Here is a 144,179-nt window from a genome sequence, read left to right on the forward strand (position 1 = left end):
AGTAAAAAGTTGTGCGGTGCCTGTGGCTCAGTGAGTAGGGCACTGGCACCATATACAGAGGGTGGTGAGTTTGAACCCGGCCTAGCCAAACTGTAACAACAACAACAAAGAAAGCAAAAAATTGGCCAGACAAGGTGGCTTACGCCTGCAATCCTAGAACTCTAGGAGGCCAAGGAGGCAGGTGGATTGCCTGAGCTCAAGAGTTTGAGACTAGCCTGAGCCACAGGGAGACCTTATCTCTAAAAATAGCCAGTGTTGTGGCAGACACTTGTAGTCCCAGCTATTTGGGAGGCTGAGGCAAGAGAATTGCTTAAGCCCAAGAGTTTGAGGTTGCTGTGACACCATAGCCCTCTACCGAGGGCAACAAAGTAAGACTATCTCAAAAAAATAAATAAAAAATAAAAATAAATAAGCAAAGGATCTGAACAGATACTTCTTCAAAAAAGATACACAAATGTTCAACAAGCACATAAAAAGATGGGAGGTGCCTGTGGCTCAAAGAGGTAAGGCACTGGCCCCATATGCTGGAGGTGGCAGGTTCAAACCCAGCCCCAGCCAAAAACAGCAAAAAACAAAAAAAAAAAAGATGCTCAGCATCATTAATCATTAGGGAAAAGCAAATCAAAACCACAATTAGATAACACCTCACAAATATCAGGATGGCTAAAATTAAAAAAAGAAGAGGGTAGATTGCTTTAGCTCACAAGTTTGAGACTAGCCTGATCAAAATCAAAACCCTCGTCTGTACTAAAAAATAGAAAAACTGAGGCAAGAGGATTACTTGAGTCCAAGAGGTTGCTGTGAACTATGACTCCATGGCACTCTACCCAGGGTGACAGCTTGAGAGTCTGTCTCAAAAAAAAAAAACAAACCAGTGCTGGGGAGAATGTGGAAAAATTAGAACACTTATACTTCACCAGTACAATTGTAAAATAGTGCAAATGACTTCAAAAAATGATTTGATTTGATAGTTCTTTAAATTTTAAGTGACCTAGGCTTATGTACAAGAGAATTAAAAATACTTGTTCACACAAAAACGTGTACACAATTTTCACAGAAGCATCAATTCATATCAGCCAAGTGGAAACCACCTAAATGTCTATCAACTTATAAATGTCATGCATGTGTACAATGGAATATTATTCAGCTGTAAAACGGAATGAAGTACTAGTATATGCTACAACATGATAAATCTTGAAAATAAAAAGAAGCTGAACCCAAAGGCCACATGTTGTATGAATCCATTTATATGAAATGTCTAGAACAGTCAATCCATAGAGACAAAAAGTAGATAAATCTGTCAAGGGCTGGAGGTGGGGTGGACGACCACTGAGGGGTATGGGCTTTCTTTGGAAAAAGTTAAAAATGTTCGAAACTTAGATCAAGGTGGTGGATGCACAACTGTATTTTTTTAAAAACACCAAAACACCAAATTGAGAGGCGGCACCTGTGGCTCAGAGAAGTAGGCGCCAGCCCCATATGCCGGAGGTGGCGGGTTCAAACCCAGCCCCGGCCAAAAACTACAAAAAAAAAAAAAAAAAAATACCAAATTGTACACATTTTAAAAAGGTAAAACTGGGCGGCGCCTGTGGCTCAGTGGGCAGGGCACCGGCCCCATATACCGAGGGTGGCGGGTTCAAACCTGGCCCCGGGCAAACCACAACAAAAAAATAGCCGGGCGTTGTGGCGGGTGCCTGTAGTCCTCGCTACTCGGGAGGCTGAGGCAAGGGAATCGCCTAAGCCCAGGAGTTGGAGGTTGCTGTGAGCCGTGTGATGCCACGGCACTCTACCATGGGCAATAAAGTGAATCTCTGTCTCTACAAAAAAAAAAAAAAGGTAAAACTTATATGAATTATATACCTCAATAAAGCTGTTAGGGGAAAAAACTAAAAACCCTTGACAGCTCTCCTTTGCCAAAAAAAAAAAAAAAAAAAAACAAAAAAACAGCATCAACTGTTGATACAACAGTATCAACTTCAGCCCCAGGACCTACAGCTTGTAAGCAATTAGTAAATGTTTATTGAATAAATGAATGACAAAACACTCCCTTCACTACTGACCAGAAATAGTGCTATTTTTTCTTCAACTAGTTTAATTGGTAAAACCCATAAAAATATAACTTGAGTTCTGGCCTACAGAGACCAATAAAATGAAATAAAAACACAAATTGGGGTCCAACATTGAGACTAGGGGAAATTACCATAAAGTAACATTTCATGGGGTTCATAGTTTAGATACTTATCATTGTTGACCAAACACACTAACTGAAGTCAATATTCTTTTATTCAACATATTAAATGTGTTGTTCAACTCTGGTAACCACAGCTGTGACTTAGTTAACGATATCAATAAATCCTACTTAAATCAGATAGGAAAAAATTATGCAAATGAATTCTTATCTGTTTTTCTGCCCAAGGCATATTTGATAACATATAAAACATACTCCAAATAGTTTCTACTTAATAGTCAGGAAGCCATTTGAGGCTTTATTTGGATCCAAATCAAATACAAAGAAGAGAAGCTTGCTACATTCACAAATGGTTTTATTTCAGAAAGAAATTATACATTAAAAAGAGACAGAGTTAAGAGCTTACATTCACGTATGGAAGTGAATCTAGGAAAGTCAACAATTATTAATATACAAAGCCACATGATTTAAAAAGAGTAACAGATAAAAACAAATGCGCTTGCGTTAGATTCATCCACAAAATAATATCTTTTGTTTAAAAACAAAAAGATATTGGTTTTAAGATCGCCCTTTTGAAATAAGTTTGTAGCTCCAACAGACTTTAAAATCAAACCGATCATACGAACCACCCTTATAGGCTACGTCACACCTACATGCATCCAGCAGGATGGAAACCACCTATCCATTATACCTTGCAGCTAGCCAGGATGTCTTCCACCAACCTCTTGTATACCCAGGCATCGCCCTTAAGCCGCTGCCTCCTGATACCCACCACATCAGGTTTTTGAAGCTGGCACACTTCTAGTTCAAACTGCATTGTCACTTTGCCAAAATCTGACTGTGTTTGACACTTCAGTGTATAACTGTGAAAAACCAAAGAAACCAGTTAGTAGGAGAATCATATTCTATATGATACAAGAGTTTTCTAAGCCTCTAGGAGGCCAGTAGAGAAAAGGAACCATTATTTCACATTAAGCAATATATTACTGTTTACAATGACTAGCTATGTTTTACTAATGAAGTATAACTGGTATTTTCCCAGAAATTGAACTAGGATCCCAAAAAATAAGCATGAAAATGCTTTATCAGGATTCTCTCTTGCTCCAAAGAAAAGCCCTTCTTTCATTGTTATACATGCCATTCATGCTCAAGAAACCTGGCATCCTTTGTTTTGTTTTGTTTTGTTTTATTGAGACAGAGGCTCACTTTGTCACCCTCAGTAGAGTGCTGTGAAGTCATAGCTCACAGCAACCTCAAACTCTTGGGCTCAAGCGAGTCTCCTGCCTCAGCCTCCCTAGTAGCTGGGACGACAGGTGCCCACCACAATGCCCGGCTATTTTTTTTTGTTTAGCAGGCCTGGCTCAGATTCAAACCCACCAGCCCAAGAGCATGTGTGTGGCTCCCCAACCACTATGCTATGGGCGCCCAGCCAAAGCTGGCATTCTTTATGCAACACTTACAGTGTAATCTGTGAACATTAGGCAATTTCTACATGTTTACAACAAAGGAAGGGATAGGGAATATGAGGAATATTTTGTATGTGTGCACCTCATCAAAAAATGCCTTTTATACACATAATGCTAAAGCAACTCACCTGTCAAAAAGGTACCCGTGTTTCTGAGGTTTTTCTAATAGTAATAAGACATTATGATCATCACAAACACTTTATAAAAGAAAGAAAAGCCCAAGGAGATGGTACATTCCCATAGCTAAAATTATAAAATTAATTGCCACATTAGCTACTTTGATAATGGAAAGCCCAGTCTAAGTGAAGCCTTAAACTCACCTTAACAGGTATGACCCTGAAAAGTGGCATAAGTTTAATATTTGTCTTACTGATCTTTAAACAATAAATATAAACAATAGGAATGATTTTTAAACTTCAGTTCCCTAAATATTTAAGGGCACATGATTAGACATTATTCCACAGATGTTATGGAGAAATTACAATGTCTATTATATATTATGAAATTTCACGAATTATTCTTTTTCTTACTAATTTAGTCATTTATTTGAGAGAAGGGGCTTGATCTCTTAAAAATAAGCAGTTGAGGGCGGCGCCTGTGGCTCAGTTGGTAAGGCGCCGGCCCCATATACCAAGGGTGGTGGGTTCAAACCCGGCCCCGGCTGAACTGCAACCAAAAAATAGCCGGGCGTTGTGGTGGGCGCCTGTAGTCCCAGCTACTTGGGAGGCTGAGGCAAGAGAATCGCTTAAGCCCAGGAGTTGGAGGTTGCTGTGAGCTGTGTGATGCCACGGCACTCTACCAAGGGCCATAAAGTGAGACTCTGTCTCTACAAAAAAATAAAATAAAATAAGCAGTTGATATCAGAAATTCCAAAAAGAGCTCTCTATAGTTAAGGTTCTTGACAGGATGATGAAACATAGAACAATTTAGTTACATGGAAGATAACAAGCAATTCGTCCTGACTGGGAAAAGATGATAATGGAACATAACCAAAATTAGTAACACCACACACCATTTGAAAAGTTTGCTTTCATCTTTCTTTCTGCCTTGTCTGAAAAAAGATAAAAACAAATAGAGAAGGTAAAAAGAAAAAAGGGGGGCGGCGCCTGTGGCTCAGTGAGCAGGGCGCCAGCCCCATATGCCGAGGGTGGCGGGTTCAAACCCAGCCCCGGCCTAACTGCAACAAAAAAATAGCCGGGCGTTGTGGCGGGCACCTATAGTTCCAGCTACTCGGGAGGCTGAGGCAAGAGAATCGCCTAGGCCCAGGAGTTGGAGGTTGCTGTGAGCTGTGTGACGCCACGGCACTCTACCGAGGGTGATAAAGTGAAACTCTGTCTCTACAAAAAAAAAAAAGAAAAAATGGGGTCAAGGCAGAGAGCTCCTAGTTTATTAGGAACTTAGAAGAATAAAATATCAATTAAAGGCTTATGACAGAGATTTGGCTAGAACTTCTGGAGCCACAGATAAGCCCCAAACATGAAGAAGAAATCATAGTGAGTTGGATGTGTTCTAATGAAGCCTAAAGAGGAAAACCAGGGTTAACGTAAGGAATGTGCTAACATTTACAGATAAGTAAAAAATAAAATTATATTTGCAAAAGATTGTTTCCTAGAAATCTTACTCCATACTGACTATAATATTTACATAATTAAATCTATCTATGGCTGGGCAGCGCCTGTGGCTCAGTGAGTAGGGTGCTGGCCCCATATGCCGAGGGTGGCGGGTTCAAACCCAGCCCCGGCCAAACTGCAACAAAAAAATAGCCAGGTGTTGTGGTGGTGGGCGCCTGTAGTCCCAGCTGCTTGGGAGGCTGAGGCAAGAGTATCGTGTAAGCCCAAGAGTTAGAGGTTGCTGTGAGCCATGTGATGCCACGGCACTCTACTGGAGGGCGGTACAATGAGACTCTGTCTCTACAAAAAAAAAAAAATAATAATAAATAATTTGCTCGATTAAGTAATTTTAAAGAGACATAACCGAATGAAAACACTTAGAAATATGAATATCTTGGGTAATCAGAAAAGGTCTATTTATTCAGACCATGAGATCATAACCAAACAGTCTTTGATGATAGTTCTTGACAGGATGATGAAGCACAGAACAATTCAGTTACATGGAAGATAATAAGCAATTCATCCTGACTGGGAAAAGATGATAATGGAATATACATCCAACAGTGTAGGGAAAACTGTGTCCTGATCTTGAACACAGGCTCACTTTCTACTAGAGAGACCTGAAGAGTCATGAGAATGGCATGTGGGTTGAGTACCTCTAAGAGAGACCTCCAAGACAGAATGTATATGTGAGGTGTGGCAATAAAGATTCTCGGGAGTGCAAAAGGCTCTTGATGCTGGAGGCAAAGGTTGTGCTCAAGATCCATGGTTTTGCAAAAACGAACGTGGAGACAAAGGAACAAAGGAAGTTCTGTCTGACTTTGTCCAGATCCTCCCTAATCAGTGCTGATGTTGGATAAGCAGCTTTTGTCTACTTCTTCCCATTTTATGATAATAAATACAGACCCAAGGTTTGCTCAGGAGGACTCCTCCCAGAGTTCCTCAGTCCCCCAGCACAGACTCTGTGTCAAGCCTTTTTATTCCTCGCACCAAAACCCCTTCACAACAGTGGCAAAGAGCTAAGGTGAAATAACTTCCTAAAGCACTGAAACCCCTGTAAAACAGCCAGTCATAAAGAGGAGTCTATTTAAATTCCTGATTTGTTTGAAATGTCTCACAAATTTAGATCACAATTTATAAATATTATCGTAAAGCAGCAAATCAAAGGAAAATAGAGGATCTAAAAGAAAAATGGAAGAAGTTCAAATTTTCCTATTTTGAAATGAAAAGTTTAGCTTTAAAAGTGGGACAATATGAGTGCTTTAAAAACTCTTGCAGCTCATACAGAATAAAAGAGAATAAATTATAAACAATAACACTACCTTAAAAACTTTTTGGAATGAAATGGGAGAAATACATTTTTTAAAAAGGACAGGAAGTTAGAGGTGGAGATCAGTCCATATTTTTTTCTTTTTTGTTTGTTTATTTTTGTGGTTTTTGGCCAGGGGTGGGTTTGAACCCACCACCTCCGGCATATGGGACCGACGCCCTACTCCTTGAGCCACAGGTGCCGCCCCAAGTCCATATTTTTTCAAAGTCCAAAAGAAATGACATAACAAATCCAACAGCCTGTAAGTGTGCTTCTTACCCCTTCTGTACAAAGTCAACATGCTTCTCTGGAAGAATAGACATTATTTCATTCAAGAGTTGATCTGGATTCACTAATTTGGTTGTAGTCACATTATAGTGAAGCTTTAAAAAAAGAAAAAGAAGGGGTGAAAAGTAAATCTTTACATCAACACAAAGACCATCCTACCAGACCCAGAGTCCCAAAAGCCCTCAATATAGTACCTTTTCAAATGGATCTATTTCAAGAAAAATACCGAAACAATTTACAGCCAACTCTTGATATGTTAATGGCACCAGGAAAGCTTCACAAAATAACATTTACTATCTTCCTTTTTTATTTTCATCATCTTCTCCTACCAATCTTTTTTTTTCTTTTTTGAGACAGTCTCACTATGTCGCCCTTGGTAGAGTGCTGTAGCGTCACAGCTCACAGCAACCTCAAACTCTTGGGCTTAAGTGATTCTCTTGCCTCAGCCTCACAAGTAGCTGGGACTATAGGTGCCGACCACAACACCCGGCTATATTTGTTGTTGTTGCAGTTGTCATTGTTGTTTATCAGGCCCAGGCTGGGTTCAAACCCACCAGCCTCGGGGTATGTGGCTGGCGCCATAACCACTGTGCTACGGGCACCGAGCCACCTACCGATCTTTTCAAATAAATACATTACATAGCATCAATCTATCTGTTTGAGCTTTACCTGTTTTCTCCCTCACCTTACTATGGTAGAGACATTAACAGTCCTGAAATGTAAACTGTGGAAAGATGAAATAAAGACCCTATAAAGTCTGGTTAGTATAAAGTTAGATATGTTTCCTTCATTCTTTCTGGATTATCTAAAGAATATCACAGAATTCCAGGAGCTGATTCTTTGAAAATTCTATGAGGAAATGAATATAACAGGTATTCTTTCTAAAAAGTAATTATTTTTTTCTCATTGACCAAGAACTTAATTCTCAGGAATAATTTATTTTTCTTGTCTTGAGACAGGATCTCACTCTGTTGCCTAGGCTAAAGTACAGTTGTGGCATCATAGCTCACTGCACCTCAAACTCCTGGTCTCAAGCAATCCTCCTGCCTCAGCCTCCTGAGTAACTAGAACTATAGGCAGGCACCACTATCCTCAGCTAATTTTTTTTTGTTGTTGTTTTTTTTTTTTTTTTTTTTTTTTTGAGAGAGAGAGAGAGTCTTACTATGTCACCTTTGGTAGAGTGCCGTGGCATTACAGCTCACAGCAACCTCTAACTCTTTGGCTTAAGCAATTCTCTTGCCTCAGCCTCCCAAGTAGCTGGAACTACAGGCGCTCACCACAGTGCCCAGCTATTTTTTTTTTTTTTCATTGTAGTTGTCATTGTTGCTTAGCTGGCCCGGGCCGCGCTCAAACCCACCAGCCTCGGTACATGTGGCTAGCACTGTAAGCTCTGTGCTACAGGCACTGAGCCTAATTTTTAAATATTTTTGTAGAGACAGCTCTTACTATGCTGCTCCAGCTGGACTGGAGATGATTTCATTTCTAATTGATATTTACCTATTCATTTATCCAATAACTACTGAATGTTTTTAGTAGGTCATACAAACATAAAAATCTCCACCTTTCTAGTAGCACCTTCACTGTCAAACAAACCACAGTGTGTTTGAGTTCTTTTCATAAATAACAAAATGCTGAGATAAGAAAGGGTCCAACTACTTTACTTTTCAAAATAAGAACTTGTGGCCCAAAGTAGAGATTTAAATTTCTTTTATTTTTATTTATTTATTTTTTTTGAGACAGAGCCTCACTTTCTTGCCCCTAATAGAGTGCAATGGCATCATAGTTCACAGCAACCTCAAACTCAAGTGATTAATTTGCCCCAGCCTCCCAAGTAGCTGGGACTACAGGCACTCACCACAATACCTGGCTATTTTTAGAGATGAGATCTCACTCTTGCTTAGGCTGGTCTTGAACCTGTGAACACAAGCAATCCTCCTTGCCTTGGCCTCCCAGAGTGCCAGGATTATAGGCATGAGCCACTTCGCCCAGCCTAGATTTAAATTTTTTTTTTTTTTTTTTTGTAGAGACAGAGTTTCTCTTTATCGCCCTCGGTAGAGTGCTGTGGCGTCACACAGCTCACAGCAACCTCCAACTCCTGGGCCTAGGCGATACTCCTGCCTCAGCCTCCCGAGTAGCTGGGACTATAGGCGCCCGCCACAATGCCCAGCTATTTTTTTTGTTGCAGTTTGGCCGGGGCCAGGTTTGAACCCACCACCCTCGGTATATGGGGCCGGCGCCCTGCTCACTGAGCCACAGGCGCAGATTTAAATTTCTTATGTTTTTTTTTTTTTTGTAGAGACAGAGTCTCACTTTATGGCCCTCGGTATAGTGCCGTGGCCTCACCCAGCTCACAGCAACCTCCAACTCCTGGGCCTAAGCGATTCTCTTGCCTCAGCCTCCCGAGTAGCTGGGACTACAGGCGCCCGCCACAACGCCCGGCTATTTTTTGGTTGCAGTTTGGCAGAGGCTGGATTTGAACTCGCCACCCTCAGCATATGGGGCCAGCGCCCTACTCACTGAGCCACAGGCGCTGCCCAGTTTGTTTGTTTGTTTAGAGACAGAGTCTCACATTATTGTCCTTGGTGGAGTACTATGGCGTCACAGCTTACAGTAACTTCCAACTCCTGGGCTTAAGTGATTCTTCTGCCTCAGCCTTCCGAGTAGGTGGGACTACAGGCACCCACCAGAACACCCAGTTATTTTTTTTGTTGCAGTTTGGCTAGGGCCAGGTTGGAACCCACCCCCCTATCCACTGAGCCACAGGCGCCGCCCCAGTTTATATATAGTTTAACAGGGCATAAAAAGTTGGTAGAAAATATGAAACTCATTTCCTAAAGCAAGTCCTACAAAACTTAATTCAGCAAAGCTTAAAGCATCAAAGTTAGATGCAAAGCTAGATTAAGTTTAAGATCTAAACTGTGCTAATTAGGACTATAGTTCTGCTACATGGAGGTTGAGATGTTCAACAATGATAGTAATGACCCCTGACATTGGAATACCACCTTTTATTAATAAAGCATTTCATAACCAATGTAGCATCCCATGTGCAGATTCTTGTGAGGTTGCCAACGGAGGCATTATCTCTAGATTTCACAAAGAAATTGAGGAAGTTAAGGATAGAATGACTTATCAAAGCTATACAGTATGAAGCTAGAGCTAGAACCCAAGACCTATCTTCTGGTTTTTCTCCTGCATCCTAGAAAGCCAACTAACACCACAGCAATTTCCATTCAAAAGTGCATTTGGGGGCGGCGCCTGTGGCTCAGTGGGTAGGGCGCCAGCCCCATATACCGAGGGAGGCAGATCTGAACCCAGCCCTGGCCAAACTGCAACAAAAAAAATAGATGGACGTTGTAGGGGGAACCTGTAGTCTCAGCTAATGGGGAGGCTGAGGCAAGAGAATCACCTAAGCCCAGGAGTTGGAGGTTGCTGTGAGCTGTGACACCATAGCACTCTACCAAGGGCGATAAAGTGAAACTCTGTCTCTACAAAAAATAAAAAAATAAAATAAAATCCCAACACCCAGCTAGGTGGGTATTGGAATTAAAAAGAAAAAAAAATGCATTTGGGTTCCAAAAAAACTTACATAGGTAAACCGCTGTAAGAACATTTTTAGAACTTATCCATTAGTATTCAGTAACTGCTTAGCTTCTCAATAATGTATATGTTTGCATAAGTTTCCTTAATTTTATTTATTTAATGTTTTTTAGTGGAATGATAGTATGGTTTTCTTTTTTTTTTTTTGGCCGGGGCTGGGTTTGAACCCGCCACCTCCGGCATATGGGACCGGCGCCCTACCCGCTGAGCCACAGGCGCCGCCCGATAGTATGGTTTTCTTAATACCATAATCGAAAGTAGTTCATAACTGTCTCTAACCAGAGAAATCCCAGAATAAAAGGCTAAAACATGCCTAATAAACAGTCATATGTAATGTAAACTTAGTGCACTTACGTAAGTTCAACAAGGCAGTGACTACTAATGGATAAGTCCTATCTTCTTCCACTTTGAGACGTAACATAAATGGGATCTCAGAACATTATCATTCTCTGCTGAAGAACCCTTCTGCCCAACAGCTCAGCATTCTCCTTTCCTCAAACCATCCAGATTTGCTCAATATGAAAGTCTTGCAAAAACCACACAGTCTCCAAATCATGGGAACAATACCAGCTTCTTCCTCTTCTGGAGCCACACCACTTGGAACACATTTTCACTACAGCACTGAGCCCAGTGTGTCAGAGCACACCGCGGCTGTGTCTTACTTACACCTTTACCTCTAATTTCATACACTTACACAAAACCAAAGTGTCATTCATTAGATGCCTGAATGAATGATCAGACAGAATCCAAGAGAGTAAGAAGTATTTTGTATCTCCAAATAGCTTACTTTTCTTTTCCTTCTCCTACCAAATACATTGTCCATACCACTGATACATTAGTCCTTTTAAAGTATAACAAGTCTAGCAACAAAATAACATCCAGATCTTTCAGCCAGGCCTTGAGGACCACCCAGTCTACCTTGCTAGCCTGCCACTCACTATTTTCCTCAGATACTGTTCTCAAAGTTCAATTATCTTCCCATATATTTACATATTTCATGAGGGCCTAAAAGGAAGCTATGTGCCAGGGGCTCTTCTATGTGTCAAGAGACAGAACTGAGCTCAAGTCCCCGTCCTAAAGCTATCTCTCAGTTCCCCCAATAAGCTCAGTTTCCTCTGTGATTAATCCCTGTCCCTGCTCCTGAATATGTGAATTATATGATAGCTATTGAAGGGAGTGACTATATCTTATTAAGTCCTTGAAGGGAGTGACTATATCTTATTAACCTCTGCATTACCAAACTCCTATGCATAGTAACATGCACATCTTAATTACTCTTCCATTCTTTTTTTTTTTTTTTTTTGCAGTTTTTGGCCGGGGCTGGGTTTGAACCCACCACCTCTATATGGGGCCGGCGTCCTACTCCTTTTGAGCTACAGGTTCCACCCTACTCTTCCATTCTAAGATGTTAACTAAATACATATTACTTAAATGAATAGTAAGCAAATAAAAATACTAACCAATTGGCCCAGTACTTTTCTTTCTTTTTTTTTCTTTTTTCTTTTTTTTTTTTTGCAGTTTTTGGCTGGGGCTGGGTTTGAACCCGCCATCTCCGGCATGTGGAGCCGGTGCCCTACCCCTTCCAGCCACAGGCACCGCCCTCTTTCTTATTTGTTTTTTAAAGCAATTCAGCTAGCATTCAGCTTCTGAAATTCACAGTGAAAATTTTCAGCGTACTTACCTTTAGTCTTCGTGGCTCATCTTTAGCAGAGCCCTTCTTTTTGCTCCTGGTAAGCACAGTGATCACCTTATCCAGTCCCCTTTCAAGGCTCCCAAACACTTTGGCTCCTTTTCTCTTTGGAGTATCCTCCATATGTGCTTGGTTGAGATCTAGTTCTACTGAGCGGCACCTCAAAAAAAAAAAAAAAAAAGCACAAGTAGAGTTGGGCCTCCCACCTGTTGAGGCCCTCAAGGGTGGGCCTCTGCCCCTTTACACACATTAGAGTGTCTCATTTAAGCATGCCAGGGCCAGATCACCTCACTCCTCCTCAGGAAGTGCCAAAGCCATCTCTTTCTGGAAAAGAGCCATCACCCAACTCCCACTCTGCAAAACGATTTTCCCCTTCCTTTTTATAAAGTGTCAAATAGCCAGAAAAGTTGAAAGAATAGTACAATGAACACCCATATATTCTCCCATATTAAACAACTGCTAGTATTTTGACACATTTGCTTTCCCTATGCATACAGATAACAAATACATTAAATACATTACTTATTTACTAAGCTACGTGAAAGGAACCCATCTAAAGATATCGTGACACGTTATTCTGAAACACTTCAGTATACATCTCCAACAAACAAGGACATTTTCTTACATAATCACAATGCCATATCACATCAAGAAAAAAATAATTCCATTAGCATTCTGTTTAATACCCAGTTTACCTTTTAATTCTCCCAACTGTCACCAAAATGGATCACATTGTTAAAAAATAGCTATAAGGAACAACGAAGGGTAATCTATACTGCTACTTTGCAAAGAGGAGTGGATTTTCTTTAAAACACCAGTTAGTATCTTTACTGTTTGGGGAACTATTATGTTAGCAGATATCTACAGTCTACTGAGAGAAGCATAGGGAAAGATGGACCTCAGTGAAGGAAGTACGTGGCCAGGGTGAAGACCACTGTCTTTGGAGCCTGCTGTACTTTAAGTGAAGGTGCCAGTCTTAACTTCTGATTAGTTTTCACCATTCTACCCCATATGGAAGGCAGTGGCAACAAGTCTAGTAATGGCCACAGACCATCCTCCTACAGACAGATACTCCTTCAGTCTCAACAGAATCTATGTGATGATTCACCTTAATCAGGTTTATCATACATGAAAAGGGAAATCTGGTTACATACACCAATGATCGAAAAGTCTAAAAAACTGAACACTTACCGCCTTTCAGGGCTAATGACACCTGCCATTAACTTGTCTGTTCCTGTTGAATATACTGGTGTTTTAATTGGGGTTTCCTTCAGGTACTTGTTTCTAGCTATAAGAAACACAACAACACAAACTATATGTAGCTGATGTACTATGGTTCCAAACTTTCTATCAATAATGCATACATCATCTTATTCGTGGACTCAGAAATATTATAATTGGCCAATGATGTCAAAGGCTCTAATTCTTTAAAGAAATGTGATTTATAACAAAAACAAGATCATTTTGTCTTTCATGTGTGGCTCTCTTCTTTTTCTTCACTGTAAACTGATGCAGGCCATGCTTATGATTCTATAATCAATATCTTACGATAAATCTAAATAGATCACATACATACAGATCTCATAACTACCAATTCTCCTTTCTATAAATAAAAGTCAATCTGTATGGCTTGGCACTTGTAGCTCAGCAGCTAGGGTGCCGGCCACATGCACCACGGCTGGCAGGGTGGAACCCAGTCTGGGCCTGCCAAACAACAATGACAACTACAACAACAACAACAACAAAAAATAGGCAGGCATTCTGGTTGGCACCTGTAGTCCCAGCTACTTGGGAGGCTGAGGCAAGAGAATTGCTTAAGCCAAAGAGTTTGAGGTCAATTTATGCTTTTAATTGATATGGTACTGAAAGGTGTTAATCCAATTCATAGCCCTGTTTAACTCCTGTTAGGCAAAAAGAACAGTTCCAGGTGAAAGCTTTACATAAGTTATTAAAGAAGTGTGAGCTTTGATTATTTTTTTTATATTCCCTGTTCCAGAATTTTGTGTTTTATTCTAAGTACAGTATTTGTATCCCAGATAGTTTGTGACAAATCTGAATTAACAAATCTGCTTACCACTGATTAGTTAACTTTTAATTCATGATCTAAAACGTTTTACAGCCTTTGGAGGTATTAATATTCACATTGTAATAACAAAGATAAGACATCATCAGCTCCACACCCATAACTCAGTGTTTAGGGCGCTGGCCACATACACCAGGGACTGGCAGGTTCGAACCCAGCCCAGGCCTGCTAAACAACGACAATTACAACAAAAAAATAGCTGGACACTGTGGCAGGCGCCAGTAGTCCCAGCTACTTGGGAGGCTGAGGCAAGAGAATCGCTTAAGTCCAAGAGTTTAAGGCTGCTGTGAGTTGTGTCACCACAGCACTCTACTAAGGTTGACATAGTGAGACTGTCTCAAAAAAAAAAAAAAAAAAAGACATCAAGTTTCAAAAAAGAGATAAAGGGATTTGGTTCTAATTCTATAAGAACAAGAAAATTAAAGCAATCAGAAATATCTATGAAAACGGTTTTGTTTTGTTTTTTTTTTTTGAGACAGAGTCTCAGTATGTAGCCCTGGGTAGAGTGCTGTGGCCCCACAGCTCACTGCAACTTCAAACTCCTGGGCTTAATCGATTCTCTTGCCTCAGCCTCCCGAGTAGGTGGGACTACAGGCACCCATCACAACGCCCAGCTATTTTTTTGGTTATACTTGTCATTGTTGTTTGGCAGGCCCAGGCTGGATTTGAACCCACCAGCTCCAGTGTATGTGGCTGGCACCCTAGCTGCTGAGCTACAGGCACCAAGCCATCTGAAAACAGTTTTTATCTTTGTATACCAACAGTACTTACTACCATACACAGTTGCCCTTCAACAAATTGCCACTGCCTGTATTGTATAGGAATCACAAAAATGAAATTAGTATTAATGCCAAAAATAACTCATAGCAAAAGTAAAATGCAAAGTGCTAAAAGAAGCTATCAATTGTGGCTTCAGCCACTTGCTTCCTTAGGTGGCTCTTAGGTTTAACAAAATATGTCGATTTATTAGGACCTTGACACAATACAAGATACAGTCACAATTGCTGGAAAAAAGACTAATAAAGTTTAGATACTTTAAAATCTAAAATCTAGCACAGACTAGATCATGGTAAACAAACTTCCTTCAGATTCTCTCTTACTCTTTCCTTGAACAAATATGACCCCTACTGTGAACCTGGCCATGCTGTAGTCAACATGGCAGACAAAGTCTCTACTATCATGACACCATCTTATCCTAATGAGACCCAGTCCTAGAAAGCTGGGTTCAAGTCTTGGCACTGTGCCTTAAGAGGTATACTGACAAAATAGACTTTTTTTTTTTTTTTTTGAGACAGAGTCTGAGTATGTTGCCCTGGATAAAGTGCCATGGCGTCATAGCTCACAGCAACCTCCAACTCTTGGGCTCAAGCCTCTTGCTCAGATTTTGTATTTTTAGTAGAGATGGGGTCTCACTCTTTCACTCTTGCTCAAGCTGGTCTTGAACCTGTGAGCTCAAGCAACGCAACCACCTCGGCTTCCCAGCCCGCTAGGATTACATGAGCCACCACGCCTGGACAAAAATAGACTATGTTAAATAAGACCAACAACCAAAACATTAAGGTGTCATAAAGAAAATGGTCTAGGGCAGGGCCTGTGGCTCAGTGCAGCCCCATATACCAAGGGTGGCAGTTGAAACCCAGCCCCGGCCCAACTGAAAAAAACAAAAACAAACAAAAAAAAAAAAGGGGTTGTGGTGGGCGCCTGTAGTTCCAGCAACTCGGAAGGCTGAGGCAAAAAAATTGCCTAAGCCCAAGAACTGGAGGTTGCTGTGAGCTGTGATACTACAGCACTCTACTGAGGGGGACAAAGAAAATGGTCTAAATAAGCAGTGATAATTAAACTGAAGATAATTAAATCAAGAGAAATGAGGGTACTGTAATAATGGACATACATAAACATCCATAACGGCATCACAGCTAAGCATGTGTGGTAAATGTAACAGGGCAGAATAGGATCAGACCAGAACTGGAGAACCAGATAACTAAGAAGGGGTCCGCAGAGACTTTAGCTTGAGTCATTATCAATGGGAATAAATGGTAAGCAAAGTCTAAACCTGGATATGTGACCATGGACAAAACACTTCCCTCCTCTGAGCTCACGTTCCTTAGCTGCAAAAAAAGGAGTTGGATTAGATGAACTTTTTTTTTGAGACAGTCTCACTATGTCACCCTTAGTAGAGTGCAGTGACATCACAGCTCACAGCAACCTCAAACTCTTGAGCTTAAGCAATTTTCTTGCCTCAGCCTCCCAAGTATCTGGGACTACAGGCACCTGCCACAATGCCCAGCTATTTTTTGAGATTGTCATCATTGTTGTTTATGTGGCCCGGGCTGGGTTCGATCCTACCAGCCTCGGTGTATATGGCTGGTGCCATACCTACTATGCTATAGGCGCCGAGCCAGATTACATGAACTCTTAACTTGCCTTTAGGCTTTGATGCTATGACTCAACTTTTTTTTTTTTTGTAGAGACAGAGTCTCACTTTATGGCCCTCGGTAGAGTGCCGTGGCCTCACACAGCTCACAGCAACCTCCAACTCCTGGGCTTAAGTGATTCTCTTGCCTCAGCCTCCCGAGTAGCTGGGGCTACAGGCGCCCGCCACAATACCCGGCTATTTTTTGGTTACAGTTTGGCTAGGGCCGGGTTTGAACCCGCCACCCTCGGTATATGGGGCCGGCACCTTACCAACTGAGCCGCAGGCGCCGCCCCGCTATGACTCAACTTTATAAATGTGAAAAACAGAAAAACTTAATACCATTTGAGAAAAAGTAGAGGCTGACTAATATACTTTCATTTCAACTAATGCAAATAACAGCTTGACTTCTGGAAATTAGAGAGAGCAATGTTAATAATTTCTAGCCTGTGATGTGTTTATTTAATATGGTTAGAAGAATGACATTTGAAGTTTTTTTACCGCTGTTTAATATGCTTAGCAAATACCTTTTGAGGGTGTGGTATAACAATTTGGTGTGGTAAGTATTTCTCTTTTACTCTGGTTCTTATTGGCTGGAGTCTTTGGCTCAGGAAATACAAAGTACTCTTCATTCTTTACAGCAGACTTAGGAGTATATACATTCTCTTTGTTCTTTAATTTATTTGCAGATGCTCTACATAATACTGGAGTTAATGATTTAGATTCCACCCCATTTGATCCTGTCCAGTGCCTGATAAACTAGGGGGAAAAAAAGTTATTGGACAAAGCACACAGACAAAGAAGAAGAAGAATTAATTTCTTTTACAAATAATTCGCAAATTATCTTACATTCTTTATTAAATTAGAACACTACCAAAAAGATATTATTGGCAATACCAGGAAATCTGAAACTGTATATTCAGTCCTCTTTAGTACATGTACATCACTGTAGTCTGTTCTATTGAAAGGTAAATTTCAACATGTTTCTTCAGGAAAGTGTGTAAACATATCCAGGTCACAGGCAATATTGAGAATGGCCACAAATAAATCCCTAAGAAATATTTCCCACACCTAGATTGCCATGGTTTGCCTATAATATGTACCAAATAATAAAAGTTTAATCAGTGTTGGGGGCGGTGCCTGTGGCTCAGTGGGTAGGGCACCGGCTCCACATACCAAGGGTGGTGGGTTCAAACCCAGCCCCGGCCAAACTGAAACAAAAAAATAGCCAGGCGTTGTGGTGGGCGCCTGTAGTCCCAGCTACTTGGGAGGCTGAGGCAAGAGAATCACCTAAACCTAAGAGTTGGAGGTTGCTGTGAGCCATGAGGCTACTGTACTCTACCAAGGGTGATACAGTGAGACTCTGTCTCTTAAAAAAAAGTTTAGTCAGTCATTAGGGCTGAAAAAATACTCTAACAGAAATATTGAATCAAAGGAAATTTTAATCCTTTCAAATTTATGGTTGAACTTATAAAACAGTATGGAAAACCCGCAGAGGCCAAACTAAAAACATGAGCATGAATCAGAAGATATAACCAAGGTTGAAGCTTTCTGCTGCCCTAAGGGCATCTACCTACTATCTCTGATAACCTGAAGCAAGAGTTTTAACAGCCACAAAAGCCTTAGGCCTATGAAAGGGAGTAAGTTACCCTGTTTCCCTGAAAATAAGACATCCTCCGAAAATAAGACCTACTTACAGGAAAGATAAGACGTCCCCTGAAAATAAGACCTAGCGCGTCTTTGGGAGCACACCTTAAAATAAGACACTGTCTTATTTTCGGGGAAACAGGGTAGATCCAAAGCTCCCAAGTGAAGCCAGGTGGGGTTGTAATTAAAATGAAAGGATGAATTAAAGGTAAATCTGCCCTTCAAAAGGAATCAGCAAGAAAATGTATCTATCTTGGCCTTGGCTCTTGGGAGCGAAATAAGTCTCTTTTAATAGTTTTTAAGTAACCAAGGGAGAGTCTTCACATAACTATAAAGTCCAAATTAGTACTATCTGCATGGTCCTGGAGACCTCAAGCCTAAATTTAATTTAAAGTCATTGATTGGGATGGGCGTGGTGGCTCACACCTATAATCCTAGCACTCTGGAAGGCGGAGGCAGGTGGACTGCTTAAGCTCATGAGTTCAAGACCAGCCTGAGCAAAAGCAAGACCCTGTCTCTACTAAAAATAGAAAAACTGAGGCAAGAGGATCACTAGAGCCTGGGTTGAAGGTTGCTGTGAGCTATAACGCCACAGCACTCTACTCAGGGTGACAGTTTGACACTCTATCTCAAAAAAATAAAATAAAATAAAGTCATGGCTCGGCGCCTGTGGCTTAAGTGGCTAAGATGCCAGCGACAAACACCTAAGCTGACAGGTTCGAATCCAGCCTAGGCCCGCCAAACAACGAGGACGTCTACAACCAAAAAACAGCAGGGCTTTGTGGCAGGTGCCTGTAGTCCCAGCTACTTGGGAGGCAGAGGCAAGAGAATCACTTAAGCCTGAGAGTTTGAGGTTGCTGTGAGCTGTAATCCCACAGCACTCTACCCAGGGTGACAGCTTGAGGCTCTGTCTCAAAAAATAAAATAAAATAAAGTCATTAATTGGTTGTGCCCCAGGAACCTGGTAGAAGCAAGCAGCACAGTTCCTGAGAAAGAAGCCCCCAACCCTTGACCCTTAATCTAAGCTTCGGAGAATTCCTACAGACTTCAAAGAAAAATGAACCTATAAAAAAAATTCCAAAAGATACAAGCACTATGAGCAAAACTCAGCACAAAAGAAGCCCCAGAACAATCAGACCATAAAGATGTCAGATATTAAAACTATCAAATACAGAACAAAAAAATGTTCACATGTTTAAAATAATAAAAGAAATTAAAAACATGAGAAAAGAACAAGAAACTACCAAAATGTTCAGATAGATTTGAAAAAGAATAAAAACCTCTAAAAATAAAAAATGTAATGATAAAAGTGAAAAACTCAGTGGACATATCACTGAGATTAGATAGAAATAAAAAGTGAATTTCTGAATAGGAAAATAAATTTGAAAAAATTATCCAGAATGCAGCCCAAAAAGAAAAGGATATGAGATATATGAAAGACGATTTAAGGTAAGTGGAAAATGAAGTGAGATAGTCTAACACATGTCTATTCTAAGTTCCAGAGATAAATAACACGGATAATAAAAAAGAAGCAATTTGCAAGGAACTTTCCAAAGTTGAGGGGCGGCGCCTGTGGCTCAAGGAGTAGGGCGCCGGTCCCATATGCCGGAGCTGGCAGGTTCAAACCTAGCCCCTGCCAAAAACCAAAAAAAAAGACAAAGTTGATTAAAGATACAAATCCTCATATATAGGAATCACAGTGAATCATAAATAGGATAAATAAAACAAAATCCACTCCTCAAATTACCAGGTTACACAACTCCAGGGGACACTATGTACACAGAACACATGGATGGTGTGTGTTCCCTAGAGTGTACAGTGCAGCAGCCCTAAAAGAGAAACTGCAAAATGCCAAAAATAAGGAGCCGATCCTAAGCAGTGCCAGACAAAAAAGACAGCCCAACTAGAAAGGAACTAGTTTGACACTGATTTCTCAACAGCAAAAGGAGGAGTAAGAAAAGAGTGGAATAACATCTTGAACAACTGCCTGTGAATCCATAAATATTTCAAAATAAAAGCCAGGTGGTGGCTCACACATGTTACCCCAACACTCTGGGAGGCTGAGTGGGAGGACTATTTGAGCTCAGAAGCTTGAGACCAGCCTGAACAAGAGCAAGACCCCATTTCTACTAAAAATAGAAAAAAATTAGCCAAGTGTTGTGTTGCACATCATTAGTCCCACCTACTTGCAAGGCTGAAGCCAGGAGGATCACTTGTGCCCATGAGTTTGAGGTTGAAGTGAGCTACAATAACACCCACTGCACTCTAGCACTCTAGGGGGGGCAACACAGCAAGACTGAGTTTCAAAAAAAAAAACCAAGCTAAAAAAATTAGAGAGCTAAAATACTGGACACATCACTAGCATGTAATCTAGGAGGTATAATCAGAAATTAAGTGTTCTTAAGCTGTCCTACTGTCTACAAGGAAAGTAAAGACACAGATTAACCTCATATCATGTTCAAAATTTAGAGTAAATGAAATAAAAACCAGTGTAAGGAGAAAAAAATTAATGTAAGAAATAAGAAATACAGAAAAGACAAACAAGAAACACAAAATAAGATGATATATATATACAATAAATACATTAGTGTTCAAAATAAATAACTAGGTTAAGCTCTCAATTCAAAATACAAAGATTTTCGGGTGGCGCCTATGGCTCAGTGAGTAGGGTGCAGGCCCCATATACCAAGGGTGGCAGGTTTGAACCCAGCCCCAGCCAAACTGCAACAAAAAATAGCTGGGCGTTGTGGCGGGCACCTGTAGTCCTAGTTACTTGGGAGACTGAGGCAAGAGAATCACCTAAGCCCAGGAGTTGGAGCTTGCTGTGATGCCACGGCACTCCACTGAGGGCAATAGAGAGACTCTGTCTCTAAAAAACAAACAAACAAACAAAAAAATACAAAGACTTTCAGTTGGCATACCAAATCTAGTACTCTAGCCTGGGCAACAGAGACTCTCTCTAAATTTTTTTTTTTTTTTCTTAAAAAAGGAAAAGGAAAAAAAGTAGTAATCCAAAATGGAATCAGCTTTCTTCAGTTTGGAAGTAACTGACTTCCCTTTCATTCATATTCTAATAATATCTCATGAATGTTTTCAATGGTTTAGGGATTCATTAAATTTGTAAGCACACTCTTATTTTCTTATTAGTCTAGTTGTTGTTATAATTGAGGCAATATATTCTGCTTTAAATAGTAATGAAATTACCAACCTGTGGTGTTTGGGGAGTAGACACACCTGTTGATAAATTATCTTCATGCCATTCATAGTCTAATAATACAGCTACATTCCTTTCATCACTTGTGGTCACATCTTCCAGACTCAGATTCTTTGACTATTCGATGAAAAGACAATATGATTCAATTTTTAAAATACAGTCATGTGTCACTTAACCACAAGGACACATTCTGAGAAATACATTGTTAGGCAATTTTGTCATTCCGCAAACATCAAAGAGTATACTTACACAAACCTAGATAGTTTAGCCTACTACACATTTGGGCTATGTAGCATAACTCACTACTACTGTGCTAGAAACAACACAGCATGTTACTGTACTGAGTACTATAAGCAACTGTAACACAATGGTAAGTATTTGTGTACCTAAACAAAGAAAAGGTACACTAAAAATATGGTATTATAATCTCACAGGATCACCATTATATGCATGTGGTCCAAAGTCAATTAAAATGTCATTGTATCATAAGCCGGGCATTGGGTGGGCGCCTGTAGTCCCAGCTACTCGGGAGGCTGAGGCAAGAGAATCGCCTAAGCCCAGGACTTGGAGGTTGCTGTGAGCTGGGTGATAAAGTGAGACTCTGTCTCATCAACAACAAAAAAATGTCATTGTATCATTATGTGGCACACTACTTTAGTATATTTCAGGCACAGGGAAAACACTGAAAGCAGAAACAAATGAGAAACAATTAAAGCAGCTCACCATACAATACAGGAAATAGAAAGTCAGAGAATGTTAGGTCAAATTATGATAGGAAAATCCCTGACTCTCAAATAATGTGTCTTGGAACATTCTTATATGGTATACTATCTAGATTATCACTATCACATGATACTATAATACCAGACAACTCCTTTGCAAATTCATAAATAAAAAGATCTGACAGACCAGAAGATGAAAGGGAAACAACTTTAAGTTTTTGTTGTTTTTTTTTTTTTGTAGAGACAGAGTCTCACTTTATGGCCCTCAGTAGAGTGCCGTGGCCTCACGCAGCTCACAGCAACCTCCAACTCCTGGGCTTAAGCGATTCTCTTGCCTCAGCCTCCCGAGTAGCTGGGACTACAGGCGCCCACCACAACGCCCGGCTATTTTTTGGTTACAGTTCAGCCGGGGCCGGGTTTGAACCCGCCATCTTCGGTATATGGGGCCGGTGCCTCACCAACTGAGCCACAGGCGCCGCCCGGGAAACAACTCTAAAATACAGATTTCTTAGTTGTAAATAACACAGAGTAGTTTCCACCAAAGATAATTAGCCTTATCAAAGATAAGGTAGAAACCACCATGGGTAGGACATTTGGGACAAGTGTATATTAACAATTCCACCAGAATAATTTATTTTCTCTCATTCTTTCTCCATTATTATAATTATTATTATTTTTTTAAACAGAGTCAAAGAGTGCAGTGGCGTCTGGCATCAAATTCACAGCAACCTCAAACTCTTGGGCCCAAGTGATCCTCTTGCCTCAACCTCCCCAGTAGCTGGGACTACAGATGCCTACCACAATGCCTGACTCTACATAGTCTCACTATGTCGCCCTCAGTAGAGTGCTGAGGCATCACAGCTCACAGCAACCTCAAACTCTTGGGCTTAAGCAATTCTCCTGCCTCAGCCCCTCAAGTAGCTGGGACTACAGGTGCCCACAATACCCAGCTATTTTATTTTTTTGTTGCTGTCCTTGTTGTTTAGCAGCCTAGGCCAGGTTTGAACCCACCAGACCTGGGCATGTGGCCGGCACCCTAACTACTGAGATACAGGCGCTGAGCCACACCTGGCTATTTTTTTTTTTTTCACACCTGGCTATTTTTAGAGACAAGGGTCTCCCTCTTGCTCAGGGTGATCTCAAACTCCTGAGCTCAGGCAATCCACCACCTCGGCCTCCTGAAGTGCTGTGACCGCCATGCCCGGCTCTTCCTCCTTTATATTTATAAATGGTATCGCCATGCCCGGCTCTTCCTCCTTTATATTTATAAATGGTATACTAGATATACTCTGAATTCAAGACTGTGAGTATATACCTGGATTTTTTATTTCTTTTTCTTTCCTTTTCTCTGAACATCTTGTTAACCAGGCCAAGTAATTTTACTTGAATTTCTTGTACCTTACCCTTCTCTAGTCCCCCCGCTGCTATCCTAGTTCAAGGACAAATCTTATACCTGAACTATTCAAACAGACAATATGGTCTCTGCCACGAATCTTTCCACCCTCTCAACCAGGGATGACAGAATTCTCTAGGATTGCCAATTACCATGGATTAGAACTGGCAGCATGGAGCACCATGCTCAGAAAAATCCTAACACTGAGTCTATGCTCTGTGGGAAAAGTGCAATGTTGCATGAGCGAGGGCTGTCACTAGTACTGCAGTAGGGAGTGCCAGCATACATATTATCCCTGACTGACAATTCTATACACCATTAGATAAATTTTTCAAAATCATAGTCATGCCTCTCTCTTGTTCAAAAATCGTTCCCATTACCTACAACACAGTGTCTAAAACTCTGGCATGGCATTTCTAGGTTTGCCACAATCTAGCTCTTGCGTACCCTTCCAGCTCACTTGCTCTCTCTCCCTCTATTACCCTTCCTCTGCTTGAACTCTCTTTAACCAAGTTTAGCCGTCTCTCTGAATTTGCTAATTCCATTTATCCTGCCCTAAAGAATATGTGTGTGTGTGTCATATCTCAACTTGACTGTTAGAGAGCAAGTACCTCACTTTACACTGACCTGTTTCTCAAAGACTAGCACGGGGCCTGAAAATGCTAATGATGCTGAAGATGATGTGGTCTTTTGTGATTCTTGGATCTGACTGAATTACTGTTTCAATGAAAGTGGCATCTACTGATTGGTAGTTCAGGATTACTTCTTTTTTATATACTTTTATAAACAACACCTCAGAGGAAAAGGGTGATTCTGTCAAGGGGGAGAACAGTACAAAGAGACTATGTGGCATCCTTTAAGTCTCAATAACTTGCATAATGATCAGAAAATAACCCAAACTTTTATTTCTACTTCATTTCCTGCCGTTAAAATGTCTCTTGGGCCAGGCAGTTCTCACCTGTAATCCCAGCACTCTGGGAGGCCAGGCAGATGGACTGATTGAACTCATAGGTTCAAGATCAGCTTGAGCCAGAGCAAGACCTCGTCTCTAAAACTAGCTGGGCATTGTGTCGCACGCCTATAGTTCCAGCTACTTGGAAGGCTGAGGCAAGAGAATAGCTTGAGCCCAAGAGTTTGAGGTTGCTGTAAGCTGTGATGCCACAGCACTCTACCAGGGGCAACAAAGTGAGAGACTCTGTCTCAAAAAAATAAAAAATAAAGGGCGAGGCTTGGCGCCTGTGGCTCAAACGGCTAAAGCGCCAGCCACATACACCTGAGCTGGCGGTTCAAATCCAGCCCGGGCCACCAAACAACAATGATGGCTGCAACCAAAAAATAGCTAGATATTGTGGCGGGCACCTATAGTCCCAGATACTTGGGAGGCAGAGGCAGAAGAATCACTTGAGCCCAGGAGGTGGAAGTTGCTGTGAGCTGTGATGTCACAGCACTCTACCCAGGGTGACAGCTTGAGGCTGTCTCAAAAAAAATAAAAATAAAAATAAAGGGCGGCATCTATGGCCCAGTGGGTAGGGCACCGGCCCCATATACCAAGGGTGGCGGGTTCAAACCCGGCCTCGGCCAACCTGCAACAACAACAAAAAAATAGCCGGGCATTGTGGCAGGCACCTACATAGTCCCAGCTGCTCAGGAGGCTGAGGCAAGAGAATCACCTGAGCCCAGGAGTTGGGGGTTGCTGTGAGCTGTGATGCCACGACATTCTACCAAGGGCAATAAAGCGAGACTCTGTCTCTAAAAAATAAATAAATAAATAAAAATAAAATGTCTCTTGATCTGCAATAAAAACTGATTCATTAATATGACCGCCCAAATAATTAAGTTATTAGGTAAATACTTATTATGTAGTAGATGGAAGATAAAGAGTAAATATCTTCTTAGATACTTTCCACTTGGATACTTTACAAATCATATATGCAGATCCACTGAGACAAGGCCAATTCAGATATAAGAAAATCCAATGAATGGCTCAGGAGAATATCTTCAATCTCCTAACTGAAGTGTTATAAATTCTAAATTTTTAGCTAAAGTGATTATCCTAAGTATAGAGGTATCTAATACCTTTCTGAAAATATCTCAATCAGAAGCAGAGTTCATGGTAAGGTTTGGCAATGTAAGCAAAATGGATGATGAGCTGCTTCATAGAGCTCATGTGTAAGATCTGCCTGGGTGTGTGGTATTCACCAGCCTAATAAAACTTTCCAGGAACAGACTAGAAAACCATCCCAGGAACAAGAGATTTTCCTTCAGAGACATCTCAACACAACAGCCATTTCCACTAATTTTTAATTATTTGTTCAGTCAAAAGACCAACTAAGGAAGGAAGGAAGAAGGCAGGTTAGGACTGGCAGGGACATAAGATTCCACTATACCTGATCAGTGCTTGTAGTTTAGTGGTTAGGGCACCAGCCACATACACCAACTGAAGCTGGTGGGTTTGAACCCAGCCCAGGCCTGCTAAACAGCAAAGACAACTAAAACAAAAAAATAGGTGGGCATTCTGATAGGCGCCTGTAATCCCAGCTACTTGGGAGGCTGAGGCAAGAGCACTGCGTAAGCTCAACAGTTTGAGGTTGCTGTGAGCTGTGATGCCCCAACACTCTACCAAGGGGCAACATAGTGTAACTCTGCCTCAAAAAAAAAAAATGATTCCACTATACCTATGGCATATGACTGACAAATGCCAAAAAGAGATTTAAATGAGATGTTAAAGGAATTTGGGTGTGGGAGGAAGATTCAACAAAAGATTGTGAAAAAATGGTATTTTAACTTTTTTTGGTACAGTTGTGAGACATCTAGGAAAAAAAAAATCACCTCATCCACACAGCCATTTGGGTTCTTGGATTCCATAAAGAGGACCAACTTCAGGGCAGTACCTGTGGCTCAGTGGGTAGGGCACCAGCCCCATATGCCGAGGGTGGTGGGTTCGGGGCCAGCCCTGGCCAAACTGCAACAAAAATATAGCCCGGTGTTGTGGTGAGTGCCTGTACTTCCAGCTATGGGAGGCTGAGGCAAGAGAATCACCTACGCCCAGGAGTTGGAGGTTGCTGTGAGCTGTGACGTTACAGCACTCTACTGAGGGTGATAAAATGAGACTCTGTCTCTAAAAAAACAAAAACAAACAAAAAAAAACAGTGTAACCTGGTTTCTTGTACCCTCAATGAATCCTCAACAATAAAAAAAAAAAAAAGGATCAACTTCTATCTGAAGAAAACAAAAGTACATTTCCCTAGTGCTAAAATCACTTCAATTATAAACCAAATTAATCTGAGGGAAGATTATATTATGAAGTTCCATAGCCATCTGGCAAAGTATTTGAATAGGTGATCTTTTTTTTTTTTTTTTTTTGAGACAGAGTCTCACTATGTAGTTCTTCATATACAGTATGCATCACAGCTCACAGCAACCTCAAACTCTTGGGCTTAAGCGATTCTCTTGCATCATCCTCCCCAGTAGCTGGGACCACAGGCAACCGCCACAGTGCCCGACTATTTTCTTGTTGCAGTTGTCGTTGTTTAGCTGGCCCAGGCTGGGCTCAAACCCGCCAGCCTCAATGCATGTGGCTGGCGCCGTAACCACTGTGCTACAGGTGCCAAGCCTTGAATAGCTAAATTTTAAGCCACGGGAGATACAAAGAATCACACAGAAAACAGAAACTAATGAAAGCATTTAGGAATGACAGTGCTTCCAATATGTAATGCTTTTCCACTATTCTAAAAGCCCATGTCTAAACTGAGACAACAAAATAGAGAAAAATAATTTGGTTATAACTATCTTTCTTACAAAGAATTTTAGTTGAATGAGTTATGGCTACTGCTCAAAACAAAAACACAGGAAGAAAAACAAAAATAAACACAAAACTGCCCAATCTCAAGAAAGCAAGGCAAATTTTAAAAAATCTATATTCTTAATATAAATATCAAAACATTTCATGTCATATAAAGTATAACACTCTATATTTACAGATCTTATTCCCAACAATTTTTTCAATTTTTCTCCACAATAACACCATATGTACTTGAATGTACATAAATTATATAAACAAGTACACTAAAAAACACCCCAAAATACTAGAAAGACACCATAAATATAAACTATATCATGTAAAGGTAGTATAGGCTTATTTAAAGATACTAAATTCCATTTTCCTTTCAGTTTACCTGTGGCTTGAAATTTTTCTATAACAGGGGCGGCGCCTGTGGCTCAAGGAGTAGGGCGCCGGTCCCATATGCCAGAGGTGGCGGGTTCAAACCCAGCCCCGGCCAAAAAAAAAAAAAAAAGAAATTTTTCTATAAAATAGCTTTTATAAAAATAAAATGGGGGGATATTTGTAAACTGTCATCTTTCTTTTTTTTTTTTTTTTTTGCAGTTTTTGGCCAAGGCTGGGTTTGAACCCGCCACCTCCAGCATATGGGGCCGACGCCCTACTCCTTTGAGCCACAGATGCCGCCCTATAAACTGTCATCTGAACATTCCAAAATTTAAGAGCTCAAATTCAGAACTTCCTATTTTTCTCATCAAAAATGTCTAAGCCATAAAATGTCTTGCCTCTGGTTCCTTGACACCAGAAAGTGGTGTATCCAGGCAGGCACATGGCAATACCAATAGGTTTTCACAGAAAAGACCCTAACATTTACCTTGACATCTATGAATGGGAAAGCACTGACTTGTCCACAGGAAAAAGAAGGAAGCCTTAAACGAACTGGTTTTCCTCGAGCCTTCTTGGTTAGAAGCAGAAGATAGGTAGCTGTGAGGTGATCATATTGCCACTAGAGAAAAAGGAGATCAAGTTGTTTAGAAGACTATAAAGTTGTTTGTTGAAATGTTTTATTTAAAATTAACTTTTTTCCTGGGCAGTGCTTGTGGCTCAAATGAGTAGGGCACTGGCTCCATATACCAGAGGTGGTGGGTTCAAACCCAGCTGCAGCCAAAAGAAAAAAAAAAAAATTAACTTTTTTCCTAAGTATAACGTTCAGAATTCTAAAAGTGGATAGCTTTACAAGGCATGTAATGAAAAATAACAATCTCTCCTGCACCACACTTCCACACATAAGACAATTTCAACTTCCCAGAAGGAATCACTTTTAAACACGTTCAGTTTTTTCTTCCGCTATTAATTCTGTATTTCTAAATTAAGTACTTACACAGCTTTAAATTTTTTTAGCTTCAGATATTACCTATAGATTTCTAGTATGAAAAATAAGAACTTATGTCTTTTTTCTTTTAAGACAGAATCTCACTATATCAGCCTCAGAGAGTGCCGTGGCATCACAAGTCACAGCAACCTCAAACTCTTGGGTTTACGCGATTCTCTTGCCTCTGCCTCCAAGTAGCTGGGACTACAGGTACCCACCACAACACCTGGCTAGAATTTAGGTCTTTAAGTCTATAATTCCCTCCCTTCCCCATACATTCCCCTCCCCATATCCTCCTTCCTGTTATAATTTTATAATTTTTTGTTAAATCAATATTTATATTATTATTACATAGATATTATTCATAACTAAATAGAACTAATGTTCAAAATAGTTAATTGGTACCCTGACACCAACCAATCAGAATAGAGGCCAAAAGGTCAGTAGGGTCCTGGGAGACTCCTGCTTTGCCAATTATTAATCTTTTAATAGCAAGATAAAGGGAGAAGGTGGTGCCCAGGGGTGTCCAAGGGAGATAACATAGAGTAATAAGGAAGTACTGGTTATTTATCAATCATTATATAAATACTCTTTAATATTTTAACCACCAATATGGGTAGCCTGGCTGAATATAAATAAGCCCTGCAGCTATTCTTGATTTCCTTTTTTTAATAACTTTATTTTCCTAAAGTTAGTAATAGTTATTCTCCTTACAAATTCAACCCACACTCTCCAACACTCTTTAGCTCCTCTCAGCATACTCACAAGTCTCAGCTAACCTGCTTTCCCTCTTCTCTTGGACACATCACGCCTGATGTTCACATTCCATGCTCTACTATAGTCTGGCTTCTTTCTGAGCCTGCTACTCAAGTAGTCAGTTTTAGAATTCCTGTCACCTCCATCCTACAACGTATCTCCAGTTTCCTAGAGCCTAAGCATTTTTCTTTCTTGGTTTATTCTCTTGTTTTGGTGGAACACGTTGTCTATTAACTTCCTAAGGATACATGCATGGAAGGTAAATGTTTTGAGATCCTGCATGGCTGATAAATGACTACTTTATTCCCACCTTTCATTCTGGTTTGGCTAAGTATAGAAGTCTAGGTGATAATGTTCCAGTTTGAGGGAATTATGGTCTTCATGATTCTATTAATAATATTGCTACTGAAAAATCTAGTCTTTCTTATTCCCAAGCCTTTGTGTATGACCTTTTGTCTTTACCTCTGAAAACTTTCTGAATCTTCTCTTCTTCCCTAGTTTTCTGAAATTCTACTAGAATAGGCCCTGTTGTGAATCTATTTTTATCCATGTCCCAAGCCCTGATAAAGCCTCTTCTTTCTTGGAAATTCATAGCCTTCGGTTTTGGAATAGTTCTTCTTATGTTGTTTCTTTCAAAGTTTCTTCCCTCCTTTCCTCTCTGTTTTGTTTTCCTGTCACTTCTGTTATTTGTACATTAGACCATTCTTGCCCTTTTTTTTCTATTTTTGCATTTCTTTGTAGGTTCTTTTAAAAGAGTCATTTTCAAACATTTCTACTGAGCCTTTAATTTATATAGTCAAATTTTAGATTTTTATGAGTTATCTCTTAGAATGCTCCTTTATAGTCATCTCATTCTTATTTAAAAAATGAAATAGTTTCTCTTATCTCTGAGAATATTAATTAGTGGATTTTAGCCACTTTCTTCCATTCCTCACATTATCCTTTTTTTTTCTTCTGAATATTTTTATTTTTTCTTCCTTCCTCCCTTCGCCCTACTCCATTTGTTTTGGTCTCTTTCATGTTACAAGTTATCTTCAAATCTCTGGTGATATTTGGTTGTCTATTTCTATTTAAAAGTGAAGAATTCTACTATACAGTTGATTAGAGGCTGTGGTAGGATAGGGTTGCTCATTACCTCAAGGAATTTTCTCTAAGGTAAACAGACAAGAACCTGTATTCCCTTGGGGGGGGGGGGGGAACAGAACCTGTACTCCCAACTATTGGTATAGCAGGTTATTTCAACTGGTCTTTCCCCAGAGATAAATCTTCTAATATTTTCCCTGTCCTCATTACAAATAGAATAAAATTCTGGTTCTGACATTCTCAAGAATGAAAAGAGAAGGGAGCTAGAGTTGTTGATTCATGGTTCAATATAAAGATTTCATGTGTCCATGTATCCAATGCAGAATGGTTCATCACCCACACCTAAACTGTATCTGTTACAAGAGTATCTCTTTCTCAACATCTACAATCTTCTGCTGGGGTAGAGGTGGCTATTACATAGCACAAGGTAGAGAAAGTGGACCAAAGGCTCTAACTGCTTCTAATACAGACTTTCAATCCATCTTCCTGTTTTCAGCCCTCCTCACTTCCTGTCTTCCTAAGTTCCTGATACCTCTGATTTCTCAGCCTTTCTGGAGCTCTAGGGCTTTAATCAATTTGTCTGTTGCCTTTCCCTGCTACAAGCATTTCTGTTTTCTCAGAAATGGTCTGTCAGCTGCAACTTATCTATTTTATAACTTCCACATTTTTATTGACATCCCTTTTTGTTGTTGTTTTGACATCCCTTTTGTCAATTTTATTCTTTGCCTTTGTGAATTTTTTGCATTCTTATCCCTTTTTGTTATTTTAGTGAGGCTTTAAAAAGTGTTAGATATAGGCTCGGTGCCCGTAGCACAGTGGTTATGGAGCCAGCCACATACACCAAGGCTTGTGTACTCCAACTGAAAGTTTCTAAATAATGTACTCATAAGACTATGAGACTCTCTACCCTACCAAAGTGTTAAATTTTAATAATACTGCATAATCTTTAATGTTCTGTATCCTCCTCTCAAAGTACATGAATGAAAAAAAGTTAATTACCAACATTTTATCAGTTAATATTTTAAATGACCACAATCATATGATTTGAAATTTGCATTAACAGCCTTACCAATCTAGTGCATGAAGTATAAAATACTGTGATTAATTATTACAAAACGTTGCCTTTAGTCCAGACAAAATAGGAGAAAGAAAAGGCAGAAAAGGGGTGGCGCCTGTGGCTCAAGGAGTAGGGCGCCAGTCCCACATGCCGGAGGTGGCGGGTTCAAACCTAGCCCCGCCCAAAAAAAACCACACACACAAAAAAAAGAAAAGGCTTCACAAAGAAGGTATCCGGGAACTGGAAGGAAATACGTTACCACTCTCCACTTATCAAAAAATACATTGAAGATTTGTTTTTCCCCACCCCACATCTATAGTTTCATATATAATAGCCATCTTTTTGAAAGAGATTTCATAAACTGATTAGAACAGTAGATAAGAAATAAGTTGCCACTTTCTTGTCAATAATGGCACTATAAATAAATCCTGGATAATGCTTAGTCTTCTAAACATGCCTAGGAACTGGACAACACTCCTTTTCCCCAGGCAAAAAGCATCCTTTTCCCGTGGCCACAGTACACTACTCATTGTGGGAAGATGCACAGGGAAGTTCTGTCAATAACAGATAAATCAACATACTAGTTAGCTTTCAGGTGATGCCAACCCACAAATCTAACAGAAACGTCTCCCTGATCATATAGGCAGTTCCCTCTTTGGAAAGTCAATGTCTTTTGATTCTTTTTTTGTGTGTGTGTGTGCAGTTTTTGGCCAGGGCTGGGTTTGAACCTGCCACCTCCAGCATATGGGGCTGGCGCCCTACACCTTTGAGCCACAGGCGCCGCCCAGAAAGTCAATGTCTTAAAGTAAAGTGATAGATTTACCTACTAGGAAGAAGGTTCCATTTCTAGAAAACTAAAATTGTTTTAAAATTTCCAGTTTCAGCATGACACCAGTATCTCAAGTCAGTAGGATGCGGGCCACATATATCCAGGCTGGCGGTTTCGAATCCAATCTGAACCAGCTAAAACAACGACAACTGCAACAAAAAATAGCCAGGCGTTGTGGCGGGTGCCTGTAGTCCCAGACATTTGAGAGGCTGAGGCAAGAGAATTGCTTAAGCCTAAGAGTTTGAGGCTGCTGTGAGCTGTGACACCACAGCTTTCTACCGAGAGTGACACAATAAGAGACTGTCTCAAAAAAAAAACCCTCCAGTTTCAAGACGTTCCCAGGCATCTGGGCTGAGAAAAAGCAGCTACTAGTCCAGAGGGGCAGAGAAATCGAAGGGTGGCCCTCTCCTCTTCCCTGACTCTCCTCCTCACTCTCTCAATCTTTACACACGTGGCTATTTGCATCCCCAGGGTGGGGGAAAGGGATCTGTCTTAGTCAGAATAGGTTCTCATATGCACGTATGACCCTTAGTGAAGTTCAGATGAATGACTGCTCCCACATTCCAGAGGCCACTCGTGGATAGCAGAATGGGGAAAGTAAGGACCGCAATAAACTCTAGCACTACTCTTAGGAATCTCAAAAAGGCTACAATAAGCTCACTCAAAATCATGAGATATATGAGACTTTGACTATTGAATATAAAAATCAGCAGGGGTGCTTCTGCTTACAACATAGAAGTGAGAGTTCCATATATGGTCAAATGTTTGAAAATAATAGTTTCTCCCTCTCTTTATACACACAAAAGTCAGCAACACCACACTAGCAGGGATCACACTGAACTAATCTCTGTCCTGCCTAATCAATCTTTTTTTTTTTTTTTTTTTTTTTTTGTAGAGACAGAGTCTCACTTTATAGCCCTCGGTAGAGTGCCGTGGCATCACACAGCTCACAGCAATCTCTCTTGGGCTTACGCGATTCTCTTGCCTCAGCCTCCCGAGCAGCTGGGACTACAGGCGCCCTCCACAACGCCCGGCTATTTTTTGTTGCAGTTTGGCCGGGGCTGGGTTTGAACCCACCACCCTCAGCATATGGGGCCGGTGCCCAACTCACTGAGCCACAGGCGCCGCCCCCCTGCCTAATCAATCTTAAAAGTAAAGGCAGAGCTTCCAAGATGCCTTAATGAAAAGGGAACAGACCCAGCTAATCTCAGACTTGGTTTTCCTGAGGCTCTTCAAATTGGAAACTACAAAGAAGCTCTGAGACTACCTCTCATATACTAATTTTGGCACTACCTTTGTTTCTGAGACAAGAGTCTCACTCTGTCACCCTTGGTAGAGTACTGTAGGATCACAGCTCACAGCAACCTCAAACTCCTGGGCTCAAGTAATCCTTTTATCTCAGCCTCCCAAGTAGCTGGGACTACAGGCGCCCACCACAACGCTCGGCTATTTTTAGAGATGAGGTCTTGCTCTGGCTCAGGCTGGTCTCAAACCCCTGAGCTTGAGCAATCCACCCGCCTCAGCCTCCCAGAGTATTGGGATTATAGGAGTGAGCCACTGCACCCGGCAATTTTGGCACTATTGATGTCTGACCTGGACAATTCTTTCTGTGAGAGGCCATTCTGTGCACTGTAGGATGTTTAGTGGCATTGCTGACCTCTACTACCCACTAGATATCAGTAGTACACACACACCCCTCAATTGCGACAATCAAAAATGTCTCCAGACATTCCCAAATGTCTCCATGGGGGGGAAATCACTCCAGGTTAAGAAAAATGAACCTGGACCAATACTTCTCCAGCTTTAATGTGCATATGAATCACTCGGACATAAAGATACAGATTCAGTACGTCTGAGGTAAAGCCTTAGAAATTCTGTGTTTCTCACAAGCACCTAAATCCTAAGGGACACTGATGCTGTCCTAGACCATGCTTTAAATCGCAGGACTCTAGAGCAGTGCTTCTCAACTCCTGGCTGCATACCACAATCATTTAGGAAGCTTTAAGTAATTCTGATGCCTCTGCCATACCCCTCTGGGAATGGCACTTACAAATCCAGATTATTTTAAAAGTAGACCAGGTGCAGTGGCTCACATCTATATTCTTAGCATTCTGGGAGGCCAAGGCAGGTAGACTGCTTGAGCTCAGGGGTTCAAGAGCACTACTAAAAATAGAAAAACTAGCCAGGCATGATGGCAGAGATGCCTGTAGTCCCAGCTACTTAGAGGCTGAGGCAAGAGGACTGCTCAAGTCTACGAGTTTGAGGTTGCTGTGAGCTATGACACCACCGCACTCTACCCAGAGTGATACAGTGAGACACTGTCTCAAAATAAATACATAAATGAATAAATAAAGTTCCCAAGTGATTCCACAGTACAGCCAAGATAAGAATCTCTGATATAGGGCGGCGCCTGTGGCTCAGTAGGTAGGGCGCCGGCCCCATATACCGAGGGTGACGGGTTCAAACCCGGCCCCGGCCGAACTGCAACCAAAAAATAGCCAGGCGTTGTGGCGGGCGCCTGTAGTCCCAGCTGCTCGGGAGGCTGAGGCAAGAGAATCGCTTAAGCCCAGGAGTTGGATGTTGCTGTGAGCTGTGTGAGGCCACGGCACTCTACCGAAGGCCATAAAGTGAGACTCTGTCTCTACAAAAAAAAAAAAAGAATCTCTGATATAGGCTCAGGGCCCATAGCACAGTACAGCCAAGATAAGAATCTCTGATATAGGCTCAGTGCCACATACACCAAAGATGTCGGGTTCGAAACTGGCCCGGACCAGCTAAACAACAATGACAAATGCAACAAAAAATAGCCAGGCGTTGTGGCGGGCACCTGTAGTCCCAGCTACTTGGGAGGCTGAGGCAAGAGGATTGCTTAAGCACAAGAGTTTGAGGTTGCTGTTAGCTGTGACACCACAGCACTCTACCAAGGGTGACATAGTGAGACTCTGTTTCAACAACAAAAAGAATCTCTAATATCGAGTGAATAGCCTATATTCTTTTCATCCCTGGGACTGAACATAAGTATAAACAGGCATTTAAGAATAAAAGAAGATGGGGAGGCTGAGGCAGGAGGAGCACTTGAGGCCATGAGTTCAAGACTAGCCTTGTCAACATGATGCGACCCCATCTCTAAAAAAAAAAAAAAAAAAAAAATTTTTTTTTTTTTTTTTTTTTTTAAATAAACCAGGCATGGCGGTACACACCTATAGTTCCAGCTATGTAGGAAGCTGAGTCGGAGGGTTGCTTGAGCTAAGGAGTTGGGGGCTGCAGTGAGCTATGATCATGCCACAGCACTCCAGCCTGGGTAAATGAGTGAAACTCTGTCTCAAAAGAAAAAAAAAAGAATGAGAGAAGTACAACAAAAGGAAAACTATTTCTTTCCTCACTACGTTCCCACTGTTGGTGGTGCTTAGCTTTCAGAGTAACTGAGAAGATCTTTAGAGATGTAATAGAGATGTAGTATACTAAATACTTCGTTATCTATGTGGTTTCTGCATCAGAAGGAAAGCAATTAATTCATATTTCCATTTGACTTTTGAGTTTGAAAATTGTAGGTAAAGACCTCATGAAAGGTACTATTTGAAAGACTTATTTTTTTCAATGATTCTTGAAACTCTGAGTATATTACTTTAAGATTCAAGTTTAAGTTTATAGATCCCATAGCTATTTCTTCTGGATAAAATGACATGGTATCTGTGATTTGCTTTGAAATACCCTATCTGGAAAGGGTAAATAGGGTTCTGGGATATGGATAATATTAGAAAAATGTTATTAATTGTTGAAAGTGAATGATGAGAATATGGAAACTCAGTGTGATTACACTATCCTCTCTACATTTGTGGGTATTCAAAAAAATTTTTTTTTTTTTTGTAGAGACAGAGTCTCACTTTATGGCCCGCAGTAGAGTGTCGTGGCCTCACACAGCTCACAGCAACCTCCAACTCCTGGGCTTAAGCGATTCTCTTGCCTCAGCCACCCAAGTAGCTGGGACTACAGGCGCCCGCCACAACGCCCGGCTATTTTTTGGTTGCAGTTCAGTCGGGGCCAGGTTTGAACCCGCCACCCTCGGTATATGGGGCCGGCGCCTTACCAACTGAGCCACAGGCGCCACCCGGTATTCAAAATTTTTTATAAGAAACAATTTTGGCATCTAAAATGTAAGTCTTCTGTTAAAGATCATCCCAAGAAAGAGGTTCTGCAATTTTTTTTTAGATTGCTTAAATGGAAACTTGAATTGATAAAAGACTAAGAATCTGACATATCTTGCAGCAATTTCCAATGCCTGCCATTCTCTTAAAGGTATTATGCATGAAAAGTAAATTATACTTCCATTTTCCAGACATATTCCAAAACCTTTGCTTATTATGTCATTCAAAAGAATTTTTTTATATTTCCTCTTCACTGAAAGGCTCTTTGTTTCACTAAATAAATAGCTTAAGGATTCTACTTTGCAAGCTAAAGAACAGGGAAAAAAAAAATATATATATATATATACACAAATCATGAATGATGAAAGACTGGGTTGGAAGCAAAGCTAAATGCAATCCTCGAGTTAGATTGTGTTCAGAAACAGCTATGAATGCACCATCTCTAGAAAAATTAAAAAATATATAGGCATGATCTAGCAAGGGTGTTCAACTTTTTTTTTCTTGGCTGTACATTAGAAGACTAAGAAGTATCTTAGGCTGGGTGTAGTGGCTCACACCTGTAATCCTAGCACTCTAGGAGGCCAAGGCAGGTGGACTGCTTGAGTTCACGAGTTTGAGACTAGCCTGAGCAAAAGCAAGAGCCTGTCTCTATTAAAAATCGAAAAACTGAGGCAAGAAGATCACTTGAGCCCAAGAGTTGGAGGTTGCTGTGAGCTATGAAGCCATGGTACTCCACCCAGGGTGACAGCTTAAGGCTGTTTAAAAAGAAAAAAAAAAAAATTATCTGGGGCTACACGTTAAAACACAAAACACTAACAAAGTTTGATTATCAAAGAAAAAAAGATTCATCGGTATCTGATATCATAGATAAGCAAAAAAAAACGTCCTCACAAAATCAGCATGCAGCCCATGGGCTACAGGTTGGATACATCTCAGAGTGGTAAAAATGATCCAACACCGAAATCATAGTAATGATTTTATAGTACTTGTTTCATAAGCTTGGGGGTGACATGATAATAGCTGCTTTTAGGTTAGAAGAAAATCCTAGATTTGGGGGTGGGGGGAGGATGGGTGGAGGGAGGGTAATTGGTGGGACCACACCTATGGTGTATCTTATAAGGGTACCTATGAAATTTACTAGGTGTAGGGTACAGGTGAAACTTACTAAAGGCATAATACAAATGTCTACATACAATAACTAAGAAAATGCCATGAAGGCTACATTGAACAGTTTGATGAGAATATTTCAGATTATATATGAAACCAGCACATTGTACCCCTTGATTGCACTAACGTACACAGCTATGATTTAACAATAAAAAATAAATAAATAAAAGAAATTTACTAGGTGTAGAATATAAATGTCTGGACACAATAACTAAGAAAATGCCATGAAGGCTATGTTAACCGGTTTGATGAAAATATTTCAAATTGTATATAAAACCAGCACATTGTACCCCATGATTGCATTAATGTACACAGCTATGATTTAATAAAAAAATAAATAAAGTCAATCAAGTATTTAAAAAAAAAACCCTAGGTGCTTTTAGGTTAGAAAACTGCTTAGTGTTTTACTTATTTACACAACAGAACTACAGTTGTCTGTAAGAGTTTTTTTTTTTTGTTTGTTTGTTTGTTTTTGATACAAAGTATCATTCAGTTACCCTGGGGTTGAGAGCTAAGACATCATAGCTCACAGCAACCTCAAAGTCTTGGGCTCATGCAATCATCTTATCCTGAACAGCTGTGGGTATAGATGCCACCACATGCCTGATTAGTTTTTCTATAAGAGAACTTTAAAGTAGTCAAAATTAGGACTCTGCTGATCCTCTGTAGACAAGTTTGTTTATTTTTTAAATTTTTTTCACTGCATATGTGTATGTGTGTGGGTGACACAGTCTCATTCTGCCACCATGGGTAGAGTGCCACAGTGTCATACCTCATAGCAATCTCAATTCCTGGGCTTGAGCAATCCTCCTGCCTCAGCCTCCTCAGTAGAGCTGGGATTACAGGTGTGTGCTACCATGCCTCACGAGTTTTTTTCTATTTTTAGTAGAGACAGGGTCTCACTTTTGCTCAGGCTAGTCTTACACTCCTGAGCTCAAGCAATCTACCCACCTCAGCCTCCCAGAGTGCTAGGATTACAGGCATGAGCCACTGCACCTGGCTGAAAAATGCTATTTATAATGCATAGATAAAGTTCAAATGCCTGTAATTTCACAGGTCTCCTCAACGCAGAATTGTGAAAGCACTTTTCCCCTGGGGTCTCTTGTTGGGCTGACAAAGAAGGAGGAAGAAGTGCCAGAGCAGCCAAAGACCAGTGCTTGTGCTGAGGCGACCAGAGATGACCGCCCCCCTCCCCAAATCAGAGCTGTCTTCTCTAACTATCGAGTAATTTTGTGGTTTGGCTTCATTTTTCGTTTTTGGAGTGCCTGTGTTTGGTCTTGTACGTTTAAAGTTTTAAACAAAAAAAGGGTTTAGGAAAGAATTTCCCTTTTGCTTTCTAAACCCTGAAACTGAAGTTTTATTTTTCATAACTGAGAGATTACCTCCTGTAAGTACACAAAAAAATAATGGTGAAATATAATAGAAACTATGAAATTTAAAGAGAGCAGTTGACTTAAAACATACACCAGTTTTTTCTTCCATTGCTAAAATTAGGCTAACAATGGATCATTAAGTAGAGAAGAAATCAGATGATTATTGACCTTCCTGAGATAAATGGGTATGTAAGAAACAGATTAAACAGAATTTGGCAAATGGCCTGAGTAGATATTTACTACTATACACAGGATGTTACAAAATATTTTGTTGAGCCTGTTGTTTTTGGAAGTATTTATGGTAAGCTTTCTTAAAAATTACTAGGACAGATATTTCTGAAATACAGCTACTCTTTCTTTAAAGTTTTATCATATCTGTTAAGATTTTTCATGGTGAAAGTTTGGTATGGCATTCTCCGTACCTTCCTAGTACCACTCCAAAGGCCAAGAAACATGATTGAGAACAATCAGGCTGGATAAAATGACCAGGAACAGAGAATGGAGTATGTAAACCCCAGCCTCACAGAAACTCTTAATACTGCTTTTCTGGCTAAAATTGGTGTTTACCTGGTCTTTGAATGTTAATGCCTGACTATGTCATTGCCCAAATCAGTTTCCCCTTGCCCATCAGCAATATATTCTCTTACAAATGCTGGTGTGCTACCATATAAAAGAAAAATACTGGAGATAGTCTATATTTTATATATAGGTTTATGTATTGTTGGGGATGTTTTTATTGTGTTGTTTTGGATAAAAATAAAGAATTCTCTATTGAGGCTAAAAAAAAGAGTAAAAAGAACAATGAAACAAAATTTATACTCTTTAATTCAGGTTGTCTTTCTTACCAATGAAATTAAGTCCACCATTGTCTGCCTGTTGTTTCTGTGATGTACAGAAAGTTCTGTTACACAATCGTCATCAAGGTGAATAAACTACAAAAAAAAGTATAAAGTATTAACCAAAATTACAAATACCTTATGCCTTTGAAATTTTAATGTGTTTTGGGTTTTTTTTGGCCGGGGCTGGGTTTGAACCCGCCACCTCCAGCATATGGGGCCATCACCCTACTCCATTGAGCTACAGGCACCACACGGGCTTTGAAATTTTAACACCAGTATAACTACTTTATAAAATCACACACCAATATGCAAAAACAACATGAATCTGTCAAGAATCATGGTAAGAATCAACATTGTCTACAATTTTTGAAGATGCAAGCATATGACAACAAGTATTTTAAGAAGATGAGCCCTTTCCCAGCTCTTCACAGCCCAAAATGATTTCATCAATTGTTAAAATTCTGTTGTGCAGCCAAGGGTCATCACGAGACCTGCATTGGCATTTTGATCAAAGAGCAGCCATCTAGGCATCTAAAAATCAGTGGCTGTACAATAGACTAATAAAAGAGGGATTCAGGGCGGCGCCTGTGGCTCAGTGAGTAGGGCGCCGGCCCCATATACCGAGGGTGGTGGGTTCAAACCCAGCCCCGGCCAACAAAAAAATAGCCGGGCGTTTTGGCAGGTGCCTGTAGTCCCAGCTGCTCGGGAGGCTGAGGCAGGAGAATCACATAAGCCCAAGAGCTGGAGGTTGCTGTGAGCCGTGTGATTCCACGGCACTCTACCGAGGGCAGTAAAGTGAGACTCTGTCTCTACAAAAAAAAAAGAGGGATTCAGACTTAAAACATATTTGTTTTAAGACTACAGATTATGTTTGAGGTTTATCACAATCCAAGAAGCCCTTACGATGGTGCCATAGATGCTGCACAATCACTCTATGCTGAAGGTACCAGCATAGACAATTTGAGGGGAAAAATGAATAATTGAGAACCTCTATACAAACTTTTAACAAAAAATTGACCCAAACATCCATAAGAGATTGGCATTAGAATATCCATAAAAGTTACTGTGAACTATCCAAGACTGGCATTTTCCACTCCTAGCCCAGGGTTTTTCTGCTATAACACAATACCACCTCTCCATGACCCTGTTCCAGTAGCTATTTCAACAGAGGCCAGACGAGCACTGCTTGCCACCAAGGCTATAGATGCATGCACAGGATACACAAGATACGGGATCTAAGATTGAACCAGCTGATCTAACAGATCCATTCCATTCTGGAACCCTTCTGTCTGGGTTCAAATTCTACACTGTCTAGTTGTTTGACCTTAATGATTCTACATCTCAGATGCTTTATCTGCAGAATGGAGGCAGTAACAGCACCTACTAAGGAAGGTTAGTCTGGAGACTAAATGGGTTAAAGGATTTAAAAAACATAAAACCCATAGAAAAATAGTGCTTCCTAAAGGTACTACTCTAAGAGTTCTACTTATATTATGCCATAGTATAATATACAGACAGCACCTACTATTATGGTACACTAGTCTAATCTAAGTATTCAATAAATATTAGCAATTATCATACCGTACGAAGATGTTAGGAAAACCATATACTCTTTTGAAACACTCAGGTTTGTTTTTCTTTATACTGTGTCTCAAAAAAAAATTTGAATTGCAGAAATCAGAAACTTCATTTTGGCATCTGTTCTGTTAGAAATAGTAGTGTGTCCTACTCTATTAGGATCATGGCTGAGAAGACATGCAAAGCTCTCCACACATGGAGAAATGATGACCCCCAATGGCTGAACACAGGCATTTGCACCACCCACCCTCTCCACTTCACAAGGGGCACACCACCACCATCCTGGCCCTGCTGCCACACTGCTCAGACACTGGCACACTGCTGTTCTCAGTCTCCTAGTGTTGACAGGTATGAGAATTATGTTGTATTTGCTCAATAGATATTAAAGATAACCTGGAGGTGTGTGGAAAATGTGGATAAAAGAAATTTTAGGAGTTGACAGTGATCGGAGAATAGGAGATATTTCAGTTGCATGGCCAGAAGAGTGGGCAGAATAGTGAGAAGGAGCTTGAAGGAAGTACATTTTTTTCAAGATCATCTGACCACTGGGAAGAGTATTAACATGTATTGGTGGGATTATTCTAGAAAGCAGATACACCACAGTTGTGCTAAGTCTATACTATAAGGTGTCTGAGACCCACCTCTAAGCTTGCTGTTGGTCCTTTACAAAGGCCCCTTCAACTACAGAAGTTTTGGTGGAATATCAGAGAACAGCCCAAATTATCTGGAAAGGCTATTCAAATACTTCTCCCTTTTCTAATTACTTATCAATGTGAGGCTGCATTTTCTTCACATGCTTCAATAAAAGCAACATATAAAACAGGCTGATTGCAGAAGCAGATATGTATCTAAGTGTCTTCTATTAAGCCAGACTCTAAAGAAATCTGCAAAGATGTAAAACAATACCACTCTTTTTGCTAAATTGATTTTTTTTTTTTTGGAGACAGTCTCACTTTGTCACCCTCAGTAGAGTGCCATAGAATCATAGCTCATAGCAACCTTAAACTTTTGAGCTCAAGTAATTGAGCCTAATTCTCTTGCCTTGGCCTCCTGAATAACTGGAACTATAGACGCCTGCCACAACACCTGGCTATTTTTAGAGACGCGGTCTCATTCTTAGGCAGGCTGATCTTGAACCTGTGAGCTCAGGCAATCCACCTGCGTTGGAATCCCAAAGTGTTAGGATTACGGACGTGAGCCACCACACCTGGCCTCTGCTAAATTGATTTTTTAAATGGTTATTCTTCATAAAAATATTTGGGATAGGGCAGCACCTGTGGCTCAAAGGGGTAGGGTGCTGGCTCCATATGCCAGAGGTGGTGGGTTCAAACCCACCCCTGGCCAAAAAAAACTGAAAAAAAATCTATATATATATTTGGGATAATATGTAATAGGTTTATTGCTGTTACTTTAAAATGACTTAATAAGTAAGTGATAGGAAGGTAAAGGAGTCCTCCTCCCACTAAAAAATTTGAGAACCACCTTTAACTTCATAACTACTCTGGGAAGTATAACTGGTTTAACCTACTTCTTACAGATGAATAGACAGACTTTGCAAAGTTAGTAACTGGCCTGAGATTCCCAGAGCACTGTGAGTACTACACATGAGAAGCCCCTGGGAGCTTTTTTATTTTTTGTAGAGATAGAGTCTCACTGTACCGCCCTCTAGTAGAGAGCCGTGGCGTCACACAGCTCACAGCAACCTCTAACTCTTGGGCTTACGCGATTTTCTTGCCTCAGCCTCCCGAGCAGCTGGGACTACAGGCGCCCGCCACAACACCTGGCTATTTTTTTGTTGCAGTTTGGCCGGGGCTGGTTTTGAACCCGCCACCCTCGGCATATGGGGCCGGCGCCCTACTCACTGAGCCACAGGCGCCGCCAACCCCTGGGAGCTTTTAAAAATACTCATTAGGTATTCTGGGATGGGGGGGCAGGCATTTCTTTTCAATGTTCCAGGAGAGTCTCACGTGTAGACCAAGTTAAGGAACCACTGTCCATCGGGTTATAAATCTCCAAAACACCAATCTGATGAGTAAGTCTATAAAATACGCTTTATTTTATATTTAGACCATAGCATTGTAGGTTCTGAATTCACACAAAGATCACCCAAACTTAAAAAAAATTCTATTGGATTTCATTTTACTTACAGGATTCTTGCTTTGCCACTCAACAGGACAGTTGTAATCTTGCATGATCCAGGGATGGTTCAATAGATTTTTCACAGAAATCCGTTTCTTTGGGTCCACCTAGTGGCCATTAAGAAGTAGCTAGAGATTAACATTTCAAATAGAGAACATAGAACAACTTTCCTCATGAGAACTCAAAATGCATCAGAACAGATGTAAACTTTATCATGAAAAATTTTGTCAAAGACCTTAAAATGGCCTTGGAATAAATTCTTCAAAAAAGGCAATAGAAGCAAGAAAACTATAGCAACCACCATAGGCTTAGAAGACAAATGTTTAACAAACATGAACTTCATTGGTATGGACATTATTCATGAAGTGCAGTCAATCTATTGTATGATGTAATAGTCTCTTGCTAGAAAACCTATTCAAGGGAAATATTCACCAATTTAATATTCAAGCAGCCGCAATGCAGGGCATTCATACTGAATATGCAATCTCTACCTCCGATGAGCTCACAATCATATAGAACGAGTTGAAAAGCACACCTTTCCTTTCCATTTGTAATTTTCAAATGTGGAGAGAAAAATTGATCAACAAAGATTAAATTTGGGGGGAGTCTAAAAGGAAGAGTAAGCCATTTTCAATCTCATTATGAAGATTTGGTGGCCTGCCCCTACTTAATCAAGGTAGGTGAGCCTGAGGTAAATTTTGAATAGGTGGAGATGACTTAATAGATGGAAAAACTTGAAGATATTCTGAATACATAATTAAAAAAAAATTGCACTAATAAGGTACTTATATCTTCAAAACATTTCCTATCAGTCTCGTTTTATCCTCATAACACTCACTACATAGCAGTGAGGTTCCCATTTTATAGGTGAGAACCAGTTTAGGTGATACATATGCCTACTGATCAGTAGCGGGGATACCCAGACTTCAACGCTTCTATTTTTTTACCCTCAGAAGCTCATCCCACTAATCAGTGGTTCTCGAAGTGTGGTTCCAAGACTAGCAGCATCAGCATCATTTGGGAACTTCTAGCAATGCAGATTTAGTTCTACCTCAGATCTACTGAATCAGACACTCTGAGGGTGGGGCTCAGCAATCTGTGTTTTAACAAGCCCCCATCTGGTTATTCTGATACCTGTTAAAGATTAAGAACCATTGCACTAGGATCACAGGGCCAGTTAAATTGTACAGCAATTCATTCAACCATTTACTTGGTATCTGCTACGTATGTCATGTGCAAGAGTGGAAACAAGAAAATAAGAGTAAGAGCTATTAGAGAAAACAGACAATGCTCAAGGAAAAGAAAAACAATACCAGCAACGACAAATGGTAGATGTCTAAAAAAATGGATATACAACATAATTAAGGATCTAGTAGAAGATATATGCATGGTAGAAAGAGGAATGAAATTGTTCCAAGCTAACAGATCATAGTAACTGTAGTAGCACAACAGATACCTTAAAAGCTAAATCAAACAATTCCATAGACCTTTACAATTTTAAAATAATAACAAAGTTTACCTGCAGCATTTGTTGAAGGAGCAGAATGCTACTGGGAGAAAGCCACTTGGGAACATCATATTTTCCTCTCTATAAAAAAACAGAACATTTAAGTGATTTGGTTCAATAAGCCCTTACAGAGATTTCTAAGGTAATAACATGCTGGAGGTTTACTTCCAAGCATAAAGACTTCAACTACAAGACTTGCTTAACATTACTAATACTAAGAAATCCATTTCTTGCCTTAAAGAACAAAATCCAGTAAATTAAATATTATTATCACCTCTAAATTCTCCACGTATCAGAGAGGGGCTAAAGCACAGAAAATCTAATGTGGAAAACATAAATGTTATAGGTCTTTGGAATCTACAGTGTCCCTAAAGTCACCATGCATAGGGAAAATGGGAAAGTATAGCTAAAATGTACCCTTTTTTTTCCATTCCTTTTGAGACAGAGTCTCGCTATGTCACCCTGGGTAGAGTGCCATGGCGTTACAGCTCACAGCAACCTCTAACTCCTGGGCTTAAGCAATTCTCTTGCCTCTGCCTCCCGAGTAGCTAGGACTACTAGTGCCCAGCACAACGCCCAGCTATTTTTTCGTTGCAGTTGTCATTGTTGTTTGGCAGGACCAGGCTGGATTCAAACCCACCAACTCTGGTGTATGTGGCGGGTGCCCTAGCCGCTGAGCAACAGGCACTGAGCTGCTAAATGTACCTTTATTTAGAAAATAGTTATTATAAAATGTCACAAAGAGGTGGCCAACATATACAGAATTTTTTTTAGTATTTATAAAAATTTTTTATAAAATTTTGTATTGACAATTTTGTATAGCTCAGTGGCTAGGGCGCCAGTCATATACATCCGAGGTGGCGGATTCAAATCCAGCCCAGGCCTGCCAAACAACAATGACAACTATAACAAAAAATAGCCAGGTGTTGTGACCAGCACCTATAGTCCCAGCTACTTGAGAGGCTGAGGCAAGGGAATTGCTTAAGTCCAAGAATTAGAGGTTGCTGTGAGCTATGACGCCACCAAGAATTAGAGGTTGCTGTGAGCTATGACGCCACAGTACTCTACTGTGCGACAAAGCAAGACTCTGTCTCAAAAAAAAAAGGTAGCTACAAGTCCCCATTTTCCCTACATATGGTGACTTTAGGGGCATCTTTTGGGAAACCATATATAACACGACTAAACGAACAGCAAGTGTATATTGTAGTCAAATTTTGTACCACTGAAACAAATTTTAGTTTATAACCTCAATGTAATTATCAAATGACAAAATGAAGCAGCAGAAAAGTATATTTGGTAGCAGGGCACAGACCAGGGTTAAAAACAGGTTGCATCCATAGAGCAGAATTAACAATCACTGAAGGAAATGACCAAAGCCATTTTCTAAGGCCAGTACCTTTTGGGAATAGAAGAGACTCAGGAGACAAACATTTATAAGGTAATATACTCAGAAATTATGATCACTAAGTATCAACCAAAGATAAGACCAAGGACTTGCTCAACACTAACAGGTGACAGAATACCTCTTTATAGGATGTGTCACACTCCCCTCTTTCTCAATTCAGAGGAAATGATACAATAATTTCTCACAGTAAGATCACTTTGTTCAAAGATGCTCAGATATCACACTGATTGTCTGAGAAAAACTGATCGAACTATAATTAAAAGTACGGAGTGTCCCGGGCGGCGCCTGTGGCTCAGTGAGTAGGGCGCCAGCCCCATATGCCGAGGGTGGCGGGTTCAAACCCAGCCCCAGCCAAACTGCAACAAAAAAATAGCCGGGCATTGTGGCGGGCGCCTGTAGTCCCAGCTGCTCGGGAGGCTGAGGCAAGAGAATCGCGTAAGCCCAAGAGTTAGAGGTGAGGTTGCTGTGAGCCGTGTGACGCCACAGCACTCTACCCGAGGGCAGTACAGTGAGACTGTCACTACAAAAAAAAAAAAAAAAAAAAAGTACGGAATGTCCCAAAAGTAAGCATATATCCATAGGAAAATGGGAAATTCTAGCTAAACATACCTTTATTTACAAAATATTCATTATAAGATTTTATAAAATATTTCTCTATGCGTTGATACATAAATATAAAATATAGCCTCCTTTTGGCTGGAGACACCTTCTTCCGGTAATTCACCAAACTGATGAACACAAGGGGAAAAAGGAGAGGCATCATCTGATACATGTTCTTCAGACGTTTTAGAAAACAGAGTTGTTCCTCTGACTATACAGATGTGAATCTACAAGATGATATTGTAGACATCAGGGAATGGGTATTTTTCAAAAAGGCATACCAGAAAATGTTACCATGGCAAAACTGGAAGAGTCTACAATGTTACCCAGCATGCTGCTGGCATGTTATAAACAAACAAGGGCAAGATTCTTGCCAAGAGGATTAACGTTCCTATCAAGCATATTAAGTACTCTAAGAGCCATGAAGAAAAATGATCAGAAAAGGGAGGATGACAAAGAGAAAGGTAGCTGGGTTCAACTGAAGCTGGTGCTATCCAGAGAGGCACACTCTGAGAACCAAAGGAAAGGAGCCTGAATTGCTGAAACCTATTCCCTATGAATTCAAGGCATAACAGGCATATCGTGTAGCACATGTGAGAACCAGTGAAAAGGTGCTGGAACCTATTCCTTGGGAATTCATGGCATAATAGCCACAGTGCACTTTGTAAAGCCAATGGAAAAGACCCTGACCTGCTGGAACCTATTCCCTATAAATTCATGGCATAATTTGTGTGAAAAGTAAGAGACTATTAAAAAAACGTAAAATATATATATATATAATATAAAACAAAATAGGAGGCTCAGCGCTTGTAGCTCAAGTGGCTAAGGCGCAAGCCACATACCAGAGCTTGTGGGTTCAAATCCAGCCCGGGCCTGACAAACGACAACTACAACCAAAAAAGGAGCCGGATGTTGTGGCGGGCGCCTGTAGTTCCAGCTACTTGGAAGGCTGAGGCAAGAGAATTGCTTAAGCTCAGAAGTTGGAGGTTGCTGTAAGCTGTGATGCCACAGCAATTCTACCCAGGGTAACAGCTTGAAGCTCTGTCAAAAAAGAAAAACAACAACAAAATAGGAGTTTGTTGATTCCCTATGTATGGTGACCTTTGGAACACCCTGTATATACCAAAATTAATTCCACTCAGATTAAATGCAAATACAAAACCATAAGAGTACTTAAAGAAGGGTGGCGCCTGTGGCTCAGTCGGTAAGGCACCGGCCCCATATACCCGAGGGTGGCGGGTTCAAACCCGGCCCCAGCCAAACTGCAACCAAAAAATAGCCGGGCGCTGTGGCGGGCACCTGTAGTCCCAGCTACTCGGGAGGCTGAGGCAAGAGAATCGCTTAAGCCCAGGAGTTGGAGGTTGCTGTGAGCTGTGTGAGGCCACGGCACTCTACTGAGGGCCATAAAGTGAGACTCTGTCTCTACAAAAAAAAAAAAAAAAAAAAAAAAAAGAGTACTTAAAGAAAACATGGGTGATTGTTTTTAGAATCTCTCTAGACATGATAGCAAAGCTGAAAACTATAAAGACTATACGTGACAAAATAAAAATTTGACATTTCAGTACAACAAAACTGACAAAGGTACCAACTGAGAAAAAAACCTTTTCTACCTAAATGACAAAGGATTAATATATTTAATCACATATATATTCTCACAAATCACGAAAAATGTCACCACCACCACCAAACCTGTTCTTCCTATATTTCTCCTCTTCTCAGTAAATGATAACAGTTTCTAACAGTTGTGCAGACCCAAATCCTCGAAGTCATCTTAAACTACTCTTTCTCTCACACACTCTATTCAATTCAGCAACATCTTTTGGCTTTATATTCAAAATATATGTAGAGTCGCTTGTCACTACTTCCACCACCACAACCCTATTTAAGCCACTAGCATCTCTCATCTGGCGTATCGCAATAGGATCCCACTAACTGGTCTTTCAGATTCTACTACTGTCCTCCAAATTCTAGTCTCCACTCACTACCATTAATGTCCTTCTAAAACATTGAGTCAAGTTGTGTCACTTTAAACTTTCCAGTGGCTCCTATCTTGCTCAGAATGAAATCCAAATTCCTCACTTTGGCTCCAAGACTCTGTATGGTCTGTATGCCAACCCCATTCCTTGCTGCCTCTCACACTCACCTCCTAACTCTCCCCCTCACCTGCCAAACTACAGTCTTGCCTTAGGTGGGGCTTTTGCTCCTACTGTTCCTCTGCCTCCAGTGCTTTCCCCAGATACCAGCAGAGCTTCTGCATTATCCTCTGCAGGTCTCCATTTAAACACCCGTGATATCAGTGAGGCCCCCTGACCACCTTTATAACACAGAACATTCTCTGCCTCCCTTCCATGCCTACCTGTCTCTATTATCCTTATCACCACTTTTCATATTATATTTTATTTACTTGCTTTTCTGCCTCACTACATTGGAATATATATAAACTCCTTAGTCACAAGAATTTTGCCTATTTTTTTTTTTTTACCTAGAACAGTGTTTGACCTAGTATATAAAAGATACTCAATATTTGTTAAATAAATGAAGGAATGAGATAAAAAGCATACATTCCAAAAGAAAATAGACAAGGGATATTCACAAGTATTAGTAATTCCCCAAAAAGAATGTCTAAATGGCCAGTAAACAAGGAAATATGTTCAATTAATCTAGCAATAAAAATCTATCAAACTGGAAAACTTAATTGTTAGTGATACAATTGGAAACCAAAGAACAAGTATATGGCAAACTCATAAGGGGCTTGAAAACTAATGAAAGACAAAATGCACAGAATAAAGATTCTGGGTCAGAAATTAAAGTCCAAGGGAGACAAGGTACAAAAAGAACCCCAACCAATCATAATTGAATGAAGCTAGAAGGCTGGAGTGTGGTGAAGCCATTGACTAAACACCAGCAGTGGGTTCCCTGTTCTTATAAACTGTCTAGGATATAATTCTTAAAGAAATCAGTCCAGCTTAAAGGTAAGGAGAGAAACAAACAGGTACGAGTTATTTAGAGTCCTAAGATAATCCAGCAGGTTGAATTTTTATTATGTTAAATAAGTTATCAAAGTCCTAAAGAAGCACTGTCAACCAACAAACTTAAAAAGGGATCAGTGTCATAGCCGGGCATTGTGGCGGGCGCCTGTAATCCCAGCTACTTGGGAGGCTGAGGCAAGAGAATCACCTAAGCCTAGGAGTTGGAGGTTGCTGTGAGCTGTGTGAGGCCACAGCACTCTACCAAGGGCGATAAAGTGAGACTCTGTCTCTACAAAAAAAAAAAAAAGGGATCAGTGTCAAAACTCAGCCTCTCTGACAGACTGACCTGCAAGTGTTAGCTAGAAAGGACAGTAGCTTTCATTTTATAAAGGGCATCTAATATTATTAAAATTTTCATTCCCTTTATCTACAGCACCAAATGTTACCTAGAGAGCCTATTCCTATTTTTTTTTTTTTTTTCTGTTAATGAGCCTTTTTATTTTTGTGGGGTTTTTTTTTGGCCGGGGCTAGGTTTGAACCCGCCACCTCCGGCATATGGGACGGGCGCCCTACACCTTGAGCCACAGGCGCCACCCTTGTTTTCTTTTTTTTTTTTTTTTTAATCAAAGGTCCCTTACTGGTCCTGCTTCCATGAGTGGCTGAGACTAGGGGAAAAGGGAGGGGTCATCTCCACAACACCCTATACACAGAACTAAACAGACAAGCACAGAGTCACTATTGCGGTTAGAAGTTGGCAGCATAGGAAGGGATAGAACAGGTGAGGTGTAGGGGTATTGTTAAAAAAATACAGGCTCCCCGCAACTGGGGTGCCAGGGGGGAACTTGGTCTGCTTCAACCCACAAAGAATCAGGAGATCAACAACGGTTTGGGAAGGCCAGAACCGTCAGGGATGGAGGGAGGAAGAAAATGCAGGGGTGGGGGAGGACTGCTTGGCAACTGGGGTAAAGGGATTGCCCTCCCCCTGCTGGGATCCCCCCAGCCCCTCCAGTCTGGCAGGAAGGGGGCAGCCTGCAATCCCCGGGGCAGGTCTGGGGCTGCCAGATGCTCCAGGCAGGGGGCAGGAGGGGGCTCACAAAGGCTTGCCCTCCAGGGAGATGACAGCACTGCCCCCCAGCTTCTCTGCCAGGGTGCAGCGGTCCTTGACCTCCTCATAGCAGTTTGCTTGTAATTCATGCTTGATCCCTGCCAGCTTCTTCTTGATGTCATCCTTGGAGCTGGCATAAATCATTTTGCTATTAAGGGAGCCCAAAAGATAAACACTAGTTCCTCCTTCTTGCTCTCCTTGGTCTCATAGGTTGCATCATAGAGGGCATAGCGGCAGTCCTTGTCTAGAAGCATCTTGACAAAGGTGGTGTAGGGATTGTCGATGGTCTGGCCCACATCACCTACCAGGATCTCCTTGCCCTCCTCTAGGATGATGTTCTTCTTGTCCTCACTCAGGCAGAAGAGCACTAGTGAATGAGAAGTGTGGTGTCTGGCATATTGGAAACAGCAATAAATTGGAGTCATATGTTATGTCTGAATCTCAGTTCTACCTTTCACTGGCTCCATGAACTTACACAAGTTATCTTATCTCTCCGATTCTGTTTCCTGAGAGAGTAAACTCTAAAAACAGATCATGCAGGTTCGAATCCAAGATCTACCACTTACTGTGTGACCTTAGATGAGTGGTTTAACTTTGCTGAGCCTCAGTTTCTTCATCTATAAAAAGTATAATAGTACCTTGTGCAGAGAATTTTTGCTAGGATTCAATGATTTAATATAAATAAAGCATTTAGCACAGTGCCAGAGACACAGTAAGAACTGAATAAATGTACTCGGTAGAGTATCATCCACAAGCAAGTCATAAAACTATAATGCATTTCTATGTCCTGACATTCTCAGCTTCATTCTCTGCACTGAAATACTAGCAGAAATAGGGTCCAGAGCTGAGTTTGCTACCAGACTCAACCCAACCCCTCTTATTCATACACAGTACTTTAAAATGCACAGAACACTTACACAAGTATTTCACCCTGTGCAGTAGGCAGCAATTTTATTAACCACATTACGCAAACGAAGAAATCAAGTCTCAGCCAAGGCACTTACTTAATATTATAAGGCACTGGTTTTCTCAACTGGGGGTGATTTGTCCTGCAGGAGACATCTGGCCACGTATGGAGACATTTTTGATAGTCATAACCTGGGGGCTACTAGTAGCATCAGGTGAGTAAAGACATAGATGTTGCTAAACATCCTACAATGCACAGGACAGCCCAAGGAAATTACCTGGACCAAAACATCAATAATGCTGAGGTTGAAAAACATTGTTACAGAGCAGAAAAGGGCTAGAGATGGGACCAGAAAAGAGATGCAGTACTTTTTCTACTGTACTATGAATGCCAGAAGGCCTAAGGAACTTCTAAGTAGAGAAGGCTACTTATTTAAATATTAAAACACGGGCGGTGCTTGTGGCTCAAGGGGTAGGGCGCCGGTCCCATATGCCGGAGGTGGCGGGTTCAAACCCAGCCCCGGCCAAAAAAAAAAAAAAAAAAAAAATATTAAAACACATAGAAAAGACCTCAAAAGGAACAATTCTGCTGGGGAAGAAAATTTTCACAAAAGGCTAGGTGTCAACCAGGGCTGAGCCACCTTAACCTTTGTTCTATTCATTCTTTAAAGAATTCTTATTTATTTGAGGGACAAATACTTTGCAAATGAGAGCAAGAAAGAGATAACTGTGGGAGAAATACAAGTGTGTATGTGGGGTGAGCTAAGCAAGATTATTCTAGGAATTCTAGTGACTTGAAATTGTTCATTTTTCACATGGTTCTAAGAAAGGCAGGCGATCTCTCCAACACATAATCACAGTACTGTAGTCAACACTATAATTGCAAAAATATAATCTCATAAAGAGACAACTTGATTATTTTCTTTAAAATTGTAAATTATAATTGTTAGCAAGCAATTTTACTTTCAAGCTACTCGACTTTCATTTACTACATTATTTATATTTCCCTAATATTTGTATACCAGAACTGGAGCACACTCATGCTTGTCTTTGAGTGCAGTGATGGCAAATGAATATAGGTGACATGAATAAGATTAACACTCAATCTATTAGTAATCATGCTGGAAATTGCAGTTGAGTATTTTGGTTAAAATAGTCAACAAAAGCAAAGGCTAAACAAAGTCTGCCTCTTAAACAAGAGTTGCATGCAGTGTGTCAAACACTGCTGGGTTTTTCAATAAAACCAAGAACTAAGGGAAATGTTATTCCCAAGTGAGGAATTTTAGAACATTCTAGGGAAAGATACATACTGCATGCAAGTGATACGACACCTTAATTAGATTCAACCAGCAGACTGTATTACACTGCGACTCGGAACAATAGTTCTGAGCCAAGATTACAATAAATTTCAAAATCTATAATGTGTGAAATTAAATTCCACAATAATGCATAAAAGTCCTAATTTGAATCAATTTTCAACTTGCAAATACATGAAAAACTAAAAAATGAAATTCAGAGTAGGAGAAACAAAGAATATACAGCATTAATAAATAATATTAATTAGGAAGGCCAAATCTCTCCTGAACAAGAATTAGACATTTCCTATCATATTCATTTCACTGCAAAGATATTTGATTTTCCAAAAACATCAGAACTTGGATCTAATATCTACTACTAGGATATACCAGTTTTGTATTATTTTAAGGTAAGCTCCCTTCCTCAAGGATTAATCCAGGATTCACTAGTGCCCTCAAATAAGTAAAATAAAAGTAGAAAACACTGAAGTCCATTATGTTGGTGCATTCACCTTTTATTGCTAAAACAATATATTAATAACTAATAGCATTAATTCTATGGCTACCATATGAATGTTAACTTGTAGTAACAACAAATGAAGACAAATAAACATAGAAGTATATGGTCAAGGGCAGCGCCTGTGGCTCAAAGGGGTAGGGCGCCGGCCCCATATGCCGGAGGTGGTGGGTTCAAACCCAGACCCGGCCAAAAACTGCAAAAGAAGTAGTATATGGTCAAGATAGGTAAAAGTAAAGCAATGTTTATGGTTAAGTCAATAAATTAGGAACACCATGGATATAATATAGTTCAATATCAGTAGGTTGTTGATAGTCATTTCTTTTATCTTTTGGAATAAGACTACAAAATCTTGATAAAATGTATCTGATACAGACTAAAAACCAATACCAAGAAAACTTAGGAGTGATTTTATTCTATTCAGTTTTTTAATCAACAGCTTAGATTAGAGATCTTTAGGAAACATGCAAGTCAGCACAATGCTGGCAGGGACAGCTATTATTAAATCAATGCAGAAATCAAGATCCAATCAACAGAAGAGAACGTTAGGTTGAAACAAGAAAGATCATAAATAAATAGAAGTCAAAGAACTTATAGCTACTCCAGAGCTGGAATGGGTCTTGGAAAAACTGATTTCTATAATGCTTTTACCCTACTGACACAGGAAACAAGAACCAGTAAGTGCCCTCCTGGGTGACACCTAAAGAGTGCAAAGCTGATACACAATACATACTATGAATTAGAAAGACTAACTTGTAGCCTCGGTAAATCTAAATCAATGGGATATCTGGAAACATTCCCAAGTTAATGGGCACCAAAAGAAGCTTAAATCATTTTTTCTCTAGGCATCTATGATTCTCAGGAGACTAGCAACTAGAGCTAAGAAACATTTCATGGTGGTTATGAAAACAGGCTCTGAGCTTGACTACCCGGGTTCCAATTTCAGCTTTGGAGCCAGGTGTGATAGCTCACCTATATAATCCCTGCAGCCTAAGAGGCAGAAGTGGGAGGATCACTTAGGCTACAGTGAGCTAAAATCACACCACTGTAGTCTGGCTTGGGCAAAAATGAGACTTCGCCCTAAAAAAAAAAAAAATTCAGCTCTGCTCTTTACTAGCTAGAAGCCTCTGAGTAAGTTATTTAAGTCTCTGCCACTTAGTATCCTCATCTGTAAAACACAGACAAAAATAATATTAACCTCACTAAGAGCAGGGCCTACCTGGCAAATAACAAAAGCTCTTGAATATTAAGTATTTTGATACCAAAAAAAGGAGTATATGCATGCCAGCAAACATTTTGTTTTTTTCTGAGCAACCATGTACAAGGGCTGCAAACACATGCAACATACATACTTCAGAATGCTCTATCTCCTTGGGGTGATGAGGTGAAAAAAAGGGAAAAAATCAGCCATAAAAAGACTGATGCCAATACTCCTGACATAAGGGATTTTAGCACAACTCAAACATACAGCTCTATTTCTATACACCTATGGAGACTCAGATCTGGCCTCAATAAAGTACCTCCCCCACTTCAGGGATTCAAAACTCACTGAAAACTTCATTATTTTACTTTTTAAAAAAATCAATACTGGCTTGGTGCCTGTAGCTCAAGTGGCTAAGGTGCCGGCCACATACACCAGGGTTGGTGGGTTTGAATCCAGCCGGGGCCTGCCAAACAACAATGACAACTACAACCAAAAAATGGCAGGCACATGTAGTACGAGCTACTTGGGAGGATGAGGCAAGAAAATCACTTAAGCCCAAGAGTTGGAGGTTGCTGTGAGCTGTAACACAATGGCACTCTACTCAGGGCAACAGCTTGAGGCTCTGTCTCAAAAAAAAAAAAAAAAAAATCAATACTAGCAAATCAAATTCTGTGGCTCAAAGGGGTAGGGTGCCAGTCCCATATGCCGGAGGTGGTGGGTTCAAACCCAGCCCTGGCCAAAAACTGAAAAAAAAAAAAAAAAAAAAGACTGTATACCATCACCAAGTGGGATATATCCCTAGAATGCAAGGATGGCTCAACATACTAAAATCAGGGTAACACACTACGTTCACAAATGAAGGAAATACCACATGATCATCTAAATTGATATAGAAAATGCATTTGACAAAATTCAACATCTTTTCATGATAAAAACACTTAAGCTAGAGAGGTAAACTACCTCAATATAGTAAAAACAATACATGAAAAACCACAGTTAACATCATATGCAATGGTGAAAGAATGAAAGCTTTTTTCTTTTTTTTTTTTTTTTTGTAGAGACAGAGTCTCACCTTATGGCCCTCGGGTAGAGTGCCATGGCCTCACACAGCTCACAGCAACCTCCAACTCCTGGGCTTAAGTGATTCTCTTGCCTCAGCCTCCCGAGTAGCTGGGACTACAGGCGCCCGCCACAATGCCCGGCTATTTTTTGTTGCAGTTTGGCCGCGGCTGGGTTTGAACCCGCCACCCTCGGCATATGGGGCCGGTGCCCTACCAACTGAGCCACAGGCGCTGCCCTAATGAAAGCTTTTTTCTAAGATCAGGAATAAAACAAGGATTCCCACTTTAACCATCTCCACTCAAGATAAACATAGTAATACAAGTCCTTGCTAGAGCAATTAGGCAAATAAAAAGTAAAATTTTTATGTGATTCAAAATTTAAGAGACAAAAGAGCATAGAATGAAAATGTGTCTTCTATCCACACCCCCAGTTTTCTTCCCTAGGAAGTAACAACAATTACCAACCTAGTATCTCCTTCTATATGTATGCAAAAAATATCAACATGTCCAATTCCTTTAAGTTTTACAGAAATGACAATACCTTAGACACCCTTTTCTACATCTTGCTTTTTCACTTAACAATATATCTTGGATATCATAATCAGTATTTTAAAAGCTTCCTCATTTTTATGGCTGTAGAGTATTCTAGAATAAAGATGAATATAATTCAACAATGTTTTCCAAAAGAAAAAGCACTAATAAGACTCTTAGTCACACAAAGAACTAAGAAATAAAAAGGTTAAGTAGTAAACAGCATTGTGTTACTATGCTGAGAATACAGATCCTTGGAGGGGGTTTGAACTCACACAAGCCAAAATAACACCCAACACTAGGTCTCCCTGGCTTATTCATTTACCATTATCGACACTACAGACATGCTACCAAACCAACCCTTTTTAAAAATGAAATAGACTTTATTCCATCAAATTATGGATCCACAGCTTAGCCTATTCCTGGGTTGGTGGGCATTTAGGTTGTTTCCATATTTTGGTGATTATAAATTTAGTTGCAATAAACTGTCTACTGCAAATGTTCTTATGATAAAAGGATTTTTTTTCTTCTGGGTTTATGCCTAGTAATGGGATTGCAGGATCAAATGGGAGGTCTAATTTGAGTTCTCTGAGGATTCTCCATATTTGTTTCCAAAAACACTGTATTAGTTTGCAGTCCAAGCTGTAGTATATGTATACCATATAATACTATTCAGCCATTAAAAAAGATGGAGACTTTACATCTTTTGTGTTAAACTGGATGAAGTTAGAACACATTCTTCTTAGTAAAGCATCATAAGAATGGAGAAGCAAGAATCCAATGTACTCAATTCTAATATGAAGGCAGTAGATAAACTAATACAAGGGGTGGGGTAGGGGAATGAGGAAGTGGAGAGGGGAGGAGGGAGAAGGTCTGGAGAGTCACCGTGTATCACACAGCTCTTGGGGGTGGGACACAATTATAAGAGGGACTTTAACAAATGCAATCAGTGTAACCTAATTCTTTGTACCTTCAATGAATCCCAAACAATAATAAAAAGAATAAAATAATAAAATTCCCCAGTGCCAAAACAGAGGAAAAATTAAAAAATAAAAAATAAATAAAATTATTTTGGTGACTCAGAAAAAAAAAATTATGGATCCATTAGCTTTCCAAACATTCCATTTAAAACATGCACAGGGGGAAAAACAATCAAGCATAATCAGGCAAATTAAGGAGAAAAATAGAACAATAAGAGGAGGCTAATACTACCATTAAATAAATTGCATTATAATGGTACAGTAATTAAAACAAGTAGGTATAAGACAAGAATAGTCAAAACGATAAATACAATAAAGCGCCCAGACCAAGAAACATATAAATATAAGAGTTTAGTATTTAATAAAATCATCATTTCAAATAATTGGGAAAATGATGAATTACTGAATAAATAGTACTGGGACAACCAGCCAACCAGCTGATAAAAATTAATACTGGATCACCAAGGGCAACATAGTAACACTCTCTCTCAAAAAAAAAAAAGACATTAGAGGAAAACTAGTAAAATTCAAATAAAATACCAATGTACCTGTGTTGATTCCTTAGTTGTGACAAACGTACCACAGTAAGATGCTAACAGTGGGCAAAACTGAGAGTAAGTGGAAACTGTTGTTTTTCAACTTTTCTAAACTCTAAACCAGTTTTAAAATAAAAAGTTTATTTAAAAGAAAAATGCTGGGTTCCTACCACTTCTTATATCAAAATTAATTCTTGGTTGATTAAATAATTCATATTAAAATATGCAAAGGTACTAAAAATAACTTAACTATATATATTGCAACACATAGGACAAAGTGTTAACATCCTCAGGATGCTCTACAGCATGAAATTAGTGCATAGTAATATAGGCTCTGAATCCAGACTACCAGAGTTCATATCCCAATTCTGCCAATAACTAGTTGATAATCTTAAGCAAATTACTTTTTCTCTTTCTGCTTTACTTTCTTCATCTTTAAAATGGGGATATTAGCAATACATACCTCATTAAACTATCATGAGGATTAAATGAACCAATCTAGGTAGAGTGCATATAGCAACACCTGGCACAGTGTGCTAGTAAACAATAGCAGTAAACAATAGCAATTATTATTACTTAATGTAGAAGCTTTCTCACAATTTAATAAGAAAAAACCAACAACTTTAGAGAAAAACAGTGCCATAAACAGACACAGGCATAAGGAAAAAAAAAGAATACATATAGGGGCGGCGCCTGTGGCTCAGTGAGTAGGGCGCTGGCCCCATATGCCGAGGGTGGCGGGTTCAAACCCAGCCCCGGCCAAATTGCAACAAAAAAATAGCCGGGCGTTGTGGCGGGCGCCTGTAGTCCCAGCTACTAGGGAGGCTGAGGCAAGAGAATTGCGTAAGCCCAGGAGTTAGAGGTTGCTGTGAGCCGTGTGACGCCACGGCACTCTACCCGAGGGCGGTACAGTGAGACTCTGTCTCTACAAAAAAAAAAAGAAAAAAGAATACATATAAACATTTAAAATAAGTTCAAACTCAAATTATTAAAAAGACATGAATTAAAACATCAGATACCATTTTACACCCATTCAATTGGCCAAGATACAACATTTTGATAAGTAACAATATTGGACTAAGTGTGGGAAAATAGGCACTCTTATACACTGCTGGTAGGAGTATAATTTGATAATACCTTTTATTTCTTGAACGTTAAACCCTGTAATCTCGGCAGTGCCCATGCTCAGTGGTTAGAGCACCAGCCACATACGAGGCTGGCGGGCTTGAACCTGGCCCAGGCCAGCTAACACAACAATGACAACTGCAACAACAACAACAAAAAAAAATAGCAGGGCATTGTGGCAGGTGCCTGTAGTCCCACCTACTTGGGAGGCTGAGGCAAGAGAATCACTAAAGAGTTTGAGGTTGCTGTCAGCTGTGATGCCACGACACTCTACCCAGGGCGACACATGAGACTCTGTCTCAAAAAAAAAAAAAAAAACCCTGTGATCCAGAAATTCTACTACTCAATACCTGTGCCCAAAGAGGTATATGCAGGAATACTCACTCAGTATCACTTATACACATAGAGTTAAAAAAACTACAAAATGCAAGACATGATTGCAAGAGGGACTTTGCCTAACAATTGCAATCAGTGTAACCTGGCTTATTGTACCCTCAATGAATCCCCAACAATAAAAAAAAATAAAAATAAAAACTACAAAATAACCTAAAATGTTCAATAAAAAAATAGCTTGACTGTGATAGACTACTTATAAAAATGAGTTAGAGCTATCTGCATCATGGCACAAACTATTAAGTAAAGAAAGGTATAGAATAATACATATATTAGTATGACACCATTCACGTTAAGAAAAAGTGCAAAATAGGCTTGGCGCCCATAGCACAGTGGTTACGGGGCCAGCCACATACACCAAGGGTGGCAGGTTCGAACCCAGCCTGGGCCGGCTAAATGACAATGACAACTGCAACCAAAAAATAGCCGAGCATTGTGGTGGGTGCCTGTAGTCCCAGCTACTTGGGAGGCTGAGGCAAGAGAATCACTTAAGCCCAAGAGTTGGAGGTTGCTGTGAGCTGTGAAGCCATAGCACTCTACCAAGGGCAACACTGTGAGACTCTGTCTCAAAAAAAAAAAAAAAAAGTGCAAAATACTACTACAATTACACGATAGATATAATTATACGATGTAAATACAAATAAAAGAGCTGGAAGAGTCAAAGTGATAACAGTAGTTACCTATGTAAAGGATCAGACAGAAAATGGAAGAGTGGTTAGAGGAACTTAGTTACTGAAATGTTTTAAGTCTTTATAGATAATGTTTTAATGTACTATTTGTATAATTTAAAAAATTTTAAATTGGCTGAGGGCTGGTAGCACAGTGGTTATAGCTCCAGCCACATGCACCGAGGCTGGCAGGTTCAAGCCCGGCCCAGACCAGCTAAACAACAATGGCAACTGCAACAAAAAGAATAGCCAGGTGTTGTGGTGGGCGCCTGTAATCCCAGCAACTTGGGAGGCTGAAGAAAGAGAATCCCTGAAGCCCAAGAACTTGAGGTTGTTGTGAGCTATGATGCCACAGCACTCTACTGAGAGTGACATAGTGAGACTGTCTCAAAAAAAAAAAAAAAATTTTTTTTTCAATTATATGCACAAACAGAATAATGGAAATTTCACAATTCATACTATTCAGCCATTTAAAAAAAATGAAACCCTAGCCGGGCGTTGTGGCGGGCGCCTGTAGTCCCAGCTGCTTGGGAGGCTGAGGCAAGAGAATCACTTAAGCCCAAGAGTTAGAGGTTGTTGTGAGCTGTGAGCTGTGTGACGCCACGGCACTCTACCCGAGGGCGGTACAGTGAGACTCTGTCTCTACAAAAAAAAAAAAAAAACCTATAAAAAAAATGTAACCCTATATATGCTGCTATATACCGACATAAAACAATCTTCAAAGTAAAACGTTAAATTTAAAATGAGGGGGTCGGTGCCTGTATCTCAGTGGTTAGGGAGCCAGCCACATACACTGAGGCTGGCAGGCTGGAGTCCAGCTGGGCCTGCTATGTCACAACAATGACTGCAACAAAAAAATAGCCAGATGGCTTGGCGCCTGTAGCACAGCATTTACGGCGCCAGCCACATACACTGAGGCTTGCAGGTTCAAACCTGGCCCAAGCCAGCTAAACAACAATAACATCTGCAACAAAAAATAGCTGGGCGTTGTGGTGGGCCCCTGTAGTCCCAGCTACTTGGGAGGCTGAGGGAAGAAAATCATTTAAGCCCAAGAGTTTGAGGTTGCTGTGAGCTATGATGCCACAGCACTCTACCGAGGGTGACATAGTGACACTCTGTCTCAAAAAAATTAAAAAAAGAAAGTTTAAAGAGAGGCGCAAAATCCATTAACTGTATGAATTATATAATTCCAAAGAATATGTATACATAAATGTTTGCATAAATACAGATAACTGCTGCAATTAGAAGCAATATATAGAAGAATATATATAGAGAGAAGAATATATATAGAGAAGAAATTTCCAAATGGTTGCTTCTGTGGGAAAAGGCTTTTTTAACTATACTCGTTAGTGTAGTACGACTGTATCTAAGTATAACTAGCACCCAAGTCAAGAAACAGAAGTGCCCACCCTCTGCCTCCTACAACTACTCCCAAAGAAAAACTAGTACCTTGACTTATAACAGAATACATTGCTTTTGCCTGTCTTTGCACTTTTAAAAGTAGAAGTATAGGTACGGCGCCTGTAGCACAGTGGTTATAGCACCATCCACATACACCGAGGCTGGCAGGTTCAAACCTGGCCTGTGCTAGCTGAACAACAATGACAAATGCAACAAAAAAATAGCAGGGGATTGTGGCGGGCGCCAGTAGTCCCAGGTACTTGAGAGGCTGAGGCAAGAGAATTGCTTAAGCCCAAGAGTTTGAGGTTGCTGTGAGCTGTGACATCACAGCACTCTACCGAGGGTGACACAATGAGACTCTGTCTCAAAAAAAAATTAATTAAAAAATAAAAGTACATAGTATAGAAAATTTTAAGACTGAAATTCTATGTCTTACTATACTCACCATAATCTTCTTATATAAAGCCATGACATTATCATCATCAAATGGTAGAAATCCACACATAAGTACATATAAGAGTATACCCATGCTCCACACATCAGCCTATAAGGGAGAAAAATAAAAACACTCAAAAATTCAGAACATATTTCAAAATGGAAGGACATTGAACAGGATTACAGAATCTTCAGAAAGCTGGAAACAGAGATCATACACTTTAACCTGCTCATTCTACACTCGGGAAACCTGAAGCCCAAAAAAGCAGGGTCATCCAAAGTCATCCTGTCAATGGCAGGCACCCTGGAAAGCCTCCTGATTCCAGTTCGGTGCACTTTCCTCTAGCTGGACTCTAATATTTTATAGGAAATAATTTCCAGTTGGCTAGGCTGGATTTGGAATGATAGCAAGATGAGGCAAGGTCTCTAATTTTGAAAGACAATTCAACAGTGCTACTGAAGGTTTAGGTTACGTATGAGGATTATGTAAACAGGCATGAGGATATCAAATAAGTCTTAAAATGTATTGATAATCTGCAAATATGACTAAGCTGCACTGTAAAATCCTCTCCATGTAGAGAAACTTTAATAAAGTTCAATGATTGGCTTTTTAAATATATAGAGGCTAGAAATTAGCCTGCCAGCACAAATAGTCCTGCAAATCTCAAAATCCCAGAAAGAAGCTTAACCTTTATATGGAATATCTATGTATCCCATGAGACCAGAGCAGTAACTACTTATTCATGCAGTATTTGGCCTTAGTCAATAAGGATACCATCATTAGCTAAGGAGAAGTCACAGCTCTCACCCTCAGTTGAGCCATAGGAAAATTTTAAGAGGTAAGAACAACATTTTAAAAAAGAAGTATCCAATGTACTCAGCTCTACTATGAAACTAATTTATAGCTTTGAAAGCTATAACCCAATTATAGCCCAAGAATATGGGGAAAGAGAAAAGGGGAAAGGGAGGGCAGAGGAGGGGGAAGGATGGGTGGAGAGAGGGTAATTGGTGGGACCACACCTACAGTGCATCTTACAAGGGTACGTGTGAAATTTACTAAATGTAGAATATAAATGTCTTAACACAATAATTAAGAAAATGCCATGAAGGCTATGTTAACCAGTTTGATGAAAATATTTCAAATTGTATATAAAACCAACACATTGTACCCCATGATTGCATTAATGTACACAACTATGATTTAATAAAATAAATAAAAAATAAATATATAAAAATTAAAAAAAAAAAGTTTAAATTACTGAAGTAGCATCACACATTTAGGTAGCACCTACACTAGGTAACCCAAATCTGATTCCTACTCTTTTTTTTTTTTTTTGTAGAGACAGAGTCTCACTTTATGGCCCTCGGTAGAGCGCCATGGCCTCACATAGCTCACAGCAACCTCCAACTCCTGGGCTTAAGCGATTCTCTTGCCTCAGCCTCCCGAGCAGCTGGGACTACAGGCGCCCGCCACAATGCCCGGCTATTTTTTTTTTTTTGGTTGCAGTTTGGCCGGGGCCGGGTCTGAACCCACCACCCTCAGCACATGGGGCCGGCGCTCCACCGACTGAGCCACAGGCGCCGCCCTGATTCCTACTCTTGACTATAGAATCATCTCCAATTATTAGGATTCTATTATGATACCTCAAATGAACAATTTGCTTTGAAGCAAACACCTGATTTCCATTTCAAGTTGCAAGAGGACAGAAACTGCCTCAGAGATATCAAATATTTAACCCACAACTGAGGTATGATGTTGTGGCCCTCATGACCAGGATGTTAAATACAGAGAAAAGAGGCTGCACAGGAAAGAGTAAGCTAACACAGCCTCATCAAATACCACAAGACAATAACAGAGATTATGTCTTCAGTTCAACCAAAAGATGAAGAAAATTACAGTAACATCCCCATAGAAATCTATCAGAGCATAATAGAGAGATGAATGCAGAAAATGTACTGTTCAATTGCCTCATCAAAGCACCTTCATTTCACTGTTGTGAATGTTAGAGAATAAATTTATCAACTAAAATCATAAACCAAAGCAAACGCAAGTAAATTATCAATTGATAAGAAAAAAATAGTTGAAACCATTTCATATCAGAAATTACTGAAGGAATCAGAGGACATTTACCATAGAACCTGTCCTCAATGCATGATCTGGACCATGAACACCAGAATCGACTATTTTATTTTATTTTATTTTTTTGCAGTTTTTTGGGCTGGGGCTGGGTTTGAACCTGCCACCTCCAGCATATGGGGCTGGCGCCCTACTCTTTTGAGCCACAGGCGCCGCCCTATTTTATTATTTTTAAATGAGGATTCATAAAACCCCATTTAGAAAACAAAACTAAAATCTCTGAAGGTGGGAGGTACCTGTAGCTCAGTCAGCAGGGCATCGGCCACATAAACCTAGGGTGGCGGGTTTGAACCCAGCCTGGACCTGCTAAGCAACAATGAAGTTGCAACCAAAAAATAGCTGAGCATTGTGGTGGGCACCTATAGTCCCAGCTACTTGTGAGGATGAGGCAAGAGAATCCCTTAAGCCCAAGAGTTGGAGGTTGCTGTGAGCCGTGATGCCACCGCACTCTACGCAGGGCAACAGCTTGAGACTCTGTCTCAAAAATAAAAAAAATAGGTAAAATAAATAAATAAAATTTCTGAAGATATTACCACTCTGAGCTCTGTATCTTCTAACAAATGCCCTAGATGATTCCTTGGGACACTGTCCTTAAGATACTGTCTTAGAAGGATGGAAAGTCAAAAAACTAACATGGAAAAGAAAACGTAAGATCACATAGGAAAAACTGATATACACTCAAACCAGCAGGGACTCATCGGCAGCACTTTAGGATCTTGTGAAATTAGGCACATATGGGCGGCACCTGTGGCTCAAGGAATAGGGCGCCGGTCCCATATGCCGGAGGTGGCGGGTTCAAACCCAGCCCTGGCCAAAAAAAAAATCACACACACACAAAAAAAAAAAAAAAAAAAAAGAAATTAGGCACATAATCATCATTCCCTCTAGGAAACTGGATGGAACAGTGGAAAACACTTCTCACTCAGCTTAAATCTTGACCCACAGTTACCAACTTTGTGACCCTAGAAATTAGACATCACAAAGAAACTGTGTCTTAGTTTCTTCATCTCCTTTTTTTTTTCTTCTGGTTGCTGTTCAGCCGGGGCCGGGTTTGAACCCGCCACCCTTGGTATATGGGGCCGGCGCCTTACCGACTGAGCCACAGGCGCCGCCCCTCTTCATCTTCTTTTCTTATGGAATAAGGTAATAGTATTAACTTCATGGGATTTTTGTGGGGCTTAAATGAAAATTATAAAAGGTACTTAGCATGTGATACTCTTGTGCACTGTTGGTGAAAATGTAATGGTGTGCCACTATAGAAAATAGTAGGGATTCCACAAAAAATTAAAAACAGAATGATCCGGGCGGCGCCTGTGGCTCAGTGAGTAGGGCACCAGCCCCATATGCCGAGGGTGGCGGGTTCAAACCCGGCCCCGGCCAAACTGCAACAAAAAAATAGCCGGGCGTTGTGGCGGGCGCCTGTAGTCCCAGCTACTCGGGAGGCTGAGGCAGGAGAATCGCGTAAGCCCAAGAGTTAGAGGTTGCTGTGAGCCGTGTGACGCCACGGCACTCTACCGGAGGGTGGTACAGTGAGACTGTCTCTACAAAAAAAAAAAAACAGAATGATCCAGCAATCCCACTTCTGACTATATACCCGTAAGTATATAAGAATGAGAAGTTAAAAAAAAAAAGAATAAGTTCAATCTTAAAGAAATATTTATATACCCATATTCCTAGCAACATTATTCACAATAGCCAAAAGACAGAAATAGGCCAAATGTCCATCAAAGGATGAACAGATACACAAAATGTGTTAGAAACAATGGAATATTATTCAGTCTTAAAAAAAGGAAGGAAATCTGACACATGCTACAACATGGACGAACCTAGAGGACATTAGGGTAAGTGAACTAAGCCAGTCACAAAAAGACAAATATTATATGATTCCATTTTTATGAGGTATCTAGAGTAAACAGATTCAGAGACAGAAAGTAGAAAGACAGTTACCAGGTGCATGGGGTAGACAGGAATGGGAGTTATTGTTTAACTGGTATAGACTTTCAGTTTTGTAAGATGAAAAGAGCTCTAGAGATGGCACCTGTAGCTCAGTGGGTAGGGTGCCAGCCACAAACACCAAGACTGGCAGGTTCGAACCCAGCCCAGGCCAGCTAAAACAACAACAGCAACTGCAACAACAACAAAAAAATAGCCGGGCATTGTGGCAGGCACCTGTGGTTCCAGCTACTTGGGCGGCTGAGGCAAGAGAATTGCTTAAGCCCAAGAGTTTGAGGTTGCTGTGAGCTGTGATGCCATGGCACTCTACCCAGGGTGACACCGTTTGAGACTCTATCTCAAAAAAAACAGGATTATTTCATTGTAACACCCTCAATGCACAGTGCCTCACTCACTACAGGTCACCAATAAATATATGTTAATTCTATACAGAATGAATCAAGGAATAATTACCTCTGACCCAAGATACGATTTCCCTTGTATTAATTCAGGTGCTGCATAAGCAAGACTTCCGCAGCATGTCTGTAGATGGTAATCTTTGTCACCCTGTCAATATGATAAAAATGATACACTTAATAATTACAATTCTTAAGAGAATTAAACCTTGATAAACATTCTTTGAGCAAAAGCAAAGAGAAGTGAGATGAAGAACTATCCCCAAATAATAATGGACATGGGCAACCAACCCCCAACTGTGCACACATGCATGCATGTATTGTCTCAGCTTCTCTTGATTTCCAATACCACTACAACTTGGCACAAATATTCTTCCCTTTAACTCAGTCAAGTCAGATTCATACATTTCTAGTTATCTATTCACAAAACAATTAGCCTTGCATACATCCAAGCACTCATGTCTTCCCACCCCCAAGTACTCAGGGCAAAAAAAAACATTTATTTACTGGACCCTGTCTCCAATATCACATCTTTACAAATACAGAAGAGCTTCTTTTTCCTTAGAGTGAAAAAAGAAAAAAAAAATCTGGTACAAAGAACAGTGCTTTGAGAATCTGTTTTCTAGACTAAGTTATAAAACAAATCACTCCCTTTGCTTCCAGATCTGTTAAAATCACAAAATCTGCTTATCCTCCTCTGCCCTCCCAAAGAAATATCAAGATATAATGAAAATGAAGCTACTTCCCAATACATATATGAAGTTTCACAGCTGGCAAAGGACTTGTGAAGTTGTGAAAATTTCATTTACAACTGAAACAATCATGCCCAAGAATGAGTTCCTCAGCAGAAGGCTAAAGTAAGCCTCTCCCAGGCCACCCCCGTCTTTCTTAGATGGTGTCTGTGTTGGTTGAATCTGTGGCAAGCACAAAGGGTCATGGAGTCTGTCACAAACCTTTTCCACTGCCTCCTGTGGAGAACATGACTTAAACAAGTTTATCTGTTCAAAGTATGTTTTCTCTTTACCTCTGCTTATAAAAAAAACAAAAAACACAAAAAACTGCCTTCTCACATTTGGTTCCCAGACAAAAGGCTCCACTGATAATCTCTAAAGAGCCAAGGAAGAGAGAAGAGAATCAGATATTCAGCCAAAGAAGCAAAATATGCTTCCCTCTGCACCTGACTAATGCTGATTGGGGCAAGAAATAATCATGGAATCTACAAAGGGCTGAGACAAATCTGTAATTTCAACTTTCTTAATGAGTGTAGACAGCTCATGTTAGAGATCCTGAGTACTATCAGAGAACTCCAACAGGCAGCCACACAGGAGATCTACTACAGACAGCACAGCTGGTAAGTTCAAAGTCACATCAAAGAGAAATTATGCTGGAAAACACCAGTACTTAACTATGGAATACAAATTAAGGAAATAATTAATAATATAAATCTAGAAGTATATATGGATGTTTTCCTCCTTCTTTTATAAGAAAAGGAGATTATCTCTAGAAATGTAACTAACTGTCATGTAACCATTTAGGAAACAAATAATAGACACATTAAATTTCAACTCAAATCTAAATAAACAAAGACATCACCTGGTGATAACATACTCAAACTGCAAACCTGTGTAGTATTCAGGATTCCTGCTGAAATGGCGTCATGTTACCGCCGCACTGCAAATTCTTCCATAGTTATACCCATGGGGTCTTTACTCACTGCAAACTCTCTCACAGTATACCCACTGGGTCTTTATTTTCTTTTATTTTTTATTTCAGATTAATGTGAGGGTATAGATGATTAGGTTACATTGTTTCTGTTTGCTAGGTGAAGTCCAGGTTATACTTGAGCCCTTCAGGAGGTATGCTATATACCCCTACATTATGCCCATTATTGCCAATCCCCCTTCTTCCTCCCTCTCTTTCTTCCTTCCACCCTCCGCCCCACACTTGAGTTAAATTATGTTTTTCTCTCATGTGGGCATGTAATTATTTATATATTGGCTTCACATTAGTATTGAGTACACTGGATACTTGCCTTTCCATTCTTGCTATACTTTACTAAGGAGAATGTTCTTCAGCTCCATCCAGGTTAATACAAAAGATGTAAACTATTTATGGCTCAATAGTATTCCATGGTATACATATACCACAGTTTATTAATCCATATATGGGTTGATGGGCACTTGGGTTGATACCACATCTGGGCAATTGTGACTTGAGCTTGATAAACATTCTAGTGTAAATGTTCTTATGGTAAAAAGATTTGACAATCATAGCAACAACAAAAATAAATAAATGAGACTTAAGCTAAAAGGTTTCCACATAGCTAAGGACACAACAATTAAAGCAAACAGACAACCTTCAGAAAGGGAAAAGATTGGCTCAGCGCCTATGGCTCAAGTGGCTAAGGCACCAGCCACATACACCCGAGCTAGCGGGATCAAATCCAGCCCTGGCCTGCCAAACAACAATGATGGCTGCAAACAAAAAATAGCGAGGTGTTGTGTTGGGCGCCTGTGATCCCAGCTACTTGGGAGGCAGAGGCAGGAGAATCCCTTGAGCCCAGCAGTTGGAGGTTGCTGTGAGCTGTGATGCCACGGCACGCTATCCAGGGCGACAGCTTGAGCCATTGTCTCAAAAAAAAAAAAAAAAAAAAAAAAAGAGGAGAGATTAAAGATGGCGGCCGAATAACAGCTTCCCTGCAACTGGGAACAGCGAGTCTGGGGAGACAAGACTCCAAGCATCTCTGGCCGGTGGGATCTGCCTATAATCATCCCTTTGAGGACACAGGGAGCCAGCAAAGGACTTCTGGACCCCAAGAGGAGGACAAAAACAGTGGAAAACTGGCAAGTGGTTGCGTGTGTTTGATCGACCTAATCACACCGGCAAACGTAAGTACAAGCAGCAGTGAGACTGCAAACCAGAAAGGCCTTACCTGTGAACTGTTTCAGTGTTCTTGGACTTGGCACTCAGTTGAACTGCCTTGGGGAGAGCTTGAGCAGGAGTGTGGAGAACTTTGGGCATTGTCTGGGGCACCAGAAAGAGCCACTAAGCTAGGCGCAGGAAGCCATTATGAAAGAACTGCCCTGGCAAGCTCCGCCCTCAGGGTCTCAGAACAAGGATTGGGCAGGTCAAACTAACCTACTGACTGAGCAGCCTAAAGGCGGGGACTGAGCTGCCTTACAGCCCTAATCCTTAGGGGCAGAGTGAGACGGTTTGGGCACACTGGAGCCTTGGGCTATTGCCCTGGGTAGAGTGCTGTGCCGTCACAGCTCATAGCAACCTCAAACTCCTGGGCTTGGTGCCGCCCAGACCTCCATAAGAGCTGTGCAGTGACCCCCGACCGGTGACCCGCACCCACCAGGCCTCCACAATCCTTGACCAGGAACTGCGAGAGCCACGCAACACTGCGTCCTCCCTCCTGTGTCCTCCCACCTTTCACACTAGCCCGTTCATCTGGACAGGGACGCTGGTAGCTGCGTGCCCTTTGGAGCCCTGCCTGCCTCTGCACAGAGCTCTTCTCCTGGCCAGAGACTGCTGGAGCCTTGGGCTCTCTGTGCCAAAGTCACTGGGTGCATGGCATTCCCAGAACCGTGCGCACCACCCCCAGCCCTGTTGCTGGATCAGGGTGTGTCACAAACCAGAGCTGCTTCCACAACCAGAACTCCCTAGCTAGAGCAGCCCCAGAGGAACTACACCGGGTCACTCCCTATAAAGATCCAGCAACAATAGAGTGATCCCGCAGGGGTCTAATCTTGGAGAGACACTTCCCCAACTGTGAGGACAGCCAGAGGCAACGATGAAAAACAATCATGAGGTGAAATCAACAGAAAAACTCTGGCAATATGAATAATCAGAGTAGATCAACTCCCCCAAGGATCAATGGGGCAGAAACAGCACAAGACCCCATGCACAAACAAATAGCTGAGATGTCAGAAATTGAATTCAGGATCTGGACAGCAAATAAGATCGAATTAGAATTCGAAAAGTTACCTCAAGAATTCAATGGATTCAAAGACCAAATGACCAAAGATTTCGACACATTGAGAAAAGAAGTTGCATCCCTCAAAGATCTGAGAAACACAGTAGAATCCCTCAGTAACAGAATGGAGCAAGCAGAAGAAAGGATTTCTGACATTGAAGACAGAGCTTTCAAACGCTCCCAAACCCTCGAAGAAGAAGAGAAATGGAGAGCAAAAACAGACCACTCTCTCAGAGAGCTCTCAGATAATTTGAAGAAAACCAATATTTGTCTTATAGGGATCCCCGAAAGTGACGAAGTGGCTTCACAAGGCACAGAGTCTCTTCTCCCTGAGATTATGAAGGAGAACTTTCCAGACATGCCAAGAGATTCCAAAATTCAGATAGCAGACAGTTTCAGAACTCCAGCACAACTCAACCCAAATAAGACATCCCCCAGACACATCATAATCAATTTCACTAAAGTTGATGTGAAGGAGAAAATTCTGAAAGCTGCCAGACGAAAGAAAACTATTACCTTCAAGGGGAAGAATATCAGAATAACTGCAGATCTCTCTGCTGAAACCTTTCAAGCTAGAAGAGGATGGTCATCGACTTTTAATCTCCTAAAACAAAATAACTTTCAACCCAGGATCCTGTACCCAGCTAAACTGAGCTTCATTTATGATGGAGAAATTAAATACTTCAATGACATTCACATGTTGAAGAAATTTGCCACAACTAAACCAGCTCTCCAGGACATCTTAGACCTATCCTCCATAAAGACCAGCGTAACTCTCCACCACAAAAGTAAACCCACCCAAAAAATTTTTGATCAAATTCCAACTTCCACAGTCGCAAAAGGATTAAAAATGTCCAGCGGTCTCTCAAAAGGCTTATCAATACTCTCAATTAATGTGAATGGGTATGTCCTCTAAAGAGGCATAGGTTGGCGGACTGGATACAAAAACTGAAGCCAGATATCTGCTGCATCCAAGAATCGCATCTCACATTAAAAGACAGATACAGACTCAAGGTGAAGGGATGGTCATCTATATTCCAGGCAAATGGAAAGCAGAAAAAAGCAGGCATTGCAATCCTGTTCGCAGACGCAATAGGCTTTAAACCAACCAAAATAATTAAAGATAAGGATGGACACTTCATATTTGTTAAAGGTAATACTCACTATGATGAGATCTCAATTATTAATATTTATGCACCCAACCACAACACACCTCAATTTATAAGAGAAACTCTAACAGACATGAGCAACTTGATTTCCTCCACTTCATAGTAGTTGGAGATTTTAACACCCCTTTAGCAGTCCTGGATAGATCCTCCAAAAAGAAGCTAAGCAAAGAAATTTTCGATTTAAACTCAACCATTCAACATCTGGACTTAACAGACATCTACAGAACATTTCATCCCAAAAAAACTGAATACACATTCTTCTCATAGGCCCACGGAACATACTCCAAAATCGACCACATCCTAGGCCACAAATCTAACCTCAGCAAATTTAAAGAAACAGAAATTATTCCTTGCATCTTCTCAGACCATCATGGAATAAAAGTTGAACTAAATAACAACAGGAACCTGCATACCCATTGAAAAACATGGAAGCTAAACAACCTTATGCTGAAGGATACATGGGTTATAGACGAGATTAAGAAGGAAATCACCATATTTTTGGAACAAAATAACAATCAAGACACGAATTACCAGAACCTCTGGGATACTGCAAAGGCAGTCCTAAGAGGGAAATTTATAGCACTGCAAGCCTTCCTCAAGAAAACGGAAAGAGAGGAAGTCAATAACTTAATGGAACATCTCAAGCAACTGGAGAAAGAAGAACACTTCAACCCCAAACGCAGCAGAATAAAGGAAATAACCAAAATCAGAGCAGAATTAAATGAAATTGAAAACAAAAGAATTATACAACAGATCAATAAATCCAAAAGCTGGTTTTTTGAAAAGATCAATAAAATAGATAAACCTTTGGCCAACCTAACCAGGAAAAAAAGAGTAAAATCTCTAATTTCATCAATCAGAAATGGTAATGATAAAATAACAACAGACCCCTCAGAAATTCAAAAAATCCTTAACGAATACTACAAGAAACTCTACTCTCACAAATATGAAAATCTGAAAGAAATCGACCAATACCTGGAAGCATGCCACCTACCAAGACTTAGCCAGAACGAAGTGAAAATGTTGAACACGCCTATATCAAGTTCTGAAATAGCATCAACTATACAAAATCTCCCTAAAAAGGAAAGCCCAGGACCAGATGGCTTTACGTCAGAATTCTACCAAACATTTAAAGAACAACTAGTACCTATACTACTAAACCTCTTCCAAAATATAGAAAAAGAAGGAATATTACCCAGCACATTCTATGAAGCAAACATCACCTTGATCCCCAAACCAGGGAAAGACCCAACAAGAAAAGAAAATTATAGACCAATATCACTAATGAATATAGATGCTAAAATACTCAATAAGACGCTAACAAACAGAATCCAACAACACATCAAAAAAATTATACACCATGACCAAGTCAGATTTATCCCAGGGTCTCAAGGCTGGTTCAATATACGTAAATCTATAAATGTAATTCAACACATAAACAAACTTAAAAATAAAGACCATATGATTCTTTCGATTGATGCAGAAAAAGCTTTTGATAATATCCAGCATCCCTTCATGATCAGAGCACTTAAGAAAATTGGTATAGGGCGGCGCCTGTGGCTCAGTCGGTAAGGCGCCGGCCCCATATACCGAGGGTGGCAGGTTCAAACCTGGCCCCGGCTGAACTGCAACCAAAAAAAAAAATAGGTGGGCGCTGTGGCAGGCTCCTGTAGTCCGAGTTACTCGGGAGGCTGAGGTAAGAGAATCGCTTAAGCCCAGGAGTTGGAGGTTGCTGTGAGCTGTGTGACGCCATGGTACTCTACCAAGGGCCATAAAGTGAAACTCTGTCTCTAAGAAAAAAAAAAAAAGAAAATTGGTTTAGAAATTAGAAGGGACATTTCTTAATCTAATAGAGGCCATCTACAGCAAACCCACAGCCAATATCGTATTGAATGGAGTTAAATTGAAATCATTTCCACTTAGATCAGGAACCAGGCAAGGTTGCCCATTGTCTCCATTGCTCTTTAACATTGTAATGGAAGTTTTAGCCATTGCAATTAGGGAAGAAAAGGCGATCAAGGGTATCCACATGGGGTCAGAAGAGATCAAACTTTCACTCTTCGCAGATGATATGATTATATATCTGGAAAACACTAGGGATTCTACTACAAAACTTTTAGAAGTGATCAAGGAATATAGCAATGTCTCAGGCTACAAAATCAACACCCAGAAATCTATAGCCTTCATATATACCAACAATAACCAAGCCGAAAAAACAGTCAAGGACTCTATTCCTTTCACAGTAGTGCCAAAGAAGATGAAATATTTGGGAGTATACCTAACAAAGGACGTGAAAGATCTCTACAAAGAGAACTATGAAACTCTAAGAAAAGAAATAGCCGGGGCGGCCCCTGTGGTTCAGTGAGCAGGGCGCCGGCCCCATATACCGAGGGTGGCGTGTTCAAACCCAGCCCCTGCTGAACTGCAACCAAAAAATAGCCGGGCGTTGTGGCGGGCGCCTGTAGTCCCAGCTGCTCGGGAGGCTGAGGCAGGAGAATCGCCTAAGCCCAGGAGTTGGAGGTTGCTGTGAGCTGTGTGAGGCCACGGCACTCTACCGAGGGCAATAAAGTGAAACTCTGTCTCTACAAAAAAAAAAAAAAAAAAAGAAAAGAAATAGCCGAAGATGTTAACAGATGAAAAACATACCATGCTCATGGCTGGAAGAATCAACATTGTTAAAATGTCCATACTGGGCGGCGCCTATGGCTCAAGGAGTAGGTCGCCGGTTCCATATGCTGGAGGTGGTGGGTTCAAACCCAGCCCTGGCCAAAAACCACAAAAAATAAAATAAAATAAAATCTCCACAATTATTTAAAAAAAAAAAAAAAGTCCATACTGCCCAAAGCAATATATAACTTCAATGCAATTCCTATTAAAGCTCCATTGTCATACTTTAAAGATCTTGAAAAATTATACTTTGTTTTATATGGAATCAGAAAAAACCTCCAATAGCCAAAACATTACTCAGCAATAAAAACAAAGCTGGAGGAATCAAGCTACCAGACCTGAGACTGTACTATAAATCCATAGTGATCAAAACAGCCTGGTACTGGCACAAAAGCAGAGAAGTAGATGTCTGGAACAGAATAGAGAACCAAGAGATGGATCTAGCTACTTACCATTATTTGATCTTTGACAAGCCAATTAAAAACATTCAGTGGGGAAAAGATTCCCTATTTAACAAATGGTACTGGGTAAACTGGCTGGCAACCTGTAGAAGATTGAAACTGGACCCACACCTTTCACCATTAACTAAGATAGACTCTCACTGGATTAAAGATTTAAACTTAAGGCATGAAACTATAAAAATACTTGAAGAAAGTGCAGGGAAAACTCTTGAAGGAATCGGCCTGGGTGAATATTTTAGGAGGAGGACTCCGCAGGCAATTGAAGCAGTATCAAAAATACACTACTGGGACCTGATCGAACTAAAAAGCTTCTGCACAGCCAAGAACATAGTGAGTAAAGCAAGCAGACAGCCCTCAGAATGGGAGAAAATATTTGCAGGTTATACCTCTGATAAAGGTCTAATAATCAGAATCCACAGAGAACTCAAACGTATTAACAAGAAAAGAACACGTGACCCCATCTCAGGGTGGGCAAGGGACTTGAAGAGAGACTTCTCTAAAGAAGACCAATGCAAGATCTACAAACACATGAGAAAAAGCTCATCATCCTTAATCATCAGAGAAATGCAAATCAAAACTACTCTGAGATATCACCTAACCCCAGTAAGAGTAGCCCACATAGCAAAATCCCAAAACCAGAAATGTTGGCGTGGATGTGGAGGAAAGGGCAAACTTCTACACTGCTGGTGGGAATGCCCACTAATACATTCCTTCTGGAAGGATGTTTGGAGAATACTTAGAGACCTAAAAATAGACCTGCCGGGCGGCGCCTGTGGCTGTTGGTAAGGTGCCAGCCCCATATACTGAGGGTGGCGGGTTCAAACCCGGCCCCGGCCAAACTGCAACCAAAAAATAGCCGGGCGCTGTGGCGGGCACCTGTAGTCCCAGCTACTCGGGAGGCTGAGGCAAGAGAATCACTTAAGCCCCAGGAGTTGGAGGTTGCTGTGAGCTGTGTGAGGCCACGGCATTCTACCGAGGGCCATAAAGTGAGACTCTGTCTCCACAAAAAAAATAGACCTGCCATTCGATCCTATAATTCCTTTACTAGATTTATACCCAGAAGACCAAAAGTCACAATATAACAAAGACATCTGTACCAGAATGTTTATTGCAGCCCAATTCATAATTGCTAAGTCATGGAAGAAGCCCAAGTGCCCATCGACCCACGAATGGACTAGCAAATTGTGGTACATGTATACCATGGAATACTATGCAGCCTTAAAGAAAGATGGAGACTTTACCTCTTTCATGTTTACATGGATGGAGCTGGAACATATTCTTCTTAGCAAAGTATCTCAGGAATGGAAGAAAAAGTATCCAATGTACTCAGCCCTACTATGAAGCTAAATTATAGCTTTCACATGAAGACTATAACCCAACTATAGCACAATACTATGGGGAAAGAGCCAAGAAAGGGGAAGGGAGGGGGGAGGTTTTGGTGGAAGAAGGGTAATGGGTGGGGCCACATCTATGGTGCATCTTAGAATGGATACAGGCGATTGCACTAATGTACACAGCTATGATTTAACAATAAAAAAAAAAAAAGAAAAAAAAAAAAAAAAGAGGGGCAGTGCCTGTGGCTCAGTCAGTAGGGCACCGGCCTCATATGCGGAGGGTGGTGGGTTCAAACCCAGCCCCGGCCAAACTGCAACAAAAAAATAGCCGAGCGTTGTGGTGGGCGCCTGTAGTCCCAGCTACTCGGGAGGCTGAGGCAAGAGAATCACGTAAGCCCAAGAGCTGGAGGTTGCTGTGAGCCGTGTGATGCCATGGCACTCCACTGAGGGCAGTAAAGTGAGACTCTGTCTCTACAAAAAAAAAAAAAATGAGAATGGGAAAAGATATTTGCATGTTACTAATCTGGGGCTGAAAACCAGAATCTACATAAGAACTCAAACTAATCAACAGAAAAGAGCAAACATTTATCACTGGACAAAAAAAACATGAACAGAACCCTTTCTGAATAAAGATGAATGGCCAAAAAACACGTGAAAAGAATGTTCATCATCCCTAATCATCAGAGAAATGCAAATCAAAACTACTTTGAAATATCACCTAACTCTAGTAAGAACAGCCCCCATCACAAAGCCACAAAGCCACAGATGCTGGCATGGTTGTGAAGAGAAGGAAACACTTGTACACTGTTTGTGGGATTGCCAATTCATATAATCTCTTTGGAAAGAAGTATGGAGAATCCTCAAATACTTAAAAGTAGAAATCACTTAACCCTGAAATCCCATCACTAGGTATTTAGCCAGAAGGAAAAAAATCATTTTACCATAGGACATATGCACTAAAATGTTTATCGCAGACCATGAGGTCTTTAGCAAGACCAACTCTAGTATTAGAACAGTGGCTCTCAAACTTGGTTATATGTTAGAATCATCTAGAGAACTTAAAAAATTACTGATGCCAGCAATGAAATTTAACACTTTTCAATGGACGTAACCAGGTTAAATAAAGACTAAGTAGAAATCAGTACAAGATAACACACTAAGAGATGCATTCACCAAAAAAAAAAAAAAAAAAGCATTTTCATTTCTCCACTTACCTTAGGTTTTGCACACAGACCGAAGTCAATCAGCTTTAATTTATGATATTCATCAAACAATAAATTTTCCTGGGAAAACAAAAATATTTTCATAACTGCACAATGACTTCCTTATATCAAATCTACCTCTTAGTCATTTCTAAAAATGATTTAGGTTATTTACATTAAAAAGTCTGGGTATATGGGCGGCGCCTATGGCTCAGTCGGTAAGGCGCCGGCCCCATATACTGAGGGTGGCGGGTTCAAACCCGGCCCCGGCCAAACTGCAACCAAAAAATAGCCGGGCGTTGTGGCGGGCACCTGTAGTCCCAGCTACTTGGGAGGCTGAAGCAAGAGAATCACCTTAAGCCCAGGAGTTGGAGGTTGCTGTGAGCTGTGTGACACCACGGCACTCTACCAAGGGCCATAAAGTGAGACTCTGTCTCTACAAAAAAAAAAAAAAAAAAGTCTGGGTATAACAGAGTAAAAAAATCACTAAAAACTAATGAAATGACAAGAAATACGGAAGAGGAAAGAGGAAGAATGATGGTAACTCTAACAATTTCCCTGAAAACACACTAGCATGAAACATTTTCTCCTTTGTACTCTCAGGTTAAACTACGAGCAAATACAATTTGTGCCAAAAGCAAGTCTAAACCAAAAGAGTGAGCTCAGTTCAAAGAGTTGGGTAAAATCAGACAGAAAAGGGTATTTTCTCAGCTTAATTGTAGGTCCCTAACTGGGTATCAAGTAATATTTAAATCCATATTGACATGAGTCAGAGCCTACAGACTTAAAGGATATGTCACACGTTTATTCTTTCCTTAAAAAGTAGATTCTGTTAATTACATTGAACTGTCCATTCTGAGGAATAATGGAATTAAAATTAAAGGAACAGGCCAGGCTCATGCCTGTAATCCCAGCACTTGGGAGGCTGAGGTGGATGTATTACCTGAGCTCACACGTTGGAGACCAGCCTGAACCAGAGCAAAACCCTGTCTCTAAAAAAATAGCTGGGCGTTGTGGTGGGCACCTGTAGTCCCAGCTACTTGGGAGACTGAGGCAAGAGAATCACCTAAGCCCAAGAGCTGGAGGTTGCTGTGAGCTAAGACACCACGGCACTCTACCAAGGGTGACCAAGTGAGATTCTGTCTCAAAAAAAAAAAAAAAAAAATAGGCTCCATGCCCATAGCACAGAGGTTATGGCGCCAGCCACATACACTAAGGCTAGCAGGTTCAAACCCAACCCAGGCCAGCTAAACAATGACAACTGCAACAAAAAATAGCCCAACCTTGTGGCAGACGCCTGTAGTCCCAGCTACTTGGGAGGCTAAAGCAAGAGAATTGCTTAAGCCCAAGAATTTAAGGTTGCTGTGAGCTGTAACACCATGGCACTCTACCAAGGGTGAAATAGTAGGACTCTGTCTCAAAAAATAAATAACAATTAAAATTAAAAATTAAATTAAATTGAAGGAACATGAAGTTAGGAAAATAGCACTGAATGGAAAATGCTCAAGTACACAATATACTCATAGAAAATACTCAATACTCTTCTAGAAATAAAATCCTGATTACAAGACAAATCTTACACACAATTGACAAATAAATCAAACACTAATAAGTCTATCCATAAAAGCTGCCAACAGTCAAAGGTAAAGGAAAAAAAAAAAAGCAATGTGAAGGATTCTGATTGGAATAACAACCAAAAAAGCAAAGCTAACATACACCCCTAAACAGAAAAAACATTTAGAAACCTAAAATGACAGGTAAATAGTATTCAACCCTTGGGTAAGCATCTAAATGTGATGTAGTCACTTACTGGTTTGAGGTCCCGGTGAGCATAGCCTTGACTGTGCACATAAGCAACAGCAGATACTATCTGACGGAACACAACTCGGGTTTCCTCTTCTGACAGGCGATCCTGGGAAATTATATAATCAAACAGCTCTCCTCCAGGGCAGTACTTCAATGGCAAAGGAATCACACAGAAACTGTTACAACTTACAAATATCACCTTACAAGAACTTAAAATAAAAAATATCCTTAATGCAGAGATATTATTAATTTGACTTTATAGACAAGGGAACTGAGTGAGGCATATTCAAAAATACACTCTCAGGATCAAACAAGCCAAAAATTATTCCAGGAATGAGAACAGTAACTCTTTCCTCAAGCAGTTTTATAACCACCAGTAAGTAGAAGTAAAACCAACTACCACTGGGATTTTTTTTTTTTTCAAGTTATTTCAATATTTATTCATAGGTAACTTGAGATCATTTTAATTTGGTGTTACTACCACTGGGATTTTAAAAAGCTCACTCAGGGTTTTATATTTTTATAGCAAACTACTAAAACCCATTCGCATCTTAATGTACTTGTATTTAATGTAATTACCTAAAATTACAAATCCCAGCAATAATTATTGTTTCTCCATTCCAGAGACTAGTGGTTTTCAACCATGACTCACACCATGGAGCCATAACACTCTATGAAATCAAGGCAGGTGGACTGCTTGAGCTCAGGAGTTCAAGACCAGACTAAGCAAGAGTGAGACCTTGTCTCTACTAAAAATAGAAAAACTAACTAGGTATGGTGGCTCTTGCCAGTAGTCCCTAGCTACTTGGGAGGATGAGGCAAGAGGATCTCTTGTGCCCAGGAGTTTGAGTTTACTGTGAACTATGATCCCATGGCACTCTACCCAGGGCAACAAAGTGAGACTCTGTCTCAAAAAAAAAAAGAGAGAGAGAGAGCGAGAAACAAGAGTCTGGCATGAACATGGGAACAAAAGAAAACAAGGAAGTATGCAACCATGAAGCGAATGCTTAGTCTCAGAGATCAGAGGCTTAAAGAAAACGATAGATTGAAACCTAAAAACACAGGCAATTGCACTAATGTACACAGCCATGATTTAACAATAAAAATAATAAATAAATAAATAAAAAGAAACCTAAAAAGAAAGACAGACCACAGTACATTAAAGGAAAGAGAAGTCCCCCAGCATTCTTCCTGCTTATTCTTCCAATATAATACACAACTGGGCCCACCTTACCACATCTCGGTTGATACCAAATTTATCAGCTTTTCCATAAAGCCAAACTGGACTTAGTGCAGTCAATGATGGACCATCTGTATGCCAAGTTCATTCCTTGTATAACTGACTGTGTAAAGGCTGAAACTGAGAAATTGGGGCAGAAGTATCGAGTGGCCCTCAGGATTGCCAAGGATCCAAGATTTCAATGATTACCATGCACACACAAAGGAACCTATGCAGATGACTGCTTAGTACAGAGAGTAACTCAGCAGAAGTGTTACATAGGGCCATAGTTGACCGAGACCTTAAACGAAGAATCCACACTTATTTTTTTTTTTTTGGCCGGGGCTAGGTTTGAACCCGCCACCTCTGGCATATGGGACCGGAGCCCTACTCCTTGAGCCACAGGCGCCGCCCAGGCTAAACGAAGAATCCAAAAAATCCCCGGAGTTCCTGTCATGTATATTCCTAACCACAAATACAATACTGAATGGATGCCAGACGATTATGGAGCCCCTCAGTTCTAATTCTTATAAGACAATGTTTCTTATTATTATTATTTTTTTTTTTTTTTTGGAGACAGAGCCTCAAGCTGTCACCCTGGGTAGAGTGCCGAAGCATCACAGCTCACAGCAACCTCCAACTCCTAAGCTCAAGCGATTCTCCTACCTCCGCCTCCCAAGTAGCTGGGACTACAGGCGCCTGCCACAACGCCTGGCTATTTTTTTGGTTGCAGCCATCATTGTTTGGCGGGTCCGGGCTGGATTCGAACCTGCCAGCTCAAGTATATGTGGCTGGCGCCTTAGCCGCTTGAGCCACAGGTGCCAAGCCGTTTCTTATTATTCTTTCTTCAACTGTCTCTGTTAATAGTTTGTTAAACGTGAAATACCATGAATTATTACTCTGTTCACCTGCTTGCTCTATTATGAGGTGGAAGATGTGGGTAAATACACTCACGTTTGGATGCTATTTTGAAAATGGTATTTTATTTCCTTAATGGTCAAAGATGCAAAATCTCACAAAGAAAGCTTTATTCTTTTTTGAGTTCTGTTGCACAATGTGGTAATTATAGATAATGTTAGAGTAATATACATTTCAAAATCAGTAAGAGAGTAAATTTCAAATGTTCTTACCACAAAAATGTTAGGTATTAAAAAAAACAAAAAAAAAAATGTTAAGTATTTGAGGTGAGGGATATATTGACTAGTTTAATTATTCCACATTGTATTCATAGATTATAACATCACTTTGTACTCCATAAGTTTATACAATTATAAATTGTTGGTTTACAATTAAAAAAAGAAAAAAAGACTCATGGTTTTCAACCTATACCAAAAGGAGCCCAGGTCTACAGAAGTACCTTAGTGGCTGTAGGAGAATAGATGCCAAAGCACAAAGCTTTCCATCCCTTCTCTACAGCAGCTCCACTATTCTTTCTATAAGCTGGGTTTCTATTCAAGATTTCATTCCATTTTAGCAATATCAATTAAAATTACAAATGCATATAACTTTTGACTTAATAGTTCCATATTTAGGCATTTTTCCTACAGATGTACTCACTCACATCAAAAAACAATGCACATTAGAGATGATTTGCTGCAGCAGCAATCTGTAAAAGCAAAAGACTAGAAATAACTGTCCTAGTTCCTTTGAGCTGCTATACCAAAACATCTTACATTAAGTAACTTAATTTATACTAATCTCAGAAGCCAAGCAGGGTCAGGCCTGGTTAGTACTTGGATGGGAGTAATTTAATGTATAAACAACAGAAATTTATTGCTTTCAGTTCTAGAGACTGGAAAGCCAATATCAAGGCGCCAGGAGATTCAGTGCCTACTGAGGTCCTGTTGCTAATAGTTAACACCTATTACATACCATCGCATGGTAGAAGGGAACAACCAGGCTCAGGCTCCATCAAGCCTCTTTCATAAGGGACTAATTCCATTCATGAAAGTATTACCTACCAAAGGCCCCACCTCTTAATATTATCACATTACAGATTAAGTTCTGACATATGAACTATGTCATATGTAGACATATGTCTAGCCAACATGTTGGCTAGACACTAACATTCAGACCATAGCAGAAACCTAAACTATACAAACTATATAAATTACAAAACAGCTATAAAATGGAATTCTAGACAACAATTTTAAAAAAAGAAAAATAAAAGAGAGAAAACTCTTTACAGACTGATATGGAATAATCTCCAGGTACTTATTGATATAGTGACTTACAAAAAGCATTATGCTGAGCAAAAGAAGCCACACACAAAAGAATAAACTGTACAATTCATTTACATTAAATTCTAATTACATTACTGAGTAAAACGAATCTATATTGACGGAAATCAGGTCAGTGATTGTGATAAGGGCAGGGTAGGTGTAGTTACAAGATGAACCTCAAAGGGACAGGAAAAACTTGCTGGGGTAATAGAAATTCTTTATATTCTAAGGGTGGAAGTATACATCTGTCAATCTACGTACCTAATGTATACATTTTATTGTGTATAAATCATACCTTAATAGTAAATTTTTTAAAATGCTATCCAATATGGTGGTGCCTGTGGTTCAAGGAGAAAGACGCTGGCCCCATATACTGGAGGTGGTGGGTTCAAAACTCAACCCTGGTCAAAAATTGCAAAAAAAAAGAAGCTAACCAGTAAGATCAAAAACACCACCTATTTCATATTTTCAAATAAAGAAATACAAAATAAAGAGAAATAAAAATATCTAAAATCTCTACAAATGTAGTCTCTCCAACTTTAAGTGGGAAAAAAAGTGCAGAGTATAATTATGGTTTTGACTATTTGTGAAACAAAAATTAATAAGGTACACAAACACACACACGCAGAGACATACGCATTTTATATATATATAAAGAGAGAGAGAATCTATAGGAGATACAAGTAAAAATAAGTGAATTACTCAGAAGAAAGAATTAGGGCGGCGCCTGTGGCTCAGTGAGTAGGGCGCCAGCCCCATATGCCGAGGGTGGCGGGTTCAAACCCAGCTCCGGCCAAACTCCAACAAAAAAATAGCCGGGCATTGTGGTGGGCTCCTGTAGTCCCAGCTGCTCGGGAGGCTGAGGCAGGAGAATCACGTAAGCCCAAGAGTTAGAGGTTGCTGTGAGCCGTGTGACGCCACGGCACTCTACCTGAGGGCAGTACAGTGAGACTCTGTCTCTACCAAAAAAAAAAAAAGAAGAAAGAATTAGATGGCTGGGACATGGTAAAGAAAATTTAATTTTTAATATATATCCTCTTATACCTTTTAACTTTTGTATCAGGTTCATGGACCTTTTAAGGGTTTTGTTTTCTAATAATTTAATTTGAACAAAAGGATCAGCTAAAAATAAAAAAGGGCTCGGCACCTGTAGCTCAGTGAGTAGGGCGACAGCCACATACACCGAGACTGGCAGGTTAGAGCCTGGGCCTAGCCTGCTAAACAATGACAATTCCAGGGCGGCACCTGTGGCTCAGTGAGTAGGGCGCCAGCCCCATATGCCGAGGGTGGCGGGTTCAAACCCAGCCCTGGCCAAACTGCAACCAAAAAATAGCTGGGCGTTGTGGCGGGCGCCTGTAGTCCCAGCTGCTCGGGAGGCTGAGGCAGGAGAATCACGTAAGCCCAAGAGTTAGAGGTTGCTGTGAGCCGTGTGACGCCACGGCACTCTACCCGAGGGCAGTATAGTGAGACTCTGTCTCTACAAAAAAAAAAAAAAAACAATGACAATTCCAACCAAAAAAAAAAAAAAAACCATAGCCAGGCATTGTGATAGGTGCCTGTAGTCGCAGCTACTTGGGAGGCTGAGGCTGAGGCTACGGCACTCTACTGAGGGTGACATAATAAGACTCTGTCTCAAAAACAAAAATAAAGGCTCAGCGCCTGTGGCTCAAGCGGCTAAGGCACCAGCCACATACACCTGAACTGGCGAGTTCAAATCCAGCCCAGGCACACCAAACAACAATGACAGCTGCAACCAAGGGAAAAAAGAAAAAATAGCCGGGTGTTGTGGCGGTCGCCTGTAATCCCAGCTACTTGGGAGGCAGAGGCAGGAGAATCGCTTAAGCCCAAGAGTTGGAGGTTGCTATGAGCTGTGATGTCACGGCACTCTACCCAGGGCGACAGCTTGAGGCTCTTTATCAAAAAATAAATAAATAAATAAAATTAGAAGGTTTAAAATCATCAGTGTTGGGCAGCACCTGTGGCTCAAAGGAGTAGGGCACTGGCCCCATATGCTGGAGGTGGCGGGTTCAAACCCAGCCCTGGCCAAAACTGGAAAAAAAAATAAAAAAGAAAAAGAAAATCATCAGTGTATCAGTTTAGACCTTATGGGTGGATCTACAGCATAGTAAAGAGAAAATAGGTCTAGGTCCAAAACTTTCAACATTATGAATTTCAAAATATGCTTTGAAAACAGTGCTAACCTGTGAAAATGACGTGCAGTTACAAATCACTTGGCTGAGACTAAAGAAAATGAAATAAGAGATAAATGATGCCAGTTCTAAAAACTTCAAGTTTCAAGCATAAAGGGGCAGGCTGAACTTGAAAGAGCCTTTGCAGAACATGCACTGGAAACTACCCACATGCTACACCTTGAACTGTGTCCCCTTCAAAAGATACGTTCAAGTCCCAATATTATGTATGTGAATGTGACCTTATTTGTAAAAAGGGTTTTTACAGATGTAATCAAGTTAAAAAGAGGTCACACTGGATTAGGATGGGCCCTAAGTCAATGAGTTGGGTCCTTTTAAGAAGAGGGAAATTTGGGCAGAAATGTAGACACACAAAGAGGAGAACACAATTTGAAGATAGAGGCAGAGATTGGAGTTGTTCATCTCTACGCTAACAAATGCCAAGGACAAGGCTGGGCACAGTGGCTCATGCCTATAATCCTAGCCCTCTGGAGGCCAAGATGGGTGGATTGCTTGAGCTCACAAGTTTGAGACTAGCCTGAGCAAAAGCAAGACCCGGTCTCTACTAAAAATAGAAAAACTGAGGCAAGAGGATCATTTGAGCCCAAGAGTTGGAGGTTGCTGTGAGCTGTGATGCCACAGCACTCTACCTAGGGCAACATCTTGAGACTCTGTCTCAAAAATAAACAAAAAAAAAAGCGAAAGACTGCCAGCAACCACCAGAAACTAGGAAAGAGGCATGGAACAGATCCTCCCTCAGAATCTCCAGAAGAACCGAATCTTGCCCACACCTTGATTTCAGACTTTGAGCCTCCAGAACTGAGACAATAAATGTCTACTGTTTTAAGCCAAGTTTGCAATAATTTGTTATAACAGCCCTAAGAAATTGATACATGATATAGAAGTGAAATGAGTCCTTCCCTCTAGGAAAAAATGCTAACATACTCTATCCACAAAACTACATCACCTCATTAGAAGTCTATTAGAAAGATTACACATTACAGTGAATCTCCAAATTTATTATTTATGTCTGTGTGACCTAAACTGTTACAGACAGAACAGGTAAACCACTTTGCAGTTACAAATCATGGTAGTACACGCCTGTAGTTCCAGCTACTTAGGAGGCTAAGGTGGGAGGAAATTATTTTACTTTAGTTTTTACCTTTACCCTTTACTTTACCCTTTACTTTACTTTTTACTTTACACTTTACTTTTACCTTTAACATTACTTTTACACTTTACTTTACTATACTATACTATACTATACGGTCTCACTCTATTACCCAGGCTGGAGTGCAGTAGCGTTAACATAACTCACTATAACCTCAAACTCCTGGGTTCAAGCAATCCTCCTGCCTCAGCCTTCCAAGTAGCTGGGATTACAGGTGAGTGCTACAATGCCCTGCTAATTTTTTTTTTTTTTTGTAGAGACAAGGTTTCACTATTGCCCAGTCTGATTTTGAATTCCTGGCCTCAAGAGAACCTCCTGCCTTGGCCTCCCAAAGTGCTAAGGTTATAGGCATACACTACTGTACCTGGCTGCTTTTCTCTTAACTATTGATAAAGTGATCAAATATTTGTGGGTACCTTGAACATACTACTAACCTCAAGAACCATGAATATTTTGTTAGCTGTCTCTAGCACATGGTAGAGTTGACATATATGCTGATGTCTAAGGTTCTTCAAGGCATCAATCTCCGTTTTGATCCGGGGCAAATCACTCTGTGACAAAACATATGGAATGAGCAAAAATTTTATTTGGAGTATGTTCTAAGCATCAATATCAACATCTTTAATACTAAGTAGTAAAAGCTATCAGTAGGGCCAGGCACAGTGGTTCACGCCTGTAATTCTAGCACTCTGGGAGGTCGAGGCAGGTGGATAGCCTGAGCTCACAGGTTTGAGATCATCCTAACTCAGAGTAAGACCTCGTCTCTAAAAATAGCCAGGTGCTGTGGCAGGCAACTGTAGTCCCAGCTACTTGGGAGGCTAAGGCAAGAGAATCGCTTGAGCCTAAGAGTTTGAGGTTGCTATAAGCTGTGAAGCCATGGCACTCTACCAAGGGAAACTAAGTGAAACTCTGTCTCAAAAAATATGTATAAAAATAAAAAAATAAAAGCTGTCGGTAGCCTCAAAACAAATTGTTCTACAATACAGAATACTATAACTAAACTTATTTGTATGTACATAATAACTAAACTTTTTGTATGTACATAACCAAGGCTTGGGGATTTTATGAAAGACGAGTACTACATGGGTCAATAGCACAACATCCAGAAAACAATCTCAGACTCCTTTATAAAGTCAGCATTCCATACAAGGAAAATGACAGAAACACTCTACTCAGTTGTCACACCTATGCTCCACTTTGGGCCTCAGCAATGGCCCTTTAGAAGCATATTAAGCTAAAAACCAGTGAACTGAGGTGAAAGTTATGTGGCTATTCACTGCCTCAGTCTCCTCACTTTTCTGAAGGCTTGAAAATTTTCTTTTTTTTTTTGGTAGAGACAGAGTGTCACTGTACCACCCTCGGGTAGAGTGCCGTGGCATCACACGGCTCACAGCAACCTCTAACTCTTGGGCTTACGCCATTCTCCTGCCTCAGCCTCCCGTGCCGCTGGGACTACAGGCGCCCGCCACAACGCCCGGCTATTTTTTGGTTGCAGTTTGGCCGGGGCTGGGTTTGAACCCGCCACTCTTGGCCTATGGGGCCGGCGCCCTACTCACTGAGCCACAGGCGCCGCCCAGGCTTGAAAATTTTCAAAATAGGTGTGGGGACTAGCTCACACCTATATTCTCAGCACTTTGGAAGGCCAAGGTGGGAGGGATCACTTAAGCCAAGGAGTTCAAAACCAACCAGGGCAATATAACAAGATCCTGTCTTTATAAAAAATTTAAAAATTAGCCAGGCATGGTAGTACACGCCTGTAGTTCCAGCTACTTAGGAGGCTGAGGTCGGAGGATCATTGAGCCCAAGACTTCAGGGTTACAGTGTGAGTTATGATTGTGCCACCCTAGAGCAAGAGGGTGAACTGGCCTCTAAAAATATAAAACTAAAGGAATTTTTTTTCTTTTTTTTGTAGAGACAGAGTCTTACTTTGTCGCCCTCCGTAGAATGCCATGCCATCACAGCTCACAGAAACCTCCAACTCCTGGGCTTAGGCGATTATCTTGCCTCAGCCTCCCAAGTAGCTGGAACTACAGGGGCCCACCACAACACTCGGCTATTTTTTTGCTGTTGCAGTTTGGCCAGAGCCGGGTTTGAACCCGTCACCCTTGGTATATGGGGCCAGCACCCTACCCCCTGAGCCACAGACACCGCCCAACTAAAGAAATTTTTTTTTTTTTTTGTGGTTTTTTTGTTTTTTTGGCCGGGGTTGGGTTTGAGACCGCCACCTCCGGCATATGGGACCGGCGCCCTACCCGCTGAGCCACAGGCGCCGCCCCCAACTAAAGAAATTTTTAAAACTTTTTTTTTTTTATGAGGCGGCACCTGTGGCTCAGTGAGCAGGGCGCCGGCCCCATATACCGAGGGTGGCGGGTTCAAACCCAGCCCCGGCCAAACTGCAACAAAAAAATAGCCGGGCGTTGTGGCGGGCGCCTGTAGTCCCAGCTACTCAGGAGGATGAGGCAGGAGAATCGCCTAAGCCCAGGAGTTGGGAGATTGCTGTGAGCGGTGTGACGCCAGGCACTCTACTGAGGGCAATAAAGTGAAACTCTGTCTCTACCAAAAAAAAAAAAAAAACAACTCTTTTTTTAGGTTGGTTACCCATAGCTCACTGTTTAGGGCTCCGGCCACATGCTCCAGGGCTGGTGGGTTCGAACCAGGCCAGGGCCTGCTAAACAAAAGCATAGCCAGCATTGTGGCAGGTACCTGTAGTCTCAGCTACTCAGGAGGCTGAGGCAAGAGAATCTCTTGAGCCCAAGAGTTTGAGGTTGCTGTGAGCTATGACGCCACAGCACTCTTCTGAGGGTGACAAAGTGAGACTCTGTCTCCATAAAAAATAAATATTTATGTTTACAAGTCTCTGAATTTGTGATTTGAAATAACACAAAGTTTAAAACACACTTTCCCCAAACTTGGGGAAGAGAAATTTGTGGAAAAGTTCTTTTTTTTTCCCCCATAAAGAAGAAAGGCAGCCAAAGTAGTAACCTAACAACAGTGCGCAGGCATATGAGAGTTGTCCTACAGGGCTCAGCTGTATGGCTTTGGCCCTAGGTGGCCAGAGAGGTCAACTTGACCCTTGACCCTGCCGTGTTGGTTTGATTTAAGACACAGGAATCATTGTTTGCCTGGACCAGGGTCTCACATTTCTGGAAGAATGTTAAGAGAGAGAACCTCTTTCGTGAACACTGACATATAAAAGACCAAAGTAATTTATGTGATCTTAATTCTGGAATTTTAAGAACTCTAAGGAATTTATAATTGTGACTTTCATAAATTCAGCTGATTCACAGGTTCTCATCAATAGTGAACAAAATATTGATCTCTTCAGCCCATGGGTCCAGCCGAGAGCAGTCTTTTGGCATTTTTAACCGATGTGTATGCCGACACCATTATTTTCTGTGTGTACCATGACTTTAAAGTTTGGGAAGTTGGGGGCGGCACCTGTGGCTCAGTGAGTAGGGTGCCAGCCCCATATACTGAGAGTGGCAGGTTCAAACCCGGCCCCGGCCAAACTGCAACAAAAAAATAGCCAGGCGTTGTGGCGGGCACCTGTGGTCTCAGCTACTCAGGAGGCTGAGGCAAGAGAATCATCTAAGCCCAAGAGCTGGAGGTTGCTGAGCTGCGATGCCGTAGCACTCTACTGAGGGCGACAAAGTGAGACTCTCTCTGAAAAAAAAAAAAAGTTTGGGAAGTTCTTTAACCTATATACCTTTAACAGGGAACCACAAATGGTAACAGTTTTATATTTCTATTATCTTTGACCACATCCAGTAATTTCCTGGAAGCTGTACCTCAAGAAAATATATTCCTGATCTTTAGTTGTTGTTCTGTTAATAAATTTAAGATGAATGTTAAATAAACAAAACTTTTTTTTTTTTTTTTTGGTTTTTGGCCAGGGCTGGGTTTGAATCCGCCACCTCCAGCATATGGGACTGGCGCCCTACTCCTTGAGCCACAGGCGCTGCCCTGAATAAAACTTTTTTAAAGAAATAAAATTTTCAAAATAAAAAGTTAGTTAAGGAGGAGGATAAGCCAAGCTGAAAACATTTTTTTTCTTTGAGACAGAGTTTCACTATGTCGCCCTCAGTAGAGTGCCATGTGGCGTCACAGCTCACAGCAACCTCAAACTCTTGGGTTTAAGCAATTCTCTTGCCCCAACCTCCCAAGTAGCTGGGACTACAGGCATCTGCCACAATGCCCTGCTATTTTTTGGTTGCAGTTGTCATTGTTTTTTAGCAGGTCCAGGCCAGGTTTGAACCCGCCAGCCTCATTGTACGTGTCCAGCACCATAACTACTGAGCTATGGTGCACCAAGCCTAAGTTGAAAACATTTTGAAAGACAAAAACCTGGAAATCACATGAAGTAACCAAACTTTATTATAAAAAGGGACTAAGTCTAATAATAAGTGGCTCAAGATCCAATTACCTAAGACTATACAACTAGATGTCAGTTCTTCACCAAGAACCAATTCCAACTTCCACTATTCTGATATTATAATCTTTCTTTTTCTTTCTTGGTGGGTGGGTTGGAAAGCCTGATGACTAAAACCATGGAAATAATCAAAATATTATTAAAATCCTAGTAAGTGACTAAGTAACAATAGAAAAATATAGGGCGGTGCCTGTGGCTCAAGGAGTAGGGCGCCGGTCCCATATGCCGGAGGTGGCGGGTTCAAAGCCAGCCCCAGCCAAAAAAAAAAAAAAAAAACCACAAAAAAAAGAAAAATATAAAAACGAGTTTAAAAATAATACAATAATACAAAAATAATACAAATTAATGTTATGAGATTGATGCTTTAGAATAAGTTCTGAGCATCAATATGATAATACATGTTGTAGTAACAATACACACTTTGTTTACTAATTAAGCATTTGAAGTAATAGCTAAAGTAAATGAAGCTGAAGTTGTCACTAAAGTTTAAATTGCTTAAGGGGGAATTAATCAAATTTGTATTCAATGTTTAAATATTCAAGAAAAAATGGGGTTTAAAGCTTTTTTATTAGATTAACAAATATAATACTGAACACTAAAAAGACAAAAAATTGAAGGAGAACATATCAACTGACAGGTATCAGTCACTGTGTGATTTTAGTATATATTTTGGAAGGAATTTAAAAAAAGGGATGACATTGCTACACCTAAACTGCTTATATTTCTTTGACTTATTTATACTTGTTAATCAGCACTTACATCCTTAAAAATAAAAAATAAGGTAACAAGTAATATTAAACCCTGTATCATTCCAGCAATAAGTAAGCCGTCAAAAATCATTTTTTATGTTTGATAATTAATATTTTTTAAATGTTTACATTGCTTTACTCAGTTCTATACCACTAATAATTATAATGCTAACTCAATCAAGAAAACATTTTTTTCCTGTCCAGGGCAGTGGTGGCTCGTGCCTGTAATCCTAGCACACTGGGAGCCTGAGGTGGGTAGATTGCTTGAGCTCAGGAATTCAAGACCAGCCTGAGCCAGATCAAGACCTCTAATAATAGCCAGGCATTTTTGGTAGGCACCTCAATCTCAGCTATTCAAGAAACTGAGGCAAGAGGATCGCTTAAACCTAAGAGTTTGAGGTTGCTGTGAGCATGATACCATGGCACCCAACCCAGGGTGACAAAGTGAGACTTGTCTCAAAAAAAAAAGAAAACAGTTTTCCTTTTTTAACCCTGTAGAGGTTCATGATCAGAGTAAAAAATAATTAAAATTTATCTTCGAAAAAAGAAACAGCCACAGATTTATACTGCAACTCTACTGAATTCTCAGCAGAAGGAAATCAGAATAAGAAAAAGCCTAGAAACTAGGCTCGGCGCCTGTTGCTTAGCGGCTAGGGAGCCAGCCACAAACCCAGAACTGGCAGGTTCAAATCCAGCCTGGGCCTGCCAAACAACAATGACAACTGCAACAACAAAGTAGCCAGGCATTGTGGCGGGTGCCTGTAGTCCCAGCTACTTGGGAGGCTGAGGCAAGAAAATTGCTTAAGCCCAAGAGTTTGAGGTTGCTGTGAGCTGTGACTCCACAGCACTCTACCCATAGCAACAGTTTGAGACTGTTTCAAAAAAAAAAAAAAAAGGCGGCGCCTGTGGTGCAAAGGAGTAGGGCGCCGGCCCCATATGCCGGAGGTGGCAGGTTCAAACCCAGCCCCAGCCAAAAAATTTCAAAAAAAAAGGCCTAGAAACTAAACAAAATGAAGAATGGCTGAAAGAATTAGAGAAAGCAAATGACTCGGGGTGATTTTAAACACCTGAAAGGGTACAGAGGGTCCAAAAAGACCTTCAAAAGAGAGGTCTTTATATTTACCTTAATATAAAAAAAATAACTTCACGTACATTATAGCAAGATGACAAATTAAATGGACAGCGTAAGGAGGTAATAATCTGCTGAATTTTGAAAGTATTCACGTTGTAGAGAAACAAGAGGCTAAGAAAAAGATTTCACTAGATAACTTCTAAGGTCACTTTGAATAAAATTAAAATGCTGGGACATAAGATTTATCTACCTACCTATCTACACTAAAAAACAGATCAACATTCAATAAAAATACCATGAAAAAGTAAAGACAGGAAATATTAATATCCAGAAACATCTACAAGACTATGAAACAACAGAAAAATGGATGCTATAGATTTCAAATACATGCCTGTGCCCTGCATTAAAATCTGAAGGATAAAGTAATCTCCTCCCCCAGATTACTTTTTAAAATCACAAATCTATACTTTTTTTAAGAGGTAAAAAATAATATTCTAGAAAAAGAACAGTTATTAGAACATAAAAACACCTTTGAGTTTTAATTGACAAAATTGATCCATAGGTAGAATATAAAAAAAAAAATTTTTAACTTACCCCTAGTGCACTTTTATCCATGATTTTTATAGCTACCATTTCTCCAGTAAGTATATGGCAGGCAAGTTTGACCTTTGCAAAGCCACCTAAATATAGGAAAATATATTATGAAGACATAAGCACACAAACACCTTTTTATGTACTCTTAAAGGCTCTATTGCCATATCTTCTTAGAAGTTTGTGGCTCTTTCTTCCTATTGCTTTCAATGTGTTAGCCACAAATTCTAGCCTCTTCTCATCCAATGTCTAGCTGAAGCTTTGGGGGTTATATATATCTCTAACTTTTTAAGAAAAAAAAAAAGCTTTGGGGATTATATATATCTCTAACTTTTAAGAAAAAAAACAGAATTCACTCTAAAAATTTGCTTTACAATTAACACTGCAATTAAATTTGTTTTATAATTAAACATTTACTAGGCTGGGCAAGGTGGCTCATGCCTATAATCTAGCAGTTTGGGAGGCTGAAGTAGGAGGATCACTTGAGGGCAGGAGTTCGAAATCAGCCTGGGTAACACAGCAACAAAATATTTTTAAAAAGAATAAATTAGCCAGGGGTGGCAATGCATCCCTTTAGTCCCTAACTATTGAGGAGGCTGAGGCCCAGGAGTTTGAGGATCAGTGAACTAGGATGACATCATTGCCCTCTAACCCAGGCAATAGAGTGAGACTCTGTCTCAAAAATAAATAAATAAATAGGCAATTAACATTGCTAGGATACAATATAGCTGCTAAAAAGACAAATTGTATGAAAATTCCATTCAATTTTAAAACTGTGAAGATTATATTCAAAACTGGATCAAAAGCTGTGTCCACTTATGTATCTTAAAAAATAAAAATAAAAAACTTATAGGCCACCCACAGTGACCCATGCCTGTAATGCTAGCACTTTGGGAGGCCAAGGCAGGATTTCTTGAGCTCAGCAGTTGGACACTAGCCTGAACAAGGATGAGATCCCGTAACTATAAAAAATGGAAAAATTATTAGAATCAGTGAACTTGATGAGTGTTAACTAAAAAAAAAAAAATACACCAATTTCATGTTTACAGGGAAAAAAAAAAAAGGGAAAATTAGCCAGGTTTGGCAGCAGGTGCCTATAGTTCCGCTACTCAGGAGATATAAGGATCACTTGAACCTAGAGTTTGAAGTTGCAGTGAGCTACGAGGATACCACTACACTCTCACCAGGCCTACAGAGTAAGGTTTCAAAAAAAATTTTTTTAACGTAAAAGTTTCCAAATTAACATTTGGAAGTCTTTCTCCTGGCCTTCCTCATTTCAGTAAAGGCCAACTCCTTTTTTCAGGTGTTTATGCTAAAAACTCTGGAACCATCCTTAGCCCTTCTATACCTCTAACAACCCATATGCAAAACTCATCAATAAATCCCATTGGCAGCTCTCTGCCAGCCACATACATTGAGGCCGGCAGGTTCGAAACTGGTCCAGGCCAGCTAAACAACGACAACTGCAACAAAAAATAGCCGGGCATTATGGCACGCGCCTGTAGTCCCAGCTACTTGGGAAGCTGAGGCAAGAGAATCGCTTAAGCCCAAAAGTTAGAGGTTGCTGTGAGCTGTGACGCCACAGCACTCTACCAAGGGTGACATAGTGACACTCTGTCTCAAAAATAAATAAATACCATTGGTTTTGCACTGAAAATATATCAGTGGTTATTTTGGGGGAAAGGAAGCAAGTACTTGATCTAAGCAGGAAATACATGGCTATGTGCACACATATATAGAATATATTATAAAATTCCATCCAGATTAGTACACTTTGCATACGGGCAATCCTTGGGTTACAAATGAGATAGATTCTGTAGATTTGTTCTTAAGTTGAATTTATATATAAGTTGGAATGGGTACATTCACCTTTTGCCTGTATGGGTAATGCCTGACTTGCAAACATCCACCTTACATACAGGTCAGTTACAAATGAAGGCTATTACACTAAGTCCCTGAGTTACAAACATCCAAAAGATGTTTGTACAACTTGCACTTATGAATGGAGGCTATTACAGGTAATAGGTAAATATATCTATTCCAACTTACATACAAATTCAACTTAAAAACATACCAATAGAACTTAATCTTGTTCATAACCCAGGGACTGCCTATAATAGCCTCCATTTGTAAGCCCAAGTCATACATCAGTCAAGGGCCTGTAACTCGGGAACTGCCTGTATTTTACTGTATGTTAACACCTTGATAAATAAATTAAAATACAAACAGAGTGTACATGTACAGAATCCTATCCCTTTCACTAATTTCTCCACCATTAATTTGTCCAAGCCACCATTATCTCTGACATTACTCACCTAAATCACTGCAAAAAGCCTCCTAACACGTCTCTCCTTCTGCCCTTTTCTGCTTCAACCCAATCTTTTCTCTACCAAGCAGCCAGAGTAACTTTGTATAATCACAGTACAGATTACCCCTTGGCTCAAAACCCTCTAATGACTTTTATTTAAAATAAAAGTCAAAATCTTTGCAAAGATCTTCAAGGGCTCTCCTACTATTCTTTGCTCTCTTTGTTCTACTTTTTCTTACTAAAGTAGGTAGAAGAATTTTAAAACTACGTAAGTTAGACTAAAAAGCTCATGCCTACCCAAATAGATCATACTTTCAAATAGTTGATCTACCCTCTACCTTCATGAAAAAAATAATATTTACCTGTCCCAATAGTTTCATATAATTCATAGTATTTGAGAAGTTCATCGTAATCTTTCATAGTCCTCCTAGAAGTTTATTCCAAATTTAAAAATGAACCTATAAGACAAAGATTATACATAATCAATGAAGAAAATAATACCAGATTGTCTCCTCCATTCCTATAACAGTTAAGTATTTAATAAATAAATCTTAAGCATATAAATAAAAACTGGATTAGCCATATAAAAAGAAAACCAGGTTCCTATCTTATACCATACATAAAAATGAATTCCAGATAAAGACTTAAGTATGAAAGGAAGAACTTTAAACTTTTTAAAAATTACTGTCATTGGGTGGTGCCTGTGGCTCAAGGGGTAGGGCACCGGTCCCACATGCCGGAGGTGGCAGGTTCAAACCTAGCCCCGGCCAAAAACCCAAAAAAAAAAAAAAAAAAAAAAATTACTGTCATTATTTCAGGATAGGAGATCTTTTAAACAGATAAAATGCTATGATAAAAAATTAATACATTAAACATTAATAACTTCTGCACATCCAAAGATACCATTAAAAGAAAAAACATGAATTTGAGAAGGTATTTGTAATACATATAACAGATATTTATGGAATATATTAATATAAAACATACACAATAAGAAAAACCCAATAGAGGCTCGGCGCCTGTAGCTTAATGGCTAGGGCACCAGCACGTACACTGGAGCTGGCGGGTTCAAATCCAGCCCAGGTGTGCCAAATAACAGACAACCAAAAAAGTAGCTACCAAACAACAGGCTATCAAAAAGTAACTGGGTGTTGTGGCGGGCACCTATAGTCCCAGCTACTTGGGAAGCTGAGGCAAGAGAATATCTTAAGACTAAGAGTTTGAGGTTGCTATGAGCTGTGATGCCATGGCACTCTACCAAGGGCAACAGCTTGAAACTCTGTCCCCCCCCCAAAAAAAAAAGAAAGAAAGAAAGAAAAGAAAAACCCAAAAGAAAAATGACAGCAAATGACATAAAAGCATTTCACAAAGAAACACAAATAGCCAATAAAGACATGAAAATATACTCATTTCATTAGTCATCAGGGATATGCAAAAATAAGACTCCAATGCTATACAATTTTATTGTGTAGAAGATACATGAGATAAATGTTTTATTACAATACTTCATACCTTACATGTATTATATATACTCTTAAGTATGCATCAAATAATATATAAAAATAGGTTGCAAAAAAACTTAGGTATATCATCGTGATTTTTGCCTTCCTAAGTTTTAAAATTAAACAGTATTACAAAAAATCATGATGAGTAGGATCCTGTTATGCTCATTAATACACAAAGTCACATTCATGCCAGCTTTGTCTTGTCTAATATGCTCTTAGTTGACTTTAGAGATTAGCAGTGTGTCTGGCAAAACTGCTAATGCAGTTCTAGGCTATTAACCCTGAATTGGCTTTTACGCATTCATTTATTCACATGGGTGTTTACTAAGCACCTATTGTGCCACACTATGCTTGGCACTAGAGTTATAATAGAGAAGAAATGTGGTTCTGCCCTCATAGTGTTCATTCTAGTGAAGAAGTCAAAGGCAAATAAACAGGCAATAAATTGTTATAATTTGTAATAAATACTAGAACAGGGCGGCGCCTGTGGCTCAGTGAGTAGGGCACTGGCCCCATATACTGAGGGTGGCGGGTTCAAACCTGGCCCCTGCTGAACTGCAACCAAAAAATAGCCAGGGGTTGTGGCGGGCGCCTGTAGTCCCAGCTACTTGGGAGGTTGAGGCAAGAGAATCGCTTAAGCCCAGGAGTTGGAGGTTGCTGTGAGCTGTGATGCCATGGCACTCTACCGAGGGCCATAAAGTGAGACTCTGTCTCTAAAAAAAAATAAAAATAAAAAAAAAATAAGACACTGTCTTATTTTCGGGGAAACAGGGTACTAGGGAGGCTGAGGCAAGAGAATCGCTTAAGCCCAGGAGTTGGAGGTTGCTGTGAGCCGTGTAATGCCACGGCACTCTACTGAGGGCCATAAAGTGAGACTCTGTCTCTACCAAAAAAAAAAAAAAAGTACTTATACAGGCTTGGCACCTATGGCTCAGGTGGCTAAGCGCCAGCCACATACACCTGAGCTGGCAGGTTCGAATCCAGCCTGGGCCCGCCAAACAACAATGGCGGCTGCAACCAAAAAATAGCTGGGCGTTGTGGCGGGCGCCTGTGGTCCCAGCTACTTGGGAGGCTAAGGCAGGAGAATCGCGTAAGTCCAGGAGTTGGAGGTTGCTGTGAGCGGTGATGCCATAGCACTCTACCCAGGGCAACAGCTTGAGGCTCTGTCTCAAAATAAATAAATAAATAAAAAATAAAAGTACTCATACATAGGTCAAGTCCTAAGACTTTAATGTAGGTGTTATAAAGCAGCCCTTTCTTTAAAGTTAGACATGGGGTTAAACCTCTCTGAATCTGGGTGGCTCCTGTGGCTCAAAGGGGTAGGGTGTTGGCTTCATTTACCAGAGTTGGTGGGTTCAAACCCAACCCTGGCCAAACACTGCAAAAAAAAACTCTGAATCGGGCGGCACCTGTGGCTCAGTTGGTAAGGCGCCGGCCCCATATACGGAGGGTGGCAGGTTCAAACCCGGCCCCGGCCGAACTGAAACAAACAAACAAAAAAAAATAGCCGGGGGGCGGCGCCTGTGGCTCAGTGAGTAGGGTGCCGGCCCCATATGCCGAGGGTGGAGGGTTCAAACCCAGCCCCAGCCAAACTGCAATAAAAAAAAAAAAATAGCCGGGCGTTGTGGCGGGCGCCTGTAATCCCAGCAGCTGGGGAGGCTGAGGCGAGAGAATCGCGTAAGCCCAAGAGTAGAGGTTGCTGTGAGCCGTGTGACGCCACGGCACTCTACCCGAGGGCGGTACAGTGAGACTCTGTCTCTACAAAAAAAAAAAAAAAAAAAATAGCCGGGTGTTGTGGCGGGTGCCTGTGGTCCCAGCTACTTGGGAGGCTGAGGCAAGAGAATCACTTAAGCCCAGGAGTTGGAGGTTGCTGTGAGCTGTGTGATGCCATGGCACTCTACCTAGAGCCATAAAGTGAAACTCTGTCTCTACAAAGAAGGAAAAAAAAAAACTCTGAATCTATACAGAAAGTTTTTCTAAGGGACTCTTCTAAAAAGTTGGTAGAGAAGAAAAGACTTAGGATCTTAACCTTGGGAAGAGATGTATGTTCCCATATCCCTTAGAAGGCAAGCAGGAATCAGAAGGGTCCAGGGGAAGTGAATGTCTCCAAGTCAGACACACGGCATCTCCCACAGAGTCCAGTACAGCACACCAGGACCACAGAGTTCACAAAGGGGTTTTAGGCCAAGGCCCATCTAGTAATAAAATTTTCCTCCTTGCTTGGTCTGCCCCTGCACACAAATCTCCCTTGGTGACCCAGCAGTGGACTAGTAATGACAGCCCAGTGTTCAAAATCTCAGGACCCCCTTCTCTCTTAACACTTTAGTAGGTTGATTACATTCATAGCCAACTGGGACTCAGGAAACTAAGTTCTACACGGAAAGAACAAAGCCTGTGCATCCTGATCACTGCCCCTCAATAGTGAGGACCTGGAGACAGTGTCATTTCTAGAGCCAGATAGCCCCACTTCATCAACAGGCAGAGTCTGGCAAGCCCATTTAAGGCTCTGAGATCGCTGAGCAGTAGGTACCATGTTTACTACCCTATTTCCCCTAAAATAAGACATCCTCCAAAAATAAGACCTACTTACAGGAAAGATAAGACATCCCCTGAAAATAAGACCTAGCACATCTTTGGGAGCACACCTTAAAATAAGACACTGTCTTATTTTCGGGGAAACAGGGTACCTTCAAGTTCTCTGTTCCTCATCCAGAACCAAGTGACCAGTGTGCATGTTATCAACCATGAATTTGAAAGACCTAGAGTATGACTTCAAATTCAGGAATGTGGTATGCTTATAAAGGAAGACAGAGTAATGGGTAGGCCCTTCACACAGCAAGGGTAGATTATCTTCTTAAATTGAGGTTGAGAAAAATCTGAATGAAATCTAAACTCCAAAAGCCATAAAACATATTTTTTAAGTATCATTTTTAAATGCTTAAAACACTGATTCCATGAATCATTTTACTAGGAGAAAAAAGGTAAATTATTATCATTAAGTAAGCCTCCTGAGCAGCTGGGACTACAGGCGCCTGCCACAATGCCCCGCTAATTTTTTTGTTGCAGTTTGGTCAGGGCTGGGTTTGAACCTGCCACCCTCAGTATATGGGGCCGGCACTCTACCCACTGAGCCACAGGTACCGCCCATGAATCAACTTTTAAAAAACAGATTTTAGAAAAGAAAAAAAAAAAAAAAAAAAAAACAGATTTTAGTCTCAATGTCAAAGCAGAAATAGCAAAAAAAAAAAGATAATGGGCAAAAAGATATTCTAATACAATAAACAATATTAGCCAAGTCCTAGGAAGAGATTGCAGCAGACTAAACTAAAAAGCAAGTGGAACATTTAATATAGCTGAACCTGCATGAATAAGGTAGGCAAACATTAGAAGAATAAGGTCAGGTTCCAGAGCTGAGAGAAAACTAGTGATATAAAATGAAACATTTCAATAAAAAAAAAAGAAAAAGAAAAAAAATAAAATGAAACATTTCTGCTTCTACTACAGTGGTAGAAGTTACTCAACGGGAAGTAGATATTTATTCTCACTGGACACCTGAAGGCACAGGATTAGAAATACTCTTTTTTTTTTTGTTGAGACAGACTCCCACTATGTTGCCCTTGGTAGAGTGCCGTGGTGTCACAGCAACCTCAAACTCTTGAGCTTAAGTGATTCACTTGTCTCAGTGTCCCAAGTAGCTGGGACTACAGGCACCTGCCACAACACCGGCTTTTTTTGTTGTTGTTGCAGCAGTCATTGTTGTTTGGCAGCCCCAGGCTGGATTCGAACCCATCAGCCTGGGCATATGTGGCTGGCATCATAACCACTGTGCTACAGGCGCCAACCCTAAAAATACTGTGAACAGTAACAATAAGTCAGAAATACTTTAAAGGGCATTTGTCAGGTGGCAAATATGAGAATGAAGTGGGTCTTATTCTAAAAAAACAAGAATCACAGGACTAAGAAATTCCAAAACAGGCAATTAAAGCAGTAAAAATAAGAAAGTCAATCCAACGCTCAGAAAACTCTGGGATCTTGAAAAGAGAAATAGTGGGAGAATGGAAATGAAGAAATGCTGGACTATAAATCTGATTGGAAAGTTGCCTGCTATTGAAGTAGACTATCAAATTCATTAGAGCAAACCCCGCCCCCCCCCAATAATGCAGTATTGAGGTACTCAGACTACAACTAACAAGGAAGGAAACACAAAGAGACATTCCAAAGTTTAAAAAAACATGATGATGGGGCAGCGCCTGTGGCTCAGTCGGTAAGGCGCCGGCCTCATATACCGAGGGTGGCGGGTTCAAACCCAGCCCCGGCTGAACTGCAACCAAAAATAGCTGGGCATGGTGGCGGGCTCCTGTCGTCCCAGCTACTCGGGAGGCTGAGGCAAGAGAATCGCTTGGGCCCAGGAGTTGGAGGTTGCTGTGAGCTGTGTGATGCCATGGCACTCTATGGAGGGCCATAAAGTGAGACTCTGTCTCTACAAAAAAAAAAAAAACAGAAACATGATGACGGAAGTAGAAATGCATAAAGGGAAAAGGTAGGCCTCAGGAAATATGAGTTCTAATTGCCACTACTGCACATGTCTAAATTCCACACAAAGAAGTAGGCTATTCAAATTCACTCTTTTTCTTTTTTTTTTTTTGTAGAGACAGAGTCTCATTTTATGGCCCTTGGTAGAGTGCCATGGCCTCACACAGCTCACAGCAACCTCCAACTCCTGGGCCCAAGCGATTCTCTTGCCTCAGCCTCCCGAGTAGCTGGGACTACAGGCGCCCACCACAACGCCCAGCTATTTTTTGGTTGCAGTTCAGCCGGGACGGGGCTTGAACCTGCCACCCTCGGTAAATGGGGCTGGCACCCCACAGACTGAGCCACAGGCGCTGCCCCAAATTCACTCTTAGAAATAGAAAGCAGGGCAGCACCTGTGGCTCAAAGGAGTAGGGCGCTGGCCCCATATGCTGCAGGTGGTGGGTTCAAACCCAGCCACAGCCAAAAACTGCAAAAAAAAAAAAAAAGAAAGAGAAAGCAATTTATAAAATGTCAGAATTCACTTGCCTAGATTAGGGATATAAGAGCATCATAATTGATTTATTTTTTTTACTAGGACAGGCTCAGCGCTGGGGCTGGTCTCCACAATTGATTTCTTAATAGATTTCTTCCAAATTTCCAGGTTGTGGCCTCTGAACAACTAGTTGTCAATCGGACAGCTGAGGTAAGACCAAATCCATGCACTTTATTTTTTCCTTCTATTTTCTCTATTTACCCCCTTCCCTTAAATTACTCTTGAATGAGTAAAACCAATGTAGATTCTATCTACTGAATCTAGAGGACATCATTTTTGCTACTAAATAAGAAAACTGGTGCTGGGCGGCACCTGTGGCTCAGTCGGTAAGGCGCCGGCCCCATATACCGAGGGTGGCGGGTTCAAACCCGGCCCCGGCCAAACTGCAACCAAAAAATAGCCGGGCGTTGTGGCGGGCGCCTGTAGTCCCAGCTACTCGGGAGGCTGAGGCAAGAGAATCGCCTAAGCCCAGGAGTTGGAGGTTGCTGTGAGCTGTGTGAGGCCACGGCACTCTACGCAGGGCCATAAAGTGAGACTCTGTCTCTACAAAAAAAAAAAAAAAAAAAAGAAAACTGGTGCTTACATTACTAGCAGCAGATTTTTTTAAGACAGGGTTTCTGCTGTTGTCCAGGCTAGAGTGCAGTGGCACAATCATAACTCACTGTAACCTCAACTACTGAGCTCAAGTGATCCTCCTGCTTTTGCCTCCCAAGTAGCTAGGACTATAAGCATGCACCACTATACCTGCCTAATTTTTGTTGTTGTAGAGATGAGGTCTCAACATTCTCAGGCTGGAGTCAACCTCCTGGCCTCTAAATACTGGGATTACAGGTGTGTGTCACCACACATACCCTACAGATAGCAGATTATAATTGATTTTTAAATTTTGTGGATGTGAGGCTAGTTCTACATATTCTGTTTTTGTTTGTTTTTTTGAGACAGAGTCTCCCTTCATCACCCTCTGTAGAGAGCCATGGCATCACAGCTCAAAGCAACCTCAAACTCTTGGGCTTAAGCAATTCTGTTCCCTCAGTCTCCCAATTAGCTCAGACTACAGGCACCCCGCCCCACAATGCCCAGCTATTTTTAGAAACTAGGTCTCACTCTGGCTCAGGCTAGTCTCCAACTTGTGAGCTCAGGCAATCCACCAGCCTGGGCCTCCCAGAGTGCTAGGATTACAGTCATGAGCCACCACACGTGGCCCAATATTCTCTTTTTTGTTTTTGTTGTTGCCCCAGGCTAGATTACCATAGCATAGTAGCTCACAGCAACCACAAACTCCCAGACTCAAGCAATCCTCTTGCTTCAGGCTCCTGAACAGCTGGAACTACAGGTGCTTATCACCACACCCAGTTAATTTTTCTATTTTTAGTAAAGACAGGGTCTCGCTCTTGCTCAGGCTGGTCTTGAGCAATCAACCCAACTCAGCCTCCCATAGTGCTAAGATTACAGGTGTGCGCCACCTTTCCCAGCCAGTTCTAAATAGTCTGAAGAGCCCCATTTATTCTTTAGAATGCTAATACAGGGCACCGGCCCCATATACCGAGGGTGGCGGGTTCAAACCCGGTCCCAGCTGAACTGCAACCAAAAAATAGCTGGGCATTGTGGCGGGCGCCTGTAGTCCCAGCTACTCAGGAGGCTGAGGCAAGAGAATCGCTTAAGCCCAGGAGTTGGAGGTTGCTGTGAGCTGTGTGATGCCATGGCACTCTACCGAGGGCCATAAAGTGAGACTCTTGTCTCTACAAAAAAAAAAAAAGAATGCTAATACAGAACACAAGAAAGACTTGTGATTTGAGTAACCCAAGTTTGTAGCTCCTAAAGGATTGACTCCAATTTTGAAAGAAGTTTTACTGTGGGTAAAATGGTATCAAACAGCATCACATGATACAGTCAACTGGGAAGGTAGCCTCTCAATATTGGACCCCAATTAGACACCTTAGTGTCTTTCTGGATATGACTAAATAGAAGAATTGTGGGCATATATAATTGGAATCTTGAACTTCTGAGGAAACAAAGAATTGGCTTGATAACAAGAGGCTTATGGTTAAATTTTATAGAATAACAACAAATTGGGGGAATTTTATTACCAACATATTATTTCGGCTATTCTATTACCTATTAAGTAATACATTTATCTTGTCTAGTAAGCTTGGTAAGACTGATGCTGAGGATAATTTCAAATGAGAATACATAATGTCTTACAATGTAGCCTTGTAATACAATTAATTAGCATAGTACCCTGCTCCCTTGCAAAGAGGTTTCTGCGAGCATAAGCAAATAGGCATTGGTTCCTAAAGGCATTAAGGGATTGATTTGCCCAACTAGTCGGTCCACAATAGTTACACCAGGACAACTCCACTGATGAAACAAGTCCATGAATATGCAAGAGGGATTTTCTGATTTTCTGATATGTTCCACACCCCACAGGAAACGAAAACCAAAATATGAACTAAAATGTTAGCAACACTGACCTCTAAGCAAAATTCCAGGCTTTCCACCTTCCCCCATTCTATTAATCAAAGAAGCTCAAAAACAATTATTCATCCCAGGTATTAGGGTCCTTCCTGTTCACTCGGCTGGGATATCTTCTTTGGGGAGTCTTCCCCACAGACTTTTTGAAAGGAGCAACCTTGCTGCTCCTTTTACTGCTATCTCATTCGGTGCACATTCCCCTTTTAAGCCTCTTAAGCCACTTCTTTGGGAAGATGATGGCGAGGAAGGCTTTGAACTTAGAAAAGGGAGTGATAACACATTTCTATTTTACTAAAGGAAGTAAACTGAATTGTATGAATAGAAATAACTAGAAAGCCTTTTAACTTGCTTCGCTGAGACAGGGTCACGAAAACGGAAAACTGGGAATAGGAATTCACATCTACCACCACCTATGTGGCAAACGATTTGCCTAACACCTACTTCGACCACCCTGTAAGGTAGATATTGTCATTATCGCCACGTACAGAGGAGGAAACCGAGAATTGGATAGGCTTAGTATCTCATCCAGGAAACAGGACTGGTAAACTGGGGCTCCGATGAAATTCTCCAGCCTCCTGAAGGCCAGAAGCAAACCGGGCGTGGGCCGCCGCTCCCCACGCCCCGCACAGCCCAGACCCCAGCCCTCACCTACGGCTGCTGTGGGCAGGCAGGAGAACTGACCTGAGGGGCAGAGGGCCGGGCGGCGCGGGGCCGGACAGGACAGAAGTGCCTGCCGACCGTCTGGAGCAAAACGGCGGGTGCGAAACGTTCCTAAGCAGCTTTTCGAACGTGGAGTTCCAGCCGCTTCCGCCCGCCAAGAGACTCGAATCTCCCGGGGCGGAAGGGGCGGGACACGGCGGAGGCGGACGCGGCGATGAGATCTAGCGCGGGGAGCGCGCGCGGGGCACGTCGGGACGGAGCAGGCACCGTAGGCTTGGACCTGAGTCGGCCTCGGGCTGCGGGTGGTACCGCAGGATAGTTCCGTTGGGCTGTTCAGGGGTAGCTGAAGTCCTTGGTCATCAAACTGCGGATGAGCATCTCCCCGAGGGCGCGTGAAGATTTTTCCAGGTGACGTGGACATGCAAAGTTTCCACGCCCACAACTTTCTTACTTTCTCTTTCCTAAAATTGATCAGCCAGAGAAGTCCCTAGTAGTCAGTTCGCATTTTCGTCTTTAATTGCCGAGTGGCGGTGCTCTAACCCAACAAAGACAGGGGTACCTCTCCCCTCTCCTGAATTTTATTTAAAATGTGTTGCTATGAGGAATAAGAACCCCCAGGGGCCGGATTGTCCGTTAGATAAATCACGGCACCATAGACACCCACCCAGCATCACGGAAGTCTTTCTGACTTTGGTCATTATATAATTTTGATCTACTGCATGAATTACAGTTGTTGCGATAGCTCCATCCAAAACAACAAATTAAGAAGTGTAGCTTCAGGAAATAATATATATTAAATTTAAGCTTACTCATGTATTTTTATTGCATGAAGTATGATAGGGTGCTGGGTAAAAGATTTTCAAGTAAAAAAAATTGAATTAAAATTATATTCTTTGGAAAGAAAATATGAGTAAGGAGAGAAAGGGAAGAAAATGAGCTACTATTGGGCGGTGCCTATGGCTCAGTCGGTAAGGCGCCGGCCCCATATACCGAGGGTGGCAGGTTCAAACCCAGCCCCGGCTGAACTGCAACCAAAACATAGCCGGGCGTTGTGGCGGGCGCCTGTAGTCCCAGCTACTTGGGAGGCTGAGGCAAGAGAATCGCTTAAGCCCAGGAGCTGGAGGTTGCTGTGAGCTGTGTGAGGCCACGGCACTCTACCGAGGGCCATAAAGTGAGACTCTGTCTCTACAAAAAAAAAAAAAAAAAAATCTTAAAAAAAAAATAAAAAAATAGCTGGACGTTGTGGTGGGCGCCTGTAGTCCCAGCTACTCGGGAGGCTGAGGCAAGAGAATCGCTTAAGCCCAGGGGTTGGAGGTTGCTGTGAGCTGTGTGATGCCATGGCACTCTACTGAGGGCAATAAAGTGAGACTCTGTCTCTACAAAAAAAAAAAAAAAAATGAGCTACTATTAAGGGAGAGAGTCTGAATTTTTTTTTTTTTAATGATCAATGGTGAGTATATCAAATCCCTGGTATATCCAACCACTGGATACTAAGAGTGATATTACAGATTTATTTTTAAATATTTATAATAATCCAGATTTTAAAAATACAGGCATACTGTGGAGATATTGAGGGTTAGTTCTAGAACACGGCAATAAAGCAAATAGTGCAATAAAGTGAGTCACATGAATTTTTTGGTTTTCCAGTGCATATAAAAGTGATATTTATGCTATGCTTTAGTTTAAGTGTGCCATAGCATTATGTCTAAAAAAAAGTACATACCTTAATTTTAAAATAGTTGATTGCTAAAAAATGCTACCAATTGTGAAAAACTTCAGACAAGCTGGGTGCGGTGGCTCATGCCTGTAATCCCAATACCTGGGAGGCTGAGGTGGGTGGATTGCCTCAGCTCACAGGTTCGAGACCAGCCTGAGCTAGAGCGAGACCTCATCTCTAAAAAAAATATCTGGGCATTGTGGTGGATGCCTGTCATCCCAGCTACTTGGGAGACGGAGGCAAGAGAATGCTTAAGCCCAAGAGTTTAAAGTTGCTGTGAGCTGTGACGCCATAGCACTCTACCAAGGGCTACAAGGCGAGACTCTGTCTCAAAAAAAAACTTCAGACAAATTAAATTTTACACAGTTTAATTGAGCCAAGAAGGATTTGCAAATCAGCAAATTCCATGATCACCCACACCAGAATAGATTCTGAGCAACATTAGGATTGCCATATAGTTGGATAACATTATGGACAGAAAATGGAAGTTAGGTGTAGAAATAGCTAGATTGGGGTGGTGCCTGTGGCTCAAAGGGGTAGGGCGCTGGCCCCATATGCCGGAGGTGGCAGGTTCAAACCCAGCCCTGGCCAAAAACTGCAAAAATAAAGAAAGAAAGAAAGAAATAGCTAGATTGGTGACAGCTCAGTTTCTGCCATATTTGAACAAGGTTTGAACAGTTGGCTATCTGTGATAGCCTGAAGTCCACTGCTGAGATTAACCATGTGTTATAAAAGTAAGTGTTTATGCATCTAGTTAGGGTATGGTATACTATGTATGGAGAAATCTTGAGGAAAATCTTAAAATATGTAAGAGGGCAGCTTTAGGCTAAACTTAATTTTAACACAATTGTCTGAGCCTTCAAGTCATACGCTTTATGCTGTTGAAGGGCCTTGCCTCAATGTTGATGGCTGCTAACTGATCAGAACAGTGGTTGCTGAATGTTGGGGTGGCTGTGGCAATTTCCTAAAATAAGACAACAATGAAGTTTGCCACAACAATTGACTCTTTCTTTCATGAGATTTATCTGTAGCATGTGATGCTGTTTGATAGAACTTATTTCAAAATTGGAGTCCTTCCTCTCAAACCCTCCCACTGCTTTATCAACTAAGTTTATGTAATATTCTAAATCCTCTGTTGCCGTTTCAACAAATCTTCCCAACGTCTTCACAAGGAGTAGATTCTACCTCAAGAAACCACTTTCTTTGCTCATCCTTAAGAAGCAACTCCTCATCCATTCAAGTTTTATCACTTGACTACAGCAATTCAGTAACGTCTTCTGGCTTCACTTCTAATTCTACTTCCCTTGATATTTGCACCAAATCTGTAGTGACTTCCTCAACTGAAGTCTGGTTGGTTAGTGGAGCAATCAGAATGTATAGACTATTTATGGCACCCATCTTCTGTGGGTAACTTTTTTTATTTTTGAGGCAGAGTCTCACTATATGGACCTCGGTAGAGTGCTGTGGTGTCACAGCTCACGGCAACCTCAAACTCTTGGGTTTAAGTAATTCTCTTGCCTCTAGCTCCCAAGTAGCTGGGACTACAGGCACCCACCATAACGCCTGGCTATTTTTTGTTTCAGTTGTCATTGTTGTTTAGTAGGCCCAGGCTGGGTTCAAACCTGCCAGCCTCGGTGCCTGTGGCCAGCACTGTAACCACCATGCTACGGGCGCCAAGCCTTATATGGATAACTTTTTTTTTTTTTGCAGACAAAATGAATGATTTATTAAGGGATGGCTGGTGCTCGCTCAGGAACAGCAGCAAATGGCCGTTCTTTTTTTTTTAGCCGGGGCTGGGTTTGAACCTGCCACCTCCGGCATATGGGACCGGCGCCTTATTCCTTGAGCCACAGGTGCTGCCCAATATATGGATAACTTTAATGGCACCCCAAAACAGTTACAGTAACATCAAAGATCACTGATCACAGTTCATAACAGATATAATAATGATGAAAAATTTTGAAATATTGTGAGAATTACCAAAGTGCAATACAGAGACATGAAGTGAAACATACTATTAGAAAAATGACACTGAGGCCCGGCACCTGTGGCTCAAGCGGCTAAGGCACCAGCCACATACACCAGAGCTGGTGGGTTCAAATCCAGCCCTGGCCTGCCAAACAACAACAACAGCTGCAACCAAAAAATAGCTGGCCATTGTGGTGGGCACCTGTAGTCCCAGCTACTTGGGAGGTGGAGGCAGGAGAATCGCTTGAGCCCAAGCGTTTGAGGTTGCTATGAGTTGTGATGCCACGGCATTCTACCAAGGACAACAAAGTGATACTCTGTCGCAAAAAATAATAATAATAGCACCATTAGCAGCAACAAAAAATGCACTATCGGCTCAGCGCCTGTAGCACAGTGGTAACGGCGGCACCAGCCACATACACCAAGGGTGGCAGGTTCAAACCCAGCCCGGGCCAGCTAATTGACTGCAACAAAACAATAGCCGGGCGTTGTGGCATAGTCCCAGCTACTTGGGAGGCTGAGGCAAGAGAATCACTTAAGCCCAAGAGTTGGAGGTTGCTGTGAGCTGTGACGCCACAGCACTCTACCAAGGGTGACATAGTGAAACTATCTAAAAAAAAAAAATGCACTATCATTTTTGGAACCATTAATATGCACTCACATGCATCATATCTATACCCAAATGCCTACCCCTCTCAAACAGGGTAGTTTATACGACTTATTCTTTCATCAGTTTCTAATACCACCTATGTTAGGCCCTGTTCAGGACAATGCCAGAGAAAGGAAGGAAAGACTTGTGTCTTCTGTCCAAGAGAGCTCAGAAACAGAGGAGTCAGAGCCACGGGCAGACTCATATTAGAGTTGGTTAACTAATAAAGGACCAAATAGAAATGCTAAATACAAGTGCATGCAGCCATCATCCTTAGAGCTCAGAGGGAAGCAATGAATTCTGATCAGGGAATTGAAACATTTTATACTGGAGATAGGCCTTTAAAATAATTTTAAAATTTGACAAGGGAAAAAATATTCCCCAACTAGGGGAAACTATGTGTGCAGAAACATAACAGCAAGAAAACACAAGTCTCCATGGAGAAGGGCAAGCTGAGTGTAGCACAGGATACAGGGGTGTGGCAAGAAAAGAAGAGCTGGTAAGCAGGAGACACTGCTGGGAGGGCATGTCTGCCAGACTGGAGGAAGGGGTACTGACCAGGAAAGGGAAAGGGACAATTGTGCATTTCAGAGAAAGCCAGAGCAGCCTCTCTGCCAGCTTAGGACTGTGCCTGGCCTGGCAAGGTGGGGTGGGAGCTGTGCTTAGCAAAATGAATGCTAAGAATCTCAATGCCATGTGTGGCTGAATCATCCATGAGATGCAAAACAAAGCCTGCAATCCAATCTCAAAAGGAACCATTCAGAAGAAATGCTCTCTGCCCTCCAAGGTCAACCAACTTAGCTGATCTCAGACTTACTGATTTTATTTATACCCAATCTAAGAGCAAGTGGAAAGCCACACCGTATCAAGTTTTCAGTCATAGTCCTGCTAGAAAAGGAAATAATTAGTAAATTATGATTGTGCCTGTGAATAGCCATTGCACCCCAGCCTGAGCAACATAGAAAGACACTGTCTCTTTAAAAAAGAAAAAAAATAAATTAAAAAAAAAAACTATTAAAAATACTTTAAGCTGGGCGGCACCTGTGGCTCAGTGAGTAGGGCGCCGGCCCCATATGCCGAGGGTGGCGGGTTCAAACCAGCCCCGGCCAAACTGCAACAGAAAAATAGCCGGGCGTTGTGGCGGGCGCCTGTAGTCCCAGCTGCTCGGGAGGCTGAGGCAGGAAAATCGCGTAAGCCCAAGAGTTAGAGGTTGCTGTGAGCCGTGTGACGCCACAGCACTCTACCCGAGGGCGGTACAGTGAGACTCTGTCTCTACAAAAAAAAAAAATACTTCAAGCTGGGCGGCGCCTATGGCTCAAGGAGTAGGGCGCCGGTCCCATATGCCGGAGGTGGCGGGTTCAAACCCAGCTCTGGCCAAAAAAACCAAAAAAAAAAATAAATAATACTTTAAGCCTTCTAGCAGTGTGCAGAGTGAGACCTTGTCTCAGAAAAATAAATAAATACTTAAGTAATTTGAATTTGGAAATTACTTTGAGAATTTGTTAAATTTTCTTATTATGATAATTCAACTGCATTTCTGTAAAGGAATGGGAAAACCCTGGGAGGCCCAGGCTGGTAGATCACTTGAGCTAGGCAGTTGGAGACCAGCCTAAGCAAGAGGGAAACTCCATCTCTAAAAATAGCTGGGCATTGTGGCAGACATGGGAGGCTGAGGCAAGAGAATCAGGAGCTCAAGAGTCTGAGGTTGCTGTGAGCTATGACGCCACAGCACTGTACGGAGGATGACAAAGTGAGACTCTGTCTCAAATAATAATGATAAGAATAATAATAGACTGGCGAAGCACAGTGGCTCACGCCTGTATTCTTTGCTCACTGGACAGCCAGCACAGGAGGACTGCTCAAGCCCAGGAGTTTGAAACCAGCCTGAGCAAGAGTAAGATCCCAAGATGGACAAGATAATGTTTAAATGTGTTGCTGATGAAATGAATGTTTTCTTTCAAAACTTAGAACAGAAACCAGCTAAGTAAAAGGGTAACAAATATCAGAGAAACAATAACTTAGGAAACTGTAAATTGTTGATGACAAACAAGGGGAATGAAGAGGGCCTGCAAGAAGCCCATAGGAAAAAGGTCAACTTTTTTTTTTTTTTTTTTTGTAGAGGCAGAGTCTCACTTTATGGCCCTCGGTAGAGTGCCGTGGCCTCACACAGCTCACAGCAACCTCCAACTCCTGGGCTTAAGCGATTCTCTTGCCTCAGCCTCCCAAGTAGCTGGGACTACAGGCGCCCACCACAACGCCCGGCTATTTTTTGGTTGCAGTTTGGCCAGGGCCGGGTTTGAACCCGTCACCCTTGGTATATGGGGCCGGCGCCTTACCGTCTGAGCCACAGGCAGGAAAAAGATCAACTTTTAAGAAATGGACACCAAAAGAGAAACTGAGCATCAGGAACAATCCTCTGAGTCTGAGCCCAAGAGGAGGGAAGGAATAGCATTCCTGCATCTTACCTGGCTGTCAGCCTGTACTTTCTTTTTTTTTTTTTTGTAGTTTTTGACCGGGACTGGGTTTGAACCCGCCACCTCCGACATATGAGGCTGGCGCCTACTCCTCTGAGCCACAGGCGCCGCCCAGCCTGTACTTTCTAAGCAACATTCGGGGGCTTAATGGTGGCCAATCCCCAAAGCTCTATCATCTTTATATGAATTAATCCAAAAGGTTGGGAGGAGGGGGTTAATTACTGATGTAAGCACCCCACAACTGGTGCTTAAGATATACTCCTAGCAATTTTCAAGTATACACTATTATTGACTGTAGTCATTATACTATGCAATAGATCTTCAGAACACAACAGATTTTTAATGGCATATGAATGAATGAGCATCTATACTCACCATGGACAAGAACAACCTTGCACTGCCTCCCAGTTACAACTCAGCTGCAATGCTTTATGAGAGCCAAGATCACCAGAGGAGAGGTCGTCTGGCGGGTCATCTTGAGTAGAACCGGAGGACACAGGTCACCTTCCTTAGGTATAAACAAATCTGAAAACAGCTTTAACTCTCTAGTCAGAAATTATTCGTTCCAGTCAGGATTTCCAGAATATCTGAAACTGGGTTGCAGAATGGAAGGCCCAATTTGTTCTCTGTGAGGGAATATTTCTAGGTTAAGGGGAGGCAGCAGATCCAAGGTCAGAAAGGTTCAGGCCTAGTTAGGCAACTTTGGACCTGGCTGCTTGGTCTCTATGAGCCATTATCTCCTGTGGCACATACTGTGGACCCTTCCTTGCCATGAATTTCACACGGCAAAGTTTCCTTGGCTCTTTCCTCCCTCCTCTGCAAGCAGGGCCAGCAGAGGTCCCTGGGATGGGTACTAAACTTCAGAGAAGGGCGGCGCCTGTGGCTCAGTGAGTAGGGCGCTGGCCCCATATGCCGAGGGTGGCGGGTTCAAACCCAGCCCCGGCCAAACTGCAACAACTACAACAACAAAAAAAAAAATAGCCGGGCGTTGTGGCGGGTGCCTGCAGTCCCAGCTACTCGGGAGGTTGAGGCAAGAGAATCGCGTAAGCCCAAGAGTTAGAGGTTGCTGTGAGCCGTGTGACGCCACGGCACTCTACCGAGGGCGGTACAGTGAGACTCTGTCTCTACAAAAAAAAAAAAAACTTCAGAGAAGTACAAAAAGAGGGCTTAAGCCAAGTAATGGCTATGGTCACCGTAAGAAGACTCACTGACAGTTCTCTGAAGCCTCAACCCCCTGGCTATAACACCTTGAAAGAAGGCTGCAGAGCAGCCAGGGGATACTGAGTTTACACTTTCCACCTCCAAAGCAGGGAGGGGTCTGCACTAGGCCTAGAACCTTCAGAATCCAGGCCTGGATTCCAAGGGTTTCCACTGAGCAAACAAGAGCCAAGCACTTGCTGTGAGTAGAAGGAAGAAAATGACAACCACTTACATATTAATCTACCCAATAAATATTTACTGGGCACTTATTTAAGACAGAGAGCAAACACATCAACAAATAATTTCATTTCAGACTCTGATACTTGCTGCCTAAGGAAATTAGTCAGGGGCAGGGGCTGGAAAGTGATGTGGGGAGGAAGGGAGCTACTATTTTAGATAAAGTGGAAAGACCCCTCTGAGGAAGTGACAACAGAGCAGAGGTGTGCAAGGTAAAAAATGGAGAGCCATGAGTATGTGGGAAGAGAACGATCCACACAGAGGGAATAAGAGAGAAAGACAAGATCAAGTTCAGCATGCTCAAAGAGCAGCCTGAAGGCCAGCATGGCTGGAGTGAAGGAAGGCAGGGCAGAAGGGCTGGCAGTGGTGAAAAGGGAGGAACAACCAGATGACACAGGGCACTAAAGCCCTTGGAAGCACTGGGTGCTATTTTAAGTGTGATGCAGAGACATTATATGAATAGAGGAGGAATGAGACCTGAGACTTGATTTCCTTTTTTTTTTTTAAGAGACTAATAAGGCTTACTCTGTTGCCCAGGCGCCAGTACAGAGGCACAATCACAACTCAGTGCAGCCTTGAACTCCTGGTCTCAAGCAATCCTCCTGCCTCAGCCTCCCAAGTAGCTAGGACAACAGGCAGCACAACCATGCCCAGCTAATTTCAAAATTGTTTTGTAGAAATAGGGGTCTCACTATGTTACCCAGGCAAGTCTCAAACTCCTTGGTTCAAGTGATCCTCCCTCCTCAGCCTTCCAGAGCACCAGAATTACAGGCAGGAGCCACTGCTTCCAGCTGTGATTTACATTTTTTAAAGACCACCAGGTGAGGCTCGGTGGGCCAGTGGCTCACACCTGTAATCCTAGCACCTTGGGAGGCTGAGGTGGGTAGATTGCTTGAGCTCAGCCGTTCGAGACCAGCCTGAGCAAAAATCTCCACTAAAAATAGAAAAGAAAACTACCCAGGTGTTGTGGAGGTTGCCTATAGTCCCAGCTACTTGGGAGGCTGAGGCAAGGGGATCACGTGAGCCCAAGAGTTTGAGGTTGCTCTGAGCTATGATGCCATGGCATTCTACTGAGGGCAGCAGAGTGAGGCTCTGTCTCAAAAAAAAAAAAAAAGACAAGAAGACATTTTGATTCTAAATATTATTTATGCACCCAATTTAAATGCGCTCAGATACTTGAAACAGACCTTGCTTAGTTTGAGCAATATGATATCCTACAACACCATAATAACAGAGGACTTTAACACCCCTCTCCCAGAGCTAGACAGATCCTCTAAACAGAAATTAAACAAAGATGTTAGAGATTTAAATGAGACCCTAGAACAACTGTGCTTGATAGACGTACATAGAACACTCCATCCCAAAGATAAAGAATATACATTCTTCTCATCGTCCCGTGGAACATTCTCTTTTTTTTTTTTTTTTTTTTGTAGAGACAGAGTCTCACTTTATGGCCCTAGGTAGAGTGCCATGGCGTCACACAGCTCACAGCAACCTCCAACTCCTGGACTTAAGCGATTCTCTTGCCTCAGCCTCCCGAGCAGCTGGGACTATAGGCTGTGGAACATTCTCAATAATTGTTCACATCCCAGGACACAAAACAAACCTCAACAGAATCAAAAGAAATGAAATTCTACTGTGCATCTTCTCAGACCACAAGGCACTAGAAGTGGAACTCAACTCCAACAAAAATGCTTAACCTCACACAAAGGCATGGAAGTTAAACAACCTTATGCTGAATGACAGTTGGGTATGGGAAGAAATAAAAAAGGAAATCATTAACTTCCTTGAATATAACAACAATGAAGACACAAGTTACCAAAACCTATGGGATACAGCAAAAGCAGTCCTGAGAGGAAAATTTATCTTTTTAGAAGCCTACATTCGAAAAACAGAAAGAGAGCACATCAACAAACTCACAAGCCATCTGATGGAATTGGAAAAAGAAGAACAATCTAAGCCTAAACTCAGTAGAAGAAAAGAGATATCCAAAATTAAATCAGAGATTAATGAAATTGAAAACGAAAGAATCATTCAGAAAATTAATGAAAAAACGAGTTGGTTTTTTGAAAAAAATAAAATAGATAAAACTTTGGCTAGACTAACTGGAAATAAAAAAGTAAAATCACTAGTAACCTTAATCAGAAATGACTGAGGGATTGAGCCCTATGAATCGAATAGTGACTAATTCTCACCTAATTGGATTTAATTTTGACCAAAGTACATTACTTAAACATTAATTTTTAATTCAACTTGTTAATATGTTGTTTAGGATATTGCATCCTCATTTACAAGTGACATATTTTTGTAATTTCCCCTTTATAATAATATATTTTCTTCATTTTTAACATCTGGTATACCCAGATCAAGTAGAATGATTTTTTTTTTTTTTTTTTTGCAGTTTTTGGCCAGGGCTGGGCCTGAACCAGCCACCTCTGGCATATGGGGCCAGCACCCTACCCATTTGAGCTACAGGCACCGCCCCAAGTAGAATGATTTTGAAGTATTTCTTCTTTTTCTATTGTCTATAAGATTTGGCATGATCTGTTTTTCAAAATTATCTGTTACTTTTATTTATAAATATTAGTTGTCCAGTTTTTGAGACTTAAGAAAAATAATAAGAAGTTAACTGATGACTCCATACTGCACCTTGGAGTCAAAACATTCTATAATAGGCATACTCTCATTTGACAATGTAAATGTTACTTTCTTTGCATTATTATTATTAGTAGTACTACTTAATATTTCGATGTAGCAATTGTCTAATTCCTTTTCTTTCTTTTTTATTTTTTTTGTAGAGACAGAGTCTCACTGTACCGCCCTTGGGTAGAGTGCCGTGGTGTCATACGGCTCACAGCAACCTCTAACTCTTGGGCTTACGCGATTCTCTTGCCTCAGCCTCCCGAGTAGCTGGGACTACAGGCGCCCGCCACAACGCCCGGCTATTTTTTTGTTTCAGTTTGGCCGGGGCTGGGTTTGAACCCGTCACCCTCGGCATATGGGGCCAGTGCCCTACTCACTGAGCCACAGGCGCCGCCCGTCTAATTCCTTTTCTGAATGTATTTATGTTCGTTCATTCTTTACGAGGTTTTTGTTTCTAGTCCTTATTTCAAACGTTATTGTTATTAAAATTTAAGCCTTTTTAATTTTGTGAAGGCAAAAAAATGGAAACCTAATAAACACATGTATATGTAAAAATAAAAAATAATTTAAAATTTTTCAAAGACCAGCAGGCAGCAGTATGGAAAATAGGCCTGAAGGGGAAAGAGCTTAAGCAGTAAGACCAGTCAAGAAAGCTACTCCTGGCTTGGATTTGGGTGGCAGCAGTGGATAGTGAAAAGTTGTCAAGATCCTGGATATATTTTAAAGAAAGAACCTACAGGACTTCCCAAGGGATTCTCACTTCTTGGGAAGTGAGAAGACAGAAGTCAAGAATAACAAAGCTTCAGGGCTGAGTAAGTGGGTGGACAGTGTGCAGGGGGTAGGGCTGAGAGGACCTCCATTAATTGTGCCATGTCAAGTAAACAGCTAAATATAAGATTCTAGAACTCTGGGGACATAGACTGGGGAACTGTCGGCTAGGGGTAGATGAGACGAATAGGAAGAAAGTAGAGATGGAGAAGAGGTTTGTGACCCGAAACAGGGGATTACCACTGTGATGAGGCCAAGAAGAGAAGGTACAAGGACAACCAACTGGGAAACTGGTAAAGGAAGTGCTTCAAGAGGAGTGCATCAAAAGCTGCTAGCAGATTAAAAGTAAGATGAGAACTGAGAATTAACCCTTGGCTGGCAAAGACAGAGACAGTGGTGCTCTCTCAGTGAAGTGCTAGGGTGCTAGTCTCACTCCAGTGGTAGAAAAGAAAATGAAAGGGATGGCGCCTGTGGCTCAAAGGGGTAGGATGCTGGCCCCATATGCCAGAGGTGGCGGGTTCAAACCCAGCCCTAGCCAAAAACTGCAAAAAAAAAAAAAAAGAAAGAAAAAGAAAATGAAAGGTAAGGAAGTAAGTGAAGAGGATGAGAGAATCCCAGCAGGAAACAGAGGGGAGCTTGGGCTAGGACTATTTTTTTTTTTCTTGAGACAGAGTCTCACTGTGTTGCCCTTGGTAGAGTGCCGTGGCGTCACAGCTCACAGCAGCCTCAAACTCTTGGGCTTAAGCGATTCTCTTGTCTCAGCCTCTCAAGTAGCTGGGACAACAGGTGCCCGCCACAATACTCAGTTATTTTTTGTTGCAGCTGTCATTGTTGTCTAGCTGGCCCAGGCCAGGTTCAAACCCACCACCCTCGGTGTATGTGGCTGGCACCGTAACCACTGTGCTACAAATGCCAAGCCTACTTTTTTTTTTGAGACAGAATCTCACTCTGTCACCCTGGGTAGAAGCATCATCATATATTACAGCAACCTCAAACTCTTGGGCTCACATGATCCTTTTGCCTCAGCCTCTCAAGTAGCTAGACTATAGGTGACAACCACAACACTGAGCTAGTTTTTCTATTTTTAGTACACATGGGGTCTTGCTCTTGTTCAGGCTGGTCTTGAACTCCTGAGCTCAAGCTCCACTTGCCTCAGCCTCCTAGAGTGCTAGGATTATAGGTGTCGGCCACCACACCTAGCTGGACACTGACTTTTTTTTTCTTTTTTTGAGACAGAGCCTCAACCTGTCGCCCTGGGTAGAGTGCTATGGCTTCACAGCTCACAGCAACCTCCAGCTCTTGGGTTCAAGTGATTCTCCTGCCTCCGCCTCCCAAGTAGCTGGGACTACAGGCACCCGCCACAACACCTGGCTATTTTTTGGTTGCAGCCATCATTGTTGTTTGGCGGGCTCGGGCTGGATTTGAACCTGACAGCTCAGGTGTTGTATGTGGCTGGCGCCTTAGTCGCTTGAGCCACAGGCACCAAGTGACACTGACGTTTTGTTTTTGTTTTTGACACTGACATTTTAAGGACATTTTAATGAAAGTACAGTTGTGACTGCTTAAGAGGGGGACATGTTCTGAGAAATGCATCATTAGTCAATCTGGCAGTTATATGAACATAACAAGGGTACTGTACCACTGACCGAGGTGGGCTGGCATTAAGGATACTGCAGGGAAAGTTGAGACTCCTAAGGAATAGCAATAGTGGGAACCTGTTAAAACCCTTAGACAAGGGGTGACATCAGGTGAGAAGCCATGGAAGAGGAGGCCGGTGTAGCAGCAGTTGTAGTTGTCAGCTCTAAAACTACAGGGCAGTGGCCATCCAAACACACAGCAAAGTAAGGAAGAAGCAGGAAGAGTAAATCGGGAATCTGGTGGTAGAATCCAGAGAAGCCAATCTCCAGGGTAGAGACAGGTGGAAAAAGGACAGAAACATAGGTGAGCAGAACAGACAGAAACAAATCAGGGCAGCGCATAGCTGAAAGAGTTTGGGGGGGCCTCCAATACAGACCACAAAGGAAGGTGGTAAGGCCCAGAAATGGTTAAGAGAACAAGTCTTGACATCAACCTCAACATTACCATTGTTTTGTCATGAACATAGTGATTTAATATTCCTGGGTGTTGTGAGAATTAAATGAGTTCTTGTATATAAGGTTCTTGGGCTCAATAAATTGAAGGTATTATTATGTGCTGTAAAGACATAGACATTTGTTTACTTTAAAATTAGCTTTGAACTATTATGTTTCAGAGTTTGAATGTCATGATGTATAGTGCTAAGAAAAATAAGAATCATGGTGGTTTATTGTAGATTCAATGAGAAGGACAAGTCTTGGCTTCTGGATCGCCCAGCAGAGACTTTTTTTTTTCCTTTTACTACTACAACCTGTGGCTATGGCGTGCTATTGCCACCTGGTGGCAGCATACCCCAGTCACCGATTCCATTGTTTGAAGAGATGACTTTTTTTTTTTTTGTAGAGACAGAGTCTCACTTTATGGCCCTCGGTAGAGTGCCGTGGCCTCACACAGCTCACAGCAACCTCCAACTCCTGGGCTTAAGCGATTCTCTTGCCTCAGCCTCCCGAGCAGCTGGGACTACAGGCGCCCGCCACAACGCCCGGCAATTTTTTTGTTGTTGTTGTTGCAGTTTGGCCGGGGCTGGGTTTGAACCCGCTTTGAAAAGATTATGGACAGATTTTCTGAGGATTTCCATATATATGCATTAAAATAAATGTGTGAGATTTTTCTCTTATTAAAAAAAGAGGTATGGGGCGGCGCCTGTGGCTCAGTCGGTAGGGTGCTGGCCCCATATGCCGAGGATAGCGGGTTCAAACCCGGCCCCGGCTGAACTGCAACCAAAAAATAGCCGGGCGTTGTGGCGGGATCCTGTAGTCCCAGCTGCTCGGGAGGCTGAGGCAAGAGAATCGCTGAAGCCCAGGAGTTGGAGGTTGCTGTGAGCTGTGTGAGGCCACAGCACTCTACCAAGGGCCATAAAGTGAGACTCTGTCTCTACAAAAAAAAAAAAAAAAGAGGTATGGACAGAAATACAACCAGATATTATTTACCTCCTGGTGGAAGAGCACAGCACCATCTATGAAGTGGCCTTGCCAAAAAAATTCAAACCTAACTCCAATTAAGGCTTTGGATCCAACTACCAACATCATAAGGATGTGAGCAAAAAAATCCAGAAACCTCTACAGGGCAAATACCTAGTTTCTTTGGGAAAAAGACCAAAGAAAAGAAAAATGTGGAAGGAGACTCTTCAGATTAAAGACTGAAGAGGCAAATTAACAAATCACAATTTTAAAAAAGTTATTTATGGGCCGGGCAAGGTGGCTCACTCTGGGAGGCTGAGGTGGGTGGATTGCTTGAGCCCAGGAGTTTGAGACCAGCCTGAGCAGAGCAAGACTCTGCCCCTACTAAAAATAGAACAATTAGCCTGGCCTTGTGGCAGGCGTCTGTAGTCTCAGCTACTTGGGAGGCTGAAGCAAGAGGATCACTTAAACCCAAGAGTTTGAGGTTGCTGTGAGCTATGACTCCACAGCACACTAGCCTGGGGCAACACAGTGAGACTCTCACAAAAAAAAAAAAAAAGGTATTCATGGGACAATCAGGTAAAGCTGAATGCTGACAGCATATTTAATGATATTAAGGAATCACTGTTAAATATGGTAGGGGGTGCTGACAATATTGTGGTTATATTTTTCAAAGGAAGTATTTTGAAGTCTTAAAGAGACATGCATGATTAAATACAGGTATAATGATAAGAAGTCTGAGATTTACTTCAAAGTAATCTAGAAGGTGGGGGGAATGGAACAGGAGGTGGAAATAAAATTAGCTAGCTGTTAATTATTGAAGCTGAGTTGTGATACTTGGAATTTCATTATATCCTTGCTACTCTCAATGTCAGCAGACCAGCAGCATAAGTGTTACTCAAGAGCTTGTTAGCAATGCACAGTCTCAGACCCCAGCTCAGACCTAATAAATCAAAACCTGCAGTTTAAAAAGATTCTTGGGCATTCTGGGAGGCAAAGGCCAGAGGATGCCTGGAACTCAAGAGTTCAGACCAGCCTGAACAAGAGTCAGACAGTCTCTACTAAAAATAGGAAAAAAAAGAAAACTAGCCAACTGTTGTGGTGGCATGTCTGTATTCCGAGCTACGGGAGGCTGAGGCAGTCGGATTACTTGAACCCAGGAATGTGATGTCGCTGTGAGCTAGGCTGACACCCTGGCACTCTAGCCAGGGACAACAGAGAGAGACTCTTGTCTCCAAAAATTAAAATAAAAAAAAAAGGAAAAGTAAAAACTAAAAAGATTCCTGTGTAATTCATAGGCACAAAACCTTGAGAAATCCCAAATTATATTATTCTTTCTACTTCTGTGTATGTTTCAAATGTCCACAGTAAAAAATATAAAAACTAAGAAATTTTAACAGCTGATAATGTGTATTACTTATTATATAAAAGACACTCATCAAATATTGGTTGGGGTGAGTTGAACAATACCCAAGTATTAAATATTTCTTATTTTCCTATCTTTAATAATTGTATCACAATTGCAGTATGTGATGGTCAAAAGTACAGTACAGATTAACATATTTAATCTTTGCAAAAAGCCCCTAAACTTACCATCATTATAGATTTCAGAGATAATAAACGAAAGTTTAGAGAGGTCAAATGATTTATTAAAGACCCCACAGCCCTTAAGTGGAAAAACCAGAACTCAAAACCAGGACTTTTAACTCTAAATTTCTTTTTTTTTGTTTTTTGGCTGGGGCTGGGTTTGAACGCACCACGTCCGGCATATGGGACCGGCGTCCTACTCCTTGAGCCACAGGCGCCGCCCTCTAAATTTCATTCATTCTACTATGTCACAATATTTTAGGAATTGAAATGTGTCCCAGGCATTCATGGTTTGTTTTTGCATAATTTGGTTTTATTCTTTATATGTCTATTTAAAAATTTCTTGTTATAACACAGCATGATAGGGCCCAATTAGTTTTGCTCCTCCTTTGGGCTCTACTGATAATTCTGCTGGGAAAATAAAGCAGCTCTGGCTTTAAATCTTATCTTATTCCAGAGAAAAGGATCTCAACTCTTCATTTATCTCATTCACAGGATCTTGAAAGGTTAGGACCAAAATGACTGAGACATGGGCATGGTATCAGTGACTAATGAATTTGTACATTGAAACACCTGGAGAAGTTTTACAATTTTTTTTTTTTTTTTTTTTTTTTTTTTTGTAGAGACAGAGTTTCACTTTATCGCCCTCAGTAGAGTGCCGTGGCTTCACACAGCTCACAGCAACCTCCAACTCCTGGGCTTAGGAGATTCTCCTGCCTCAGCCTCCCAAGCAGCTGGAACTACAGGCGCCCGCCACAACGCCCGGCTATTTTTTTGTTGCAGTTTGGCCGGGGCTGGGTTTGAACCCGCCACCCTCGGTATATGGGGCCGGCGCCCTGCTCACTGAGCCACAGGCGCTGCCCCGTTTTACAATTCTTGATGGCCATTCACATCCCAGACCAATTACACCAGAATCTCTAAGGGAGGAACCCAGCCATGGACATGTTAATAAAGTTCCAAAGGCAATCCAGTGTGCATCCTGTCATCTAATGATTCAATGAAAACAATGCTACCACTTAGGGAGTGGTGGGAGAATTTTGATTGTTCAAATATTAAGAATGGCTAAAATAAAAAAAGCGCTGGTGAGGATGGAGAGAAACTGAATCACTCATACTTTTCTGGTTGCAATGTAAGATGGTATAGCTGCTCTGAAAAATCGTAGGGCAGTTTCTTTTATTTATTTTTTTTTTCCAGCAACGATGGCTATTGTTTCTAAGGGCAGTTTCTTTTAAAACCAAAAAAGAGCTTACCATATGATCCACCAATTTCACTAGTGGGGATTTATCTCATAGAAAATTTTTTCCCATGCAGAAACTCGTACACAATGTTCATAACAGCTCTACTCATAATAACTGAAAACTGGAAACTAAATGTCTTTCAATAGATGAATGGTTGGACTGTGGTACACCAGACCATGGAATACTACTGAGCAATAAAAAAGAATGAACCATTGGTACACACAACTTGGATGAAAAAAGCCAATCTCAAAAGGATACATAATGTATGATGCCATTTACTTAACATTCATGAAATAATATAGAGTTGGAGAACAGATTAATGGTTCCCAGAGATTAGGATGTGTCCTTGTGGTGATTGTACAGTAATGTACCTTGATTGTGGGGATAATTACACAAAGTGTGTGGTGATACTATATAGAACTACACACACACACTCACTCACAAATGAGTGCTCCTATTAAGCTCTGTGGATTTGCACCAATATAGATTTCCTAGTTTTGATATTGTACTGGAACTGTGAAAGATATTAACATCAAGGGAGATTGGGGTGAAGGTGCATGGACCACCCTGCACAGTTTTTTGCAAGTTTCCATGAATCTATAATTATTTTTAAAAGTTTCTAAGATACTGAGCACTACAGGCATTTAATACAGGAAAGCAGGGATCCCACACTATCTCCACAGCAGAGAAAGTCCTGTGTTCTTAAGGATTTTCTGCCACATCATCAGAGATTCATTTAAGTGAAAAACCCATTTATAATTATCTAAGCCCCAAATCTAACTGTTTTACATACCTTCCTTTCTGAAGAAAAAGGCCTTTTTTGCATGGTTTTGACATTCACTGAATTTTCCAGGAACCAAACTGTTGTGTAAATGAAAAGAAGATAGTACTTTGTTTTGTTAGGAATCTTACCAAGGGTTGTTGACTGTTTTGGAAAATCAAATTGTTTCTGGCCAGGCATCTTCAAGAATGTAGGGGTCAATGCAACATCTCTGGGTCACCATTTGTAATTGCAAATGCACATGCAGGTACTAAGGTAAGATTTCAGACTCCTCTTTTTTTTTTTTCTCAGACAAGGTCTCACTTTGTTGCTGAGGCCTGAGTGGCATGATCATGGTTCACTGCAATCTCAAACTCCTGGGCTGGAGTGATTCTCCTGCCTCAAGCTTCCTGAACAGCTGGGACTATAGGTGTGCACCATCATACGCAGCTTATTTTTCTATTTTTCATAGAGACATTATGTTGCTCAGGCCGGTCTGGAATTCCTGACCTCAAGCACTCCTCCTACCTCAACCTCTGAAAGTCCTAGGATTACAGGTGTGAGCCATCATACCTGGCCCATATTCCTTTTAACAGATTTAGAACCAAATACAGTATTATTAAAGTGGCAAAGACAAATGAAATAAAATGCAAGGTAAATTTTATTAATATAGATTATTTTATGAACATCTAAGGTTTTTGCCACTTCGTAATTTTTAAAATTTTGAAAAACAATCATAAAAGATGTGCTTGAGGGCGGTGCCTGTGGCTCAAGGAGTAGGGCGCTGGTCCCATATGCCGGAGGTGGCGGGTTCAAACCCAGCCCCAGCCAAAAACCAAAATAAATAAATAAACATAACCATTTAAAAAAAAAAAAAAAAAGATGTGCTTGAAGCTGAGCAAGGTGGCTCATGCCTGTAATCGTAGTGCTCTGGGAGTCCAAGGTGGGTGGATTGCCTGAGCTCACAAGTTCAAGACCAGCCTAAGCCAGAGTGAGACCTCATCTCTAAAAATAGCCAGGCATTGTGGTGGACGCCTGTAGTCCCAGCTACTTGGGAGGCTGAGGCAAGAGAATCTCTTGAGCCCAAGAATTTGAGGTTACTGTGAGCTAAGACGATATAGCACTCTACCGAGGTTGACAGAGTGAGAGTCTGTCTCCCCCCCCCCCCAAAAAAAAGATGTGCTTGAAATTTACTTATTAAATCATTTTTAGGCTGGGTGCAATGGCTCATGCATGTAATCTTAGGACTCTGGGAGGCCGAGTTCGGTGGATTGCCTGAGCTCACCTGGTTCAAGACCAGCCTGATCAAGAGTGAGACCCCATCTCTAAAAATAGCTGGGCATTGTGGCAGGTGCCTGTAGTTCCTCCTACGTAGGAGGCTGAGGCAAGAGTATCTTTTGAACACAGGAGTTTGAGGTTGCTGTGTGCTACAGTGCCACAGCACTCTATCCCATGGGGACAAAGTGAGACTCTGTCTCACCAAAATTAAATAAATAATTAATTAAAATAATAAACCAAACATTTTAGGTCTTCTATGTATTTCAACTTTACTGAAAGTCCACAGGCCTTCCTCACAATTCCTCTCTAGCAGTGTTGTCCAGTTATAATGTTATGTTTTCTAGAAGCCCTGTTAAAAAGTTTATTTATTTATTTATTTTTGAGACAGAGCCTCAACTCCTGGGCTCAAGTGATTCTCCTGCCTCTGCCTCCCAAGTAGCTGGGACTATAGGCATATGCCAAAACACCCAGCTATTTTTTTTTGTTGTTGTTGCAGCCATCATTGTTGTTTGGCGGGCCCAGGCTGGATTCGAACCTGCCAGCTCAGGTATATGTGGCTGGCACCTTAGCCGCTTGAGCCACAGGTGTTGAGCCTAAAAAGTTTTCTTAACGTGAAATTAATTTTGGGCCAGCTGCGGTGGCTCACGCCTGTAATCCTAGCACTCTGGGAGGCCAAGGCGGGTGAATTGCTTGAGCTCATGAGTTCGAGACCAGTCTGAACAAAAGTGAGACCCTGTCTCTACTAAAAAATATAAAAACTGAGGCAAGAGGATCACTTGAGCCCAAGTTGGAGGTTGCTGTGAGCTATGACGCCACAGCACCCTACCTAGGGCGACAGGTTGAGACCCTGTGTCAAAAAAAAAATAATAAATTTGACATATTTTATTTAACCTAATATAATTCAACATGTAATTGAGAGAGGATACCCGAAAAGGTTGAGATCTAGGAGAACAGGTCTTCTCAAGGAGACCACAAGGATACACCTGCAGCGTCCTCTCGATGGTGACTCAGCTCTAGGGAATTTGTAAATTTAACTTCCTGGAACTTGAAAATTTCCAAGTTCTGGGTGGCGCCTGTGGCTCAGTGAGCAGGGCACCGGCCCCATATGCCGAGGGTGGCGGGTTCAAACCCAGCCCCGGCCAAACTGCAACAACAACAAAAAAAATAGCCGGGCGTTGTGGCGGGCGCCTATAGTCCCAGCTACTCGGGAGGCTGAGGCAGGAGAATCTCCTAAGCCCAGGAGTTGGAGGTTGCTGTGAGCTGTGACACCACAGCACTCTACCGAGGGCAATAAAGTGAAACTCTGTCTCTACAAGAAAAGAAAAGAAAATTTCCAAGTTCTGTGAAATACTGTAGTTCTGTAGGGGCTGGAATAGCATCTCCTGCTTGATTTAAACTGGCCAATAAGAAGGGTACTTGTGTGGTGGAACTTTTTGACTGTCAATGAAAAGACCAAGCCAGTCAGGGGGCGCGGCCATTTGGAATTCTTCTATGCTGTAAGCTCCCAGCTGGTGAATAAAGCCCTTCCACTTACAAATGTGGTGTTTGGGTGCTCTTTCTCTCCGTTGGGCCTCGTCCTCCAGCAACATAATCAGTTAGAAAAAAATTAATGAAATATCTTGCATTATTTTTCATACTGTTTGAAATTAGATGTGTTTTACACTTATAACACAACTCATCTTGGGCCAGCTTCATTTCAAGTGCTCAGTGGTCATGTGTGGCTAGTGGCCACTACATTAGGCAGCATAGTTTTATAGGCTTATTTATTTATCCATCCTGCCTTTCCTGCAACCTATCGAGAGATATAGTCTCTTGAATCCTTTTTAATACTAGAGTCTCAATATGTGCCTCTAATATTTTACATAAGGTAGAATTTTAATATAAGAAATTTGGACATAATACTATCCTGTGCTTTGTAAAAAAAAAAAAAGAAAATGGAAACATACTTTCTCAGTTTTTTTCCAGTTTTACATCTGTAATTTACCTTGCTTGGCATGTGTTACCCCTCCTTCAATTAAGACTTTTCTTTTTCTCTTATCGCATACAAATTAAGTCTAGTCTGATATAACTTAACTCTAGTTTTTCATTCCCTTGCCCATCTATAAATTTACTCTTTCAATGTTCTGAAAGTCTTTACCTGAATGGCTTCTGAGGCTCTTCTCTTAATTTAAAATTGATTTATAAGAAAATGGAGCAAGGGCGGCGCCTGTGGCTCAGTGAGTAGGACGCCAGCCCCATATGCCGAGGGTGGCGGGTTCAAACCCAGCCCCGGCCAAACTGCAACCAAAAAATAGCCGGGCGTTGTGGCGGGCGCCTGTAGTCCCAGCTGCTCGGGAGGCTGAGGCAAGAGAATCGCGTAAGCCCAAGAGTTAAGAGGTTGCTGTGAGCCGTGTGACGCCACACGGCACTCTACCCGAGGGCGGTACAGTGAGACTCTGTCTCTACAAAAAAAAAAAAGAAACTGGAGCAAGCCTCTTACTCAGCATGTCTGCTAGCATAGTTGTAGTGAAGCATTTACTATATCATTATATACAGATTATAATTTTTTAATTTTCCTTTATATTATGATTAAGATATTAGTTTTTATTTTATTGAATTTGTAAGCTTTGGTAGTGTATATTTTCTTTAAATTTTATTTCAGAGTGCTAAAAGTGGTGTTACTCAACATTTGTTAACATATATTGGACCATATGATGACATAGCTCATTCTTATTCTTCTTACCATTATTATTTTTTTTTTTTTGAGAAAGAGTCTCACTATGTCACCCTTTGTAGAGTGCTGTGACGTCACAGCTCACAGCAACCTCAGACTCTTGGGCTTAAGCGATTCTCTTGCCTCAGCCTCCCAAGTAGCTGGGACTACGGGAGCCCGCCACAACCATGGCTATTTTTTGTTGCAGTTGTTGTCATTGTTGTTTGGCAGGCCCAGGCTGGGTTTGAACCAGCCAGCCTCAGTGTATGTGGTCGGTGCCCTAACTGCTGAGCTATGGGCGCTTAGCTGAGGTTTTCTATTTTTAGTAGAGACGGGGTCTCACTTTTTGTTCAGGCTGGTCTCCAATTCAAGCAATCCACCCCCATCGGCCTCCCAGAGTGCTAGCATTACAGGCGTGAGCCACTCACCGGCCACATTTTTATTTAATAAAGTGTGACGATTGGGTTTTTATGCGCATGCGTGAGATGTGCCTTCCACAAATCTTGTTACAACATCGGCACATTACTCCTCTGACATTAAATAAAAAAATAAAAATAGGGCAGTGCCTGTGGCTCAAAGGGGTAGGGCGCTGGCCGCATATGCCGGAGGTAGTGGGTTCAAACCCAGCCCCGGCCAAAAACTGCAAAAAAATTTAAAAAATAAAATAAAATAAAGGCCTGGGTAGCGCCTGTAGCTCAGTGAGTAGGGTGCTGGCCCCATATACAGAGGGTGGCGGGTACAAACCCAGCCCCGGCCAAACAGCAACAAAAAATAACCGGGTGTTGTGGCGGGCCCCTGTAGTCCCAGCTACTCGGGACGTTGAGGCAAGAGAATCGCCTAAGTCCAGGAGTTGGAGGTTGCTGTGAGCTGTGACGCCACAGCCCTCTACTGAGGGCAATAAAGTGAGACTCTGTCTCAAAGAAAGAAAAAGAAACTAAAGGTCAAAAAAGGAGAACTTTCTTTGGGTCTGTAATTTTTTTTGTTTGTTTGTTTTTTGAGACAGAGTCTAACTGTGTTGCCCTCGGTACAGTGCCGTGGCGTCACAGCTCATAGCAACCTCCAACTCCTGGGCTTAAGCGATTCTCTTGCCTCAACCTCCCGAGTAGCTGGGACTACAGGCGCCGCCACAACATCTGGCTATTTTTTGTTGCTCTTGTTGTCATTGTGTTTGGCAGGCCTGAGCTGCATTCCAACCTGCCAGCTTCAGTGTATGTGGCCAGCGCCCTAGCCACTGAGCTACAGGCCCCCAGCTAGGGTCTGTAATTCTAAGGGTTTTCTTTGTACTCTATGTTAGCAAAAACATCAATTTTGGGAGGCGCCTGTGGCTCAGTGAGTAGGGCGCCGGCCCCATATGCCGAGGGTGGTGGGTTCAAACCCGGCCCCGGCCAAACTGCAACAACAAAAAAAATAGCCGGGCGTTGTGGCGGGCGCCTGTAGTCCCAGCTGCTCAGGAGGCTGAGGCAAGAGGATCGCGTAAGCCCAAGAGTTAGAGGTTGCTGTGAGCCGTGTGACGCCACGGCACTCTACCCGAGGGCGGTACAGTGAGACTCTGTCTCTACAAAAGAAAAAAAAAAAAAAGAAACATATCAATTTTACCAGCCAGGATAGGATATACAGAGTGGCCATAAAGTTAGTGTGCAGGGCGGCGCCTGTGGCTCAGTCGGTAAGGCGCCGGCCCCATATACTGAGGGTGGCGGGTTCAAACCCGGCCCGGCCAAACTGCAACCAAAAATAGCCGGGCGTAGGGGCGGGCACCTGTAGTCCCAGCTACTCGGGAGGCTGAGGCAAGAGAATTGCTTAAGCCCAGGAGTTGGAGGTTGCTGTGAGCTGTGTGATGCCATGGCACTCTACCAAGGGCCATAAAGTGAAACTCTGTCTCTACAAAAAAAAAAAAAAAAAAAAGTTCGTGTGCAATTTAAACTAGTTGTCTTTATGTATAGGGGTCAGCAAATTATGGATCCAGCCAGTTTTTGTGAATAAAGCTTTATTGAAACCCAGCCACACCCATCATTTACATATTACTGCGTTGTGCTTTTATTTATTTATTTATTTTTTTATTTTTTTATTTTTTAGCTGGGGCTGGGTTTGAACCCGCCACCTCCACCTCCGGCATATGGTGCTGGCGCCCTACTCCGTTGAGCCACAGGCGCCGCCTGCATTGTTCTTTTAGCACCACGGCACAACAATGGCAAAATTGGGTAGTTGCTACAGTCTTTATGGCCTGCAAAGGTTAAAATATTTACTGCCTGGACTTTTACAAAACCTTCTGCTGAACCCTGGGTTAGGTTATATTATGGTAACCAGCATCTCTAACATCTTGGCGGCTTATAAGAGTAAAAGTTCCCTTCTCTCCCACACAGCATGTCCATCCCGGGTAGGCTGCACCTTTCATCTTCACTCTGGGAACCTAGGCTGACATTTCAGCCTATTGAAACATGGCTGGTCTGGAGGCAGAGAAAAAAAGAAATGTGACCCATGAACAAACTCTCTGAGTTTCTGTTTAGAAGTAATACACACATCATTTCTACTCCTATTTCTTTCTTTCTTTCTTTCTTTTAGTTTTAGACAGAATCCCAAGCTGTTGCTCTGGGTAAAGTGCTATGATGTCATAACTCACAGCAACATCAAACTCTTGGGCTTAAACGATTCTCTTGTCTCAGCCTCCCAAGTAGCTGGGACTACAGGTACCTGCCACAACACCCAGCTATTTTTTGGTTGTAGTCGTCATTATTGTTTGGCAGGCCCAGGCTGGATTTGAACCCTCCAGCTCCTGTGTATGTGGCTGACTCCTTAGCCACTTGAGCTACAGGCGCTGAGCCTCTACTCCTGTTTCACTGGTCAAAGTGGGGTGAGGTAGTATGATTCTTCCTCAAGCAGGGGCAACAGGTATTTGTAAGTAACAGAGTGACAGTCTAGCATACTGTTTACTGTCAAACACTAGGTGTCAAGTAAGTTATAAAATCCTAAAGAATTGTCAGTCATTGCCTTGTATCCTAATCAAGGAACATTCTTTGACCTTAGTATCAAGAGGAACTAATGTCATGTACTCGGCTGGATTTCATAATTGTTGTGAATCAGTAACTGCTGTGTAACTGGCTTGGTAAATGACAGTGTCTAATGTGGTTATCTTATTCCTAACTTGCACTGTATATTGGATGTGTGGAGGAAGGATAACTTTAGTCTTTTTTTTTTTTTTGTAGAGACAGAGTCTCACTTTATTGCCCTGGGTAGAGTGCCGTGGCATCACACAGCTCACAGCAACCTCCAACTCCTGGGCTTAAGTGATTCTCTTGCCTCAGTCTCCTGAGTAGCTGGGACTACAGGCGCCCGCCACAACGCCCGGCTATTTTTTTTGGTTGCAATTCAGCTGGGGCCGGGTTTGAACCCGCCACCCTCGGTATATGGGGCCGGCGCCCTACCGACTGAGCCACAGGCGCCGCCCTAGTCTTTTTTTTTTTTTCTTTAACACTGAATTTGAAGAGCTGCACCTTTTTGTAGAAACCCATATCTTTTCACAGAGACCCCAGCTCTACAAAACAGAAAATTAGCTGGGCATAGTGGGATGCCCAGTATTCCCATCTACTGGGGAGTTTGAGATGAGAGAATTGCTTGAGCCATTCTAGACTGGGCCACTACAGTCTAGCTGGGGCAACAGAGCAAGACTCTATCTCAAAAAAAGGAAAAAAAAGTTATACATAGATTTTTGACTGATTGTGTGGTCTATACCCTGGGTCAACTATAATTCCTCCGTAGGAAATTTCTCTTAAAGTAGATCAGACTAAGGTCTCATTTTATAGGACAAACTTTCCAACATGCATATAAAAACTTAAAGACCAAATTTTAACCACATTACTCATCATTCCTAAAATTCTGGCAAATAGACTGCAAAGCAAGGACAGAGTAAACTTTGTAATAAGACAGTCTTAAATAGCTGAAGCACTTCAACCAGTTATCATGATATACATGCAAACTGCAATTTAGAGAACCACGGGCTTCAGCAGGCTTCCAGGCCAAGATTGGACTCCATGCCAACACATCCATTACAGCTGGAGAACTGGATCTATAAAAGGAATTCTGGAGAAAGACCTGCCAATCACATTTGTTCAACCTTATGAAATTTTTCTGAACACTCCCATGGCTGTCCTTTGTACAGATCACCCACGTGGATACACATATCTCATTGGAAGCCTTTCTGGAGACAAGACACAGTGACATCAAAACCACTAAAAACCAGGTACTCGGGCGGCGCCTGTGGCTCAGTCAGTAAGGCGCTGGCCCCATATACCGAGGGTGGTGGGTTCAAACCCGACCCCGGCTGAACTGCAACCAAAAAAAAATAGCCGGGCGTTGTGGAGGCGCCTGTAGTCCCAGCTACTCAGGAGACTGAGGCAGGAGAATCACTTGGGCCCAGGAGTTGGAGGTTGCTGTGAGCTGTATGATGCCATGGCACTCTACCAAGGGCCATAAAGTGAAACTCTGTCTCTAAAAAAAAAAAAACAGGTACTGGTGAATCCTCTGCAAATCACAGGTACTGTTTAGAAACACAATAGCCTGAAAGAGAACTCCTAAGTTTTCACTGCTCTGTGGTGACATTAGCCTGGAAAGGGAAGTAGCATTCATAACTAAGAGATGCTCATGGTGAAGTGTTCTTGGAGAACAATGTGGAGATGCAGGATGAAGAAAATCTAGGATTAAAAAAAAAAAAAAAGAAAGAAAACCTAGGATTTGGGTGGTACCTGTGGCTCAAGGAGGAGGGCGCCTGTCCCATATGCCGGAGGTGGTGGGTTCAAACCCAGCCCCGGCCAAAAAAAAAAAAAAAGAAAACCTAGGATTAACCATGTGAACTGGAAAAATGCTGCACGAATCTTAACTATAGGATTCTGTACAATGGCAGGTTGTTGCTGCCCACCTACCAAGTCTGCCTTCCACCCACTCAACTTCTCCAACATATAGTGGTACAGAGCAATAATCCCCAGAAAGGTATACAAGGTCTGACAAGTTGACAAAGTCATCCTAGAAAAAGTGCTACATATCTCATTGCTGAATATCATTATGGTCACATTTGAAGTACTCCCTTTGAGAAGCTATGCACCAATGCCAGCACCTAGTCCACTCTTCAAAGCAATTTTTTTATTTTCTTAGGAACATGTAATTGTTTATATATTGATTTCATATTAGTATGAAGTACATCTTTCCATTCTTGTGATACTTTACTAAGAATGAATGTATTTCAACTCCATCCAGGTAAAGGTAAAAGATGTAAAGTCTCCATCCTTCCTTTTTTTTTTTTTTTTTTTTTTTTGGTTTTTGGCCGGGGCTGGGTTTGAACCCGCCACCTCCGGCATATGGGACCGGCGCCCTACCCCTTGAGCCACAGGCGCCGCCCAAGTCTCCATCCTTTTAATGGCTGCATAATATTTCTTGGTATACATATATCACAGTTTGTTGATCCATTCATGGGTTAATGGGCACTTAGGTTACTTCCACAACGTGGCAATTATGAATCGAGTCACAATAAACATTCTAGTGCAAATGTCTCTGTGGTAAAATGATTTATATTCTCCTGGGTAGATACCTAGTAATGGGATTGCAGGGTCAAATGGAAGGTCTACATGTAGATCTTGGAGGATTCTCCATACTTCTCTCCAAAAGGGGTGTATTAGGTTGCAATCCCACTAGCAGTGTAGAAGTGTTCCCTTCTCTCCACATCCATGCCAGCATCTGGTGTTTTGTGACTTTGTGATGTGGGCTAATCTTGCTGGGGTTAGGTGATATCTTAGAGTGGTTTTAATTTGCATTTGTCTAATGATTAAAGATGATGAGTATTATTTCATGTGTTTGTTGGCCATTTGTCTGTCATCCTCAGAGAAGTTTCTGTTCAAATTACTTGCCCACTTACAGAGAGGATTGCTTGCACTTTTATTATTGTTTAATTTGAGTTCTCTGTAGATTCTAGTTATCAGGCCTTTGTCAGATTCATAACATGAAAAAATATTCTCCCATTCTGAGGGCTGTTTGCTTTGCTTGTGGAACTCTTAGCTGTGCAAAAGCTTTTAGTTTGATCAAGTCCCAGTTATTTATTTCTGGTGTTGATGCAATTGCGGGGGGTGGGGGTGGGGGTCTTCCTCATAAAGTTTTTTCCCAGGCTAATATCCCTCAAATGTTTTCCCCACACTCTTTACTAGAATTTTTATTGTTTCATGTTTTAAATTTAAATCTTTCTTTCTTTCTTCTTCTTTTTTTTTTTTTTTTGTAGAAACAGTCTCACTTTATTGCTCTCAGTGGAGTGCCGTGGAGTCACACAGCTCACAGCAACCTCCAACTCCTGGGCTTAGGCGATTCTCTTGCCTCAGCCTCCTGAGTAGCTGGAATTACAGGCGCCTGCCACAGTGCCAGGCTATTTTTTTGTTGCAGTTTGGCCGGGGCCGGGTTTGAACCTGCCACCCTCAGTATATGGGGTCAGCACCCTACCCACTGAGCATAGGTGCTGCCCAAATTTAAATCTTTTATCCAGTGAGAATCAATTTTTGTCAATGGTGAGAGGTGCAGGTCCAGTTTCAGTCTTCTGCATGTGGATAACCAGTTCTCCCAGAACCATTTGTTAAATAAGGATTCTTTTCCCCATTGCCAACTAAAGAACAATGACAACTGCAACAAAAAATAGCCAGGCAATTGTGGTGGGCACCTGTAGTTCCAGCTACTTGGAAGGCTGAGGCAAGAGAATTGCTTAAGCCCAAGAGTTTGAGGTACTGTGAGTGGCATCACAGCACTTTACCCAGGGTGACATACTGAGACTCTATCTCAAAAAAAAAAAAAGCATGACATTGGTGCTTTGATGGGGATTGCATTAAATCTATAGATTGCTTTGGGTAGTATGGACATCTTAACAATGTTGATTCTTGGGCGGCGCCTGTGGCTCAGTCGGTAAGGCGCCGGCCCCATATACCGAGGGTGGCGGGTTCAAACCCGGCCCCGGCCAAACTGCAACCAAAAAATAGCCGGGCGTTGTGGCGGGCGCCTGTAGTCCCAGCTGCTCGGGAGGCTGAGGCAAGAGAATCACTTAAGCCCAGGAGTTGGAGGTTGCTGTGAGCTGTGTGAGGCCACGTCACTCTACCGAGGGCCATAAAGTGAGAAAAAAAAAAAAAAAACAATGTTGATTCTTCCCAGCCATGAACATGGTATGTTCTTCCATCTGTTGGCATCTTCTGCTATTTCCTTTCTCATAGTTCTCTTTATGGAGATCTTTCACTTCTTTTGTTAGATATATTCCCAGGTATTTCATCTTCTTTGGTGCTATTGTGAAAGGAATAGAGTCTTGGGTTTGTTTGTTTGTTTGTTTGTTTTAGGCAACAGGTATCTGGCCTGAGTTTTTGTATCCAGTTGGCCTATGCCTCTTTGAAGGAGAGTTCAAACCATTCACATTAATTGAGAGAACTGATAGATTTGGCAGAGTTTTGGTCATCTTCTTTTTCAGAAGTCCAGAGCTTACTTTTATGCCACTCACCATTGTGGGAGCTAGGCTTTGTTCTTTAATTTCGGGGTAGGTTTACTTCGGTGGTGTACCTTCCTGTTGCTTGTTATGAAGAATGAGTCTGAGTATTTTCTGTAGAGCTGGTCAAGTCATGGCCAAATTTCCTCAGTGTGTGGATATCAGCAAAGTATTTGATTTCTCCATCACAAATGAAACTCAATTTAGCAGGGTATGGGATTCTGAGCTGGAAATTATTTTGTTTAAGAAGGTTGAAAGTTGGGTGGCACTTGTGGCTCAAAGGGTTAGGGCACCGGCCCCATATGCCAGAGGTGGTAGGTTCAAACCCAGCCCCGGCCAAAAAAAAAGAAGGTTGAAAGTCAATGACCATCCTTTTCTGGCTTGGAAAGTTTCACCTGAAAGATCTGGAGTCATCCTTATATTTTTTCCCTTTGTAAGTAATACTTTTCTTATGTCTGGCTGCTTGCAGAAGTTTCTCCTTCATGTTAACATTGGCAAAATTAAATACAATGTGTCTAGGAGATGATTTGTCTGGATTGAGTCATGCTGGGGTTCTGAAACTATCTACTGTCTGAACTTCTGTGTCTTTTGCAATACTTGGGAAATTTTCCGCCATAATGTCTTGGAGTGGAGAATTTGTGCCTTTGGGACTATCTCCTCCTTCAGGTATCCCTATAATTTGGATGTTTGATTTCTTAGAATGATCTCATAACTCTCTCAGGAAATATTCTGTTATTTTTCTCCATTTTTCTGCCTCTTAGAATGCTTGGGATAGTTCAAAAGCCTTGTCTTCTTTATCTGAGATTCTTTCTTCACACTGTTTAATTCTATTTCTGAGGGACTCTACTGTATTTTGAAGCTCTTCAAATACCTTTTTCAATTCCTTAAGCTCTGCTTTATCTTTCCTCATTATCTCCATATCCTTGGTGACTTTGTCTTTAAATTCATTAATTTCTTGAGACAAGTACTGAACTGTTTTTTGATTCTCTGTTTCCATCTCCTCCTCCAGTCCTAGTATCTTATTTGCCATCCATATTCTAAATTCTACTTCTGACATTTCAGCATTTTCTCTGTGGATTGGATTCTCTGTTGTATTTTCTTTGACATCCCCAGGAGGCGTTGATCTGCCCTGATTTTTCATGTTACCAGAGTTCTTTAGCTGATTTCTCCTCATGAGTATTTTCAGCTTCTTCTTTCTCTCTTTTCTAATATGCTATGCTTTTTTAGTTGAATCGATAGGTTGTCCCTGATAAGTCCACTCCTCACCATTGCAGTGCCACCGCTTATCTAACAAAGGCAGAGAAGTGGTGGATCCGCAGCCCCAGTGTCTCCAGGGGGACAAGAATCAGTAGGCAGTGCTGGCCCAGATAAAAGTCACTCTGCCAGTGCTGGCTCTGCCCACCAAATCAAGTTCATAAGACTACCCAGCTGTTAGCACTGGCCCAGAGTTCAGGAGAGATGCTTATGAGCTGGGCACCATCCAGCCAATGGAGCACTGAGGGCTGCAGCTCTGTAGACAACATAGGTCCAGAGCTCAAAGTCATTCAGGCACTGGGCACCACCTATCCAGTCAAGCTAATGGGGCTGCTGCCTGGCAGGGGCACAGGTCTAAAGTTCAGATAAGAGTCACTCAGACTCTGGGCACAGCCCACCCCCTTGAGCTCAGAGAACCTCTACCCAGTGGAAAGTGTTTATCCAAAGTTCAGTACAAAGTCACTTAAACACCTGCCCCACTGCATAATTGGGCTCAGAGAGCCTTCACCCCATGGAAAGTGCTAATCCAAAATTCAGTCCAAAGTCTTTTAAACCTCGGCCCCACCTGCCCAATTGCGTTCAGAGAGCCCTACCTGGTGGAGGCCAGAGGTCCAAAGTTCAGTTCAGAGTCACTTAAACCTGGCCCTGCCCACTCAGTTGAGCTCAGAAAGCCCTCCTGGTGGAGGCCCAAGGTCCAAAGTTTAGTCCAAAGTCACTTAAACCCCAACCCACCCACCCAATTGAGCTCAGCGAGCCCTGCCTGGTGGAGGCCAGAGATACAAAGTTCAGTTCAAAGATGCTTAAACCTCGGCCCTGCCCATCCAATTGAGCTCAGAGAGCCTTGCCTTGTGAAGGCCACACATCCAAAGTTCCACCCAAAGTCACTTAGACACCTGCCTGCCCATCCAGTCACAAAGAGCCACACCTGGTGAAGGGGGCAGGTCCAAAGTTCAGTTACAAGTCAAAGTTGTTTAAGCACTGGTCCCACCCACCCAATGGAGCTGAGGGGTTGTCCTGAAGGGCAGAAAAAAGAGCTGCCTGAGAATTCCTGAGGTAGGGATGAATAGTTCACCCTCTCCCCACAAAAGCTTGGACTGTCATGCTACTGTTCTCACACTGCAGCTAAAACAAGCTTCCCTAGCTTCCCAGTGAGCTCGATGAACACTCTGGACTCTACAGGGGGCAGTCCTTCCAGCAACTAGGGTGGGGGAAGGGCGATCTGTGTGCTCAGGATTGCAGGAAAAATATTTGGTCTTTTGTGCCAGTCAGAATGGGGCCCCAGTCTCTGTGGTGGGACCTCAATAATGAAGGAGGATTGGGACTTGACAACTGCTCTCCCGTGGAATAAGGTCAGGAGACTTTTGAACTCAGTTCACTGGCTAACTGGTCGCCCACTATAGAGTTCCCTTTTGGAGGGAGGGGTCTCCCTTCCTCTGGGAGCTGGGATAGTACCTGTTGTTTTTCTTCCACTTTCTTGTTTCTGCCACTTGGTTCAGCCTGGGTGATGTGTATCTCACACAGTCCTCTTAATGCAGAGCTCTTCTTGAGAGAGGATACCCAAGAAGGGTGAGGTCTAGAAGAACAGGTCTTCTCAAGGAGACCACAAGGATACACCTGCAGGGTCCTCTCCATGGTGACTCAGCTCTTGGGAATTTATAAACTTAACTTCCTGGAACTTGGAAATTTCCAAGTTCTGTGAAATCTTGTAGTTCTGTAGGGGCTGAAATAGTATCTCCCACTTGATGCAAACGGGCCAATGAGAAGGGTACCTGTAGGGCGGAACTTTTTGACTGTAAATAAAAAGGGAAAGACCAAGCCATTCAGGGAGCTTAGCCATTTGGAATTCTTCTATATCGTAAGCTCCCGGCTGGTGAATAAAGCCCTTCCTCTTATAAACGTGGTGTTTGGATACTCTTCCTCTCCGTTGAGTCTCATCTTTCTGCAACACTCTCACTTGGTTTCCATCCACTTCAGTTCAATATCTCTCCCTTTGGGGATGAGCCTCTAGTGAAAGCTGCCTCTAGTCAGTCATCTTCCCCACTTTTTCTGTTTTCAGTAGAGATGAGGTCTCGCTTTTGCTCAGGCTGGTCTTGAACTCTTCAAAGCAATTTTGGAACTCTTTTTCTGGAATGGCCATCAGAGCTGCTGTCATTTTACCCTTAATATACTCAATGTCATCAAAATGTCTTCCTTTCAATTTGTCCTTTATCTTCAGGTAAAGAAAAAAGTCATTGGGGGCTTGGCACTTGTAGCTCAGCGCCTAGGGCGCCAGCCACATACACGGGAGCTGACAGGTTCCAATCCAGCCCAGGCCTGCCAAACAATGACAACTATAACCAAAAAATAGCTGGGTGTTGTGGTGGGTGCCTAGTCCCAGCTGTGAGCTGTGACAGCACTCTATAGAGGGCGACAAAGTGAGGCTCTGTCTCAAAAAAAGAAAAGAAAAGAAAAAGTAAATTTGGTTAACTGCTTGTCCAGTTGGTACAAATTCATAATGAACAAACCCTCTGAGATAAAAAAAAAATTAGCAACATCATTTTAACTCTTGATTTGGACCGATGGAGCGCTTTTGGTCATGGAGAATTGGCTGACTTCCATTGTGCACTTTGATGTTTTGTTTCAGGGTCATATTGGTACACTCATGTTTCATCACCCGTGATAACATGGCCCCAAACATCATCTTGCCTTTCCAAAAGATGTTGGCAAACTTCGATTCTCCTTTGCTTTTGTTCATCAAGGAGCTCCTTTGGGACCATTTTTGCACACACCTTTCTCATGGCAAAATTTTCAATTAAGAGTTCCCTTGCTGGTTCTCTATCATTGTTTACTTGGTCTGCTATGCTTCTCACAGTCAGCCAATGATTTCAATGCACAATTTGATGAATTTTTGCAACGTTTCTTCAGTTCTGTTTGCTACTGGCTGCCTTGACCTCTCTTCATCAGTGACGCTTTCTCACCCCTTAGAAAAATGTTTAATCTGGGTGGTGCCTGTGGCTCAAGGAGTAGGGCGCCGGTCCCATACGCCAGAGGTGGTGGGTTCAAACCTAGCCCTGGCCAAAACCACAAAAAAAAAAAAAAAAAAAAGAAAAAGAAAAATGTTTAATCTATTTGTACACTGCTGTTTTCTTCATGTTATTATTTCCATAAATTTGGACTAACATGCCCTTGATTAAGTTTATGCTAGTGCCAAGGTTGTTTTTTTTTTTTTTTGGTCTGTTTGTTTGTTCATTTGTTTCTTAAACACAGTCTCACTTTATCACCCTCAGTGGAGTGCTGGTCATAGCTCACAGCAACCTCAAACTCTTGGGCTCCAGTGATTCTCTTATCTCAGCCTCCCACGTAGCTGGAACTACAGTCACCTTCTACAACGCCCAGCTATTTTTAGGGATGAGATTGTACACTGGCTAAAGTTGGTCTCAAAAACTGGCGAGCTCAGGCAATTCGCCAGCCTCGGCCTCCCAGAGTGCTAGGATTATAGGTGTGAGCCACCATGCCCAGCCTCTTGCCAAGTCTAACAAGAAATTTAATGTTTGTTTGTTGCTCTAATTTGAGCTCTAATTGCTCATGATGGCACACAAAAACATGCAACAAAAATAACTGTTGATGGGCGGCGCCCATCCGCTTGTCCAGTTGGTACAAATTCTCAGTGGGTAAGGTGCTGGCCCCATATACCGAGGGTGGTGGGTTCAAACCCAGCCCCGGCCAAATTGCAACAAAAAAAAAAAATAGCCAGGCATCATGGTGGGAGCCTGTAATCCCAGCTACTCAGGCAAGAGAATTGCCTAAGCCCAAGGATTTGGAGGTTGCTGTGAGCTGTGACATCACAGCACTCTACCGAGGGTTAATAAGTGAGACTCTGTCTCAAAAAAAAAACTATCGATGTCTACCACTGTCCCTTCATGGTCACCACTTGTCGGGGCCGGGACTGACCAAATCTCAGGCCTGGCTGCTTTGCTGTTATTTTCGCCCTTAGGCACCTAAGGGAACAATTATTCTTAGGTGCCTGAGGGCTATTCGCATTAGCAGAAGGGAGAGAAAGAGAGAGACAGTGTTTAAGGGAAAGATGCAGTCTTATTAGAAGAATACATCTTAGCAGTCTTTAGCAGTCTTTTGTAGAGAGACACTGTGCAGTTGTTCTATGGGCAGGAGAAGTGAAAGTCAGAGTAAGTGGATCCGTGAAAGAATGTGCACACTCCCAACTGACTTTTCCTGCAGCTTCTTTTTCTTTTTTTTTTTTTTTGTAGAGACAGAGTCTCACTTTATGGCCCTCGGTAGAATGCCATGGCCTCACACAGCTCACAGCAACCTCCAACTCCTGGGCTTAAGCGATTCTCTTGCCTCAGCCTCCCAAGTAGCTGGGACTACAGGCACCCGCCACAACACCCGGCTATTTTTTGGTTGCAGTTTGGCCAGGGCCGGGTTTGAACCCTCCACCCTCGGTATATGGGGCCGGCGCCTTACCAACTGAGGCACAGGCACCGCCCTTCCTGCAGCTTCTTATAGAGATGACCTTGTGGCTAGTTGCACCATAGGTGTAGAATGCCAATCCTTGATGCTCTGGTCTGGCCAGCTCTCATGTTCTCCTGTTGAGAGCCCCAGGCGTCCTCAAACTTTTTAAACAGGGGGCCAATTCACTGTCCCTCAGACGGTTGGAGGGCCGGACTATAGTTTAAAAAAAAAAATTATGAACAAATTCCTATCCACACTGCACATATCTTATTTTGAAGTAAAAAAACAAAACAGGGGTGGCGCCTGTGGCTCAGTGGGTAGGGCATAGGGTAGAATTCTGCTCAGGGCATAGGGTAGAACTCTGCCTCGACAAAAAAAATAAAAATAAAAATAAATAATAAATACCACTCATCAAGACATTGTTCAACATGAACACAGCTGTGAGACATTGAGATACCAAGGTTATGAACGTTAACTGAGTTGTTTGTATAGGGCTGCCAATGTAAGCACATGATGGCAATTTTATGAACCTAATTGTCAGGTCTCATATTTGTGGCCCTATATATATTTTTTCTTTTAGACAGAGTCTCACTTCGTCACCCTCAGTAGAGTGCCGGGCATTATAGCTCACAACAACCTCCGACTCTTGGGCTCAAAGTGATTCTCTTGCCTCAGCCTCCTAAGTAGCTGGGACTACAGGTGCCTGCCACAAGCCTGGCTATTTTTTTTTTTTGAGACAGAGCCTCAAGCTGTCACCCTGGGTAGAGTGCCATGGCATCTTAGCTCACAGAAACCTCCAACTCCTGGGCTTAAGCGATTCTCTTGCCTCAGCCTCCCAAGTAGGGAGGACAGGCGCCCACCACAACGCCTGGCTATTTTTTTTTTGGTTACAGCCGTCATTGTTGTTTGGCAGGCCCTGGGCTGGATTCGAACCCGCCAGCTCAGGTGTATGTGGCTGGCGCCTTAGCCGCTTGAGCCACAAGCACCAAGCCATGCCTGGCTATTTTTAGAGATGGGGTCCTGCTCTTGCTCAGGCTGGTCTTGAACCTGAGAGCTCAGGGCAATCCACTCACCTTGGCCTCCCAGAGTGCTAGGATCACAGCCATGAGCCACCGCACCTGGGCCTTGTGGCCCTATATATACGTAGGTATGAATGTATGTATTTGTCTATTTGAAGAGGGATAACAGTATGAGGAAAGCAGCCCCTCTGTAACAAAACAATGCTGCATATCATGCAGGCAAAGTCTCAGTTGTCAAAAATATCCTTAATGTTTTACTCGCTTGCACAAATACTGTAATGCCTTTATAAAATTATAAATATGGTATTTTAGTGGACAAATAACTGACTTCTATCAAATAAATATTACTGCTACTGTTCAAATAGTCTTTATAATGAAGAAGTTCAATATTTTATTATTTTCCTGCAAAGCTGTTGCTCACTGTATAAAAATAGCAGCAGCAAATGCAGTACATTGAAAAAATAAGATAATATTGTTGTTTATTTGACACAACCAAGAAAAACCTCTCCACTCTAAGATTTTGAAAATTTTATATTGGAAAAAAAAGATAAAAATTTTATACTGGAAAATTTTAAACATGCACAAGAGCGAACATAAAAGTATAATGAAACCAAGAATTCATTACCAAGTTATAATTATTGATTCATCACCAGTCTGGTTTTATCTATAGCCCTACCTACTACCCTCTTGCCCAGTGTTAGTTTGAAGCATAGCCCATATATCTTTTCATATAAATATTTTGGAATAAGTCAGCCACACTGGCTCACACATGTAATCCTAGCTCTCTGGGACAGCGAGGCATATGGATCACCTGAGCTCAGGGGTTTGAGACCAGCCTGAGCAATAGAAAAAACCTAACCAGGCATTGTGGCTGGCACATATAGTCCCAGCTCCTCAGGAGTCTGAGGCAAGAGGATTGACTGAGTACCAAGAGTTTGAGTTTGCTGTGAGCTATGATGCCATGACACTCTACCCAGGGTGACAGAGTGATACTCTGTCTAAGGTAAAATAAAATAAAATAAACATTTTAGAATATATCTCTAAAAACTGAGAATTATTCTTTTTAGAGGCGAGGTCCCACTATGTTACTCAGACTGAAATACACTCTTGGGCTCAGGTGATCCTCCCACCTTAGCCTCCTGAATAACTAGGACTATAGAAGTGTGCCACCTCACCCATCTTTAAAAACTAAGAATAATTTTATTTTATTTTATTTATTTATTTATTTTTTGTAGAGACAGAGTCTCACTGTACCGTCCTTGGGTAGAGTGCCGTGGTGTCACACGGCTCACAGCAACCTCTAACTCTTGGGCTTACGCGATTCTCTTGCCTCAGCCTCCCGAGCAGCTGGGACTACAGGCGCCCGCCACAACGCCCGGCTATTTTTTTGTTGCAGTTTGGCCGGGGCTGGGTTTGAACTCGCCACCCTCGGCATATGGGGCCAGCGCCCTACACTAAGAATTATTTTAAAAACATAATCACAAGGTGGCACCGGTAGCTCAGTGGGTAGGGCACCAGCCACATACACCCAAGCTGGCAGGTTCCAACCCAGCCCGGGCCAGCTAAACAACAATGACGACTACAACAACAACAAAAAAGCCAGGCACTGTGGCAGGCACCTATAGTCCCAGTTGCTAGGAAAGCTGAAGCAAGAGAATCACTCAAGCCCAAAAGTTTGAAGTTGCTGTGAGCTGTGACGCCACGGCACTCTACCCAGGGCTACCGCTTGAGACTCTGTCACAAAACAAAACAAAACATAATCACATGTAAAAAAAAGTTGAACTTCCATAGTATAATCAAATATTCAGAATACACATTTTTTCAATTGTTTTTTTTTTCCAGGTTATCCAATTAAGGTTCAAGTAAGATATATACTTTGCAATTGCTTGAACACTTTGCTTGAATTGCAAAGTATGTATCTTTTAATCTACAGGATTTTTCTTATCCTTTTTTTTTTTTTTTTTGTAGAGACAGAGTCTCACCTTATCGCCCTCGGTAGAGTGCTGTGGCGTCACACAGCTCACAGCAACCTCCAAATCCTTGGGCTTAGGCGATTCTCTTGCCTCAGCCTCCCAAGTAGCTGGGACTACAGGCGCCCGCCACAACGCCCGGCTAGATTTTTCTTATCCTTTTTGTAGAGTTTTGTTATTACATTGCCCTTTTGAAATGTGTTAACTTTTTTTTTTTTTTGAGGCAGGGTCTCACTATGTCACCCTCCATGGAGTGCTGCAGCATCACAGCTCACAGCAACCTCAAACTCTTGGGCTTAAGCGATTCTTTTTTTTTTTTTTTTTTGGTTTTTGGTTGGGGCTAGGTTTGAACCCACCACCTCCGGCATATGGGACCGGCGCCCTACTCCTTGAGCCACAGGCGCTGCCCAACGATTCTTTTTTTTATTGTATTTTATTTCCTTTTATTAAGTCACATACACATAGATCATGAATACATTTATGTATTTATGGGGCACAATGTGTTGATTTTTTTTTTTACAACTTGGAGTGCTTACATCAAACTAATTAATATAGCTTTCACCTTATTTACTTAATTATTGTGTTAAGACATTTATGTTCTATACTTGATAGATTTGACTTGT

At 41.5% G+C, this 144,179-nt stretch overlaps 1 protein-coding gene, 1 non-coding gene and 2 pseudogenes across 3 annotated transcripts; 2 read left to right on the forward strand and 2 right to left on the reverse strand.

The window, feature by feature from the left end:
* Nucleotides 1-2,529: 2,529 nt before the first annotated feature.
* MELK (maternal embryonic leucine zipper kinase) lies at nt 2,530-105,277 on the reverse strand. Its single transcript, XM_053568789.1, has 18 exons — nt 105,151-105,277; nt 95,790-95,885; nt 93,123-93,208; nt 86,713-86,829; nt 79,482-79,625; nt 77,684-77,752; nt 66,918-67,010; nt 62,385-62,483; nt 45,256-45,324; nt 43,745-43,843; nt 40,026-40,112; nt 28,273-28,404; nt 21,500-21,622; nt 17,172-17,403; nt 13,340-13,436; nt 12,140-12,308; nt 6,853-6,956; nt 2,530-3,051 (listed from the first exon to the last, which is right to left on the reverse strand). The coding sequence occupies exons 2-18, from the start codon at nt 95,845-95,847 to the stop codon at nt 2,874-2,876; spliced, it is 1,956 nt and encodes a 651-aa protein (XP_053424764.1). The 5' UTR covers nt 95,848-95,885; nt 105,151-105,277; the 3' UTR covers nt 2,530-2,873.
* On the reverse strand, nt 50,931-51,747 carry LOC128568423 (cofilin-1-like; annotated as a pseudogene). The gene has a single exon (XR_008375157.1). The product of XR_008375157.1 is annotated as a cofilin-1-like (transcript).
* On the forward strand, nt 80,448-81,220 carry LOC128570063 (rRNA-processing protein FCF1 homolog; annotated as a pseudogene).
* Nucleotides 105,278-127,808: 22,531 nt separating the features above from the next.
* Nucleotides 127,809-127,911, forward strand: LOC128580363 (small nucleolar RNA U13). Its single transcript, XR_008378657.1, has one exon. It is a non-coding gene; the product is annotated as a small nucleolar RNA U13 (small nucleolar RNA).
* The last annotated feature ends 16,268 nt before the right edge of the window (nt 127,912-144,179 follow it).

This window comes from Nycticebus coucang, chromosome 2, assembly GCF_027406575.1.
Source record: "Nycticebus coucang isolate mNycCou1 chromosome 2, mNycCou1.pri, whole genome shotgun sequence".
Lineage (NCBI taxonomy): Eukaryota > Metazoa > Chordata > Mammalia > Primates > Lorisidae > Nycticebus > Nycticebus coucang.

Bases quoted from the DNA above. Each gene is read 5' to 3' on its own strand.
- MELK (XM_053568789.1), bottom strand. From the start codon at position 95,847: ATGAAAGATTACGATGAACTTCTCAAATACTATGAATTATATGAAACT. The intron at 28,405-40,025 runs GTAAGAAAGACA...CTTTTTCTCTAG, and splicing joins TGGTGGACTTAATTTCATTG to TGGCAATATGATCACCTCAC. The intron at 3,052-6,852 runs GTAAGAAGCACA...GGTTTTTCACAG, and splicing joins GTTGACTTTGTACAGAAGGG to TTATACACTGAAGTGTCAAA.